Source organism: Mesoplodon bidens (genome assembly GCF_964165515.1).
Source record: "Mesoplodon bidens genome assembly, chromosome: 2".
In the NCBI taxonomy this organism is placed as follows: Eukaryota; Metazoa; Chordata; class Mammalia; order Artiodactyla; family Ziphiidae; genus Mesoplodon; species Mesoplodon bidens.
In genome coordinates this window covers 50071324-50199700 of record NC_138177.1, presented here as the reverse complement: position 1 = coordinate 50199700, position 128377 = coordinate 50071324, and the positions used below count along the sequence as shown (strand labels likewise).

Sequence of the window (128377 nt, the reverse complement as noted above, 5' to 3'; positions counted from 1 at the left end):
TAGCCTATGATAAAAATATAAATTCAAAGATTTTCTTCCATGATGATTTAAAATTTTTTTCTAATCTTATGAATAAGCTTTTTTTCCCTAGCCTCGCCCAGCCCCTCCCCCACCCCTCCCCAACCAGAACAATCCTGCTTTCATGTGGGTTTGTATTTAGACTCCTATGGAAGATGTTGTTTGAAGGAAGAGTTCCATGGCAGCGAAAGGTTTGGACTAGATTGTTGCTGAGGTCCTTTCCAGCTCTAAGGTTGCAAACTTGTATTAAGTAATCATTGTTCTTAGTACTTATGTGGACCCCTCAGACCACTTTACTGCACTAAACGTTTCGATAGGACTTGCCCCCCCCCCAAGTTTTCTTACCTCCTTCTGAATCACTGCTCTCTCCAAGTCTGCTTTAAGACATAGCTATGTAAGCCACCTTGAGGCATTCTGCTCCCCTTCCTGCCCCTGAGATAGGAAGCACAGAGGCCGCCTTTGTCTTTAGGCTACTGATCCCAAGGTCACGGGAGGGAGGATTACACGAGGATGCTGGCACTTCATGAGTCTCCGACCTTAGTGACCCAAGTAATTTCTTCAAGGAGCCCCTGTTTCATAACAGTGTGGCTGGATTAAAGCCCAATGGGGGATCTAGCAGGAGCCCCCACACCCCAGCTGAACTGCTGCCCTGTGCGCTCCAGCTCCTGAGCCGCTTCTACATCATTTACGCCCTTTCTTCCCTTCCCGTTACCAAGAAACTGGGTTTGCCTCTTGGTGGGTGTTGAGCCAAAAGATGCAATGAAATCAAAGAGTGACAGAAGGAAGGATTTATTACTTGCAGCAAGTAAGGAGAACCCTGAGGATCTTTCCCAAAACAGTGTCTCCCAGAACTGTCAAACTGGAGAAGTTTTAAGCATATTCATGATTGACAGAGCTCAAGCTTCAGTTGATTGAAGTCATGAAGTTCATAAAACGTCAACATCATTATCCCTTAGTTTCCAGTTGATCTGGTAGCTGAGCACTTCAGGCTAATCTTTGCCATTGAAAGAGAACTGGGACTCTTTAGAACTTCTCTTGCCTAATAACAGGTAATGTTTCTGCATTCTTTTCTTCCCTTAAGATCATTAATTACTGAGACCTGTGCAAGGGCAAGCATTGTGGCCAGGCTTAGGTAACAAAATGGTTTCTGTCAAGAAAGCCATGCCTGGTTCTTTTTCTCCAAGGATCCCCTACCCTATCTGCTTATGCTCCCTAGCCCCACTCAAGAGTAGTTCAAAATTTCCATTGTCTCTCTCAGTGCAGCTAAAGCCAGATTTACCTATCGTGGATTAGCCAAATATCCAGTAAGATACCTGCTTGCTTGTTGAAGCCAGTTCTAATATATCTGCAAAATAAGGAACCCCTAAAAAATAAACAAGAAAAATGGGACTATTCCAGCCTCTTCAAAAATCATCAGAACATTCCGAATGTGATTATAACAGTTTCAAATGTAAAGATGAAGAAAATATTCCTATGGCCACATGCACCTGGAATTTTGTGATGAAACACCTGTTGGTGGGTTAAGTTTAAATTCTCTTCAATAACTATAAATTATTCTTTGCAGCATGATGTGCCATAATGCATAGTATACCATATTAATCACAAAATTGGAATGCACTTTAAAAAATCATTTATAGAGAACCTATGAAACTCACCATTTTCCCCAAGCTATGTCGACCTCAAGTTCACCTGAGCTCCAGAAACATGTATAGCTATTTTCAGAAACAGAGATTTAACTCACGGAAACACTCAAACCATGTCATTTTTCTGAAGTTTCAGAAAGCTGTCTCTCTTCTGAACCTCATGGACTTCTGTTACCAAACTCAGGTTCAGCTGTTCACCACTCAAAAACCCATACTTGAGAGGCAAGTGTTGCTTGGAAAGGAAAGGTTGCTTTATTCAGGAGGCTGGCAACCTGGGGAGAAGGCAGACTTGTGTCCAAAAACCAACTCCAGAGATTCTGCTGGACCATGAAAGTTTTCAAAAGGAGAATCATTTGGGGAGGGGGTCAGAGTCTTCATTATCTTCTACCTTGTACAGACTTCTGATTGGTTAGTGGTGAGGTAAGAGGGTGGTGTTCCCAGAATCTAGTGCTTAGCCTGAAGTTATCATCCTCCACCTGGGAGGGGGCCTTAGTTCCTGCAGAAGAACTCAAACATATATTGTTATGTATATTCCTTGAAGAGGAACCAGGAACCTGCCCCATGCTGCACTACTGTTTCTTGATTGCTCCTCCTTTCTTTCTGCAATCCCTCCCTTCCCTGATAAGCAACTGTTTGAATCTGCCCTTTGGAACTCAGGAAAGGTCAAGGAGGCTGAATGAAGACTATTTCCTACAGAGAAGAAACAGGGGACATGGAAAGGATTTATACCTTGGAGGGCCCCACAGGGTCCTGCAAGGTTTCACGTCCTGTACTTCTTCCCTCTCTCTCTCTTCCCCAAGCTTTGAAAGTTGCCCCATTAATGCTTCAGAATCTTGAAAACAACAACAACAGCAACCAATAAAATCCCTATGCTTCTTCCAATACTGTAGACACTTGGTTCTATGTCTCCTAAATCCTGAAGTTTGTCCTTATTGATCCCTAACCCCAGAAAGATTTGTCTTTTCCCAAAATATCTGTCACCTCTTCTCACTCTTCCCAAGTCAACATGACCAGTTCCAGCGACAGACCTGAGGGGCCATGTGAAACTATGTTTCTGAAGTTTGAAAACCTAACCAGGACTCTTTCTAATATAATTACCGTTTTTAAAAAATATATTCATTTATTTATTTTGGCCGCACTGGGTCTTAGCTGCGGCACGCAGGATCCTCGTTGAGGCATGTGGGATCTTTAGTTACGGCATGCAGACTTTTAGTTGCAGCATGCATGCAGGGTCTAGTTCCCTGACCAGGGATAGAAGCCGTCCCCCTGCATTGGGAGCGCAGAGTCTTACCCACTGGACCACTAGGGAAATCCCTAATTACCATTTATTAAGTCTATTATGTTCCAGGTACCATCAGAAGTGCTTTACATATATTTTCTCATTTAAAACTTATAACAGTCCTGTGAGATAGGTATTATCCCTATTTTACAATTCAGAAAACATTCTCAAAGATTACCAACTTGTCCAAGTTCACCCAGCTGGTGTGTGGTTCCAACTAAAAATTGTCACTTGCCATCGGGCACTACAAAAATGAAGTCTCAAGCCACTGCAGTTGCTGACCTTCAACACACCCTGAAAGGAGTTTAGGGTAGAGATCAGGAATGAGGCCTTCTGTGCTCTGGGAGAAATTGGCAGAACAGGCCTTCAGATAGTTGGATATTTTCAGAAGGTTTTATGAGCCCAGTTTCTTGCATCTTCTCATATCTAGAGAATCACTAAAATCATAAATGGAGACATCTGCTCCTCATGAGTAGCAGCAACCTTCTGCCAAAATGTGTGCTTGACTGCATGTATCCCTCTTCACCAAAATCACATATATACTGACTTCCGCCCTTACCTCTTCAGAGCAGTTTATCAGAGTTATCTGAGAGGCTGTCTTCTGGGCTATAGTCCTCATTCGCCCCAAATAAAACTTAACTCACAACTCTCATGTTGTGCATATTTTTCCAGTCGACAGTTTTGGTGACCATGAAGGGACGCAGAGCAGACTTCTCTCCTTTACCTGAACTCTGGGAGAAACTGGAACATTGATACCAGCAGAGACCTCTTGTGTCCATCCACCTCCTTGGAGAGTCCAGACGAATTTGGGTGAGTCTCTCCTGGTTCTTGGATCTCCTGTATTGGTTGATGATCCTGAGTTTTATTTGGCAGTGTATAACAGGTCCCTGGCCCCCGGTTGAAACATTCCGGGGTGTGCGGGGGTGGGCTGGCTGAAAAACAATGGGGTTTGCTCAGTTTAAAGACACTGAGCGGTCTGGGCTGAGTAGTTTGGTAAGAAGCTGATCTGACTCTTTTCCTCAGTTTGGCTGCCTTCATAGAATTTGTCAGGATAAAAGTGAAGATGTTACATGAGAGCTTTGCTCCAAAGAAGAGGGACAAGACTCCTCCTGGTCAGTTAGAGCTTTCTCAGGCAACTGAGATATGTATGGGAGTGGTGGAGGCAGAGTCCTCATACTGTGCAATGGTCCCACAGGGCAATCCACACATTAATTAAAAGACTTGCTCATCCAGGAATCATGTATAAGAATTGGCCATTCAGTGATCTGAGCACTCACAGTGGTCTTAGACCACTGAAGGGTGAAACTGAGCCACATAAGAGGGCTGAAACGACTCTAGGGTGATGCCTGGAGGAGTTAAGCTCACAAGCCGCACACAGGCCCATCACACAATTTCATTAGTAAGTTTTACCCCTGACAAATTCAACTTTAAAATGGGATATAGAGCCTCTCAAACAGAGACATGAGGAGCATCAGAAAGCCAGCCTCTGACTAACACCCCTGCCAGGTTTATGTATGTCCAAAACTTATATTTACAAGTACTTACTTATTTGGAATTAAAGGGAAACTTTGCCCTGAAAATAGCCAATATGGGCTCTTTTATTTTGTATGCAGTTGTTAGAGAAAGCTGGCTTAATAAAACATCTTTTCAGAATTCTGACCCTTGAGGGAACAGGTCCTTCTAGGAGAACATGCTTTTCTCTCCCTGTGCCTTGAGACCAGGGCTCTCAGGAACAGTTATCTAGACCATCTCTAATTCCAGAGACTGAGGAGAAAAACAGGGAGGAAAGAGGCCTTTTGAAATTTGACTTATTCTAACTGTTACAAAGTAGTGAGTTTTATATTGTAACACCTGATTCATGACTAAGTTTTAAAATAAAACGATGAGATCTCTGATTGTGTCTGTCTATATGTCCATGTGTGCACATATGTCTTTACCTTTGGATGGTATTATCAAAATTAATTTGCAAATGAGCTCTACTTAATTGGCTTAAAGTAAATTAAGCATTTATAAAAATTCTCAGAAATAAAAAAGGAAACTATCCAGAATGAATTTCAAGTTCATGTCAACTGGGAAATATTCAGCATTAAATTAATACCTGGTATTAAGGTTTGTCGGTAGATTTAATTAATACAGACATGTCTTAGAGTCATCAACATTAAGTATACTTTTATTGTACCTAGGTTTAATAAAAGTCAAATAAGATCTTATTATATCTGTTGCAAATTTGTCCACAAGAAAAATAACTTGGTATACTGAAATGTTTTATTACTAAATTAAATGTAAATGAGAAAAGAGGTTTTGGGTGAACTCTTTAGGAAAATTGTTTTAGGAATATCTACTTAAAAATATTCTCTCCAGATACTTGGCAACTTTAAAGTTTAGAGTTGTACTAAATTAAGCTAAGTGATGGAAGTTTATTGAATGACTAGGTCATTCCCAAATAAAATAAGATAATGAAACCTTAGGTACTGAACACTGGCTTCCTTTTACAGGGAAACTAAAGGCATTAAGGACTATTAATAAACATGTCTGGGGCCACACTGAGATATTTTCTATAAAAAAACATGTTTTTTAGAAATTATTACTGGTATTTATGTTTGCCAATCTACAGAATGAAAATGTAAACAACAGTTCATAATTGCATACTTCTTAGTCTTCACTAGAAAGTAAGGTTTTAAGAGCTGTGAATTCTAATTTAAATACGTAATTAAAGCTACTAGAGATAATAAAGGAAACATTTCCGCATATAGTAGCAAAGTAGGATGTGTGTCTTCAGTAAAAGAAGGTATGAGGAATGGAATTGCATTTTGTTAAGGGAAAAAAAGTAATTTTGTTCTAGAGCTGGTTGTTTATGGATGGGAAAAAATAAGGGACACACTAGTATGGATACAGAAAGTTACAGAAGGTTTATGGAAAAGGAATCCTGAGAAAAGAGTTCTGTGCATGGTCAGGATTGGCTAAGTGTAGAATACATTTAATTGAGTAAATGAATTTGAGAAATAAGCTGGTGCAAAACATGAATTTGGTTTTTCTCTCTGTTAAGATGACACAGTTTTCTTAGAATATTGATCCACTTTTGATAACAGATTATAAAGTTTCTTTTACCTTTAACTGGTAACATGTTATAACTGTCTGTAATTGCCTTTGAAATCTTTTTGTCACTTTGGTTAAGTGGATAAGCATTGTTTCACAGTGACCTATGATCCTATTTGACCAAGAGTTTTAAAAACTTTTAGATATTTTTTGACAAAGTTCCCAAATCAAATTCTAAAGAAGTTCCTTTGACCTCTAGCTAACTTTGACTTCTAGCTAGCATCAAAGGGCTCCCTGAAACATCCCAAAGAGAGGTATTAAACTAATTAGGTTCATTTGGTATGTTAAATTACATGGGAACTATTGTCAAATGAGTAATAAATCTTCTTAGGTTGTATTGCATGGGTAAATATCATTAATATACATAGTCTAGAAATTACCTAAAATTCCTAAAAATCTGGTATGTCCTGGTAAAATTTATCCGTCATAATTCTGGTTATTGTCCTAAAGTGTCACAGCAGTAACCAAGTTTCTTTGTCAATAGCATTGTAATCAGGTCTTTAACTGTGCCTTCTTAAGTCTTTTGTCATTCATAGACAGTTATTGTCTTACACTTATGCCTTTGCAAAAATGCTTCCTCTTCAAGAAGATTCATAGCAAGGACTTTTGGACAAGTACAGATTTCTGATAACTTTTAGAGCATTTTGCTGAACTGGGTAAGAAATTTAAAAATTCTACTGGAAAACCGGATGGCTTCATGAAACTATTAACAGAAACGATAAGTTACATAGGACTGAGTGAACTGATGAATGTGGTTATAATTTTTATGGTTTCTGTCTAAAACATTACTGGCTTTTAATCTGTGTTTTCCAGACATAAGCAGACCCTTCCCTCAAGCTAGTTATGACTTACAGCAATTTGGTAAGTTGTACCTCTGTAAGCAGAATTGAAACATTTATCTTTTCTGTCTACCTGATTCCTTCAGAAATTGGAAACTCATAGGTTCCCAGTAGCCTTATCAGGTAAATAAGGAAGGCAACCTCCTGGTTGGTGATATTGTGGGTATCTTGAAAAGGGAGTAATTCACCCAAATCTGTAAGGCAAAATCTGTGACAAGCCTTTGGCATTGCTTTCCTTGACCTCGAGGCCTTTTTTTTTTTTTTTTTTTAATATTCATTTACTTTATTTTATTTATTTATTTTCTTCATTTTTTTGGCTGTGCTGGGTCTTCGTTGCAGCACGCAGCCTTTTCTCTAGTTGTGGTGCGTGGGCTTTCTCTCTCTAGTTGTGGCGCTCAGGCTCAGTAGTTGTGGTGCACAGGCTTAGTTGCCCTGTGGCATGTGGGATCTTAGTTCCCCAACCAGGGATCAAACCCGTGTCCCCTGCATTGGAAGGCAGATTTCGTACCACTGCACCACCAGGGAAGTCCCTGAGAGGGCTTTTTAAAAGAAAACTTCAGTCCGATACTCCTAATGAAAAGTTCCCCATGGCCAATATAAAAGATCCTATATGATCAATTACACTTACCTAAGTAATCAGGCCAAGGTTATTGAAATTAGACTTAATATGCAAACAAATTAATCTTACTTTGTCTATATTTGGTAAAAATGAGGGTAATTTTAGAGAGAAAAATTTATGTTTTAGTGGATATCAAATTCTAGTTTTGTTAATTGAGGTCTGTATTTACTGCTTAAGCCTCACTTCCGATTCAGCTCCTTGCTATTATGTTATATTATTGTAAACTTTAACTGAATTATTAAAAGGACACTCTAATTTGTTTCTGAAGATTATCTCAGTAATCTATCTTTGGATGAAGATCAGATGCCTCATGACCTGTAGCCAGGGATTATGCATACTGGAAAATACATCATTTAAAGGACTATCTCCAACCTAGATGGAAAGACCCTTATCAGGTACTCTTAACTAGTTCATGCACAGCGAAACTGAAAGGAATTGACTCTTGGATTAATGTTTCCAAAAGTGTCCCTGCACTGGACTGGCCTAGAGAGAGGATTGCTGACCTTAAAATCACCTTAAAACAAGACTCAAACAGAGGAGAAACTTCCAGACTAGGATGAGAAGATGACATCTGAAATAGACATCTGACCCAAGATGCTGGACCAGGCCTGTCTACCAATTACTTTGATAATTGCTCACAACTTTGCTTATGAACCGAATGTATTTCACAATCTTCTACTGTGTTTAAAGTTAATCCAATTGTTGGCGTATATGGCTATTTACCTATATCCAGTTCTTCTGGATTACTCTGGTGGATTTCTCCACTCCAAGGCTCTAATTGGATAGCCCTTAGGAAATTTATTGTAGAAGAAAGAAATTATAGTTCTCTTTAGGCCACTATTGATATTACTAGGTGATATCCCTCACCTGGCCAATTAATAATACCTGCTCCGACTCTGACCATAAATATGAATTTTCTTTTAGGGCCACTCAAGCTCAATGAGAACACCAAGCGGAATCTCAGTCAAAAACCATAACCTCCTGTTTATGAGAAGGAAACCTCACACAGTTCTGGTATGTATCTATGTGGCTAACACCAGGCTATGCTCAAGTTTAAAGGCTCCTTTAGTATATTAAATCATACGAAGGATAACCAGCTAATAACAGTAGGAAATTGGGTCGGGTGCCTTATAAACAATACCAATATATAATTTCCTTTAAAGATAAGAACTGGTATAGAACAGGCTAAGTCAGGTGACCTGGGGATATACTGGGCTGCACCTAATAGAAGTTCTAGGCTTAAATTCTTATTTATAACCTTACTAATACTACTAGCTATATCATTTGTATTTTGCCTCTTTTACAAAATCTTTTTTTTAATAAATTTATTTATTTAATTTATTTATTTTTGGCTGTGTTGGGTCTTTGTCACTGCTCGCAGGCTTTCTCTAGTTGCGGCGAGCGGGGGCTACTCTTCGTTGCGGTGCACAGGCTTCTCATTGCAGTGACTTCTCTTGTTGAGGTGCACAGGCTTTAGAAGCTGTGGCACATGGGCTCAGTAGTTGTGGCTAGCGGGCTCTTGAGTGCAGGCTCAGTAGTTGTGGTGCACAGGCTTAGTTGCTCCGTGGCATGGGGGATCTTCCCAGACCAGGGCTCGAACCCGTGTCCCCTGCATCGGCAGGCAGACTTTCAACCACTGCGCCACCAGGGAAGCCCCTGTGTTTGGATTTTTTTGTGAGCATATGTTTTTACTCCTCTTGTGTTAGGTTCACAGGGCTTGTATTAGTTTCTCTTGTATTGTTTGCGGTTAACAAATTACCACAAATTGGGTGGCTGAAAACAACAGAAATGTATTCTCTCACAGTTCAGGAGGCCAGAAGTCTAAAATCAAAGTGTCAGCAGGGTTGGTTCCTTCTGGAGGCTCTGAGGGAGGCTATGTTCCATGTCTCTCTCCTAGCTTCTGGGGGCTGCTGGCAACCCTTGACATTCCTTGGCTGGTGGCTGCATTCCTCCAGTCTCTGCCTCCATTGTCACACGGTGTTCTTCCCTGTCATTAATCCTGTGTAGCCTGAGGGACAGTGGAGTTGGTAGATAAGCAGGGCAATGGGGCATTGTGACTAGTTGTAAGGGATACTTTTGGGTCAAATCCTGTCCCCACCCTTAATTTACAGGCTCTCTGAAGGCTGGACCTGAACCCTAGGCTGGGCTGACATCACTGACCCGAGCAAAGATGTTCATCTGCTTCTTTCCAAAGCAAAGGAAGCAGACATCAGCGCTTGCAGACGTGAAGCCCATGTTCCTGCCCTTCTTCCCCAGAGTTTCCCCTCTCTGGATACCCACCCCTAAACATCCAGCCTTCCCATACTCCAGAAGTGTTGCCCAATCCCAGATTCTAGAAAACCTCTTGCCTTCAAGTCCTCTCGAAATAAAATGATAGACAAAACCCAGCCTGTCTGGGCTTGGCTTTGCTGTGGACAGCACAGAACCAGAGGAACTGTGACATTCAGCAATATACCTGCAGCACTTGTCCCCTGAGCCTCTTTCATCTACAGCCTCTGCTGTGTGATCTGGGCAGTTCTAGCTCTAGGTTTGATCACAGGATCCAGAAGTACATTAGGCATCAGTTACAAAGGAACATTTCTCTAAGGGTCTGGTACTATGTGAAAGCCTGACTTTGAAGTTAAGGAAGCATCTTGACTCAGCCCCAGGGCTTTGCATCTAGACTTTGCCTGTGCCCTGCCTGGTCTTCCCTCTTACAGCCACAATAAGAAGCCCACAGCTGGCTGCAGGGCTTCCATTCCTCCTCAGTCACCCCATGCCCTTGGCTTTTCCTTCCTCCTCACCACAGACATCCAGCTCCGAGCTCAAAGGTCCCTGGGAATGCAGGTCATCTGTGGTGTTTTCCCAGAGTCTATTAGGTTCTGAGGGTTTCCAACGACAGGTTTCTGCAACAGAAACCTTAGATCAGTCCCTTCCAGATCTATCCCAGGCAAGGAAATAACTGTAACTTTCTGAGATGTAAAAGATTTTACTTCTGAGCAGCTATGCAACTCTTTTTTTGCCCAATTGCCAGTGTCCGAGGGTTCCTACAGGCCTCACCTGGGATCGCGCAGGTTCATTAGCTTTTGGGTGTGTGAGTTTGGGGGAGGCAATGAAGAGGAAAGGGGATTTTCAAAAGCCCAGCTGAATATTTAGTTTGAGCAGTCCCAAGAAAAGAGAAAGGACAGGTGGGCATCAAACTCACAAAGAAAGTCCTCACCGTGCTGAAGCAGGGGGCACCTCGGCTTCTAGGGCATGTGTGTCAGGCTGGCTGGGAAGTGGATGCAGCTGTTCTCAGACTGGGTGCTCTGGTCTTGGCTGGCACCCACCTATCCCTGAATACCAGGCAACATATCAGTGCTGAGCTGGGCATAGTGGAACTCTGCCTTCTTCAAATTTGCCTTGTGGTTTTATTTTGCAAGTGCAAGCATCCGATGTGCGTATCTTTGCCTCCTGTGTCCCCCTTTTATATTGTGAGTTCAACATCTTAGGCTTTTAGGTTTTCAATTTCCACATCGTAAGCAAAAGAGCTAGTGGAGGATGATTTCCTGGGAGAAGAGCTGGACTGTACACAGTTGTGGCTTCAATCGCAGGGACATGGACCAACTGGCTATCTCAGGATGCACTGGGAGTGAGAAATGCTTGGGTTCCTGTATTAGTTATCCAGTGCATCATAACAAACCATCCCCAAGCTTAATAACTTAAAACAGTAACTATTTACCATCTCATGACTTCTGTGGATCAGGACTTGAGACAGGGCGTAGTGGAATGGCTAGTCTCTGATCCCTGGTGGCTGGGGCCTCAGCTGGGAGGATTGAAAGCATGTGGGATGGGACGACTTGCCCAGGGCTGGAGGCTGTGCTTCCAAGGTGGCTCAATCACATGGCTGGCAAGTTGGTGCTAGGAGATGGGTTCCTCTCCACACGGACCTTTTGACAGGGCTTCCTGAGTGTCCTTTCAAGATGGCGGGGGGTTTCCCCCAGAGCAAGAAATCTCGGAGACCAAGGTAGAAATGGCAATGACTTAGCCATAAGGAGTCACACAATATCACTTTGGCCATATGCTAATGGTCACAGAAGTCAGCCCTGGTCTCATGTGGGAGGGGACCACATAAGCACACGAAGACCACTGAGAGCCCTCTTGGAGTCTGGCTATCATCATCTACCCTCTGCCCTTCAATGACGCATGTGCCTCTTAAATGCAAAACATATTAACTTCTTCCCCAGGTCCCCTCAAATTTCACTCCTTTATCTGCTCAAAATGAAGGATCTCATCTTCTAAATCAGGTCCAGCTGTGGATAATGAGCCTCAGGTGTATTTCCTTGAGTATAGCTGCTTGAGTACAGTTCTTGATCTGAAGATCTGTGAACAAAAGACACAAGCTTTCTGCCCTAAACAAATTTGACATTCAGTGTTGGGACAGGCATATTATAACCACCTGTAACCATTGTAGACACTCCTCAAAGGGGAGAAAAATGGAGTCACTGATTATAGCTAATACGAAATGCATCAAGGCATGTGTTGCCAGTTCCTTGATTATGGCTGAAGTCTTGTGAATGACAGTTCTTGGCTCTACCCTCTGGACTCTAACTTCTACCTTTCCTTTTATACAAATCATAAATCAAAGAGAGCCTGTGTTTGCAGCTTACCCAAGAGTGGGCAGCAGGTTGGTAGCCCTGTGGGGCTGTACTGGAGCCACAAAGGGAAAGTTAAAGAATCTAGGCTTGCTGGACTCAGGGTTCAGCCAGCTTGCCTAGCAACAGGGCCACCGGCAGGGAGCACACAGGTCCCTGATGCAGGCAGAGAAGTTGGGATGGCACCCTCCTGGGGAAAGGGAGATCTTGCTCTGCCAATAGGGAGGCAGGATGCTGTGTACAGCATCCCCTTGGGTCTTGGCTCCTACTTGTCAACCATGAATTAATTTTTAGGCTGCTAATCTGTGCCTTCTTAGCCAGGACATATGGTGTGTACAATAGTTTTCACAGCTTGAAATTTCTAGTATGCCCTTGAATAACCTTCCTCGGCTCCTTGGTCAGAGACTGCTTCCATGGCTGTACTGCAATAGGCCTGGTCAACAGCACAGAGTCTGGCACCACACCCCCCCGAGTGTGGCTGGGTGGGGGCCCAAGCGGAGAAGGATCTGTGGCACTCTCCTCCTCTGGGCTCCTCTGACGTTGGCTTTATGGCTGGGGTGGTTCACAATAAAGGCATGGTGGGTCAGAAGTGCAGGAGGAGATGGAGCTGTGGCTGACCCCAGATTAAGGGCACAGATGGTGGTGGACAGAGACTGTGCAAGGCCTCATCTTTGTTATAGCCCAGATGGACTTCTCCTCTGTGTGACTGTATCACCAAATTAAAGCAATCAGGATTTTTTTTTTCTTGGTGGATGGACACTCTGCTCTGAAATTTTCATTAGCAAAATTAAGTTTAGTAGGGGCCAGGACCCCAGGTGATTAAATCCTTGTCTCCAGGGTACACAGCAGTCCCTTTCAGGGAAACCCAATCCCTCACCCCTGCCTGAGACTGTTTTTTGTTTGTTTGTTTTGGACTAATATCTACCATTTATGGGAAAATTTCAAAGCACCCTGCAATATATCACATGCGTTATCTCAGTGGTTTCTCACAGAAGCCCAGTGAAGTAGGTATTACCTCCACATCTTACAGAGAATGTAAGAGTTTCAGAAAGGATAAGCCATTGGCCCAAGATCAAACTGCTAGGGAGAAGCCAAACCATAATTTGATTTTACTATGCCTCAAAATTAGTTTTTTTATAAGCACTCTGAGTTTTTAAAATTGCTTTGCAAACAAAATCCCCTCAAATAATGCCTGAATGCAAAAGGTACCTAAAAAGGTCAAAAAATGTGGGGTTTTTTATCCAAAAATGTTTTAGGGCTTCCCTGGTGGCGCAGTGGTTGAGCGTCCGCTTGCCGATGCAGGGGACACAGGTTCGCGCCCTGGTCCGGGAAGATCCCACATGCCGCGGAGCGGCTGGGCCGCTGAGCCTGAGTCATGGCCGCGGAGCCTGTGCTCCGCAACGGGAGAGGCCACAGCAGTGAGAGGCCCGCATACCGCAAAAAAAAAAAAAAAAAAAAAAAAAAAATTTAAATAACAGATTTGAAGATCATTTGTATAGTTTTTTCCTCTTAACAGGAGGTCAAACCTCGGACTAAAGTGGATTCCCTCTTATTGTTATTATCACCTCATGTAAATTAAAAAACAGGAAGGAGAAAATCTCGGAAAGAATTCTAGCTGAGGCCCCAAGTGTGCAATAAAATGTAAAGATCTTAAGAAACAAAAGCCCTGAAGAAAACCATTCAAGAGGCCTGCAAGTTTAAGAAAACACGAGTTCAATTAATTTTGCCCAGCTGAACTAAACTGCATGGAATGAGAGCTGGCAGAGCTCCTACTCAACACACTAGAACGCTGATGGAGCAAAAATGAACGGAATCGCTGTTGGCCCCAGAGATACTACAGACGCGCCCGCTCAAGCCACTCGCCTAGGCGCAGAGCCGGGCGTAAGGGGTGAGGCGAAAGGGTGCACCGCTCGGCGCAGGGATCCGCCCCGCCTTCTCCGGCCCCGCCCCCCATGCTTCAGTTCCCAGCCTTGCCATTAGGGGTGGCCGCGAAGCTGCGCGGCCCCGGTTTCCAGCCGGGCCCTTTTCCCAGCCGGGCCCAAGCATGGCTGCCCCCAGGACTGCGGGTTGGCAAGCCTCCGTGCTCGCGCTTTCCTGACAGTCCCTGGCTGCTGTGGTCTCCTTCTCTTCCCCAGGCCCCTCCAGCAGACATGTTTGCCAAGGCCTTTCGGGTCAAGTCCAACACGGCCATCAAGGGGTCGGACAGGTGAGGGAGAGAAGAGCCTGCTCTGCCCACCAGGGCACCCAGACATCTCTCAAGCTCGGCTGGCTCACAGCCTTTTCTGGGCTGGAGGCCGAGGGGTACAGCCGGAGAAGGGACCCCGGGGGGCGGGCAAGGGTGAGTTAGACGTGTTTTGAGAGTGAAGATGGAGAGGAGGCCTGATTTATCTCCCAGGCTGTCTTTTGGATATTTTAGTGAGTTTACGAGAAAGCGTATAATTCAATCAGCGCGTATTGACTGCAGTCTGTTTAAGGTGTCGTGGAGGATGCGAAAATGAAGGAAGACGGGGTCCCTGCCCTACCAAGAGCTTTGAGTCCCTTGGGAGAGATTAGATGGGGCACAGAGAACTACAAGCATACGAGAAGAAGTGTCTAGTGATTACCACTGGCAGGAGAGACAGGTGGAGGGTGAGGTGAGAGGGGATAAGGCACATGTGGTAAGAAGTGTATCTGTTCAGTTTTGCAAATGAAGGTGTCACCTTGGGAATTTTGGAGGCAGTGTTCTATAGTTGTCATTCTTGGTGCCCTAGCAGAGCTGTTTAATCATAAGTTGACAGATTGGCCAAGCATAGATGAGAAAGGAGTGGGTCCAGGAGCTATGTGTGGAGTCAGGAAGGCAGGGCTTAGTTTCCAGTGGCAGGCTAACTTGGGTCGCTTACCGGATCTCAGTTTTTCCCTCTCTTTGTAAAATGGAAAGACATGCCCCAGGAACATGTGAAAATAGATGAGACATTGGATGAGAAAGAGAATGGGAGGTTTTGGAAGAGTGAGAATACGGCATCATCAACCAGTCTTTTTCTTGGGCCTCGTGATTGTATAGTAAGTCTTGAGTCCTCAGTATTTATTGGAATCCATCCGGGCAGCATACCTACCAGGTGTGTGCGCTCTCTCTGCAGGAGGAAGCTTCGGGCCGAGGTGACAGCTGCTTTCCCCACTCTTGGAACGGATCAGGTCTCTGAGTTAGTACCTGGAAAGGAAGAACTCAACACTGTGAAGTTGTATGCTCACAGAGGGGATGCAGTGACTGTGTACGTGCGTGGTGGTAACCCCATCCTATTTGAACTGGAGAAAACTCTATATCCGACAGGTATGGCAGTGGGATGGAGATGGCCATTACTATGGTCCTTGCCTAACATCTGTTTCTTCCATTAATCCGTCTTCCTTAAAACAAATAAATGCAAAATCTCCCTAAGAATCTTTTTGGACTTAGTGTCCCTAGAATTGGGTCTTTCAAGATCAGAAACTGCTATAGAAGTGAGGGGGAAAAAGGGTTAACACAAAAAGAGGGTGGTTGCCAAGGGAAATTCTGAGGTGAAGAAACACTGGTTTCTAGTGGGTTAAGTAGGGATTGGAGCAGAGGTCGTGAAAAGGGTGGAGTTTCAGGGCATGTAAAAAATGCTTCTTAAAACTTTCACGAGTGGAATTTTCTTAAGCTACTGAAGAGATCCTGTGATGGGAAAGAAGCTGGGTTAGTTAAACTCCATACCCAGCTGTCTTAGTGGTGGACTTTGGTTGCGATGTCTCACAGGGATTCTTTCTTAGGCTCTTGTCTGGCTCTCAGGATACTTTGCTTGCTTTCTTTGTCACAGATCTCAGAGAGGCAGTGTCCTTTTCTCTTTTCCATGGCTGCTGACACCTACTTTGTCATTCGGGGCCTTTTCTTCCTCCCAGCTTGGCTGCAGCAGTGCAGTGCAGTCTCCTACCCCAGGCCACCCCTACCCCCACCCTGCTTTGCTGCTGTACACATGCAAGCCCTTTTTTTTTTTTTTTTTTTTTTGCGGTACGCGGGCCTCTCACTGCTGTGGCCTCCCCCGCTGCAGAGCACAGGCTCCGTACGCGCAGGCCCAGCGGCCATGGCTCACGGGCCCAGCAGCTCCGCGGCATGTGGGATCCTCCCAGACCGGGGCACGAACCCGTATCCCCTGCATCGGCAGGCGGACTCTCAACCACTGCGCCACCAGGGAGGCCCTTGCAAGCCCTTTTTGATCTAAGGGTTTTACTGCTAATCCCTGTGGAAACAGAGAGAATAAAAATAAGAAACATGGGAAAGTTTCAGAATTTCTTACAGGCTGGTGCCCTGGTTTCGGATTACTTGCTTCTGAGGACATAAAAGGAATCCTCGTTGGGGCTCTGTCCCTACTTTTATCCACTATGGCCATGTTTGGCTGCTGCCGTCCAGGTGGAACAATAGGTGCCTCCAAGTCTCAAGTGACACCCAGTTTCTTAAGTCTCCGCCTTCTTCAAGACTGCAGCCTCTTTGAGAAGGGAGTCAGCCTGATGTAAACTATATGGAATGTCTTTCCCACAGGAAAAGGGGCACTCAGTTCCCAGAGAGGGGAAAAGGGATACTGGACAGGCAAAAGCAGATGTTCACTTCATCACTAGTTTTAGCCTTACACATAAATATCCAACTTTGGCAGCTAAGCAGACTCTTAGAGCTGTAGCTCACTTCATGTGTCTTCCGACCAGTAAAAGTGATAACTTCTCAAGATCATAGATTGAGAGAAACTACTGCAAAGAGCTCAGTATAAATATGTAAAGAATGCAGGTCTCTAAGGCTAAAGGAAGCAAGGATTCTCAAGTAAATAGCATATAACATATAAACCGCTTCACAAACTTGGGGTAACCTAATAAAAAAAAAAAAAAAGAATGCAGCTTCTTTGGGCATCCCCTTACAACCTTCTCTCTAGCTTTGACTTGAGTTTCTTTCTACATGTTGATTAATGTGGCCTTAGTGTTTGGCTTTGCCATTCCCCAGGGGGTTGACTTTTGGGCAGTAAGTGTTTTCTGGCTCTCTTCTTGGACAGTGTACACCCTGTGGTCTTATCCTGATCTTCTAGCAACATTTACAACATGGCCCCTGGTGCTTGAAAAACTGGTGGGGGGAGCAGGTAAGAGTATTTTCCTATATTCTGGATAGTGGCTGAAACCTACTTAGTAAAGGCCAACTACTTTAATAAATGTACCCATTTTGTGCATTCATATGATTGAAAAATAGAATTTTTCCCTCATGTCTGTTGCATCTCTTACTTGGCTGCTTCCATAAGCTCTCTGACCCTGCTGTAAGGCTTAAATAAGATAAGTGACATGAAAGTGCTCTGTGAACTGCCATATGCTATACTTTAGATTAATAAACTGAATTTAGGAAACCAGAATAAGATAGATCATGGAACTGGACCCTCAGCTTGGTGCTTCAGTTTGACCACTAGTCTCCCAGAAGGAAAAGGTCTGATCCTCAGTTTGCCACTTTTTATTTTCATTATGAATAATGTAGTTGATGCTTAACAAATGTATGTTTGTTGAGCAAATGAGTAAATGATGAAGTAAACTGTGGAGTTAGTTGCAATGCTTTTGTTTCCTGCAGATTTGATGCTGCCAGGGCTAGTGGTGCCCCCTGCTGGTCTGCCTCAGGTACAGAAGGGTGACCTCTGTGCCATTGCCTTGGTGGGGAACAGGTACTGTGCCAGTCAGCTGTGCCTATGGGGAAAAAACTTAGGGAAAACTTGGGAGGGGTGGGAATGACAACTTCACAGCATATGGATAAAGGATTAAAAGAAAAAACATATTCTTCCTGAGCAATCAGAGAGTGGGGAATGGCAGTGAGCCTGTGGGGTGTCCATACATCTGGGCCAAGTGTATTTGCTCCTGCTGCTGCTGCTTCCTTTTTAAAATTTATTTGTTTTTTTTCTCCTTTAAACATTTTTTTCTTAGATTTATAGAAGAGTTGCAAGTATAGTACAGAGTCCTGAAATACTCCTTACCCAGCTTCCTGTAATGATAACATCTTGTATAACCACAGTACAGTTATCAACACTAAGGAATTAACATTGGTACAGTCCTTTTGACACTATTACAGACTTTATGCATATTTCCCCAGTTTTCCCACGATGTCTTTTTTTTCTTTTTTTGTGTTCAAGAATCCAGTCCAGGGTACCACTCTGCATTTAGTTGTCATGTCTTCTTAGTCTCCTGTCTGTGACATTTTCTTGGTCTTTCCTGCCTTGCATGACTTCAACATTATTTTTGTCGAACATCCACATCATCATCCTCATCTTTTAATTATTTTTAATAGATTTATTGAGATACAGTTTTCATACTGTAAAATTCACCTGTTTCAAATGTACGATTCGGTGATTTTTTTTAGTATATTTACAGGGTTGTTCAGCCATCACCACAGTGTCTCTTTTTTAAAATAAATTAGGAAGTAATGGTATGAACAGTTGTGAAAAATCAAAACCCTCTCACCCCATAATCCTTTTCTCCTCGAAGTAACCATTATCATTCTGATACACGTCCTTGTCAGCCTTCTTCAATGCATATATACACGTGCATATAAAATGTATGGTTTGGGGTGTGTATGTTTAAAAATACAAATAAACAAACTTTATCCCTATTACTTTTTCACTTCAGGTAGTGGGGACATGTTCCATGTCAGCAAGCACAGATAAGCTGAATCTTTTTACCCACTGTGGGGTGATGGGAAAAGTCCTCTTCCAGTGGACATTGTGGTTGCCTCTACTTCGTCTCTATCACAAACAAGATCTTCCTGATGCCTCTAGGGACACTAGTGCCAATATTTTTCTAAAGTAGATACTAGGAAGCAGAACTGTTTGGCTGAAGATCGTGCATATTTTCTGTTGCCCTATAAAAATACTGTGTCAGTTTTCCCTCCTACCTACAGGGTATATGGAGCCTGTTTCCTTACATGCTCACCGACACTGGATATGATGGGTCATTTTCATTTGTATCATCCTGAATGAAAAATGACATCTTATTATTGTACTCATTGCTTCTTTGAGAGGGAAACATGGGAGGCATGGGAGGGGTCAGTGTTTAAAGATCTTATTTTTGTTGCTCATATTCTCCCATTTTCCTTGAACCTTTGGGAACCAAGCACCTAGAAATGTTTCCTTCCTTGTTTACCTGTAGCAAAACTTGAAGTTGAAAAGAATGGTGAAATTATTGTTTTTTCCCCCCAGTATTCTATCCAAGATCGGAGAAAACTACATAAATGTGTATTTGGCCTCTGAGTTTGGCATTTAGAATGTATGTGGGAATGAATCCTAGGTGGTTTATGGAAGGGGGTGAGGGTACAAGGGAGTTTACTAAAACTACAAGACAGGTTCGAGACCGAAGTTCTTGAGCCATTGACGATTCCAAGGGTGGAAGACAAAGACCCGTCTTTTAGGAACTGGGAAAGAAGCCAAATTCAAAGATTCTGTGGCAGGAACTGACCCATGGGCACAGGAAGTGGAGCCACCGGATTAGCAAACGTTTTTTTTGAAGTTCAGGTGTTGGGAAATCTGCCCTTGAATCGTCTCCCTTGGGTCCAGGCAACGTTGCCAGGCTTGTATATTCCCCTCCTGTTAGCCAGCTGGACACCGATCCTTACAGGCAATGTGTGAGCATTGCTGAGTAACAGTGGGCTGACAGAGATTTCCCATTTGGGCTTTGGAAGTTTTTTGTAGTTATTGTAAATGTGGTTGTTTCTGATATTTTGGACACATCCAGTTCTTAGATAGATGTTATACAGAGCAAGGCCTGTTATAAAGAACCAACTCAGAAGGAACCTTTCGTTGGTACCACTGTATCTCTCTTCTCTCTTCCCTCTGGTATCCCTCAGCCTAATTTATGGCATATGAATGGCCTCCCTTCTGAATTTCCATATAGGATGGCTATGCCTTTTTTAAGATAGGGGAGATAATTTATATCTTTGAAATTAAAGAAAGGGAACTTTAAATATCCTTCTGAGTCCTGGCTGGGTTTGGTTCATAATAAGAATATAACAGTGATATCATCAATAGAGGAGTTACTTACACAGAAGGGAATATTTGGTCAAGGAATTTTTGAAAGTCATATGTGTAGGTAATTTGAATAAGATTGAGACTGCACCGAGTTTTAGCTCTGTGATACAAGTAGATGCTTCAGATTTGCAACCGTGGTGCTTTGAACACATGTGTAGAAACCTGGTCCTGACATGTGCCCTCCTGGAAGACTTTCCCTGACCCTCGTCTCTGACCTCCTCCTTCTCAGAGCCCCCATTGCCATCGGAGTTGCTGCCATGTCCACAGCCGAGATGCTGACCTCAGGTCTGAAGGGAAGGGGCTTCTCTGTGCTCCACACCTACCAGGACCACTTGTGGTGGGTTCCATGCTTTTTCTGTTTTATAGGGAGCTGGGTGGGCGGAGGGAGCACAGGGCCTGGATTGAGAAGCGAGAGTTTTGATCCCTGCTGTGTCCTTAGTCAAGTTGCTGACCCTAGACATTAATTTCCTTGCAAAATGTGGAGAAAAGATTTTTTTTTGGCCTGTTTAGAAAAGAAATTACAGAGAACTTGATTTCCTAGGTGAATTATAGAATCCTAGGGCTGGAAGAAGGCCTTAGGGATTGTCTTCTCTGCCTCTCAGTACAGTGATATTCTTTATTTTTATGGCACTGGTCGATCTGGCCTTTTCTGCCGTGTACATTTAGGCATTTTCTGACCCCATGATGAGTGCTCGGGAATTCTCACATCTGAATCCAGATCAAAGCAGAGTAGATCCTCAGGCACCAGGGTGACAACCTGATGACTTTCCTGTTGTTCAAGTTCCACATTTAGGATCTCCTCCTCATTACGGAACTTGCACTTTCTCACTGTGACGGTTGCTCTCTGGAGCTGTATGTGAGTTTATTTTCTGGTTATTTTCGTGTCATTTAACCAAAATAGTAAGTAGTGCTTTTCTCGAAAGCAGTCTACCTGGTCTTCTGGCCAAGTGTTGTGTGGCCTGTTGGTATAGATTTACCCTTACGTTTTTAGTCAGTCTTGGAGTTACTTATTTTACAAGTATTGGCCAAGCCCTGCTTTGCTGGAGGTACAGCCTCATCAGTGTGGGTTTCAGCAGGCATCTGAGGGCTGCTTACTCACGTACTCCCAGCACCTTGTTTTCTGACTGTTAGTCTGGGCAGTTAAGGTCCTGTTGTCTAAATTGTTTTATCAGTGGCTGCCTCAGTCTCCCGTCCTCCCGCCCTTTGAAAACACTTATGGTATTTACCTGATCAGAATAGCCTAAACATACGCTCTGGCCTCACTAGTAGCCATACTTAATAAGCCTTGCTGCGGCTGTTAGTAAAACTTTGTTTGACTTGCATAATCTTAGTTAACATAAAGCTTTTTGTTTTTACCGCTCTGCTATGTGGCATCCCTTTTTTTCCTGTCTTCATAAGGCTTAGTGGCATAAAGCCATTGTAATCTCTACTCTGCAGGTTAGATTGCATTCTTTTTTTTCAGTTGAGGTATAGTTGATGTACAATGTTGTGTTAGTTTCAGGTGAACAGCCAAGTGATTCTAGTGACCATTAGTATATCTAGTGATTCTAGATATAGATATATACATATATGTTCTTTCTCAGATTCTTTTCCATTAAAGGTTATTACAAGGTATTGAATATAGTTCCCTGTGCTATACAGTTGGTCCTTGTCATTTATCTATTTTAGATTGCATTCTGATTTAACACAGAAGCAGTCTTGAGCAGTCTTGAGCAGTCCAGGTGTTTGTAATTTGTTCCATACGCTCAACCTTGGGTTTGTATTTCACCAACCTGGTACTACAGATGCGTTTGCAATCTTCATTTGGTTATTTAATTCAAAATGGTTTTATTTTTAATTTATATGGAGGGAATACTTTGGAAGGGGAGCTCCACTTTAACTATGTTGTCTTTAATTTTTCTCTGTCCCTGAATTCTGTTTGGTTTAAGGAGGAGGCAAGAATTACTCTCCCCATTTCAAAGATGAGGAAACTGAGGCATGGGACTTCTCTGGGCCCAGAATTGGAAACAGAGTTGAGAGGCACACCCAGGTTCTCTGGCCTCTCCTGGACACCCCTGCCTGTGGGTCTTACTCTCTCTGGACCCCTGCTGACCCCCTGACCGGGGCTGGAGTGTTGTGGCTGCTGCTCAGTGTTTCTGACATGAGGTTTTTGCAGGCAATCTGGAGACAAGTCCTCTCCACCATCCATTGCTCCACTGGCCCTGGATCCCCCAGATCTCAGTGAAGAGAAGGGGTCTGTCCAGGCAGACACCACCTTGCAGGGAGACATGAGGCGCCTGACCCTGGCGGGAGAGGAGGAGGAGGGGGAGGTTCAGCAGAGGTGTGGGGAGAAGTCCCCGTCGGAAGCTACAGAAGACCCCAGTGTCGGGGGCCTGAGCCCAGAGCCCACGGACAGCAAGACCCTTCCAGGTACAGCTCTGGCAGGAGCAGGGCGCTCGCCTCTCAGTGTGGGGACTGAAGCGCTGGGCTCTGCTTCCGCCCAGAGCGGCGCCACGGCTCCAGGAGGGGCGGGGAAAGGCCTTAGTTTTGATGAGGGTGGTGCCACAGCCCTTTGCCATCTTACCTGGGAGTCTTGCGCATATGTCGCGTTTCCCTGGATACCTGTCGGCTCTGCTATTTGGACTGTTCCCAGCTACACGGCCCTCTTAGTTTTCTTCTGGCTCTGACTTCTCTATCAGAGAAGCATCCGCGCCTGGCTGGGTGGGACTTTGTGGCCTGACCCCCTCTGTGGGGTCAGACCTCTGTAAAGGCTCAGTGTTCTAGAGAGTCTGGGAGCTTTGGTGCCTGGGAATGGGCTCCTTCAGAGCTGAGGGGTGAGGTACGGATGTCACCGTGCGGGGAGTTATCTTGTGCTGCGCGGGCCTTCTGCGGCCTTCAGGAAGGATGTGGTTCTTGTCTTCTCCTTGCAGATCAAATGGACGAAGTGTTGCAGAGATGCTTCTTGCATGCTTTGAAGTACCGCGTCAAAAAGGCTGACCTCCCTTTACTCACCAGCACTCTCCTGGGCAGCCACATGTTCTCCTGCTGGTATGGAAGGCATGGTGTGGGCTGGGGGCCGGGCGGTGGGTCTGTCTCCTGCTCTTTGGTGGTAGGATGGGACAAGGCTGATGGGGGAATTGTTTTAGGGACATGATGTGGAAAGAGCGAAGTGGAGGGTTGATCTAGCAAACACTGAGTTTTAAAGACTTAAGTTTTAGCCAGTGAAAGGATGTCGAGGAAATGAAGGTTAAAATGCGCAAGGCGCTTTGAGCACTGCCTCTGCTGTGGTGATTCTGGGCTCTTTTACGGATTGGGCAGCATGTCCGGCCCCGGAAGGGCCCTGGGGCAGCCTGTTTGTTCTGGAGGCTTCAGTCCCCTCACCTTTCTGAAGAGTAGGTGGGCCAGATTAGGTTGTGTCAGCAGGAAGAATCGGTGTGAACACCCCCACCCGACCCGCACACACAGCCACCAGCAGAGGGAGTGTTACATGTGGGTTGAACCTGGACTTTGAAGACTGAGCCATCTGGGCTCAAAAGCCAGCTCCCCAGGGTGTTGGAGCAAAGGTGTATTTGAGCCCATTACCAGGCTTCTCTGAGCCCTGATTTCTAACACTTGTAAGATTGCTGTCAAGATCGAATAACCTGACATTTAATAAGCACCCGGTAAATATTATCATGTCAGGAGATTTGCTTATTGATTTTCACCTCAAGTCTGAACTTCTTTCTTTTTGAGAATTTTGCTCTGTTTTTTAAACAAGGGGTTTTAATGTAATTCTCTTCCTCTACGTGTGAGCTTCTTTAAGGCATTCTATACACATGTGGGGTCTGGAGTGCGCGGCAGATCTAGTTTTCAGTCTCATCTATAACTACGGCCATGTCCCAAATTAAGCCTCTGGAACAGATGCCGAGGGAGACTAGAAGTGAATGTTCAGGATATACTTTCTGGTATATCGTCTACCTTGAGAGAAAAGGATTTAAACCCACAGAATAATACACAGGTTGGTGAACACCTGACAATAATAACAAAAGATGCACTGACTTATAAAAAGTCTTTTACTATGTATCCCAGGATGGCCAATACAAGCTGGTTAGGTAATTAGCCCTTCAAGAGTTCTTTTACAGTCATATAAAAATGCTTTGCCTTGTTAAAAAAAGATATCTAGTCTACCAAAAACATATCCATTAATGGGCTTGGTGTTGTTTCTTTTTTTCCATTTTCAGGTTTGCAAGATAATTAAAAATACCTACATTTCATCTCTGAGCACACCAGCTGTCCATTAGCTAATCAGTTTTGGCAATACAGTGCACAGAGGTATACCACCACTGGTTTCTGACATTAAGTTAGCTTTAAGCTTATTGGCTATTCGTACAATTGGAGGCAGCTTGGAACCCAGGCCCTGGAAAGCATTTGCAGGGTTTACTACCCTTTTGCCTGACACCTTTTCAATGGTGAGAGGTCTGGGCACAGACTTGCTAATCCAAGGGTGTCTTAGTGCTTGAGCTGGGGTCAGGCGGGCAGAGGGGTCCCAGGTAAGACACCTTTTCAAAAAGTCTATGAAGAGGTAATCATCACACCCCTTCAGTGCTGTCCGCCAGTCTTTGCTGCCTGGGGGACCCCGCTTCTTAACCCTCCGTGAACGACCGCCCACAAACACAACCCTCCCATCTGCCCGACTGGTCACAAAACAGTAGCGAGGTAGACCTCTGGAGTTAATAAAGTACTTGGCACGTTTGGATTGCTCCAGGAGTTTTGGTGGTGGCATCCCTAGAAGCTCCATCATACAGGCCAGCTGGTCTCCTTCATCCTCTCCAGGGAAGAGAGGATGTCCTGTTAAAAGTTCTGCAAGGATGCAGCCAAAACTCCACATGTCAATGGACGTGCTGTAGCGGCTTCCTAAGATGATCTCTGGAGCTCTGTAGAACCGAGACTGGATATAGGTGTAAAGCTTCCGGTACTCAAAACAGCTGGACCCAAAGTCAATGACCTTAGTCGCACTGTGCCCATCGTGTTTCAGGAGAATGTTTTCTGGCTTCAGGTCACAGTGAATGATCTTGTTTCTGTGGAGAGCATCCAAGGATTGCAAGATGGATTGAGCAAACTTGCGAACCAACTGGATACTAAAACCCTGGAACTTGTTTTTTTTCATGAGCTCATAAAGGTCTACGCTCAGTAACTCAAAGGCCATGCAAACATGGTTCCGGAACGTGAAACTTTCCAGCATATGAATAACGTTCATGCTACCGGTTTTATCCTGCTTTTTAAGATGCTCCAAAATCCGGATCTCCTCGGCTGCTTGGCGATGGAGGTGCTTTTCATTGCGTACCATCTTCAGGGCCACGTACTGTCGAAGTTTGTGATCATAGACCCGGGCTACCTGCCCAAAACTGCCCTTGCCAATAATTTTCAGCACCTCATATCGATAAGCTAGATGGTCTCGAGGCACGTGAATGTAGGCCCCATCTGCATCATCATAACCCCCATTATTGGGACCACCGATAACTCCATGTCTTTTTTTGGCATTTGGACCCACAAAGTAGATTTCTGGATAATTGATGATTTCCAGCTTCTCGTAAGCAGTGAGGTGGTGTTTATACTGCTTCAGTGCTTGTTCTGGAGTCAGAGGCAACACTTTGGATGCTTTGGATGAACTGCTGGATTTTACTGTATTCAAACGATCTGAACTTTTACCCTGAGAAACTGTAGGAGAGCATTTTTCAGAGTCGTTGATGCCATCTGACTGAAAAGTATCAGATCTTCTGTTGCCAGATTCTTGAAATAGTTGTTCTACCTTCATCTCACCTCCATTCAGGAAGCACTGAGTAGGATCTCTTGTTAAATGCTCAGTGGTGATCTACGGCAAAGAGAAGTGAATCTATGTTAAAGTCACTAAAAATGGTGGAAGAACGAAAGAATCGTCCCCCTGACTGAACAAAACAACAAAACATGCCAGTTGTGTAGTTAAAAGGCCCAAAAGTGAGATAAGAAAAGCAGGAGTCTCTAGAAACTCGTGTTATGTTAATCCTTAGGTTCCCTGACTGCTGTGGCCACCCCAGCCCCACTACATAGGCCTCCCTTTGTTCAAAACAAGACGGTCATCTTACCATACCCGAAACATGCTAGATTCCTTCTAACTGGTATGTCTTCCTACCGAGAATCTTTTCACCCTATCCACTCAAATCCTACGCTCTTTCAAAGCCCAATGCTAGTCCTCCCTCTTCCACTTAGAACTACTCCAAGCCCATACTAACTATGGCTCCACTCACATCTTAGCTGCAGCTTTTCGAGTCTGCCACGTAATCTGGCCCTTGTTATATATATACTGTCCTATATTGTTCACAAACTGTTTCAAGTATCTTCCCAAATCTTAAGGGCATGTACCAGGAGCAAATGAATACATATTAAAGTGTTCTGTAAATGATAAAGGGACAGAGGCAGGATGTGATCCCCAGGTCTTCTGAATCTTGGTCCAGAACATTAACATAACCTGGTACCAGCTTCTCCTAGTGCCTGTACTATTCTCCAGTAGGGCTGAATGTTGACCTTGGCCTGGAATCAACCAAGGCCTCATCATCTACTCCTGGGTCCCCAAATAAATGATCGCATCTTTCTATCTCAGTTCATTGAATCACAAAATTTCTAATCCAGAGAGAACTCTTGAGATCACCAAGGCCAATTCCTTAAGTATCTGATGAATAGCAGTGAGAATCTAAGGCCCCACGGTGCTTCTTGTAAAACTCTCCTAAAGACAAAGAGTCTCCTTTCTCTGTCCTTCCCTTGCTCATAGACACATACACTAGTCTCCCTCAGCAAACGCCTACGTGACAAAGGCATACAACTCTTTTTACTTGATTTGGCATCACCTTTTCCTGCAAGGAACAATAACCTACAGAAGAAAACTCTACTTATTAAATACCTCTGAAATGAAATAAGATTCTTTGAAACTCGGTGGAGGGAAAGACAATGAAAAAGCCAGACGCTAAAAAAAATACTAAGAAAAATATAAGAATGTGCTAGAAGGAAAGAAGAAAAAAAGTGCTAAATCTGTTGTTTAAAAAAAAAAGTCTGGGATACTTCAAAGAACAACTGTTTTTCTTAACAGACCCTGAAGAACTTTACCCCCGATCTGTATGATTGAGAGCCTCTATGATCAGGGGTAGATAATTCCAGAGAAGCTCTGAGCTATCTTTATGATCTCTTAAAATATAACGCAAATTATAAGGTAATGATCCAAAGTGGCCAACCATTTAAAAAAGAGAATTTTAATATAACCTAAGCAAACAACACCTGACCCATCACCTGTATAAATAAAAATATAAAAGATGTAAATATAAAAAACAAAAAAGGGATGAAAAAAACATTAAGTGTTGGCATACTTTAGACAGCCCCTAATTTAGTTATAAGAGCACGACATTAGTTCCTGCCTGCTTCTTTTAGGTCATTTAATCAATTTAAACATTTATATAGTACTACAGTTACAAAAATGAGGCACTGCACCATCTTACATATAAGCAAAGCAGCCAGTACAACGGTAGCCATACTTTGGCATTGAGTTTCTAAATAAAGAGGCAAGATACGGACCAGGAGAGATCTCTGATACCAAAATAGAGAACTATCACTAGTCAAGAAAATAAAACAGGCTGGCAGACAGAACCTAAATACCTTGCTAAGATGTAAATATAATGCAACATTTTGTTTATCAGCAATTAAGTCAAATAACCATTCCTGTTTTTAGGGATGGAAAAAAAAAGGTCTCATCCATCCATCTAACATTCACATGAGCACTAATTGTTCACAATTATAAAAGTGCCAAAAAACAGGTTACCTCAAGGCACTACAATCTATTAGGAGATAGGTTTGGCTGAACTAGGGAATTATAATTATTTGGTTTTAGGTAGATTTACATAACAAAACCAAATATTTGCATGCATCTAAACCAGTTTTCCTTAAATTTTTACTACCTAACCTAAATGCATCTAAATATTTACTGCTAAAATCTTGGGGACACATTCTGAAGAAACGTGAAGTCAGAAGGCCTAGGTTGGGGTCCTGGCTACACTGCTCAAAAACTGTAGGTCCCAGGGTAGGCTTAACCTTTAGCCCAGTTTCTTAGCCTCAATTTCTTTATCTTTAAAATGTGGATAATAATACCTCCTTGCAGGATGTTGCGTGAATCAAATTATAATTAGTAATATATGTGAAAGACCCTCAGAAACTATAAAACATGTTAAAAACACTGGTAACAATTAGGCAAAATTCTCAATATATTGTTTAAACTCCAATACACCCTCCCTTTCCCCTTTCAGCTTATCTTTTCTCTCTGTGGTGCCTTCCTCTGCAGTTCCAGACTCCCTCCACCAGACATCTGGCATCAACTATGCCTTCTGCTCCGTGAAGGCCTGCACAATCAGCCTTCCCTTAGGATGCGTGGAAACACCTCACCCACTTTCTCCCCCACATAAAACCTCCTTTCAACTTGCCATGCAATTTAATGGGTTATCTCTCCAGACATATTTGACCTTTAAAAAGATCAATGCCTTAACCCAAGGGAATGACTCTCTAGGACCCGCGGTCATCAATGACAAGCTGGTAGGAAAGGTATTTGTGGTCCAGGGTCCACCCCTGGGCATTTCACCTACTCTACCTACATGTAAGGCTGTGCTGGCTCTGGAGGTATTCATTTCTGTTTGTGGTAAAGAGAGGGTCTCAGGTACAGACTGTTAATAAGAACAGAAATTTAACTTCCACAGAACTATTACAATAAGATTAAGGATGTCATTTGGATTTCCTGACTCATGGTTTTTCCTTAAAGTGAGCCTAAATCTCTCTCTCTGCAAATTAAGTCTTATTTTGCCCTCCGGAACTACACAGGAGTGTCCAAATTTCCATGTTAAAGCCCTTCAGATACCTAAAAGGGGCTGTCCTGCCTTCACCATTTTTTCTCGAGGCTCATCATCCCCATCACATCCTCCACCTCACACAGCCTGGGTCAGGCTGCCTTACTATATCCTATTCACGTTCTCAGCACGTTATGGGCTGCACGTTATATCTCTCTGCAAGTGTGGCTTCCAGAACAGAACAAGACACTTCAGGTCTAGTCCCCTGTGGACTGTCAAGGTTTGAACCTCCAATGAATCTGAAGAATTCCAGAAAGAAATTTTTCCACACAGGGAGGGGTTCTCGCCTTAGCTTTCTTTCCTTTCCTGTAATAACTCAAATACTGGTCTGAATCAATTATGTATCAAGTCTGCTGTGCTATAAATAAAATCTTCCTTCCGTTGTTCTACGAGAATCTACAATTTTCACACATGTTAAAGTAGTTACAAAACACTGTATATTTCTAGTCTAGGGTTATAATCACAAGAACTGACCAATGTCTGCTATCGACTTCAAATATTTTAACTATGTAATTATATCCAGAGAGACAAATAATGCCAGATTAATCATGTTTCATTTAAGAATGCTTCATGTACATTGTTAATTTGGAGCGCTCTTTTTTTTTTTTTTTAACACCCCTGTATTGGAGTATAATTGCTTTACAATGGTGTGTTAGTTTCTGCTTTATAACAAAGCGAATCAGCCATACATATACATATGTCCCCATATCTCCTCCCTCTTGCGTCTCCCATCCTCCCTATCCCACCCCTCTAGGTGGTCACAAAGCACCGAGCTGATCAATTTGGAGCACTCTTGACATTTCAAATAGAATCTTCAACTGCGTTAATCAAGTCTTAAAGATCTTGTTGAGAAATTCAGAAAAGGAATATCCTTCTCGTCCAGATATAAAACACCACCCCCTCCCTCGTTCTCGACCCTAAATCTCTGCAACACAAAGCTAACCCAATAAAAGCCTATGAGCAGATGATTTATAGTTTCCAACAAGAATGTAAGGGCATCTTGGATAAACAAGGAAGCCAAAGCACTTTGTGAAATGAGCAATAGCGTCTCGCAATGGAGTCATGGCATAATGAACTATAAGTGTTACTAAGAGGTCAAAAGCACTTTTTTCAGCAAAATTTGCAAAGACACCATTGTTTTAGAATCTAAAATCTTGTGTTTTGCAAGCTGTGTTACTCTGAATACCACACAGTAAAAAAATTCATTTTGATCCTGAAACATACAATTTAATTGCCCTACTATATGGTGATTAGCACTGGCCAAATCTGAAGTAAAGTTAAAATGGACTTTAAGTCACATGATGACGGACTGTAAAAGTTTCCCAGAGCGATGTGCTAATTGTCAGCAAGTAACCACGAAATCTGATAGTCAACACACGAGTATATAGGTGGTTCCGGAGCTCTTAGAGGTTTTTACATATTAAAAACAATAAGCTTGTGGAGAATGGAAACTTACTGCACTTTGGAAAGGAGATTAAAAATAGGGTGACCAGCCTTCCAAATATATGTAGCCCGTATCTTGTAATATTATTAGCCTTGAAAGTAGTGAAGGGGTTGATTTTTAATGGCAAAAGCTGACAAAGCGTTGGGAAGGACTATGAAAAATGCAAGCAGTGTTTTACATAGAAATAATTTTAGGTCTTAAACAGAAATAGGAAGGAGAATTATTGATAAATTAGTCTACTCAATTATTCAGTTTGTTCGTTGATGATATATGCAGCAAATTTTAAAGTCACAGGATAGATTCTCCCTGTCATGGAACTTGTCCAAAACCCTGCTCTCCCTACCTCTCTATGAGTGCCGAGGGAATGGGAATTAATTTATTCTCTTAAACATAAAACGGTGTCAAAAGCTAAATGTCTGCAAGCTCCAAAATGATTAAATGCATCGAAACCAAAATGCATTGCTCAAGTTTCATTTATGATCTATAAAATGGTTCTCTAAAGCATACTAAGAAGCTAGGACTGCATTTCTACCGTGCAGGAAAAATCTGCAGATCTGTAAGTTCAGAGGTATTTTCTGTTTCTTGTTCTTGTTAAAATGAGCCATCATAATATACTGTACATATCATTCTATCAAAAAAAATAACCACTATCTAGGGCTTCCCTGGTGGCGCAGTGGTTGAGAGTCCGCCTGCCGATGCAGGGAACACGGGTTCGTGTCCCAGTCCGCGAAGATCCCACATGCCGCGGAGTGGCTGGGCCCGTCAGCCATGGCCGCTGAGCCTGCGCGTCCGGAGCCTGTGCTCCGCAACGGGAGAGGCCACAAAGGTGAGAGGCCCGCGTACCGCAGGAAAAAAAACAAAACAAACACTATCTAGATAAAAGTAGCATGTCGTTTTTTTCCCTATTTACCCCAGTGATTGAAAGGAATAGGTGGGCTCCAAATCAAAATCATTCTGAAAAGCTGAACTTGGACCACAGAAATTGTTATTTCAAAGTCAAGAGAAACCAAAAGTGAATAAAAAAGAGCCTGGGTTACCAGTGACATGTAACTGTACCTTGACCATTTAAAGTAGCACTTCCTCCTTTCCAGGCCCATTAGAGCTCAAAGAATTACTTCATTTACTTACATTTAGTCTTCTGGGTAGAGGTGGTTCAGAAGGATTGCAGAGTGCATTTGAACAGGGTGAGCCTTTGGTTTCATCTATTAGGACAGTATCATAGACAAAATCATCCAATCTAGTTGAAAGGATTACAGATAAAATCTGTCAGTAACTGAAGTATATAAATTTGTATTTCCAAAACACCCTTTAACTGCTTCATATCTGCTACAAAGAAGAATTAATACAAACAAATGGGGCTTCCCTGGTGGCGCAGTGGTTGAGAGTCCGCCTGCCGATGCAGGGGACACGGGTTCGTGCCCCTATCCCGGAAGATCCCACATGCCGCGGAGCGGCTGGGCCCGCGAGCCATGGCCGGGGAGCCTGTGTGTCCGGAGCCTGTGCTCCGCAACGGGAGAGGCCACAGCAGTGAGAGGCCCGCGTACAGCAAAAAAAAAAAAAAATACAAACAAATGTCCACACTGCATTTTGGCACTGAATACACACCACAGGGGTATTTGGCAGAGGAAGGGAGGAAACCCAACTTTTCCTCCTTTTTTTATTTTTAAAGAAAGGACAGCATTTCTAGGTTTATAGTTTGAACTTGTTAAAATAAGTCTTACTCTCTGAATGTTGTTAACAATAGGGACCATCAAAAGAATCTCATTTAACTTACTACTTGAAAACGAAGGCTAGTTGAAATCTGAAGCCTAAAAGCTAACCAGAACAAACAAACAAGACAGAGAACTGTATTTTCAAGTCGGAGACTTGGATTCTAATCTCAGCTCTACCACTGGCTGGCTACTCTACCTTCCTCTCTGAGCCGTTGGCCACATGTTGTAAAGGGAAGAATAGTTCCAGTCTATGCACTTCTGGGTCTCACAAGCAAGAAATAAAAGGCCTTCTTAGGGCTTTCCTCTATATTTATTTATTTATTTTCCTACTTAACATCTATCTAACTTGTAGAAAACTACAGTGAATTCTACAGCAAATACTATAGGGATTCTCTAAATTACAAAACGTACTGGATTTCACATCTTTACCCACTTAATTTTCGGGTGGATGGTGGAAGCTAAATGCCAAATGATAATTTCTCTGCTCTTTAACACTGTGCCTCCCTCCACCGCTGTAAGGGAACACAAAAGACGGAGAGGATTTATTTAATCCACAGGATGGCGCTGAATAATGTATTTCATCTGCCACCGAGAACATGGATTTCCCAGTAACACACATCAGCATTTCATTGTATCATTTTTACGTGATATACTATGAATACAATGATAATGAGCCAGCTGCAAGGGAAGAATTTTTTTTAATCTTTAAAACTATGCTGGAATATTTTAGTGGCTTATAAAAACTGTTTTGTAAAATTCTAGAGTTTTCTTAATCGATGTGTTATAGGAGTACAAAGAGAAAATAAAACGAAACCCAAAAACCAAACAGAAAACCCACTACATATATTTTTGGAATGTTCTCTTTTTAAAAAACATGCTTACATTCTGATAAAATTATACCTTTAACGGGAACTGCTTCATTGACAAGAACCAAAAATTCTGGATGTGACTGATTCTTTGCCAACAGCACGAATAAAACAAACAAAATGGGACAGACGTCCACATTTACAAAGAAAAAGACAGACTGAAGACCTACAAGATTTCCTATAAATAGCCAAAGGAAATTACCCAAAGGTAGTCTCCATGCAAATGAAGTGGGCAGGTGGTCCCTACTCTCCATCAAGGTGTAAAATCCTATGAAAGGTGGAGAATCTCTCAAAACACGATCCACAAAAAGTCCTACTCGGCAGAGCCCCTCACCTACACCCCTCACGGCAAAGCCCTTGGTTATCTGCTCTGAGCAACAGGGCTTATTTGAAAAGGGATTGCTCCCTGTCTCCCCCAGTTTGCTAAAAACCCCACCAAAAAAATCCCAGCTTCTCAGAGTTCCTACCATATACCCCCGATGTAGGACTTGAGAAATAATCCCCAGGGTGGGAATTCTTCTTTGCCTAACTCCTTTCTAGCCCACTCCCGCGCTGGGCTGGGGGCAGGGGAGCTGATGGAGAGGAAGAGGGTGGGCCAGTCCCGGAGAGGGAGTCAGACCCCTTCCCTCGTCCTTACTGCTTGGGGGCTCGCTCAACCTCCAGCGCAGTCCATCCACGCCCCCCGACCTCGCCTGCCAGCTGCAGCGGCTCCTTCGGGAGCCCCAGCGCGTTATCCCCCGGCGCCGTTACCTCCGCGGCTGGGGCGGCAGTCCGTCTCCTGGCGGCCCCGCATCTTTCCGCCCGGACCCGCGAGCTGTGCCTCCCATCCGTTAGCTCCGGACCCCCCGGAGGGAGGGGCGGCGTTTGGACGGTCAGGCGAGCAGCGTCCACCTGAGCTGGGGCGGCTGCCTCCCGGGCCGCGACGTTTCCTCGGTACCTCTCTTCCACACAGTGCAGCTCCCAGCGCGTCCGCTCGGGACTGGCTGGGGTCGACAGCTGCCAGAGGAGCAGCAGGGGCGGGAAGGGGAGTGGTGTGGTCGCCTAGCAACCGCGGTACGCCCCTTGAAACGCCTCGGCGCAACAATGTGGCCACGCACAGGGGCGGGGCCGAGGCCACTCCCCACTGAGCGGCGCGTGTCTCGGAAGCTCTCGCTGGCCCCGGAAGGTGGGAGGCGGGAGGCTGGGAACCCGCCGCCTGAGGTTTTCTGGTCGCTGGCCGAGGCCTGAGGGCCGCGGCTGGGGAGGTAGAAGGGCCCTGACGGGGGGTTTGTGAAATAGCAGCCCCCGATTTCTGCCTCAGAAGTGGCAGCCGGCACCTCACGGTCAGCTAGCTATCTCTTAGCAAGTTGCAGCCTAGAGTTCTAAAACCTCCCTTGAATATGAATAAAATAAGAACGAAAGACATGGGTAATTTCTCAGACTTCTCCACTGAGGGGCGTCCCTCCGGAGGGTAATGAGTTAACAAAGGAAACCAATAATAATAAACCCATTTTGTGACACCACCGGCGCCACGAATCTTTTCATTTAGCCTCGGTAACCATACTAGATGACATCCCTCTTTTATATAGATTTAACTAGGATCCGGAATTTAAGCTGAGGTATGTCTGACTCCCCTGCAATGGGATGCCACGGATGGTAGGGCTCAGAGCCATTTTAAGGATGAGGAAAGTGAGGCCAGAGGAGATCTGTGGTTGGCAAAGCGTGAACTAAATGTCTCCAAATTCCCAGCCTTCGTCCTGCTGCACCAGACCCCCTGGAAAGAAGGCTCTTCCTGTCTTCTTCCTTGGAATGGGTGGGGGTTTTCCCTTTACTTTTCTGAAAAGTTAAGATGCCTCGGCAACACCAAGGGTAAGCGGATTTGGATAGTTGGAACGAAAGTGAAAGGGAAGGAGGTTAAAACAGAAGAACACAAGTGTTGTTTTCTTGAGCGTAACAGCCAGTCGGATTATCTAAACCTACAAAACACGAGGCAGGCTGTCTGACCCTTGAGGAGAGAACTAAACGTTATGGAAATGCCGAACACGGGCGCCACCTGGTGGGGCTTGGGGACTCACTGCCCCAAGCCTGCAGAGCATAGTCCAGAAACCTGAACATTTGCATCCAAGGCTCATTTCCGTGAGACTCAAAGTCAGAGTCCCTGTTCTCATGTCTTTAGTAAAAATGCCCTTAAAATCCAAAGGCTCTTCACTTTATAAATTACTAATGTGTCCGTTTGGGGAACTTTACAATCAATGTTTTCTTTAGCCTATGATAAAAATATAAATTCAAAGATTTTCTTCCATGATGATTTAAAATTTTTTTCTAATCTTATGAATAAGCTTTTTTTCCCTAGCCTCGCCCAGCCCCTCCCCCACCCCTCCCCAACCAGAACAATCCTGCTTTCATGTGGGTTTGTATTTAGACTCCTATGGAAGATGTTGTTTGAAGGAAGAGTTCCATGGCAGCGAAAGGTTTGGACTAGATTGTTGCTGAGGTCCTTTCCAGCTCTAAGGTTGCAAACTTGTATTAAGTAATCATTGTTCTTAGTACTTATGTGGACCCCTCAGACCACTTTACTGCACTAAACGTTTCGATAGGACTTGCCCCCCCCCCCCAAGTTTTCTTACCTCCTTCTGAATCACTGCTCTCTCCAAGTCTGCTTTAAGACATAGCTATGTAAGCCACCTTGAGGCATTCTGCTCCCCTTCCTGCCCCTGAGATAGGAAGCACAGAGGCCGCCTTTGTCTTTAGGCTACTGATCCCAAGGTCACGGGAGGGAGGATTACACGAGGATGCTGGCACTTCATGAGTCTCCGACCTTAGTGACCCAAGTAATTTCTTCAAGGAGCCCCTGTTTCATAACAGTGTGGCTGGATTAAAGCCCAATGGGGGATCTAGCAGGAGCCCCCACACCCCAGCTGAACTGCTGCCCTGTGCGCTCCAGCTCCTGAGCCGCTTCTACATCATTTACGCCCTTTCTTCCCTTCCCGTTACCAAGAAACTGGGTTTGCCTCTTGGTGGGTGTTGAGCCAAAAGATGCAATGAAATCAAAGAGTGACAGAAGGAAGGATTTATTACTTGCAGCAAGTAAGGAGAACCCTGAGGATCTTTCCCAAAACAGTGTCTCCCAGAACTGTCAAACTGGAGAAGTTTTAAGCATATTCATGATTGACAGAGCTCAAGCTTCAGTTGATTGAAGTCATGAAGTTCATAAAACGTCAACATCATTATCCCTAAGGTTCCAGTTGATCTGGTTGCTGAGCACTTCAGGCTAATCTTTGCCATTGAAAGAGAACTGGGACTCTTTAGAACTTCTCTTGCCTAATAACAGGTAATGTTTCTGCATTCTTTTCTTCCCTTAAGATCATTAATTACTGAGACCTGTGCAAGGGCACGCATTGTGGCCAGGCTTAGATAACAAAATGGCTTCTGTCAAGAAAGCCATGCCTGGTTCTTTTTCTCCAAGGATCCCCTACCCTATCTGCTTATGCTCCCTAGCCCCACTCAAGAGTAGTTCAAAATTTCCATTGTCTCTCTCAGTGCAGCTAAAGCCAGATTTACCTATCGTGGATTAGCCAAATATCCTGTAAGATACCTGCTTGCTTGTTGAAGCCAGTTCTAATATATCTGCAAAATAAGGAACCCCTAAAAAATAAACAAGAAAAATGGGACTATTCCAGCCTCTTCAAAAATCATCAGAACATTCCGAATGTGATTATAACAGTTTCAAATGTAAAGATGAAGAAAATATTCCTATGGCCACATGCACCTGGAATTTTGTGATGAAACACCTGTTGGTGGGTTAAGTTTAAATTCTTTTCAATAACTATAAATTATTCTTTGCAGCATGATGTGCCATAATGCATAGTATACCATATTAATCACAAAATTGGAATGCACTTTAAAAAATCATTTATAGAGAACCTATGAAACTCACCATTTTCCTCAAGCTATGTCGACCTCAAGTTCACCTGAGCTCCAGAAACATGTATAGCTATTTTCAGAAACAGAGATTTAACTCACGGAAACACTAAAACCACGTCATTTTTCTGAAGTTTCAGAAAGCTGTCTCTCTTCTGAACCTCATGGACTTCTGCTACCAAACTCAGGTTCAGCTGTTCACCACTCAAAAACCCATACTTGAGAGGCAAGTGTTGCTTGGAAAGGAAAGGTTGCTTTATTCAGGAGGCTGGCAACCTGGGGAGAAGGCAGACTTGTGTCCAAAAACCAACTCCAGAGATTCTGCTGGACCATGAAAGTTTTCAAAAGGAGAATCATTTGGGGAAGGGGTCAGAGTCTTCATTATCTTCTACCTTGTACAGACTTCTGATTGGTTGGTGGTGAGGTAAGAGGGTGGTGTTCCCAGAATCTAGTGCTTAGCCTGAAGTTACCATCCTCCACCTGGGAGGGGGCCTTAGTTCCTGCAGAAGAACTCAAACATATATTGTTATGTATATTCCTTGAAGAGGAACCAGGAACCTGCCCCATGCTGCACTACTGTTTCTTGATTGCTCCTCCTTTCTTTCTGCAATCCCTCCCTTCCCTGATAAGCAACTGTTTGAATCTGCCCTTTGGAACTCAGGAAAGGTCAAGGAGGCTGAATGAAGACTATTTCCTACAGAGAAGAAACAGGGGACATGGAAAGGATTTATACCTTGGAGGGCCCCACAGGGTCCTGCAAGGTTTCACGTCCTGTACTTCTTCCCTCTCTCTCTCTTCCCCAAGCTTTGAAAGTTGCCCCATTAATGCTTCAGAATCTTGAAAACAACAACAACAGCAACCAATAAAATCCCTATGCTTCTTCCAATACTGTAGACACTTGGTTCTATGTCTCCTAAATCCTGAAGTTTGTCCTTATTGATCCCTAACCCCAGAAAGATTTGTCTTTTCCCAAAATATCTGTCACCTCTTCTCACTCTTCCCAAGTCAACATGACCAGTTCCAGCGACAGACCTGAGGGGCCATGTGAAACTATGTTTCTGAAGTTTGAAAACCTAACCAGGACTCTTTCTAATATAATTACCGTTTTTTAAAAATATATTCATTTATTTATTTTGGCCGCACTGGGTCTTAGCTGCGGCACGCAGGATCCTCGTTGAGGCATGTGGGATCTTTAGTTACGGCATGCAGACTTTTAGTTGCAGCATGCATGCAGGGTCTAGTTCCCTGACCAGGGATAGAAGCCGTCCCCCTGCATTGGGAGCGCAGAGTCTTACCCACTGGACCACTAGGGAAATCCCTAATTACCATTTATTAAGTCTATTATGTTCCAGGTACCATCAGAAGTGCTTTACATATATTTTCTCATTTAAAACTTATAACAGTCCTGTGAGATAGGTATTATCCCTATTTTACAATTCAGAAAACATTCTCAAAGATTACCAACTTGTCCAAGTTCACCCAGCTGGTGTGTGGTTCCAACTAAAAATTGTCACTTGCCATCGGGCACTACAAAAATGAAGTCTCAAGCCACTGCAGTTGCTGACCTTCAACACACCCTGAAAGGAGTTTAGGGTAGAGATCAGGAATGAGGCCTTCTGTGCTCTGGGAGAAATTGGCAGAACAGGCCTTCAGATAGTTGGATATTTTCAGAAGGTTTTATGAGCCCAGTTTCTTGCATCTTCTCATATCTAGAGAATCACTAAAATCATAAATGGAGACATCTGCTCCTCATGAGTAGCAGCAACCTTCTGCCAAAATGTGTGCTTGACTGCATGTATCCCTCTTCACCAAAATCACATATATACTGACTTCCGCCCTTACCTCTTCAGAGCAGTTTATCAGAGTTATCTGAGAGGCTGTCTTCTGGGCTATAGTCCTCATTCGCCCCAAATAAAACTTAACTCACAACTCTCATGTTGTGCATATTTTTCCAGTCGACAGTTTTGGCGACCATGGTCAGGATTGGCTAAGTGTAGAATAAGTTTAATTGAGTAAATGAATTTTAGAAATAAGCTGGTGCAAAACCTGAATTTGGATTTTCTCTCTGTTAAGATGACACAGTTTTCTTAGAATATTGATCCACTTTTGATAACAGATTGTAAAGTTTCTTTAACCTTTAACTGGTAATATGTTATAACTGTGTGTAATTGCCTTTGAAATCTTTGTGTCACTTTGGTTAAGTGGATAAGCATTGTTTCACAGTGACCTATGATCCTATTTGACCAAGAGTTTTAAAAACTTTTAGATATTTTTTGACAAAGTTCCCAAATCAAATTCTAAAGATGTTCCTTTGACCTCTAGCTAGCTTCAAAGGGCTCCCTGAAACATCCCAAAGAGGGGTATTAAACTAATTAGGTTCATTTGGTATGTTAAATTACATGGGAACTATTGTCAAATGAGTAATAAATCTTCTTAGGTTGTATTGCATGGGTAAATATCATTAATATACATAGTCTAGAAATTACCTAAAATTCCTAAAAATCTGGTATGTCCTGGTAAAATTTATCCGTCATAATTCTGGTTATTATCCTAAAGTGTCACAGCAGTAACCAAGTTTCTTTGTCAATAGCATTGTAATCAGGTCTTTAACTGTGCCTTCTTAAGTCTTTTGTCATTCATAGACAGTTATTGTCTTACACTTATGCCTATGCAAAAATGCTTCCTCTTCAAGAAGATTCATAGCAAGGACTTTTGGACAAGTACAGATTTCTGATAACTTTTAGAGCATTTTGCTGAACTGGGTAAGAAATTTAAAAATTCTACTGGAAAACCGGATGGCTTCATGAAACTATTAACAGAAACGATTAGTTACATAGGACTGAGTGAACTGATGAATGTGGTTATAATTTTTATGGTTTCTGTCTAAAACATTACTGGCTTTTAATCTGTGTTTTCCAGCCATAAGCAGACCCTTCCCTCAAGCTAGTTATGACTTACAGCAATTTGGTAAGTTGTACCTCTGTAAACAGAATTGAAACATTTATCTTTTCTGTCTACCTGATTCCTTCAGAAATTGGAAACTCATAGGTTCCCAGTAGCCTTATCAGATAAATAAGGAAGGCAACCTCCTGGCTGGTGATATTGTGGGGATCTTGAAAAGGGAGTAATTCACCCAAATCTGTAAGGCAAAATCTGTGACAAGCCTTTGGCATTGCTTTCCTTGACCTTGAGGTCTTTTGTTTTTTTAATATTCATTTACTTTATTTTATTTATTTATTTTCCTCCTTTTTTTGGCTGTGCTGGGTCTTCATTGCAGCACACAGGCTTCTCTCTAGTTGTGGTGCGTGGGCTTTCTCTCTCTAGTTGTGGCGCGCAGGCTCAGTAGTTTTGGTGCACAGGCTTAGTTGCCCTGTGGCACGTGGGATCTTAGTTCCCCAACCAGGGATCAAACCCATGTCCCCTGCATTGGAAGGCAGATTTTGTACCACTGCACCACCAGGGAAGTCCCTGAGAGGGCTTTTTTAAAAAAAACTTCAGTCCGAGACTCCTAATGAAAAGTTCCCCATGGCCAATATAAAAGATCCTATATGATCAATTACACTTACCTAAGTAATCAGGCCAAGTTTATTAAAATTAGACTTAATATGCAAACAAATTAATCTTAATTTGTCTATATTTGGTAAAAATGAGGGTAATTTTAGAGAGAAAAATTTATGTTTTAGTGGATATCAAATACTAGTTTTGTTAATTGAGGTCTGTATTTACTGCTTAAGCCTCACTTCCGATTCAGCTCCTTGCTATTATGTTATATTATTGTAAAGTTTAATTGAATTATTAAAAGGACACTAATTTGTTTCTGAAGTTTATCTCAGTAATCTATCTTTGGATGAAGATCAGATGCCTCATGACCTGTAGCCAGGGATTATGCATACTGGAAAAAACATCATTTAAAGGACTCTCTCCAACCTAGATGGAAAGACCCTTATCAGGTACTCTTAACTAGCTCATGCACAGCGAAACTGAAAGGAATTGGCTCTTGGATTAATGTTTCCAAAAGTGTCCCCACACTGGACTGGCCTAGAGAGAGGATTGCTGACTTTAAAATCACCTTAAAACAAGACTCAAACAGAGGAGAAACTTCCAGACTAGGATGAGAAGATGACATCTGAAATAGACATCTGACCCAAGATGCTGGACCAGGCCTGTCTACCAATTACTTTGATAATTGCTCACAACTTTGCTTATGAACTGAATGTATTTCACAATCTTATACTGAGTGTAAAGTTAATCCAATTGTTGGCGTATATGGCTATTTACCTATATCCAGTTCTTCTGGATTACTTTGGTGGATTTCTCCACTCCAAGGCTCTAATTGGTTAGCCCTTAGGAAATTTATTGTAGAAGAAAGAAATTATAGTTCTCTTTAGGCCACTATTGATATTACTAGGTGATATCCCACACCTGGTCAATTAATAATACCTGCTCCGACTCTGACCATAAATATGAATTTTCTTTTAGGGTCACTCAAGCTCAATCAGAACACCAAGTGGAATCTCAGTCAAAAACCATAACCTCCTGTTTATGACAAGGAAACCTCACACAGTTCTGGTATGTATCTATGTGGCTAACACCAGGCTATGCTCAAGTTTAAAGGCTCCTTTAGTATATTAAATCATACGAAGGATAACTAGCTAATAACAGTAGGAAATTGGGTCGGGTGCCTTATAAACAATACCAATATATAATTTCCTTTAAAGATAAGACTTGTTATAGAACAGGCTAAGTCAGATGACCTGGGGATATACTGGGCTGCACCTAATAGAAGTTCTAGGCTTAAATTCTTATTTATAACCTTACTAATACTACTAGCTATATCATTTGTATTTTGCCTGTTTTACAAAATCTTTTTTTAAATAAATTTACTTATTTAATTTATTTATTTTTGGCTGTGTTGGGTTTTCGTCACTGCTCGCAGGCTTTCTCTAGTTGCGGCGAGCGGGGGCTACTCTTCGTTGCAGTGCACAGGCTTCTCATTGCGGTGGCTTCTCTTGTTGAGGTGCACAGGCTTTAGTAGTTGTGGCACGCGGGCTCAGTAGTTGTGGCTCACGGGCTCTAGAGCGCAGGCTCAGTAGTTGTGGTGCACAGGCTTAGTTGCTCCGTGGCATGGGGGATCTTCCCAGACCAGGGCTCGAACCCGTGTCCCCTGCATTGGCAGGCGGATTCTTAACCACTGTGCCACCAGGGAAGCCCTAAAATTGTTGTTTTTTGCATTATCAAATGTGTGACTGAGACTTTGATAAAATAATGACTAGGTGAACTTGAAGCAGTTGACCATATACATAGTTCTATGTCACATCAATGATCGTAATAGTGTAACTCTTGATATGGGGAAAGGCAACAAGAGGGAATCATTTCCTGTACCATAACAGACTAGTGAGACTGTCTTGTGGTCCAGAGACTTTGGCTACTGTTAATAGGGCCTAGTCCAGTAACAGCACATTGAGTTGCCTATCGACGAAACCCTCACGTGGTGCAGGAATGCCTTAGCACTCTGGGACAAAATGCTCACGAAGTGCCTCCCAAACCATGGTCGAATTTATGACCATGATCGGGCACTGCCAACTAAAAATTGTCACTTGCCATCTGGCACCACAAGAATGAAGTCACTGGCCACTGCAGTGGCTGACCTTCAACACACCCTGAAAGGAGTTCGGAGGAGAGATCAGGGATGAGGCATTCTGTGCTCTGGGAAAAACTGGCAGAACAGGCCTTCAGATAGATATTTTTAGGGTAAGATTTTATGAGCCCCATTTCTTGCATCTTCTCGTATCTAGAAAAACACTAAAATCATTAATGGAGACATTTTTTCCTTGTGACTAGCAGCAACCCTCTACCAAAATGTGTGCTAGATTGCACGTATCCTCCTTCACCAAAATCACATATATACTGACCTCCCCCCTTACTTCTTCAGAGCAGTTCCTCAGAGTTATCTCAGAGGCTGTCTCTTGGGATATAGTCTTCATTTTGACCCCAATAAAACTTAATCACAACTCTCACGTTGTGTACTTTTTTTCAGTTGACAGTGGTGAACTGGAATTCAAACCTTGGTCTGCTTGAATCTAAAGCCCAGTCCTGGGGCTTCCCTGGTGGTCCAGTGGTTAAGACTCCATGCTCCCAATGCAGGGGGCCTGGGTTCAATCCCTGGTCAGGGAACTAGATCCCACATGCTGCAACTAAAAGATCCTGCACACCACAATGAAGATCCTGCATGCGGCAACGAAGATCCCACGTGTCACAACTAAGACCTGGTGCAGCCAAATAAACAAATAAATATTAAAAAAAAATGGAGCCCAGTCCGTTGACTGCCTGTATGCTGCCTGAGCATGCAGAGCCTGTCAGGGTAACCCAGACTAGATCACTGGATCCTTTGAATTATGTGACAGTTTCCCTTGATCTAAGATTCCCAAATGTGGTAACAGAATAATCATCCTCCAAAGATGTCCGTGTCCTAATCTCCAGAACCTGTCAGTATGTCACCTTAAATGGCGAAAGGGACTTTGCAGTGTGATTAAGGATCTTAAATTCGGGAGATTATCTTAAATTATCAGGATGGGCCCAGTGTAACCATAAGCGTCTTTATAAAATGGAAGAGGGAGGCAGGAGGGTCAGAGACGAAGATGTGACAATGGAAGCAGAAGTCGGGGAGGTGGGGAGATCTGATGCTTGGTTTTGGTCTTAAAGCTTGAGGAGGGGGCTGCAAAACAAGGAATGAAGGTGGCTTCTAGAAGCTGAAAAAAGTAAGGAAACAGATTCTCCCCTAGCGCCTCCAGAAAGAACACAGCTCTGCCAACCAATTGATTTTAGGACTTCTGACTTCCAGAATCGTAAGATATTAAATCTGTGTTGTTTTACTCCATTAAGTTTGTGGTATTTGTTACATTAAAGCTTAAGAAGCTTGGGTACTATGGTAGATTAGACACGGCCACATATTCTTTGCAGCTACTCCTATTAGGTGGTGGAGATTAGTTTCCCAGTTCCTGACTTTGGCTAGCCATGTGACTTGCTTTGACCAATAGAATGGGATGGAATTGGTCTTGTGTGCTCACGAGTTTAGGCCTCAGAGACCTTACAGTTTCTCTCTCTCTCTCTCTCTTATCTGCTGCCACCATATGGACAAGTTGCAGCTAGATTGGTGGAGAATCCTCAGCCAACATCAACTGCTAGCACGTGAGACAGGAGACGAGTTGCCACATGACAGCAGCCACATGAGGATCCCAAGCAAATCTAACAGAAGAACCAAGTCAGCAGCCCCTTGAGAACTGTGAGCAAATAGGTATTGTTATTTTAAGCCATTAAGTTTTGGGGCACTGCAATAGATAAATGATACGGGTGCTTTTGAAAAATATCCATTTCTGCCTATCCTCCATTTCACCAGATAGAGTGATCAAGAATTTCTTGGTAAGGAGCTCCACTGATATTTTTGTTGTGTCTGTTGGTCATCAATAAGGTTTGGAACTCACTAGTGTGGACCTTGGAGATTAAGTTCTACTGGGTCACCTGTACTTTGGAAGCCTACTAAGTCTGCTCTACTCATGGCGCGTGGGCCAAGGAAACCAATTCTCTATCACCTAGTGTACAGGTCAGGACTTTTTCTATTGCAAGTATCAAAAAACCCAACGAAAACTGCTTAAAGAAGATGTATTATAAACTTTTTTCTTTTTTTTGCAATTTTTAAAAGCAGTAGGGCTTAATTCAGGTATGGTGTATGTTCTGTTCTCTCCCCATTGCTTGTCTCACACTGGCTTCATTCTCAGGCTTCTTCTGTGCAAACAAGATGCATACCAGCGGTTCCAGGATCAACTCCGTGGAAAAGCTGTCTCAGTGGTTTCCACAAAGTCTCACGATATATTGTGGGCTTTGATTGGATCCATCCTTGAAACAAATCTCTGGCCAGGAAAATGCAGTACTCTGATTGGTCAGGCTAGGGCCACCTGGAGCAAAAAGCAGTGTCATCTGAAGTACATTAGACAAGGAGTTAGGGAGACAGCAATTCTCCAGAGAAAAATTGCTATAGTAGATTCCAGAAAAGGGATGAATGGATGTTGGGCAGCAAAACTCGCTGATATTTACTAGCTGGACATTGGAGATCAGCTTTACTGGTGTCACTTAAATCCTGATAATCCACATTGAGTCACCTGGCTACTGGAAATCTTCACCTTCCCAATCTCAAATGCCTGGACACCAGGCTTTGAAATGCATCTCACCTGTCACCTGAATGAGGGAAGCAGGTTGCCCTCTCCATCAAAAATGCCCCCTATGCTCTGTAAAACAACTCGTGAAGTACTTCTCATGTGAGATAATTTAATCCCAACTCTAAGGGCCCTACCAATATGTCTCAATGTTCATAACCCTCTAATTTCATGTACCTCTTTGTATTACAGTAAAAGCTGGATTAAGGGATGTTGTAGTCAAACATTTTCCCAGGGAGTTAGTCCATTAGGAGGGTTAAAATTAACCAGAAATGTACAAAGATGGAGAATATTGTTTTTATCTAGATTTCTCTTATGGAGACAACCATACGTGCCTGGAAGAAATTCTTGGATAAGTGCCTTGTGGGGACAGTTGGGGGACAAAGGTAGTACTCCCAAGGGACCTTCAGGAAAACATGATGTCGAAACTGCCTTCTGTGGAGGGTGGGTTCAGTTGTCTGCAGGGATTTTAGGTCTGAAAGCTGTTCTTCTCTGCCCTTTTCCCTGACCAGCTCAGTCCCTCTCTCCTCTAAACAAATAAGCACATATCTGGGTTTGAGGAAAATCCGGGTATTTCCACTGGCCCTGATTATAATGATGTGTGCATGGGTCTGTCTCACTCCCTGAGACGGGCACTTTGTTTTATTGATAATCTTCATATTCCCCACATCAAGTACAGTGCCTGGCATATAGCAGGCTCTCAGCAAAGATGTCAATGTCACCAGAATTTTAGAAACCACTCCCTGAAAGATGGAAATCTGTCTTAATATCCACTACTCCCTTCAAAATAGTACTTGCTGGTCACCCTGATGCTGGGGAGTCTTCACTTTTGTTTGTTTGCTTTTTTTTTTTTAATTAATTAATTAATTAATTAATTTTTGGCTGGGTTGGGTCTTCGAATGTGTGCAAGGGCTTTCTCAAGTTGCAGCAAGCGGGGGCCACTCTTCATCGCGGTGCGCAGGCCTCTCACTGTCGCGGCCTGTCTTGTTGCGGAGCACAGGCTCCAGATACACAGGCTCAGTAGTTGTGGCTCACGGGACCAGCCACTCCACGGCATGTGGGATCTTCCCAGACCGGGGCTCGAACCCGTGTCCCCTGCATCGGCAGGAAGACTCTCAACCACTGCGCCACCAGGGAAGCCCCTGTGTTCGGATCTTTTTGTGAGCATATGTTTTTACTCCTCTTGTATTAGTTTCACAGGGCTTGTATTAGTTTCTCTTGTATTTGTTTGCGGTTAACAAATTACCACAAATTGGGTGGCTGAAAACAACAGAAATGTATTCTCTCACAGTTCAGGAGGCCAGAAGTCTAAAATCAAAGTGTCAGCAGGGTTGGTTCCTTCTGGAGGCTCTGAGGGAGGCTATGTTCCATGTCTCTCTCCTAGCTTCTGGGGGCTGCTGGCAACCCTTGACATTCCTTGGCTGGTGGCTGCATTCCTCCAGTCTCTGCCTCCATTGTCACACGGTGTTCTTCCCTGTCATTAATCCTGTGTAGCCTGAGGGACAGTGGAGTTGGTAGATAAGCAGGGCAATGGGGCATTGTGACTAGTTGTAAGGGATACTTTTGGGTCAAATCCTGTCCCCACCCTTAATTTACAGGCTCTCTGAAGGCTGGACCTGAACCCTAGGCTGGGCTGACATCACTGACCCGAGCAAAGATGTTCATCTGCTTCTTTCCAAAGCAAAGGAAGCAGACATCAGCGCTTGCAGACGTGAAGCCCATGTTCCTGCCCTTCTTCCCCAGAGTTTCCCCTCTCTGGATATCCACCCCTAAACATCCAGCCTTCCCATACTCCAGAAGTGTTGCCCAATCCCAGATTCTAGAAATTCTCTTGCCTTCAAGTCCTCTCGAAATGAAATGATAGACAAAACCCAGCCTGTCTGGGCTTGGCTTTGCTGTGGACAGCACAGAACCAGAGGAACTGTGACATTCAGCAATATACCTGCAGCATTTGTCCCCTGAGCCTCTTTCATCTACAGCCTCTGCTGTGTGATCTGGGCAGTTCTAGCTCTAGGTTTGATCACAGGATCCAGAAGTACATTAGGCATCAGTTACAAAGGAACATTTCTCTAAGGGTCTGGTACTATGTGAAAGCCTGACTTTGAAGTTAAGGAAGCATCTTGACTCAGCCCCAGGGCTTTGCATCTAGACTTTGCCTGTGCCCTGCCTGGTCTTCCCTCTTACAGCCACAATAAGAAGCCCACAGCTGGCTGCAGGGCTTCCATTCCTCCTCGGTCACCCCATGCCCTTGGCTTTTCCTTCTTCCTCACCACAGACATCCAGCTCCGAGCTCAAAGGTCCCTGGGAATGCAGGTCATCTGTGGTGTTTTCCCAGAGTCTATTAGGTTCTGAGGGTTTCCAACGACAGGTTTCTGCAACAGAAACCTTAGATCAGTCCCTTCCAGATCTATCCCAGGCAAGGAAATAACTGTAACTTTCTGAGATGTAAAAGATTTTACTTCTGAGCAGCTACACAACTCTTTTTTTGCCCAATTGCCAGTGTCTGAGGGTTCCTACAGGCCTCACCTGGGATCGCGCAGGTTCATTAGCTTTTGGGTGTGTGAGTTTGGGGGAGGCAATGAAGAGGAAAGGGGATTTTCAAAAGCCCAGCTGAATATCTAGTTTGAGCAGTCCCAAGAAAAGAGAAAGGACAGGTGGGCATCAAACTCACAAAGAAAGTCCTCACCGTGCTGAAGCAGGGGGCAGCTCAGGGCTCCCAGGGCATGTGTGGCTGGCTGGCTGGGAAGTGGATGCAGCTGTTCTCAGACTGGGTGCTCTGGTCTTGGCTGGCACCCACCTATCCCTGAATACCAGGCAACATATCAGTGCTGAGCTGGGCATAGTGGAACTCTGCCTTCTTCAAATTTGCCTTGTGGTTTTATTTTGCAAGTGCAAGCATCCGATGTGCATATCTTTGCCTCCTGTGTCCCCCTTTTATATTGTGAGTTCAACATCTTAGGCTTTTAGGTTTTCAATTTCCACATCGTAAGCAAAAGAGCCAGTGGAGGATGATTTCCTGGGAGAAGAGCTGGACTGTACACAGTTGTGGCTTCAATCGCAGTGACATGGACCAACTGGCTATCTCAGGATGCACTGGGAGTGAGAAATGCTTGGGTTCCTGTATTAGTTATCCAGTGCATCATAACAAACCATCCCCAAGCTTAATAACTTAAAACAGTAACTATTTACCATCTCATGACTTCTGTGGATCAGGACTTGAGACAGGGCGTAGTGGAATGGCTAGTCTCTGATCCCTGGTGGCTGGGGCCTCAGCTGGGAGGCTTGAAAGCATGTGGGATGGGACGACTTGCCCAGGGCTGGAGGCTGTGCTTCCAAGGTGGCTCAATCACATGGCTGGCAAGTTGGTGCTAGGAGATGGGTTCCTCTCCACACGGACCTTTTGACAGGGCTTCCTGAGTGTCCTTTCAAGATGGCGGGGGGGTTCCCCCAGAGCAAGAAATCTCGGAGACCAAGGTAGAAATGGCAATGACTTAGCCATAAGGAGTCACACAATATCACTTTGGCCATATGCTAATGGTCACAGAAGTCAGCCCTGGTCTCATGTGGGAGGGGACCACATAAGCACACGAAGACCACTGAGAGCCCTCTTGGAGTCTGGCTATCATCATCTACCCTCTGCCCTTCAATGACGCATGTGCCTCTTAAATGCAAAACATATTAACTTCTTCCCCAGGTCCCCTCAAATTTCACTCCTTTATCTGCTCAAAATGAAGGATCTCATCTTCTAAATCAGGTCCAGCTGTGGATAATGAGCCTCAGGTGTATTTCCTTGAGTATAGCTGCTTGAGTACAGTTCTTGATCTGAAGATCTGTGAACAAAAGACACAAGCTTTCTGCCCCAAACAAATTTGACATTCAGTGTTGGGACAGGCATATTATAACCACCTGTAACCATTGTAGACACTCCTCAAAGGGGAGAAAAATGGAGTCACTGATTATAGCTAATACGAAATGCATCAAGGCATGTGTTGCCAGTTCCTTGATTATGGCTGAAGTCTTGTGAATGACAGTTCTTGGCTCTACCCTCTGGACTCTAACTTCTACCTTTCCTTTTATACAAATCATAAATCAAAGAGAGCCTGTGTTTGCAGCTTACCCAAGAGTGGGCAGCAGGTTGGTAGCCCTGTGGGGCTGTACTGGAGCCACAAAGGGAAAGTTAAAGAATCTAGGCTTGCTGGACTCAGGGTTCAGCCAGCTTGCCTAGCAACAGGGCCACCGGCAGGGAGCACACAGGTCCCTGATGCAGGCAGAGAAGTTGGGATGGCACCCTCCTGGGGAAAGGGAGATCTTGCTCTGCCAATAGGGAGGCAGGATGCTGTGTACAGCATCCCCTTGGGTCTTGGCTCCTACTTGTCAACCATGAATTAATTTTTAGGCTGCTAATCTGTGCCTTCTTAGCCAGGACATATGGTGTGTACAATAGTTTTCACAGCTTGAAATTTCTAGTATGCCCTTGAATAACCTTCCTCGGCTCCTTGGTCAGAGACTGCTTCCATGGCTGTACTGCAATAGGCCTGGTCAACAGCACAGAGTCTGGCACCACACCCCCCCGAGTGTGGCTGGGTGGGGGCCCAAGCGGAGAAGGATCTGTGGCACTCTCCTCCTCTGGGCTCCTCTGACGTTGGCTTTATGGCTGGGGTGGTTCACAATAAAGGCATGGTGGGTCAGAAGTGCAGGAGGAGATGGAGCTGTGGCTGACCCCAGATTAAGGGCACAGATGGTGGTGGACAGAGACTGTGCAAGGCCTCATCTTTGTTATAGCCCAGATGGACTTCTCCTCTGTGTGACTGTATCACCAAATTAAAGCAATCAGGATTTTTTTTTTCTTGGTGGATGGACACTCTGCTCTGAAATTTTCATTAGCAAAATTAAGTTTAGTAGGGGCCAGGACCCCAGGTGATTAAATCCTTGTCTCCAGGGTACACAGCAGTCCCTTTCAGGGAAACCCAATCCCTCACCCCTGCCTGAGACTGTTTTTTGTTTGTTTGTTTTGGACTAATATCTACCATTTATGGGAAAATTTCAAAGCACCCTGCAATATATCACATGCGTTATCTCAGTGGTTTCTCACAGAAGCCCAGTGAAGTAGGTATTACCTCCACATCTTACAGAGAATGTAAGAGTTTCAGAAAGGATAAGCCATTGGCCCAAGATCAAACTGCTAGGGAGAAGCCAAACCATAATTTGATTTTACTATGCCTCAAAATTAGTTTTTTTATAAGCACTCTGAGTTTTTAAAATTGCTTTGCAAACAAAATCCCCTCAAATAATGCCTGAATGCAAAAGGTACCTAAAAAGGTCCAAAAATGTGGGGTTTTTTATCCAAAAATGTTTTAGGGCTTCCCTGGTGGCGCAGTGGTTGAGCGTCCGCTTGCCGATGCAGGGGACACAGGTTCGCGCCCTGGTCCGGGAAGATCCCACGTGCCGCGGAGCGGCTGGGCCGCTGAGCCTGAGTCATGGCCGCGGAGCCTGTGCTCCGCAACGGGAGAGGCCACAGCAGTGAGAGGCCCGCATACCGCAAAAAAAAAAAAAAAAAAAGTTTTAAATAACAGATTTGAAGATCATTTGTATAGTTGTTTCCTCTTAACAGGAGGTCAAACCTCGGACTAAAGTGGATTCCCTCTTATTGTTATTATCACCTCATGTAAATTAAAAAACAGGAAGGAGAAAATCTCGGAAAGAATTCTAGCTGAGGCCCCAAGTGTGCAATAAAATGTAAAGATCTTAAGAAACAAAAGCCCTGAAGAAAACCATTCAAGAGGCCTGCAAGTTTAAGAAAACACGAGTTCAATTAATTTTGCCCAGCTGAACTAAACTGCATGGAATGAGAGCTGGCAGAGCTCCTACTCAACACACTAGAACGCTGATGGAGCAAAAATGAACGGAATCGCTGTTGGCCCCAGAGATACTACAGACGCGCCCGCTCAAGCCACTCGCCTAGGCGCAGAGCCGGGCGTAAGGGGTGAGGCGAAAGGGTGCACCGCTCGGCGCAGGGATCCGCCCCGCCTTCTCCGGCCCCGCCCCCCATGCTTCAGTTCCCAGCCTTGCCATTAGGGGTGGCCGCGAAGCTGCGCGGCCCCGGTTTCCAGCCGGGCCCTTTTCCCAGCCGGGCCCAAGCATGGCTGCCCCCAGGACTGCGGGTTGGGAAGCCGCCGTGCTCGCGCTTTGCTGACAGTCCCTGGCTGCTGTGGTCTCCTTCTCTTCCCCAGGCCCCTCCAGCAGACATGTTTGCCAAGGCCTTTCGGGTCAAGTCCAACACGGCCATCAGGGGGTCGGACAGGTGAGGGAGAGAAGAGCCTGCTCTGCCCACCAGGGCACCCAGACATCTCTCAAGCTCGGCTGGCTCACAGCCTTTTCTGGGCTGGAGGCCGAGGGGTACAGCCGGAGAAGGGACCCCGGGGGGCGGGCAAGGGTGAGTTAGACGTGTTTTGAGAGTGAAGATGGAGAGGAGGCCTGATTTATCTCCCAGGCTGTCTTTTGGATATTTTAGTGAGTTTACGAGAAAGCGTATAATTCAATCAGCGCGTATTGACTGCAGTCTGTTTAAGGTGTCGTGGAGGATGCCAAAATGAAGGAAAACGGGGTCCCTGCCCTACCAAGAGCTTTGAGTCCCTTGGGAGAGATTAGATGGGGCACAGAGAACTACAAGCATACGAGAAGAAGTGTCTAGTGATTACCACTGGCAGGAGAGACAGGTGGAGGGTGAGGTGAGAGGGGATAAGGCACATGTGGTAAGAAGTGTATCTGTTCAGTTTTGCAAATGAAGGTGTCACCTTGGGAATTTTGGAGGCAGTGTTCTATAGTTGTCATTCTTGGTGCCCTAGCAGAGCTGTTTAATCATAAGTTGACAGATTGGCCAAGCATAGATGAGAAAGGAGTGGGTCCAGGAGCTATGTGTGGAGTCAGGAAGGCAGGGCTTAGTTTCCAGTGGCAGGCTAACTTGGGTCGCTTACCGGATCTCAGTTTTTCCCTCTCTTTGTAAAATGGAAAGACATGCCCCAGGAACATGTGAAAATAGATGAGACATTGGATGAGAAAGAGAATGGGAGGTTTTGGAAGAGTGAGAATACGGCATCATCAACCAGTCTTTTTCTTGGGCCTCGTGATTGTATAGTAAGTCTTGAGTCCTCAGTATTTATTGGAATCCATCCGGGCAGCATACCTACCAGGTGTGTGCGCTCTCTCTGCAGGAGGAAGCTTCGGGCCGAGGTGACAGCTGCTTTCCCCACTCTTGGAACGGATCAGGTCTCTGAGTTAGTACCTGGAAAGGAAGAACTCAACACTGTGAAGTTGTATGCTCACAGAGGGGATGCAGTGACTGTGTACGTGCGTGGTGGTAACCCCATCCTATTTGAACTGGAGAAAACTCTATATCCGACAGGTATGGCAGTGGGATGGAGATGGCCATTACTATGGTCCTTGCCTAACATCTGTTTCTTCCATTAATCCGTCTTCCTTAAAACAAATAAATGCAAAATCTCCCTAAGAATCTTTTTGGACTTAGTGTCCCTAGAATTGGGTCTTTCAAGATCAGAAACTGCTATAGAAGTGAGGGGGAAAAAGGGTTAACACAAAAAGAGGGTGGTTGCCAAGGGAAATTCTGAGGTGAAGAAACACTGGTTTCTAGTGGGTTAAGTAGGGATTGGAGCAGAGGTCGTGAAAAGGGTGGAGTTTCAGGGCATGTAAAAAATGCTTCTTAAAACTTTCACGAGTGGAATTTTCTTAAGCTACTGAAGAGATCCTGTGATGGGAAAGAAGCTGGGTTAGTTAAACTCCATACCCAGCTGTCTTAGTGGTGGACTTTGGTTGAGATGTCTCACAGGGATTCTTTCTTAGGCTCTTGTCTGGCTCTCAGGGTACTTTGCTTGCTTTCTTTGTCACAGATCTCAGAGAGGCAGTGTCCTTTTCTCTTTTCCATGGCTGCGGACACCTACTTTGTCATTCGGGGGCTTTTCTTCCTCCCAGCTTGGCTGCAGCAGTGCAGTGCAGTCTCCTACCCCAGGTCACCCTACCCCCACCCTGCTTTGCTGCTGTACACATACAAGCCCTTTTTGATCTAAGGGTTTTACTGCTAATCCCTGTGGAAACAGAGAGAATAAAAATAAGAAACATGGGAAAGTTTCAGAATTTCTTACAGGCTGGTGCCCTGGTTTCGGATTACTTGCTTCTGAGGACATAAAAGGAATCCTCGTTGGGGCTCTGTCCCTACTTTTATCCACTATGGCCATGTTTGGCTGCTGCCGTCCAGGTGGAACAATAGGTGCCTCCAAGTCTCAAGCGATACCCAGTTTCTTAAGTCTCCGCCTTCTTCAAGACTGCAGCCTCTTTGAGAAGGGAGTCAGCCTGATGTAAACTATATGGAATGTGTTTCCCACAGGAAAAGGGGCACTCAGTTCCCAGAGAGGGGAAAAGGGATACTGGACAGGCAAAAGCAGATGTTCACTTCATCACTAGTTTTAGCCTTACACATAAATATCCAACTTTGGCAGCTAAATAGACTCTTAGAGCTGTAGCTCACTTCATGTGTCTTCCGACCAGTAAAAGTGATAACTTCTCAAGATCATAGATTGAGAGAAACTACTGCAAAGAGCTCAGTATAAATATGTTAAGAATGCAGGTCTCTAAGGCTAAAGGAAGCAAGGATTCTCAAGTAAATAGCATATAACATATAAACCGCTTCACAAACTTGCGGTAACCTAATCAAAAGAAAGAATGCAACTTCTTTGGGCATCCCCTTACAACCTTCTCTCTAGCTTTGACTTGAGTTTCTTTTCTACATGTTGATTAATGTGGCCTTAGTGTTTGGCTTTGCCATTCCCCAGGGGGTTGACCTTTGGGCAGTAAGTGTTTTCTGGCTCTCTTCTTGGACAGTGTACACCCTGTGGTCTTATCCTGATCTTCTAGCAACATTTACAACGTGGCCCCTGGTGCTTGAAAAACTGGTGGGGGGAGCAGGTAAGAGTATTTTCCTATATTCTGGATAGTGGCTGAAACCTACTTAGTAAAGGCCAACTACTTTAATAAATGTACCCATTTTGTGCATTCATATGATTGAAAAATAGAATTTTTCCCTCATGTCTGTTGCATCTCTTACTTGGCTGCTTCCATAAGCTCTCTGACCCTGCTGTAAGGCTTAAATAAGATAAGTGACATGAAAGTGCTCTGTGAACTGCCATATGCTATACTTTAGATTAATAAACTGAATTTAGGAAACCAGAATAAGATAGATCATGGAACTGGACCCTCAGCTTGGTGCTTCAGTTTGACCACTAGTCTCCCAGAAGGAAAAGGTCTGATCCTCAGTTTGCCACTTTTTATTTTCATTATGAATAATGTAGTTGATGCTTAACAAATGTATGTTTGTTGAGCAAATGAGTAAATGATGAAGTAAACTGTGGAGTTAGTTGCAATGCTTTAGTTTCCTGCAGATTTGATGCTGCCAGGGCTAGTGGTGCCCCCTGCTGGTCTGCCTCAGGTACAGAAGGGTGACCTCTGTGCCATTGCCTTGGTGGGGAACAGGTACTGTGCCAGTCAGCTGTGCCTATGGGGAAACAACTTAGGGAAAACTTGGGAGGGGTGGGAATGACAACTTCACAGCATATGGATAAAGGATTAAAAGAAAAAACGTATTCTTCCTGAGCAATCAGAGAGTGGGGAATGGCAGTGAGCCTGTGGGGTGTCCATACATCTGGGCCAAGTGTATTTGCTCCTCCTGCTGCTTCTTCCTTTTTAAAATTTGTTTTTTTTCTCCTTTAAACATTTTTTTCTTAGATTTACAGAAGAGTTGCAAGTATAGTACAGAGTCCTGAAATACTCCTTACCCAGCTTCCTGTAATGATAACATCTTGTATAACCACAGTACAGTTATCAACACTAAGGAATTAACATTGGTACAGTCCTTTTGACACTATTACAGACTTTATGCATATTTCCCCAGTTTTCCCACGATGTCTTTTTTTCCTTTTTTTGTGTTCAAGAATCCAGTCCAGGGTACCACATTGCATTTAGTTGTCATGTCTTCTTAGTCTCCTGTCTGTGACATTTTCTTGGTCTTTCCTGCCTTGCATGACTTCAACATTATTTTTGTCGAACATCCACATCATCATCCTCATCTTTTAATTATTTTTAATAGATTTATTGAGATATAGTTTTCATACTATAAAATTCACCTGTTTCAAATGTACGATTCAGTGATTTTTTTTAGTATATTTACAGGGTTGTTCAGCCATCACCACAGTGTCTCTTTTTTAAAATAAATTAGGAAGTAATGGTATGAACAGTTGTGAAAAATCAAAACCCTCTCACCCCATAATCCTTTTCTCCTAGAAGTAACCATTATCATTCTGATGCACGTCCTTGTCAGCCTTCTTCAATGCATATATACACGTGCATATAAAATGTATGGTTTGGGGTGTGTATGTTTAAAAATACAAATAAACAAACTTTATCCCTATTACTTTTTCACTTCAGGTAGTGGGGACATGTTCCATGTCAGCAAGCACAGATAAGCTGAATCTTTTTACCCACTGTGGGGTGATGGGAAAAGTCCTCTTCCAGTGGACATTGTGGTTGCCTCTACTTCGTCTCTATCACAAACAAGATCTTCCTGGTGCCTCTAGGGACACTAGTGCCAATATTTTTCTAAAGTAGATACTAGGAAGCAGAACTGTTTGGCTGAAGATCGTGCATATTTTCTGTTGCCCTATAAAAATGCTGTGTCAGTTTTCCCTCCTACCTACAGGGTATATGGAGCCTGTTTCCTTACATGCTCACCGACACTGGATATGATGAATCATTTTCATTTGTATCATCCTGAATGAAAAATGACATCTTATTATTTTACTCATTGCTTCTTTGAGAGGGAAACATGGGAGGCATGGGAGGGGTCAGTGTTTAAAGATCTTATTTTTGTTGCTCATATTCTCCCATTTTCCTTGAACCTTTGGGAACCAAGCACCTAGAAATGTTTCCTCCCTTGTTTACCTGTAGCAAAACTTGAAGTTGAAAAGAATGGTGAAATTATTGTTTTTCCCCCCAGTATTCTATCCAAGATCGGAGAAAACTACATAAATGTGTATTTGGCCTCTGAGTTTGGCATTTAGAATGTATGTGGGAATGAATCCTAGGTGGTTTATGGAAGGGGGTGAGGGTACAAGGGAGTTTACTAAAACTACAAGACAGGTTCGAGACCGAAGTTCTTGAGCCATTGACGACTCCAAGGGTGGAAGACAAAGACCCGTCTTTTAGGAACTGGGAAAGAAGCCAAATTCAAAGATTCTGTGGCAGGAACTGACCCATGGGCACAGGAAGTGGAGCCACCGGATTAGCAAACGTTTTTTTTTGAAGTTCAGGTGTTGGGAAATCTGCCCTTGAATCGTCTCCCTTGGGTCCAGGCAACGTTGCCAGGCTTGTATATTCCCCTCCTGTTAGCCAGCTGGACACCGATCCTTACAGGCAATGTGTGAGCATTGCTGAGTAACAGTGGGCTGACAGAGATTTCCCATTTGGGCTTTGGAAGTTTTTTGTAGTTATTGTAAATGTGGTTGTTTCTGATATTTTGGACACATCCAGTTCTTAGATAGATGTTATACAGAGCAAGGCCTGTTATAAAGAACCAACTCAGAAGGAACCTTTCGTTGGTACCACTGTATCTCTCTTCTCTCTTCCCTCTGGCATCCCTCAGCCTAATTTATGGCATATGAATGGCCTCCCTTCTGAATTTCCATATAGGATGGCTATGCCTTTTTTAAGATAGGCGAGATAATTTATATCTTTGAAATTAAAGAAAGGGAACTTTAAATATCCTTCTGAGTCCTGGCTGGGTTTGGTTCATAATAAGAATATAACAGTGATATCATCAATAGAGGAGTTACTTACACAGAAGGGAATATTTGGTCAAGGAATTTTTGAAAGTCATATGTGTAGGTAATTTGAATAAGATTGAGACTGCACCGAGTTTTAGCTCTGTGATACAAGTAGATGCTTCAGATTTGCAACCGTGGTGCTTTGAACACATGTGTAGAAACCTGGTCCTGACATGTGCCCTCCTGGAAGACTTTCCCTGACCCTCGTCTCTGACCTCCTCCTTCTCAGAGCCCCCATTGCCATCGGAGTTGCTGCCATGTCCACAGCCGAGATGCTGACCTCAGGTCTGAAGGGAAGGGGCTTCTCTGTGCTCCACACCTACCAGGACCACTTGTGGTGGGTTCCATGCTTTTTCTGTTTTATAGGGAGCTGGGTGGGCGGAGGGAGCACAGGGCCTGGATTGAGAAGCGAGAGTTTTGATCCCTGCTGTGTCCTTAGTCAAGTTGCTGACCCTAGACATTAATTTCCTTGCAAAATGTGGAGAAAAGATTTTTTTTTTGGCCTGTTTAGAAAAGAAATTACAGAGAACTTGATTTCCTAGGTGAATTATAGAATCCTAGGGCTGGAAGAAGGCCTTAGGGATTGTCTTCTCTGCCTCTCAGTACAGTGATATTCTTTATTTTTATGGCACTGGTCGATCTGGCCTTTTCTGCCGTGTACATTTAGGCATTTTCTGACCCCATGATGAGTGCTCGGGAATTCTCACATCTGAATCCAGATCAAAGCAGAGTAGATCCTCAGGCACCAGGGTGACAACCTGATGACTTTCCTGTTGTTCAAGTTCCACATTTAGGATCTCCTCCTCATTACGGAACTTGCACTTTCTCACTGTGACGGTTGCTCTCTGGAGCTGTATGTGAGTTTATTTTCTGGTTATTTTCGTGTCATTTAACCAAAATAGTAAGTAGTGCTTTTCTCGAAAGCAGTCTACCTGGTCTTCTGGCCAAGTGTTGTGTGGCCTGTTGGTATAGATTTACCCTTACGTTTTTAGTCAGTCTTGGAGTTACTTATTTTACAAGTATTGGCCAAGCCCTGCTTTGCTGGAGGTACAGCCTCATCAGTGTGGGTTTCAGCAGGCATCTGAGGGCTGCTTACTCACGTACTCCCAGCACCTTGTTTTCTGACTGTTAGTCTGGGCAGTTAAGGTCCTGTTGTCTAAATTGTTTTATCAGTGGCTGCCTCAGTCTCCCGTCCTCCCGCCCTTTGAAAACACTTATGGTATTTACCTGATCAGAATAGCCTAAACATACGCTCTGGCCTCACTAGTAGCCATACTTAATAAGCCTTGCTGCGGCTGTTAGTAAAACTTTGTTTGACTTGCATAATCTTAGTTAACATAAAGCTTTTTGTTTTTACCGCTCTGCTATGTGGCATCCCTTTTTTTCCTGTCTTCATAAGGCTTAGTGGCATAAAGCCATTGTAATCTCTACTCTGCAGGTTAGATTGCATTCTTTTTTTTCAGTTGAGGTATAGTTGATGTACAATGTTGTGTTAGTTTCAGGTGAACAGCCAAGTGATTCTAGTGACCATTAGTATATCTAGTGATTCTAGATATAGATATATACATATATGTTCTTTCTCAGATTCTTTTCCATTAAAGGTTATTACAAGGTATTGAATATAGTTCCCTGTGCTATACAGTTGGTCCTTGTCATTTATCTATTTTAGATTGCATTCTGATTTAACACAGAAGCAGTCTTGAGCAGTCTTGAGCAGTCCAGGTGTTTGTAATTTGTTCCATACGCTCAACCTTGGGTTTGTATTTCACCAACCTGGTACTACAGATGCGTTTGCAATCTTCATTTGGTTATTTAATTCAAAATGGTTTTATTTTTAATTTATATGGAGGGAATACTTTGGAAGGGGAGCTCCACTTTAACTATGTTGTCTTTAATTTTTCTCTGTCCCTGAATTTCTGTTAATAATATTATTATTCCTTGGGTTAAGGAGGAGGCAAGAATTACTCTCCCCATTTCAAAGATGAGGAAACTGAGGCATGGGACTTCTCTGGGCCCAGAATTGGAAACAGAGTTGAGAGGCACACCCAGGTTCTCTGGCCTCTCCTGGACACCCCTGCCTGTGGGTCTTACTCTCTCTGGACCCCTGCTGACCCCCTGACCGGGGCTGGAGTGTTGTGGCTGCTGCTCAGTGTTTCTGACATGAGGTTTTTGCAGGCGATCTGGAGACAAGTCCTCTCCACCATCCATTGCTCCACTGGCCCTGGATCCCCCAGATCTCAGTGAAGAGAAGGGGTCTGTCCAGGCAGACACCACCTTGCAGGGAGACATGAGGCGCCTGACCCTGGCGGGAGAGGAGGAGGAGGGGGAGGTTCAGCAGAGGTGTGGGGAGAAGTCCCCGTCGGAAGCTACAGAAGACCCCAGTGTCGGGGGCCTGAGCCCAGAGCCCACGGACAGCAAGACCCTTCCAGGTACAGCTCTGGCAGGAGCAGGGCGCTCGCCTCTCAGTGTGGGGACTGAAGCGCTGGGCTCTGCTTCCGCCCAGAGCGGCGCCACGGCTCCGGGAGGGGCGGGGAAAGGCCTTAGTTTTGGTGAGGGTGGTGCCACAGCCCTTTGCCATCTTACCTGGGAGTCTTGCGCATATGTCGCGTTTCCCTGGATACCCGTCGGCTCTGCTATTTGGACTGTTCCCAGCTACACGGCCCTCTTAGTTTTCTTCTGGCTCTGACTTCTCTATCAGAGAAGCATCTGCGCCTGGCTGGGTGGGACTTTGTGGCCTGACCCCCTCTGTGGGGTCAGACCTCTGTAAAGGCTCAGTGTTCTAGAGAGTCTGGGAGCTTTGGTGCCTGGGAATGGGCTCCTTCAGAGCTGAGGGGTGAGGTACGGATGTCACCGTGCGGGGAGTTATCTTGTGCTGCGCGGGCCTTCTGCGGCCTTCAGGAAGGATGTGGTTCTTGTCTTCTCCTTGCAGAGCAAATGGACGAACTGTTGCAGAGATGCTTCTTGCGTGCTTTGAAGTACCGCGTCAAAAAGGCTGACCTCCCTTTACTCACCAGCACTCTCCTGGGCAGCCACATGTTCTCCTGCTGGTATGGAAGGCATGGTGTGGGCTGGGGGCCGGGCGGTGGGTCTGTCTCCTGCTCTTTGGTGGTAGGATGGGACAAGGCTGATGGGGGAATTGTTTTAGGGACATGATGTGGAAAGAGCGAAGTGGAGGGTTGATCTAGCAAACACTGAGTTTTAAAGACTTAAGTTTTAGCCAGTGAAAGGATGTCAAGGAAATGAAGGTTAAAATGCGCAAGGCGCTTTGAGCACTGCCTCTGCTGTGGTGATTCTGGGCTCTTTTACGGATTGGGCAGCATGTCCGGCCCCGGAAGGGCCCTGGGGCAGCCTGTTTGTTCTGGAGGCTTCAGTCCCCTCACACCTTTCTGAAGAGTAGGTGGGCCAGATTAGGTTGTGTCAGCAGGAAGAATCGGTGTGAACCCCCCCACCCGACCCGCACACACAGCCACCAGCAGAGGGAGTGTTACATGTGGGTTGAACCTGGACTTTGAAGACTGAGCCATCTGGGCTCAAAAGCCAGCTCCCCAGGGTGTTGGAGCAAAGGTGTATTTGAGCCCATTACTAGGCTTCTCTGAGCCCTGATTTCTAACACTTGTAAGATTGCTGTCAAGATCGAATAACCTGACATTTAATAAGCACCCAGTAAATATTATCATGTCAGGAGATTTGCTTATTGATTTTCACCTCAAGTCTGAACTTCTTTCTTTTTGAGAATTTTGCTCTGTTTTTTAAACAAGGGGTTTTAATGTAATTCTCTTCCTCTACGTGTGAGCTTCTTTAAGGCATTCTATACACATGTGGGGTCTGGAGTGTGCGGCAGATCTAGTTTTCAGTCTCATCTATAACTACGGCCATGTCCCAAATTAAGCCTCTGGAACAGATGCCGAGGGAGACTAGAAGTGAATGTTCAGGATATACTTTCTGGTATATCGTCTACCTTGAGAGAAAAGGATTTAAACCCACAGAATAATACACAGGTTGGTGAACACCTGACAATAATAACAAAAGATGCACTGACTTATAAAAAGTCTTTTACTATGTATCCCAGGATGGCCAATACAAGCTGGTTAGGTAATTAGCCCTTCAAGAGTTCTTTTACAGTCATATAAAAATGCTTTGCCTTGTTAAAAAAAGATATCTAGTCTACCAAAAACATATCCATTAATGGGCTTGGTGTTGTTTCTTTTCTTCCATTTTCAGGTTTGCAAGATAATTAAAAATACCTACATTTCATCTCTGAGCACACCAGCTGTCCATTAGCTAATCAGTTTTGGCAATACGGTGCACAGAGGTATACCACCACTGGTTTCTGACATTAAGTTAGCTTTAAGCTTATTGGCTATTCGTACAATTGGAGGCAGCTTGCAACCCAGGCCCTGGAAAGCATTTGCAGGGTTTACTACCCTTTTGCCTGACACCTTTTCAATGGTGAGAGGTCTGGGCACAGACTTGCTAATCCAAGGGTGTCTTAGTGCTTGAGCTGGGGTCAGGCGGGCAGAGGGGTCCCAGGTAAGACACCTTTTCAAAAAGTCTATGAAGAAGTAATCATCACACCCCTTCAGTGCTGTCCGCCAGTCTTTGCTGCCTGGGGGACCCCGCTTCTTACCCCTCCGTGAACGACCGCCCACAAACACAACACTCCCATCTGCCCGACTGGTCACAAAACAGTAGCGAGGTAGGCCCCTGGAGTTAATAAAGTACTTGGCATGTTTGGATTGCTCCAGGAGTTTTGGTGGTGGCATCCCTAGAAGCTCCATCATACAGGCCAGCTGGTCTCCTTCATCCTCTCCAGGGAAGAGAGGATGTCCTGTTAAAAGTTCTGCAAGGATGCAGCCAAAACTCCACATGTCAATGGACGTGCTGTAGCGGCTTCCTAAGATGATCTCTGGAGCTCTGTAGAACCGAGACTGGATATAGGTGTAAAGCTTCCGGTACTCAAAACAGCTGGACCCAAAGTCAATGACCTTAGTCGCACTGTGCCCATAGTGTTTCAGGAGAATGTTTTCTGGCTTCAGGTCACAGTGAATGATCTTGTTTCTGTGGAGAGCATCCAAGGATTGCAAGATGGATTGAGCAAACTTGCGAACCAACTGGATACTAAAACCCTGGAACTTGTTTTTTTTCATGAGCTCATAAAGGTCTACGCTCAGTAACTCAAAGGCCATGCAAACATGGTTCCGGAACGTGAAACTTTCCAGCATATGAATAACGTTCATGCTACCGGTCTTATCCCGCTTTTTAAGATGCTCCAAAATCCGGATCTCCTCGGCTGCTTGGCGATGGAGGTGCTTTTCATTGCGTACCATCTTCAGGGCCACGTACTGTCGAAGTTTGTGATCATAGACCCGGGCTACCTGCCCAAAACTGCCCTTGCCAATAATTTTCAGCACCTCATATCGATAAGCTAGATGGTCTCGAGGCACGTGAATGTAGGCCCCATCTGCATCATCATAACCCCCATTATTGGGACCACCGATAACTCCATGTCTTTTTTTGGCATTTGGACCCACAAAGTAAATTTCTGGATAATTGATGATTTCCAGCTTCTCATAAGCAGTGAGGTGGTGTTTATACTGCTTCAGTGCTTGTTCTGGAGTCAGAGGCAACACTTTGGATGCTTTGGATGAACTGCTGGATTTTACTGTATTCAAACGATCTGAACTTTTACCCTGAGAAACTGTAGGAGAGCATTTTTCAGAGTCGTTGATGCCATCCGACTGAAAAGTATCAGATCTTCTGTTGCCAGATTCTTGAAATAGTTGTTCTACCTTCATCTCACCTCCATTCAGGAAGCACTGAGTAGGATCTCTTGTTAAATGCTCAGTGGTGATCTACGGCAAAGAGAAGTGAATCTATGTTAAAGTCACTAAAAACGGTGGAAGAACGAAAGAATCGTCCCCCTGACTGAACAAAACAACAAAACATGCCAATTGTGTAGTTAAAAGGCCCAAAAGTGAGATAAGAAAAGCAGGAGTCTCTAGAAACTCGTGTTATGTTAATCCTTAGGTTCCCTGACTGCTGTGGCCACCCCAGCCCCACTACATAGGCCTCCCTTTGTTGAAAACAAAACGGTCATCTTACCATACCCGAAACATGCTAGATTCCTTCTAACTGGTATGTCTTCCTACCGAGAATCTTTTCACCCCATCCACTCAAATCCTACGCTCTTTCAAAGCCCAATGCTACTCCTCCCTCTTCCACTTAGAACTACTCCAAGCCCATACTAACTATGGCTCCACTCACATCTTAGCTGCAGCTTTTCGAGTCTGCCACGTAATCTGGCCCTTGTTATATATATACTGTCCTATATTGTTCAATCTTCCCAAATCTTAAGGGCATGTACCAGGAGCAAATGAATACATATTAAAGTGTTCTGTAAATGATAAAGGGACAGAGGCAGGATGTGATCCCCAGGTCTTCTGAATCTTGGTCCAGAACATTAACATAACCTGGTACCAGCTTCTCCTAGTGCCTGTACTATTCTCCAGTAGGGCTGAATGTTGACCTTGGCCTGGAATCAACCAAGGCCTCATCATCTACTCCTGGGTCCCCAAATAAATGATCGCATCTTTCTATCTCAGTTCATTGAATCACAAAATTTCTAATCCAGAGAGAACTCTTGAGATCACCAAGGCCAATTCTTTAAGTATCTGATGAATAGCAGTGAGAATCTAAGGCCCCAGGGTGCTTCTTGTAAAACTCTCCTAAAGACAAAGAGTCTCCTTTCTCTGTCCTTCCCTTGCTCAGACACATACACTAGTCTCCCTCAGCAAACGCCTACGTGACAAAGGCATACAACTCTTTTTACTTGACTGTTTTTCTTAACAGACCCTGAAGAACTTTACCCCCGATCTGTATGATTGAGAGCCTCTATGATCAGGGGTAGATAATTCCAGAGAAGCTCTGAGCTATCTTTATGATCTCTTAAAATATAACGCAAATTATAAGGTAATGATCCAAAGTGGCCAACCATTTAAAAAAGAGAATTTTAATATAACCTAAGCAAACAACACCTGACCCATCACCTGTATAAATAAAAATATAAAAGATGTAAATATAAAAAACAAAAAAGGGATGAAAAAAAATTAAGTGTTGGCATACTTTAGACAGCCCCTACTTTAGTTATAAGAGCACGACATTAGTTCCTGCCTGCTTCTTTTAGGTCATTTAATCAATTTAAACATTTATATAGTACTACAGTTACAAAAATGAGGCACTGCACCATCTTACATAAAAGCAAAGCAGCCAGTACAACGGTAGCCATACTTTGGCATTGAGTTTCTAAATAAAGAGGCAAGATACGGACCAGGAGAGATCTCTGATACCAAAATAGAGAACTATCACTAGTCAAGAAAATAAAACAGGCTGGCAGACAGAACCTAAATACCTTGCTAAGATGTAAATATAATGCAACATTTTGTTTATCAGCAATTAAGTCAAATAACCATTCCTGTTTTTAGGGATGGAAAAAAAAAGGTCTCATCCATCCATCTAACATTCACATGAGCACTAATTGTTCACAATTATAAAAGTGCCAAAAAACAGGTTACCTCAAGGCACTACAATCTATTAGGAGATAGGTTTGGCTGAACTAGGGAATTATAATTATTTGGTTTTAGGTAGATTTACATAACAAAACCAAATATTTGCATGCATCTAAACCAGTTTTCCTTAAATTTTTACTACCTAACCTAAATGCATCTAAATATTTACTGCTAAAATCTTGGGGACACATTCTGAAGAAATGTGAAGTCAGAAGGCCTAGGTTGGGGTCCTGGCTACACTGCTCAAAAACTGTAGGTCCCAGGGTAGGCTTAACCTTTAGCCCAGTTTCTTAGCCTCAATTTCTTTATCTTTAAAATGTGGATAATAATACCTCCTTGCAGGATGTTGCGTGAATCAAATTATAATTAGTAATATATGTGAAAGACCCTCAGAAACTATAAAACATGTTAAAAACACTGGTAACAATTAGGCAAAATTCTCAATATATTGTTTAAACTCCAATACACCCTCCCTTTCCCCTTTCAGCTTATCTTTTCTCTCTGTGGTGCCTTCCTCTGCAGTTCCAGACTCCCTCCACCAGACATCTGGCATCAACTATGCCTTCTGCTCCGTGAAGGCCTGCACAATCAGCCTTCCCTTAGGATGCATGGAAACACCTCACCCACTTTCTCCCCCACATAAAACCTCCTTTCAACTTGCCATGCAATTTAATGGGTTATCTCTCCAGACATATTTGACCTTTAAAAAGATCAATGCCTTAACCCAAGGGAATGACTCTCTAGGACCCGCGGTCATCAATGACAAGCTGGTAGGAAAGGTATTTGTGGTCCAGGGTCCACCCCTGGGCATTTCACCTACTCTACCTACATGTAAGGCTGTGCTGGCTCTGGAGGTATTCATTTCTGTTTGTGGTAAAGAGAGGGTCTCAGGTACAGACTGTTAATAAGAACAGAAATTTAACTTCCACAGAACTATTACAATAAGATTAAGGATGTCATTTGGATTTCCTGACTCATGGTTTTTCCTTAAAGTGAGCCTAAATCTCTCTCTCTGCAAATTAAGTCTTATTTTGCCCTCTGGAACTACACAGGAGTGTCCAAATTTCCATGTTAAAGCCCTTCAGATACCTAAAAGGGGCTGTCCTGCCTTCACCATTTTTTCTCGAGGCTCATCATCCCCATCACATCCTCCACCTCACACAGCCTGGGTCAGGCTGCCTTACTATATCCTATTCACGTTCTCAGCACGTTATGGGCTGCACGTTATATCTCTCTGCAAGTGTGGCTTCCAGAACAGAACAAGACACTTCAGGTCTAGTCCCCTGTGGACTGTCAAGGTTTGAACCTCCAATGAATCTGAAGAATTCCAGAAAGAAATTTTTCCACACAGGGAGGGGTTCTCGCCTTAGCTTTCTTTCCTTTCCTGTAATAACTCAAATACTGGTCTGAATCAATTATGTATCAAGTCTGCTGTGCTATAAATAAAATCTTCCTTCCGTTGTTCTACGAGAATCTACAATTTTCACACATGTTAAAGTAGTTACAAAACACTATATATTTCTAGTCTAGGGTTATAATCACAAGAACTGACCAATGTCTGCTATCGACTTCAAATATTTTAACTATGTAATTATATCCAGAGAGACAAATAATGCCAGATTAATCATGTTTCATTTAAGAATGCTTCATGTACATTGTTAATTTGGAGCGCTCTTTTTTTTTTTTTTAACACCCCTGTATTGGAGTATAATTGCTTTACAATGGTGTGTTAGTTTCTGCTTTATAACAAAGCGAATCAGCCATACATATACATATGTCCCCATATCTCCTCCCTCTTGCGTCTCCCATCCTCCCTATCCCACCCCTCTAGGTGGTCACAAAGCACCGAGCTGATCAATTTGGAGCACTCTTGACATTTCAAATAGAATCTTCAACTGCGTTAATCAAGTCTTAAAGATCTTGTTGAGAAATTCAGAAAAGGAATATCCTTCTCGTCCAGATATAAAACACCACCCCTCCCTCGTTCTCGACCCTAAATCTCTGCAACACAAAGCTAACCCAATAAAAGCCTATGAGCAGATGATTTATAGTTTCCAACAAGAATGTAAGGGCATCTTGGATAAACAATGAAGCCAAAGCACTTTGTGAAATGAGCAATAGCGTCTCGCAATGGAGTCATGGCATAATGAACTATAAGTGTTACTAAGAGGTCAAAAGCACTTTTTTCAGCAAAATTTGCAAAGACACCATTGTTTTAGAATCTAAAATCTTGTGTTTTGCAAGCTGTGTTACTCTGAATACCACACAGTAAAAAAAATCATTTTGATCCTGAAACATACAATTTAATTGCCCTACTATATGGTGATCAGCACTGGCCAAATCTGAAGTAAAGTTAAAATGGACTTTAAGTCACATGATGACGGACTGTAAAAGTTTCCCAGAGAGATGTGCTAATTGTCAGCAAGTAACCACGAAATCTGATAGTCAACACACGAGTATATAGGTGGTTCTGGAGCTCTTAGAGGTTTTTACATATTAAAAACAATAAGCTTGTGGAGAATGGAAACTTACTGCACTTTGGAAAGGAGATTAAAAATAGGGTGACCAGCCTTCCAAATATATGTAGCCCGTATCTTGTAATATTATTAGCCTTGAAAGTAGTGAAGGGGTTGATTTTTAATGGCAAAAGCTGACAAAGCGTTGGGAAGGACTATGAAAAATGCAAGCAGTGCTTTACATAGAAATAATTTTAGGTCTTAAACAGAAATAGGAGGGAGAATTATTGATAAATTAGTCTACTCAATTATTCAGTTTGTTCGTTGATGATATATGCAGCAAATTTTAAAGTCACAGGATAGATTCTCCCTGTCATGGAACTTGTCCGAAACCCTGCTCTCCCTACCTCTCTATGAGTGCCAAGGGAATGGGAATTAATTTATTCTCTTAAACATAAAACGGTGTCAAAAGCTAAATGTCTGCAAGCTCCAAAATGATTAAATGCATCGAAACCAAAATGTATTGCTCAAGTTTCATTTATGATCTATAAAATGGTTCTCTTAAGCATACTAAGAAGCTAGGACTGCATTTCTACCGTGCAGGAAAAATCTGCAGATCTGTAAGTTCAGAGGTATTTTCTGTTTCCTGTTCTTGTTAAAATGAGCCATCATAATATACTGCACATATCATTCTATCAAAAAAAAATAACCACTATCTAGGGCTTCCCTGGTGGCGCAGTGGTTGAGAGTCCGCCTGCCGATGCAGGGGACACGGGTTCGTGTCCCGGTCCGGGAAGATCCCACGTGCCGCGGAGTGGCTGGGCCCGTCAGCCATGGCCGCTGAGCCTGCGCGTCCGGAGCCTGTGCTCCGCAACGGGAGAGGCCACAACAGTGAGAGGCCCGCGTACCGCAAAAAAACAAACAAACAAACACTATCTAGATAAAAGTAGCATGTCGTTTTATCCCCTATTTACCCCAGTGATTGAAAGGAATAGGTGGGCTCCAAATCAAAATCGTTCTGAAAAGCTGAACTTGGACCACAGAAATTATTATTTCAAAGTCAAGAGAAACCAAAAGTGAATAAAAAAGAGCCTGGGTTACCAGTGACATGTAACTGTACCTTGACCATTTAAAGTAACACTTCCTCCTTTCCAGGCCCATTAGAGCTCAAAGAATTACTTCATTTACTTACATTTAGTCTTCTGGGTAGAGGTGGTTCAGAAGGATTGCAGAGTGCATTTGAACAGGGTGAGCCTTTGGCTTCATCTATTAGGACAGTATCATAGACAAAATCATCCAATCTAGTTGAAAGGATTACAGATAAAATCTGTCAGTAACTGAAGTATATAAATTTGTATTTCCAAAACACCCTTTAACTGCTTCATATCTGCTACAAAGAAGAATTAATACAAACAAATGTCCACACTGCATTTTGGCACTGAATACACACCACAGGGGTATTTGGCAGAGGAAGGGAGGAAACCCAACTTTTCCTCCTTTTTTTTATTTTTAAAGAAAGGACAGCATTTCTAGGTTTATAGTTTGAACTTGTTAAAATAAGTCTTACTTTCTGAATGTTGTTAACAATAGGGACCATCAAAAGAATCTCATTTAACTTACTACTTGAAAACGAAGGCTAGTTGAAATCTGAAGCCTAAAAGCTAACCAGAACAAACAAACAAGACAGAGAACTGTATTTTCAAGTCGGAGACTTGGATTCTAATCTCAGCTCTACCACTGGCTACTCTACCTTCCTCTCTGAGCCGTTGGCCACATGTTGTAAAGGGAAGAATAGTTCCAGTCTATGCACTTCTGGGTCTCACAAGCAAGAAATAAAAGGCCTTCTTAGGGCTTTCTCTATATTTATTTATTTATTTTCCTACTTAACATCTATCTAACTTGTAGAAAACTACAGTGAATTCTACAGCAAATACTATAGGGATTCTCTAAATTACAAAACGTACTGGATTTCACATCTTTACCCACTTAATTTTCGGGTGGATGGTGGAAGCTAAATGCCAAATGATAATTTCTCTGCTCTTTAACACTGTGCCTCCCTCCACCGCTGTAAGGGAACACAAAAGACGGAGAGGATTTATTTAATCCACAGGATGGATCTGAATAATGTATTTCATCTGCCACCAAGAACATGGATTTCCCAGTAACACACATCAGCATTTCATTGTATCATTTTTACATGATATACTATGAATACAATGATAATGAGCCAGCTGCAAGGGAAGAATTTTTTTTAATCTTTAAAACTATGCTGGAATATTTTAGTGGCTTATAAAAACTGTTTTGTAAAATTCTAGAGTTTTCTTAATCGATGTGTTATAGGAGTACAAAGAGAAAAAAAAAACAAAAACAAACACCAAACAGAAAACCCACTACAAATTATTTTTGGAATGTTCTCTTTTTAAAAAACATGCTTACATTCTGATAAAATTATACCTTTAACGGAAACTGCTTCATTGACAAGAACCAAAAATTCTGGATGTGACTGATTCTTTGCCAACAGCACGAATAAAACAAACAAAATGGGACAGACGTCCACATTTACAAAGAAAAAGACAGACTGAAGACCTACAAGATTTCCTATAAATAGCCAAAGGAAATTACCCAAAGGTAGTCTCCATGCAAATGAAGTGGGCAGGTGGTCCCTACTCTCCATCAAGGTGTAAAATCCTATGAAAGGTGGAGAATCTCTCAAAACACGATCCACAAAAAGTCCTACTCGGCAGAGCCCCTCACCTACACCCCTCACGGCAAAGCCCTTGGTTATCTGCTCTGAGCAACAGGGCTTATTTGAAAAGGGATTGCTCCCTGTCTCCCCCAGTTTGCTAAAAAGCCCCACCAAAAAAATCCCAGCTTCTCAGAGTTCCTACCATATACCCCCGATGTAGGACTTGAGAAATAATCCCCAGGGTGGGAATTCTTCTTTGCCTAACTCCTTTCTAGCCCACTCCCGCGCTGGGCTGGGGGCAGGGGAGCTGATGGAGAGGAAGAGGGTGGGCCAGTCCCGGAGAGGGAGTCAGACCCCTTCCCTCGTCCTTACTGCTTGGGGGCTCGCTCAACCTCCAGCGCAGTCCATCCACGCCCCCCGACCTCGCCTGCCAGCTGCAGCGGCTCCTTCGGGAGCCCTAGCGCGTTATCCCCCGGCGCCGTTACCTCCGCGGCTGGGGCGGCAGTCCGTCTCCTGGCGGCCCCGCATCTTTCCGCCCGGACCCGCGAGCTGTGCCTCCCATCCGTTAGCTCCGGACCCCCCGGAGGGAGGGGCGGCGTTTGGACGGTCAGGCGAGCAGCGTCCACCTGAGCTGGGGCGGCTGCCTCCCGGGCCGCGACGTTTCCTCGGTACCTCTCTTCCACACAGTGCAGCTCCCAGCGCGTCCGCTCGGGACTGGCTGGGGTCGACAACTGCCAGAGGAGCAGCAGGGGCGGGAAGGGGAGTGGTGTGGTCGCCTAGCAACCGCGGTACGCCCCTTGAAACGCCTCGGCGCAACAATGTGGCCACGCACGGGGGCGGGGCCGAGGCCACTCCCCACTGAGCGGCGCGTGTCTCGGAAGCTCTCGCTGGCCCCGGAAGGTGGGAGGCGGGAGGCTGGGAACCCGCCGCCTGAGGTTTTCTGGTCGCTGGCCGAGGCCTGAGGGCCGCGGCTGGGGAGGTAGAAGGGCCCTGACGGGGGTTTGTGAAATAGCAGCCCCCGATTTCTGCCTCAGAAGTGGCAGCCGGCACCTCACGGTCAGCTAGCTATCTCTTAGCAAGTTGCAGCCTAGAGTTCTAAAACCTCCCTTGAATATGAATAAAATAAGAACGAAAGACATGGGTAATTTCTCAGACTTCTCCACTGAGGGGCGTCCCTCCGGAGGGTAATGAGTTAACAAAGGAAACCAATAATAATAAACCCATTTTGTGACACCACCGGCGCCACGAATCTTTTCATTTAGCCTCGGTAACCATACTAGATGACATCCCTCTTTTATATAGATTTAACTAGGATCCGGAATTTAAGCTGAGGTATGTCTGACTCCCCTGCAATGGGATGCCACGGATGGTAGGGCTCAGAGCCATTTTAAGGATGAGGAAAGTGAGGCCAGAGGAGATCTGTGGTTGGCAAAGCGTGAACTAAATGTCTCCAAATTCCCAGCCTTCGTCCTGCTGCACCAGACCCCCTGGAAAGAAGGCTCTTCCTGTCTTCTTCCTTGGAATGGGTGGGGGTCTTCCCTTTACTTTTCTGAAAAGTTAAGATGCCTCGGCAACACCAAGGGTAAGCGGATTTGGATACTTGGAACGAAAGTGAAAGGGAAGGAGGTTAAAACAGAAGAACACAAGTGTTGTTTTCTTGAGCGTAACAGCCAGTCGGATTATCTAAACCTACAAAACACGAGGCAGGCTGTCTGACCCTTGAGGAGAGAACTAAACGTTATGGAAATGCCGAACACGGGCGCCACCTGGTGGGGCTTGGGGACTCACTGCCCCAAGCCTGCAGAGCATAGTCCAGAAACCTGAACATTTGCATCCAAGGCTCATTTCCGTGAGACTCAAAGTCAGAGTCCCTGTTCTCATGTCTTTAGTAAAAATGCCCTTAAAATCCAAAGGCTCTTCACTTTATAAATTACTAATGTGTCCGTTTGGGGAACTTTACAATCAATGTTTTCTTTAGCCTATGATAAAAATATAAATTCAAAGATTTTCTTCCATGATGATTTAAAATTTTTTTCTAATCTTATGAATAAGCTTTTTTTCCCTAGCCTCGCCCAGCCCCTCCCCCACCCCTCCCCAACCAGAACAATCCTGCTTTCATGTGGGTTTGTATTTAGACTCCTATGGAAGATGTTGTTTGAAGGAAGAGTTCCATGGCAGCGAAAGGTTTGGACTAGATTGTTGCTGAGGTCCTTTCCAGCTCTAAGGTTGCAAACTTGTATTAAGTAATCATTGTTCTTAGTACTTATGTGGACCCCTCAGACCACTTTACTGCACTAAACGTTTCGATAGGACTTGCCCCCCCCCAAGTTTTCTTACCTCCTTCTGAATCACTGCTCTCTCCAAGTCTGCTTTAAGACATAGCTATGTAAGCCACCTTGAGGCATTCTGCTCCCCTTCCTGCCCCTGAGATAGGAAGCACAGAGGCCTCCTTTGTCTTTCGGCTACTGATCCCAAGGTCACGGGAGGGAGGATTACACGAGGATGCTGGCACTTCATGAGTCTCCGACCTTAGTGACCCAAGTAATTTCTTCAAGGAGCCCCTGTTTCATAACAGTGTGGCTGGATTAAAGCCCAATGGGGGATCTAGCAGGAGCCCCCACACCCCAGCTGAACTGCTGCCCTGTGCGCTCCAGCTCCTGAGCCGCTTCTACATCATTTACGCCCTTTCTTCCCTTCCCGTTACCAAGAAACTGGGTTTGCCTCTTGGTGGGTGTTGAGCCAAAAGATGCAATGAAATCACAGAGTGAGAGAAGGAAGGATTTATTACTTGCAGCAAGTAAGGAGAACCCTGAGGATCTTTCCCAAAACAGTGTCTCCCAGAACTGTCAAACTGGAGAAGTTTTAAGCATATTCATGATTGACAGAGCTCAAGCTTCAGTTGATTGAAGTCATGAAGTTCATAAAACGTCAACATCATTATCCCTAAGGTTCCAGTTGATCTGGTTGCTGAGCACTTCAGGCTAATCTTTGCCATTGAAAGAGAACTGGGACTCTTTAGAACTTCTCTTGCCTAATAACAGGTAATGTTTCTGCATTCTTTTCTTCCCTTAAGATCATTAATTACTGAGACCTGTGCAAGGGCAAGCATTGTGGCCAGGCTTAGATAACAAAATGGCTTCTGTCAAGAAAGCCATGCCTGGTTCTTTTTCTCCAAGGATCCCCTACCCTATCTGCTTATGCTCCCTAGCCCCACTCAAGAGTAGTTCAAAATTTCCATTGTCTCTCTCAGTGCAGCTAAAGCCAGATTTACCTATCGTGGATTAGCCAAATATCCAGTAAGATACCTGCTTGCCTGTTGAAGCCAGTTCTAATATATCTGCAAAATAAGGAACCCCTAAAAAATAAACAAGAAAAATGGGACTATTCCAGCCTCTTCAAAAATCATCAGAACATTCCGAATGTGATTATAACAGTTTCAAATGTAAATATGAAGAAAATATTCCTATGGCCACATGCACCTGGAATATTGTGATGAAACAACTGTTGGTGGGTTATGTTTAAATTCTCTTCAATAACTATAAATTATTCTTTGCAGCATGATGTGCCATAATGCATAGTATACCATATTAATCACAAAATTGGAATGCACTTTAAAAAAATCATTTATAGAGAACCTATGAAACTCACCATTTTCCCCAAGCTATGTCGACCTCAAGTTCACCTGAGCTCCAGAAACATGTATAGCTATTTTCAGAAACAGAGATTTAACTCACGGAAACACTCAAACCATGTCATTTTTCTGAAGTTTCAGAAAGCTGTCTCTCTTCTGAACCTCATGGACTTCTGTTACCAAACTCAGGTTCAGCTGTTCACCACTCAAAAACCCATACTTGAGAGGCAAGTGTTGCTTGGAAAGGAAAGGTTGCTTTATTCAGGAGGCTGGCAACCTGGGGAGAAGGCAGACTTGTGTCCAAAAACCAACTCCAGAGATTCTGCTGGACCATGAAAGTTTTCAAAAGGAGAATCATTTGGGGAAGGGGTCAGAGTCTTCATTATCTTCTACCTTGTACAGACTTCTGATTGGTTGGTGGTGAGGTAAGAGGGTGGTGTTCCCAGAATCTAGTGCTTAGCCTGAAGTTACCATCCTCCACCTGGGAGGGGGCCTTAGTTCCTGCAGAAGAACTCAAACATATATTGTTATGTATATTCCTTGAAGAGGAACCAGGAACCTGCCCCATGCTGCACTACTGTTTCTTGATTGCTCCTCCTTTCTTTCTGCAATCCCTCCCTTCCCTGATAAGCAACTGTTTGAATCTGCCCTTTGGAACTCAGGAAAGGTCAAGGAGGCTGAATGAAGACTATTTCCTACAGAGAAGGAACAGGGGACATGGAGAGGATTTATACCTTGGAGGGCCCCACAGGGTCCTGCAAGGTTTCACTTCCTGTACTTCTTCCCTCTCTCTCTCTTCCCCAAGCTTTGAAAGTTGCCCCATTAATGCTTCAGAATCTTGAAAACAACAACAACAGCAACCAATAAAATCCCTATGCTTCTTCCAATACTGTAGACACTTGGTTCTATGTCTCCTAAATCCTGAAGTTTGTCCTTATTGATCCCTAACCCCAGAAAGATTTGTCTTTTCCCAAAATATCTGTCACCTCTTCTCACTCTTCCCAAGTCAACATGACCAGTTCCAGCGACAGACCTGAGGGGCCATGTGAAACTATGTTTCTGAAGTTTGAAAACCTAACCAGGACTCTTTCTAATATAATTACCGTTTTTAAAAAATATATTCATTTATTTATTTTGGCCGCACTGGGTCTTAGCTGCGGCACGCAGGATCTTCGTTGAGGCATGTGGGATCTTTAGTTACGGCATGCAGACTTTTAGTTGCAGCATGCATGCAGGGTCTAGTTCCCTGACCAGGGATAGAAGCCGTCCCCCTGCATTGGGAGCGCAGAGTCTTACCCACTGGACCACTAGGGAAATCCCTAATTACCATTTATTAAGTCTATTATGTTCCAGGTACCATCAGAAGTGCTTTACATATATTTTCTCATTTAAAACTTATAACAGTCCTGTGAGATAGGTATTATCCCTATTTTACAATTCAGAAAACATTCTCAAAGATTACCAACTTGTCCAAGTTCACCCAGCTGGTGTGTGGTTCCAACTAAAAATTGTCACTTGCCATCGGGCACTACAAAAATGAAGTCTCAAGCCACTGCAGTTGCTGACCTTCAACACACCCTGAAAGGAGTTTAGGGTAGAGATCAGGAATGAGGCCTTCTGTGCTCTGGGAGAAATTGGCAGAACAGGCCTTCAGATAGTTGGATATTTTCAGAAGGTTTTATGAGCCCAGTTTCTTGCATCTTCTCATATCTAGAGAATCACTAAAATCATAAACGGAGACATCTGCTCCTCATGAGTAGCAACAAGCTTCTGCCAAAATGTGTGCTTGACTGCATGTATCCCTCTTCACCAAAATCACATATATACTGACTTCCACCCTTACCTCTTCAGAGCAGTTTATCAGAGTTATCTGAGAGGCTGTCTTCTGGGCTATAGTCCTCATTCGCCCCAAATAAAACTTAACTCACAACTCTCATGTTGTGCATATTTTTCCAGTCGACAGTTTTGGTGACCATGAAGGGACGCAGAGCAGACTTCTCTCCTTTACCTGAACCCTGGGAGAAACTGGAACATTGATACCAGCAGAGACCTCTTGTGTCCATCCACCTCCTTGGAGAGTCCAGACGAATTTGGGTGAGTCTCTCCTGGTTCTTGGATCTCCTGTATTGGTTGATGATCCTGAGTTTTATTTGGCAGTGTATAACAGGTACCTGGCCCCCGGCTGAAACATTCCGGGGTGTGCGGGGGTGGGCTGTCTGAAAAACAATGGGGTTTGCTCAGTTTAAAGACACTGAGCGGTCTGGGCTGAGTAGTTTGGTAAGAAGCTGATCTGACTCTTTTCCTCAGTTTGGCTGCCTTCATAGAATTTGTCAGGATAAAAGTGAAGATGTTACATGAGAGCTTTGCTCCAAAGAAGAGGGACAAGACTCCTCCTGGTCAGTTAGAGCTTTCTCAGGCAACTGAGATATGTATGGGAGTGGTGGAGGCAGAGTCCTCATACCGTGCAATGGTCCCACAGGGCAATCCACACATTAATTAAAAGACTTGCTCATCCAGGAATCATGTATAAGAATTGGCCATTCAGTGATCCGAGCACTCACAGTGGTCTTAGACCACTGAAGGGTGAAACTGAGCCACATAAGAGGGCTGAAACGACTCTAGGGTGATGCCTGGAGGAGTTAAGCTCACAAGCCGCACACTGGCCCATCACACAATTTCATTAGTAAGTTTTACCCCTGACAAATTCAACTTTAAAATGGGATATAGAGCCTCTCAAACAGAGACATGAGGAGCATCAGAAAGCCAGCCTCTGACTAACACCCCTGCCAGGTTTATGTATGTCCAAAACTTATATTTACAAGTACTTACTTATTTGGAATTAAAGGGAAACTTTGCCCTGAAAATAGCCAATATGGGCTCTTTTATTTTGTATGCAGTTGTTAGAGAAAGCTGGCTTAATAAAACATCTTTTCAGAATTCTGACCCTTGAGGGAACAGGTCCTTCTAGGAGAACATGCTTTTCTCTCCCTGTGCCTTGAGACCAGGGCTCTCAGGAACAGTTATCTAGACCATCTCTAATTCCAGAGACTGAGGAGAAAAACAGGGAGGAAAGAGGCCTTTTGAAATTTGACTTATTCTAACTGTTACAAAGTAGTGAGTTTTATATTGTAACACCTGATTCATGACTAAGTTTTAAAATAAAACGATGAGATCTCTGATTGTGTCTGTCTATATGTCCATGTGTGCACATATGTCTTTACCTTTGGATGGTATTATCAAAATTAATTTGCAAATGAGCTCTACTTAATTGGCTTAAAGTAAATTAAGCATTTATAAAAATTCTCAGAAATAAAAAAGGAAACTATCCAGAATGAATTTCAAGTTCATGTCAACTGGGAAATATTCAGCATTAAATTAATACCTGGTATTAAGGTTTGTCGGTAGATTTAATTAATACAGACATGTCTTAGAGTCATCAACATTAAGTATACTTTTATTGTACCTAGGTTTAATAAAAGTCAAATAAGATCTTATTATATCTGTTGCAAATTTGTCCACAAGAAAAATAACTTGGTATACTGAAATGTTTTATTACTAAATTAAATGTAAATGAGAAAAGAGGTTTTGGGTGAACTCTTTAGGAAAATTGTTTTAGGAATATCTACTTAAAAATATTCTCTCCAGATACTTGGCAACTTTAAAGTTTAGAGTTGTACTAAATTAAGCTAAGTGATGGAAGTTTATTGAATGACTAGGTCATTCCCAAATAAAATAAGATAATGAAACCTTAGGTACTGAACACTGGCTTCCTTTTACAGGGAAACTAAAGGCATTAAGGACTATTAATAAACATGTCTGGGGCCACACTGAGATATTTTCTATAAAAAAACATGTTTTTTAGAAATTATTACTGGTATTTATGTTTGCCAATCTACAGAATGAAAATGTAAACAACAGTTCATAATTGCATACTTCTTAGTCTTCACTAGAAAGTAAGGTTTTAAGAGTTGTGAATTCTAATTAAATACGTAATTAAAGCTACTAGAGATAATAAAGGAAACATTTCCGCATATAGTAGCAAAGTAGGATGTGTGTCTTCAGTAAAAGAAGGTATGAGGAATGGAATTGCATTTTGTTAAGGGAAAAATGTAATTTTGTTCTAGAGCTGGTTGTTTATGGATGGGAAAAAATAAGGGACACACTAGTATGGATACAGAAAGTTACAGAAGGTTTATGGAAAAGGAATCCTGAGAAAAGAGTTCTGTGCATGGTCAGGATTGGCTAAGTGTAGAATACATTTAATTGAGTAAATGAATTTGAGAAATAAGCTGGTGCAAAACCTGAATTTGGTTTTTCTCTCTGTTAAGATGACACAGTTTTCTTAGAATATTGATCCACTTTTGATAACAGATTGTAAAGTTTCTTTTACCTTTAACTGGTAACATGTTATAACTGTCTGTAATTGCCTTTGAAATCTTTTTGTCACTTTGGTTAAGTGGATAAGCATTGTTTCACAGTGACCTATGATCCTATTTGACCAAGAGTTTTAAAAACTTTTAGATATTTTTTGACAAAGTTCCCAAATCAAATTCTAAAGATGTTCCTTTGACCTCTAGCTAACTTTGACCTCTAGCTAGCATCAAAGGGCTCCCTGAAACATCCCAAAGAGAGGTATTAAACTAATTAGGTTCATTTGGTATGTTAAATTACATGGGAAGTATTGTCAAATGAGTAATAAATCTTCTTAGGTTGTATTGCATGGGTAAATATCATTAATATACATAGTCTAGAAATTACCTAAAATTCCTAAAAATCTGGTATGTCCTGGTAAAATTTATCCGTCATAATTCTGGTTATTGTCCTAAAGTGTCACAGCAGTAACCAAGTTTCTTTGTCAATAGCATTGTAATCAGGTCTTTAACTGTGCCTTCTTAAGTCTTTTGTCATTCATAGACAGTTATTGTCTTACACTTATGCCTTTGCAAAAATGCTTCCTCTTCAAGAAGATTCATAGCAAGGACTTTTGGACAAGTACAGATTTCTGATAACTTTTAGAGCATTTTGCTGAACTGGGTAAGAAATTTTAAAATTCTACTGGAAAACCGGATGGCTTCATGAAACTATTAACAGAAACGAGTAGCTACATAGGACTGAGTGAACTGATGAATGTGGTTATAATTTTTATGGTTTCTGTCTAAAACATTACTGGCTTTTAATCTGTGTTTTCCAGCCATAAGCAGACCCTTCCCTCAAGCTAGTTATGACTTACAGCAATTTGGTAAGTTGTACCTCTGTAAACAGAATTGAAACATTTATCTTTTCTGTCTACCTGATTCCTTCAGAAATTGGAAACTCATAGGTTCCCAGTAGCCTTATCAGATAAATAAGGAAGGCAACCTCCTGGCTGGTGATATTGTGGGGATCTTGAAAAGGGAGTAATTCACCCAAATCTGTAAGGCAAAATCTGTGACAAGCCTTTGGCATTGCTTTCCTTGACCTTGAGGTCTTTTGTTTTTTTAATATTCATTTACTTTATTTTATTTATTTATTTTCCTCCTTTTTTTGGCTGTGCTGGGTCTTCATTGCAGCACACAGGCTTCTCTCTAGTTGTGGTGCGTGGGCTTTCTCTCTCTAGTTGTGGCGCGCAGGCTCAGTAGTTTTGGTGCACAGGCTTAGTTGCCCTGTGGCACGTGGGATCTTAGTTCCCCAACCAGGGATCAAACCCATGTCCCCTGCATTGGAAGGCAGATTTTGTACCACTGCACCACCAGGGAAGTCCCTGAGAGGGCTTTTTTAAAAAAAACTTCAGTCCGAGACTCCTAATGAAAAGTTCCCCATGGCCAATATAAAAGATCCTATATGATCAATTACACTTACCTAAGTAATCAGGCCAAGTTTATTAAAATTAGACTTAATATGCAAACAAATTAATCTTAATTTGTCTATATTTGGTAAAAATGAGGGTAATTTTAGAGAGAAAAATTTATGTTTTAGTGGATATCAAATACTAGTTTTGTTAATTGAGGTCTGTATTTACTGCTTAAGCCTCACTTCCGATTCAGCTCCTTGCTATTATGTTATATTATTGTAAAGTTTAATTGAATTATTAAAAGGACACTAATTTGTTTCTGAAGTTTATCTCAGTAATCTATCTTTGGATGAAGATCAGATGCCTCATGACCTGTAGCCAGGGATTATGCATACTGGAAAAAACATCATTTAAAGGACTCTCTCCAACCTAGATGGAAAGACCCTTATCAGGTACTCTTAACTAGCTCATGCACAGCGAAACTGAAAGGAATTGGCTCTTGGATTAATGTTTCCAAAAGTGTCCCCACACTGGACTGGCCTAGAGAGAGGATTGCTGACTTTAAAATCACCTTAAAACAAGACTCAAACAGAGGAGAAACTTCCAGACTAGGATGAGAAGATGACATCTGAAATAGACATCTGACCCAAGATGCTGGACCAGGCCTGTCTACCAATTACTTTGATAATTGCTCACAACTTTGCTTATGAACTGAATGTATTTCACAATCTTATACTGAGTGTAAAGTTAATCCAATTGTTGGCGTATATGGCTATTTACCTATATCCAGTTCTTCTGGATTACTTTGGTGGATTTCTCCACTCCAAGGCTCTAATTGGTTAGCCCTTAGGAAATTTATTGTAGAAGAAAGAAATTATAGTTCTCTTTAGGCCACTATTGATATTACTAGGTGATATCCCACACCTGGTCAATTAATAATACCTGCTCCGACTCTGACCATAAATATGAATTTTCTTTTAGGGTCACTCAAGCTCAATCACAACACCAAGCGGAATCTCAGTCAAAAACCATAACCTCCTGTTTATGAGAAGGAAACCTCACACAGTTCTGGTATGTATCTATGTGGCTAACACCAGGCTATGCTCAAGTTTAAAGGCTCCTTTAGTATATTAAATCATACGAAGGATAACTAGCTAATAACAGTAGGAAATTGGGTCGGGTGCCTTATAAACAATACCAATATATAATTTCCTTTAAAGATAAGACTTGTTATAGAACAGGCTAAGTCAGATGACCTGGGGATATACTGGGCTGCACCTAATAGAAGTTCTAGGCTTAAATTCTTATTTATAACCTTACTAATACTACTAGCTATATCATTTGTATTTTGCCTGTTTTACAAAATCTTTTTTTAAATAAATTTACTTATTTAATTTATTTATTTTTGGCTGTGTTGGGTCTTTGTCACTGCTCGCAGGCTTTCTCTAGTTGCGGCGAGCGGGGGCTACTCTTCGTTGCGGTGCACAGGCTTCTCATTGCAGTGACTTCTCTTGTTGAGGTGCACAGGCTTTAGAAGCTGTGGCACATGGGCTCAGTAGTTGTGGCTAGCGGGCTCTTGAGTGCAGGCTCAGTAGTTGTGGTGCACAGGCTTAGTTGCTCCGTGGCATGGGGGATCTTCCCAGACCAGGGCTCGAACCCGTGTCCCCTGCATCGGCAGGCAGACTCTCAACCACTGCGCCACCAGGGAAGCCCCTGTGTTTGGATTTTTTTGTGAGCATATGTTTTTACTCCTCTTGTGTTAGGTTCACAGGGCTTGTATTAGTTTCTCTTGTATTGTTTGCGGTTAACAAATTACCACAAATTGGGTGGCTGAAAACAACAGAAATGTATTCTCTCACAGTTCAGGAGGCCAGAAGTCTAAAATCAAAGTGTCAGCAGGGTTGGTTCCTTCTGGAGGCTCTGAGGGAGGCTATGTTCCATGTCTCTCTCCTAGCTTCTGGGGGCTGCTGGCAACCCTTGACATTCCTTGGCTGGTGGCTGCATTCCTCCAGTCTCTGCCTCCATTGTCACACGGTGTTCTTCCCTGTCATTAATCCTGTGTAGCCTGAGGGACAGTGGAGTTGGTAGATAAGCAGGGCAATGGGGCATTGTGACTAGTTGTAACAGATACTTTTGGGTCAAATCCTGTCCCCACCCTTAATTTACAGGCTCTCTGAAGGCTGGACCTGAACCCTAGGCTGGGCTGACATCACTGACCTGAGCAAAGATGTTCATCTGCTTCTTTCCAAAGCAAAGGAAGCAGACATCAGCGCTTGCAGACGTGAAGCCCATGTTCCTGCCCTTCTTCCCCAGAGTTTCCCCTCTCTGGATATCCACCCCTAAACATCCAGCCTTCCCATACTCCAGAAGTGTTGCCCAATCCCAGATTCTAGAAATTCTCTTGCCTTCAAGTCCTCTCGAAATGAAATGATAGACAAAACCCAGCCTGTCTGGGCTTGGCTTTGCTGTGGACAGCACAGAACCAGAGGAACTGTGACATTCAGCAATATACCTGCAGCACTTGTCCCCTGAGCCTCTTTCATCTACAGCCTCTGCTGTGTGATCTGGGCAGTTCTAGCTCTAGGTTTGATCACAGGATCCAGAAGTACATTAGGCATCGGTTACAAAGGAACATTTCTCTAAGGGTCTGGTACTATGTGAAAGCCTGACTTTGAAGTTAAGGAAGCATCTTGACTCAGCCCCAGGGCTTTGCATCTAGACTTTGCCTGTGCCCTGCCTGGTCTTCCCTCTTACAGCCACAATAAGAAGCCCACAGCTGGCTGCAGGGCTTCCATTCCTCCTCAGTCACCCCATGCCCTTGGCTTTTCCTTCCTCCTCACCACAGACATCCAGCTCCGAGCTCAAAGGTCCCTGGGAATGCAGGTCATCTGTGGTGTTTTCCCAGAGTCTATTAGGTTCTGAGGGTTTCCAACGACAGGTTTCTACAACAGAAACCTTAGATCAGTCCCTTCCAGATCTATCCCAGGCAAGGAAATAACTGTAACTTTCTGAGATGTAAAAGATTTTACTTCTGAGCAGCTATACAACTCTTTTTTTGCCCAATTGCCAGTGTCTGAGGGTTCCTACAGGCCTCACCTGGGATCGCGCAGGTTCATTAGCTTTTGGGTGTGTGAGTTTGGGGGAGGCAATGAAGAGGAAAGGGGATTTTCAAAAGCCCAGCTGAATATCTAGTTTGAGCAGTCCCAAGTAAAGAGAAAGGACAGGTGGGCATCAAACTCACAAAGAAAGTCCTCACCGTGCTGAAGCAGGGGGCAGCTCAGGGCTCCCAGGGCATGTGTGTCAGGCTGGCTGGGAAGTGGATGCAGCTGTTCTCAGACTGGGTGCTCTGGTCTTGGCTGGCACCCACCTATCCCTGAATACCAGGCAACATATCAGTGCTGAGCTGGGCATAGTGGAACTCTGCCTTCTTCAAATTTGCCTTGTGGTTTTATTTTGCAAGTGCAAGCATCCGATGTGCGTATCTTTGCCTCCTGTGTCCCCCTTTTATACTGTGAGTTCAACATCTTAGGCTTTTAGGTTTTCAATTTCCACATCGTAAGCAAAAGAGCCAGTGGAGGATGAATTCCTGGGAGAAGAGCTGGACTGTACACAGTTGTGGCTTCAATCACAGTGACATGGACCAACTGGCTATCTCAGGATGCACTGGGAGTGAGAAATGCTTGGGTTCCTGTATTAGTTATCCAGTGCATCATAACAAACCATCCCCAAGCTTAATAACTTAAAACAGTGACTATTTACCATCTCATGACTTCTGTGGATCAGGACTTGAGACAGGGCGTAGTGGAATGGCTAGTCTCTGATCCCTGGTGGCTGGGGCCTCAGCTGGGAGGCTTGAAAGCATGTGGGATGGGACGACTTGCCCAGGGCTGGAGGCTGTGCTTCCAAGGTGGCTCAATCACATGGCTGGCAAGTTGGTGCTAGGAGATGGGTTCCTCTCCACACGGACCTTTTGACAGGGCTTCCTGAGTGTCCTTTCAAGATGGTGGGGGCTTTCCCCCAGAGCAAGAAATCTCGGAGACCAAGGTAGAAATGGCAATGACTTAGCCATAAGGAGTCACACAATATCACTTTGGCCATATGCTAATGGTCACAGAAGTCAGCCCTGGTCTCATGTGGGAGGGGACCACATAAGCACATGAAGACCACTGAGAGCCCTCTTGGAGTCTGGCTACCATCATCTACCCTCTGCCCTTCAATGACGCATGTGCCTCTTAAATGCAAAACATATTAACTTCTTCCCCAGGTCCCCTCAAATTTCACTCCTTTATCTGCTCAAAATGAAGGATCTCATCATCGAAATCAGGTCCAGCTGTGGATAATGAGCCTCAGGTGTATTTCCTTGAGTATAGCTGCTTGAGTACAGTTCTTGATCTGAAGATCTGTGAACAAAAGACACAAGCTTTCTGCCCCAAACAAATTTGACATTCAGTGTTGGGACAGGCATATTATAACCACCTGTAACCATTGTAGACACTCCTCAAAGGGGAGAAAAATGGAGTCACTGATTATAGCTAATACGAAATGCATCAAGGCATGTGTTGCCGGTTCCTTGATTATGGCTGAAGTCTTGTGAATGACAGTTCTTGGCTCTACCCTCTGGACTCTAACTTCTACCTTTCCTTTTATACAAATCATAAATCAAAGAGAGCCTGTGTTTGCAGCTTACCCAAGAGTGGGCAGCAGGTTGGTAGCCCTGTGGGGCTGTACTGGAGCCACAAAGGGAAAGTTAAAGAATCTAGGCTTGCTGGACTCAGGGTTCAGCCAGCTTGCCTAGCAACAGGGCCACCGGCAGGGAGCACACAGGTCCCTGATGCAGGCAGAGAAGTTGGGATGGCACCCTCCTGGGGAAAGGGAGATCTTGCTCTGCCAATAGGGAGGCAGGATGCTGTGTACAGCATCCCCTTGGGTCTTGGCTCCTACTTGTCAACCATGAATTAATTTTTAGGCTGCTAATCTGTGCCTTCTTAGCCAGGATATATGGTGTGTACAATAGTTTTCACAGCTTGAAATTTCTAGTATGCCCTTGAATAACCTTCCTCGGCTCCGTGGAAAGAGACTGCTTCCACCATGGCTGTACTGCAACAGGCCTGGTCAACAGCACAGAGTCTGGCATCACACCCCCCGAGTGTGGCTGGGTGGGGGCCCAAGCAGAGAAGGATCTGTGGCACTCTCCTCCTCTGGGCTCCTCTGACGTTGGCTTTATGGCTGGGGTGGTTCAGAATAAAGGCATGGTGGGTCAGAAGTGCAGGAGGAGATGGAGCTGTGGCTGACCCCAGATTAAGGGCACAGATGGTGGTGGACAGAGACTGTGCAAGGCCTCATCTTTGTTATAGCCCAGATGGACTTCTCCTCTGTGTGACTGTATCACCAAATTAAAGCAATCAGGATTTTTTTTTTCTTGGTGGATGGACACTCTGCTCTGAAATTTTCATTAGCAAAATTAAGTTTAGTAGGGGCCAGGACCCCAGGTGATTAAATCCTTGTCTCCAGGGTACACAGCAGTCCCTTTCAGGGAAACCCAATCCCTCACCCCTGCCTGAGACTGTTTTTTGTTTGTTTGTTTTGGACTAATATCTACCATTTATGGGAAAATTTCAAAGCACCCTGCAATATATCACATGCGTTATCTCAGTGGTTTCTCACAGAAGCCCAGTGAAGTAGGTATTACCTCCACATCTTACAGAGAATGTAAGAGTTTCAGAAAGGATAAGCCATTGGCCCAAGATCAAACTGCTAGGGAGAAGCCAAACCATAATTTGATTTTACTATGCCTCAAAATTAGTTTTTTTATAAGCACTCTGAGTTTTTAAAATTGCTTTGCAAACAAAATCCCCTCAAATAATGCCTGAATGCAAAAGGTACCTAAAAAGGTCCAAAAATGTGGGGTTTTTTAACCAAAAACGTTTTAGGGCTTCCCTGGTGGCGCAGTGGTTGAGTGTCTGCTTGTCGATGCAGAGGACACAGGTTCACGCCCCGGTCCGGGAAGATCCCACATGCCGCAGAATGGCTGGGCTCCTGAGTCATGGCCGCTGAGCCTGCGCGTCCGGAGCCTGTGCTCCGCAACGGGAGAGGCCACAGCAGTGAGAGGCCCGCATACCGCAAAAAAAAAAAAAAAAAAAAAAAAAAAAATTTAAATAACAGATTTGAAGATCATTTGTATAGTTTTTTCCTCTTAACAGGAGGTCAAACCTGGACTAAAGTGGATTCCCTCTTATTGTTATTATCACCTCATGTAAATTAAAAAACAGGAAGGAGAAAATCTCGGAAAGAATTCTAGCTGAGGCCCCAAGTGTGCAATAAAATGTAAAGATCTTAAGAAACAAAAGCCCTGAAGAAAACCATTCAAGAGGCCTGCAAGTTTAAGAAAACACGAGTTCAATTAATTTTGCCCAGCTGAACTAAACTGCATGGAATGAGAGCTGGCAGAGCTCCTACTCAACACACTAGAACGCTGATGGAGTAAAAATGAACGGAATCGCTGTTGGCCCCAGAGATACTACAGACGCACCCGCTCAAGCCACTCGCCTAGGCGCAGAGCCGGGCGTAAGGGGTGAGGCGAAAGGGTGCACCGCTCGGCGCAGGGATCCGCCCCGCCTTCTCCGGCCCCGCCCCCCATGCATCTGTTCCCAGCCTTGCCATTAGGGGTGGCCGCGAAGCTGCGCGGCCCCGGTTTCCAGCCGGGCCCTTTTCCCAGCCGGGCCCAAGCATGGCTGCCCCAGGACTGCGGGTTGGGAAGCTGCCGTGCTCGCGCTTTGCTGACAGTCCCTGGCTGCTGTGGTCTCCTTCTCTTCCCCAGGCCCCTCCAGCAGACATGTTTGCCAAGGCCTTTCGGGTCAAGTCCAACACGGCCATCAGGGGGTCGGACAGGTGAGGGAGAGAAGAGCCTGCTCTGCCCACCAGGGCACCCAGACATCTCTCAAGCTCGGCTGGCTCACAGCCTTTTCTGGGCTGGAGGCCGAGGGGTACAGCCGGAGAAGGGACTCCGGGGGGCGAGCAAGGGTGAGTTAGACGTGTTTTGAGAGTGAAGATGGAGAGGAGGCCTGATTTATCTCCCAGGCTGTCTTTTGGATATTTTAGTGAGTTTACGAGAAAGCGTATAATTCAATCAGCGCGTATTGACTGCAGTCTGTTTAAGGTGTCGTGGAGGATGCCAAAATGAAGGAAAACGGGGTCCCTGCCCTACCAAGAGCTTTGAGTCCCTTGGGAGAGATTAGATGGGGCACAGAGAACTACAAGCATACGAGAAGAAGTGTCTAGTGATTACCACTGGCAGGAGAGACAGGTGGAGGGTGAGGTGAGAGGGGATAAGGCACATGTGGTAAGAAGTGTATCTGTTCAGTTTTGCAAATGAAGGTGTCACCTTGGGAATTTTGGAGGCAGTGTTCTATAGTTGTCATTCTTGGTGCCCTAGCAGAGCTGTTTAATCATAAGTTGACAGATTGGCCAAGCATAGATGAGAAAGGAGTGGGTCCAGGAGCTATGTGTGGAGTCAGGAAGGCAGGGCTTAGTTTCCAGTGGCAGGCTAACTTGGGTCGCTTACCGGATCTCAGTTTTTCCCTCTCTTTGTAGAATGGAAAGACATGCCCCAGGAACATGTGAAAATAGATGAGACATTGGATGAGAAAGAGAATGGGAGGTTTTGGAAGAGTGAGAATACGGCATCATCAACCAGTCTTTTTCTTGGGCCTCGTGATTGTATAGTAAGTCTTTTTTTTGTTTTTTTTTTTTTTTTTTTTTTTTTTTTTTGCAGTACGCGGGCCTCTCACTGTTGTGGCCTCTCCCGTTGTGCAGCACAGGCTCTGGATGTGCAGGCTCAGCGGCCATGGCTCACGGCCCAGCTGCTCGGCGGCATGTGGGATCTTCCCGGACTGGGGCACGAACCCGTGTCCCCTGCATCGGCAGGCAGACACTAAACCACTGCGCCACCAGGGAAGCCCGTATAGTAAGTCTTGAGTCCTCAGTATTTATTGGAATCCATCCGGGCAGCATACCTACCAGGTGTGTGCGCTCTCTCTGCAGGAGGAAGCTTCGGGCCGAGGTGACAGCTGCTTTCCCCACTCTTGGAACGGATCAGGTCTCTGAGTTAGTACCTGGAAAGGAAGAACTCAACACTGTGAAGTTGTATGCTCACAGAGGGGATGCAGTGACTGTGTACGTGCGTGGTGGTAACCCCATCCTATTTGAACTGGAGAAAACTCTATATCCGACAGGTATGGCAGTGGGATGGAGATGGCCATTACTATGGTCCTTGCCTAACATCTGTTTCTTCCATTAATCCGTCTTCCTTAAAACAAATAAATGCAAAATCTCCCTAAGAATCTTTTTGGACTTAGTGTCCCTAGAATTGGGTCTTTCAAGATCAGAAACTGCTATAGAAGTGAGGGGGAAAAAGGGTTAACACAAAAAGAGGGTGGTTGCCAAGGGAAATTCTGAGGTGAAGAAACACTGGTTTCTAGTGGGTTAAGTAGGGATTGGAGCAGAGGTCGTGAAAAGGGTGGAGTTTCAGGACATGTAAAAAATGCTTCTTAAAACTTTTACGAGTGGAATTTTCTTAAGATACTGAAGAGATCCTGTGATGGCAAAGAAGCTGGGTTAGTTAAACTCCATACCCAGCTGTCTTAGTGGTGGACTTTGGTTGCGATGTCTCACAGGGATTCTTTCTTAGGCTCTTGTCTGGCTCTCAGGATACTTTGCTTGCTTTCTTTGTCACAGATCTCAGAGAGGCAGTGTCCTTTTCTCTTTTCCATGGCTGCGGACACCTACTTTGTCATTCGGGGCCTTTTCTTCCTCCCAGCTTGGCTGCAGCAGTGCAGTGCAGTCTCCTACCCCAGGCCACCCTACCCCCACCCTGCTTTGCTGCTGTACACATACAAGCCCTTTTTGATCTAAGGGTTTTACTGCTAATCCCTGTGGAAACAGAGAGAATAAAAATAAGAAACATGGGAAAGTTTAAGAATTTCTTACAGGCTGGTGCCCTGGTTTCGGATTACTTGCTTCTGAGGACATAAAAGGAATCCTCGTTGGGGCTCTGTCCCTACTTTTATCCACTATGGCCATGTTTGGCTGCTGCCGTCCAGGTGGAACAATAGGTGCCTCCAAGTCTCAAGTGACACCCAGTTTCTTAAGTCTCCGCCTTCTTCAAGACTGCAGCCTCTTTGAGAAGGGAGTCAGCCTGATGTAAACTATATGGAATGTCTTTCCCACAGGAAAAGGGGCACTCCGTTCCCAGAGAGGGGAAAACGGATACTGGACAGGCAAAAGCAGATGTTCACTTCATCACTAGTTTTAGCCTTACACATAAATATCCAACTTTGGCAGCTAAACAGACTCTTAGAGCTGTAGCTCACTTCATGTGTCTTCCGACCAGTAAAAGTGATAACTTCTCAAGATCATAGATTGAGAGAAACTACTGCAAAGAGCCCAGTATAAATATGTAAAGAATGCAGGTCTCTAAAGCTAAAGGAAGCAAGGATTCTCAAGTAAATAGCATATAACATATAAACCGCTTCACAAACTTGGGGTAACCTAATAAAAAAAAAAAAGAATGCAGCTTCTTTGGGCATCCCCTTACAACCTTCTCTCTAGCTTTGACTTGAGTTTCTTTCTACATGTTGATTAATGTGGCCTTAGTGTTTGGCTTTGCCATTCCCCAGGGGGTTGACTTTTGGGCAGTAAGTGTTTTCTGGCTCTCTTCTTGGACAGTGTACACCCTGTGGTCTTATCCTGATCTTCTAGCAACATTTACAACATGGCCCCTGGTGCTTGAAAAACTGGTGGTGGGAGCAGGTAAGAGTATTTTCCTATATTCTGGATAGTGGCTGAAACCTACTTAGTAAAGGCCAACTACTTTAATAAATGTACCCATTTTGTGCATTCATATGATTGAAAAGTAGAATTTTTCCCTCATGTCTGTTGCATCTCTTACTTGGCTGCTTCCATAAGCTCTCTGACCCTGCTGTAAGGCTTAAATAAGATAAGTGACATGGGGGGCTTCCCTGGTGGGGCAGTGGTTGAGAGTCCGCCTGCCGATGCAGGGGACGCGGGTTCGTGCTCCGGTCCGGGAAGATCCCACATGCCGCGGAGCGGCTGGGCCCGTGAGCCATGGCCGCTGAGCCTGCGCGTCCGGAGCCTGTGCTCCGCAACGGGAGAGGCCACGACAGTGAGAGGCCTGCGTACCGCAAAAAAAAAAAAAAAAAAAAAAGATAAGTGACATGAAAGTGCTCTGTGAACTGCCATATGCTATACTTTATTTTTTTATTTTTATTTTTTTTTTTTCTTTTTGCGGTATGTGGGCCTCTCACTGCTGTGGCCTCTCCCGTTGCGGAGCACAGGCTCCGGACGCGCAGGCCCAGCGGCCATGGCTCACGGGCCCAGCCGCTCCGCGGCATGTGGGATCCTCCCAGACCGGGGCACGAACCCGTATCCCCTGCATCGGCAGGCGGACTCTCAACCACTGCGCCACCAGGGAGGCCCCATATGCTATACTTTAGATTAATAAACTGAATTTAGGAAACCAGAATAAGATAGATCATGGAACTGGACCCTCAGCTTGGTGCTTCAGTTTGACCACTAGTCTCCCAGAAGGAAAAGGTCTGATCCTCAGTTTGCCACTTTTTATTTTCATTATGAATAATGTAGTTGATGCTTAACAAATGTATGTTTGTTGAGCAAATGAGTAAATGATGAAGTAAACTGTGGAGTTAGTTGCAATGCTTTTGTTTCCTGCAGATTTGATGCTGCCAAGGCTAGTGGTGCCCCCTGCTGGTCTGCCTCAGGTACAGAAGGGTGACCTCTGTGCCACTGCCTTGGTGGGGAACAGGTACTGTGCCAGTCAGCTGTGCCTATGGGGAAAAAACTTAGGGAAAACTTGGGAGGGGTGGGAATGACAACTTCACAGCATATGGATAAAGGATTAAAAGAAAAAACATATTCTTCCTGAGCAATCAGAGAGTGGGGAATGGCAGTGAGCCTGTGGGGTGTCCATACATCTGGGCCAAGTGTATTTGCTCCTCCTGCTGCTTCTTCCTTTTTAAAATTTATTTGTTTTTTTTCTCCTTTAAAAATTTTTTTCTTAGATTTACAGAAGCGTTTCAAGTATAGTACAGAGTCCTGAAATACTCCTTACCCAGCTTCCTGTAATGATAACATCTTGTATAACCACAGTACAGTTATCAACACTAAGGAATTAACATTGGTACAGTCCTTTTGACACTATTACAGACTTTATGCATATTTCCCCAGTTTTCCCACGATGTCTTTTTTTTCTTTTTTTGTGTTCAAGAATCCAGTCCAGGGTACCACATTGCATTTAGTTGTCATGTCTTCTTAGTCTCCTGTCTGTGACATTTTCTTGGTCTTTCCTGCCTTGCATGACTTCAACATTATTTTTGTCGAACATCCACATCATCATCCTCATCTTTTAATTATTTTTAATAGATTTATTGAGATACAGTTTTCATACTATAAAATTCACCTGTTTCAAATGTACGATTCAGTGATTTTTTTTAGTATATTTACAGGGTTGTTCAGCCATCACCACAGTGTCTCTTTTTTAAAATATATTAGGAAGTAATGGTATGAACAGTTGTGAAAAATCAAAACCCTCTCACCCCATAATCCTTTTCTCCTCGAAGTAACCATTATCATTCTGATGCACGTCCTTGTCAGCCTTCTTCAATGCATATATACACGTGCATATAAAATGTATGGTTTGAGGTGTGTATGTTTAAAAATACAAATAAACAAACTTTATCCCTATTACTTTTTCACTTCAGGTAGTGGGGACATGTTCCATGTCAGCAAGCACAGATAAGCTGAATCTTTTTACCCACTGTGGGGTGATGGGAAAAGTCCTCTTCCAGTGGACATTGTGGTTGCCTCTACTTCGTCTCTATCACAAACAAGATCTTCCTGATGCCTCTAGGGACACTAGTGCCAATATTTTTCTAAAGTAGATACTAGGAAGCAGAACTGTTTGGCTGAAAATCGTGCATATTTTCTGTTGCCCTATAAAAATACTGTGTCAGTTTTCCCTCCTACCTACAGGGTATATGGAGCCTGTTTCCTTACATGCTCACCGACACTGGATATGATGGGTCATTTTCATTTGTATCATCCTGAATGAAAAATGACATCTTATTATTGTACTCATTGCTTCTTTGAGAGGGAAACATGGGAGGCATGGGAGGGGTCAGTGTTTAAAGATCTTATTTTTGTTGCTCATATTCTCCCATTTTCCTTGAACCTTTGGGAACCAAGCACCTAGAAATGTTTCCTTCCTTGTTTACCTGTAGCAAAACTTGAAGTTGAAAAGAATGGTGAAATTATTGTTTTTTCCCCCCAGTATTCTATCCAAGATCGGAGAAAACTACATAAATGTGTATTTGGCCTCTGAGTTTGGCATTTAGAATGTATGTGGGAATGAATCCTAGGTGGTTTATGGAAGGGGGTGAGGGTACAAGGGAGTTTACTAAAACTACAAGACAGGTTCGAGACCGAAGTTCTTGAGCCATTGACGATTCCAAGGGTGGAAGACAAAGACCCGTCTTTTAGGAACTGGGAAAGAAGCCAAATTCAAAGATTCTGTGGCAGGAACTGACCCATGGGCACAGGAAGTGGAGCCACCGGATTAGCAAACGTTTTTTTTGAAGTTCAGGTGTTGGGAAATCTGCCCTTGAATCGTCTCCCTTGGGTCCAGGCAACGTTGCCAGGCTTGTATATTCCCCTCCTGTTAGCCAGCTGGACACCGATCCTTACAGGCAATGTGTGAGCATTGCTGAGTAACAGTGGGCTGACAGAGATTTCCCATTTGGGCTTTGGAAGTTTTTTGTAGTTATTGTAAATGTGGTTGTTTCTGATATTTTGGACACATCCAGTTCTTAGATAGATGTTATACAGAGCAAGGCCTGTTATAAAGAACCAACTCAGAAGGAACCTTTCGTTGGTACCACTGTATCTCTCTTCTCTCTTCCCTCTGGCATCCCTCAGCCTAATTTATGGCATATGAATGGCCTCCCTTCTGAATTTCCATATAGGATGGCTATGCCTTTTTTAAGATAGGCGAGATAATTTATATCTTTGAAATTAAAGAAAGGGAACTTTAAATATCCTTCTGAGTCCTGGCTGGGTTTGGTTCATAATAAGAATATAACAGTGATATCATCAATAGAGGAGTTACTTACACAGAAGGGAATATTTGGTCAAGGAATTTTTGAAAGTCATATGTGTAGGTAATTTGAATAAGATTGAGACTGCACCGAGTTTTAGCTCTGTGATACAAGTAGATGCTTCAGATTTGCAACCGTGGTGCTTTGAACACATGTGTAGAAACCTGGTCCTGACATGTGCCCTCCTGGAAGACTTTCCCTGACCCTCGTCTCTGACCTCCTCCTTCTCAGAGCCCCCATTGCCATCGGAGTTGCTGCCATGTCCACAGCCGAGATGCTGACCTCAGGTCTGAAGGGAAGGGGCTTCTCTGTGCTCCACACCTACCAGGACCACTTGTGGTGGGTTCCATGCTTTTTCTGTTTTATAGGGAGCTGGGTGGGCGGAGGGAGCACAGGGCCTGGATTGAGAAGCGAGAGTTTTGATCCCTGCTGTGTCCTTAGTCAAGTTGCTGACCCTAGACATTAATTTCCTTGCAAAATGTGGAGAAAAGATTTTTTTTTGGCCTGTTTAGAAAAGAAATTACAGAGAACTTGATTTCCTAGGTGAATTATAGAATCCTAGGGCTGGAAGAAGGCCTTAGGGATTGTCTTCTCTGCCTCTCAGTACAGTGATATTCTTTATTTTTATGGCACTGGTCGATCTGGCCTTTTCTGCCGTGTACATTTAGGCATTTTCTGACCCCATGATGAGTGCTCGGGAATTCTCACATCTGAATCCAGATCAAAGCAGAGTAGATCCTCAGGCACCAGGGTGACAACCTGATGACTTTCCTGTTGTTCAAGTTCCACATTTAGGATCTCCTCCTCATTACGGAACTTGCACTTTCTCACTGTGACGGGTGCTCTCTGGAGCTGTATGTGAGTTTATTTTCTGGTTATTTTCGTGTCATTTAACCAAAATAGTAAGTAGTGCTTTTCTCGAAAGCAGTCTACCTGGTCTTCTGGCCAAGTGTTGTGTGGCCTGTTGGTATAGATTTACCCTTACGTTTTTAGTCAGTCTTGGAGTTACTTATTTTACAAGTATTGGCCAAGCCCTGCTTTGCTGGAGGTACAGCCTCATCAGTGTGGGTTTCAGCAGGCATCTGAGGGCTGCTTACTCACGTACTCCCAGCACCTTGTTTTCTGACTGTTAGTCTGGGCAGTTAAGGTCCTGTTGTCTAAATTGTTTTATCAGTGGCTGCCTCAGTCTCCCGTCCTCCCGCCCTTTGAAAACACTTATGGTATTTACCTGATCAGAATAGCCTAAACATACGCTCTGGCCTCACTAGTAGCCATACTTAATAAGCCTTGCTGCGGCTGTTAGTAAAACTTTGTTTGACTTGCATAATCTTAGTTAACATAAAGCTTTTTGTTTTTACCGCTCTGCTATGTGGCATCCCTTTTTTTCCTGTCTTCATAAGGCTTAGTGGCATAAAGCCATTGTAATCTCTACTCTGCAGGTTAGATTGCATTCTTTTTTTTCAGTTGAGGTATAGTTGATGTACAATGTTGTGTTAGTTTCAGGTGAACAGCCAAGTGATTCTAGTGACCATTAGTATATCTAGTGATTCTAGATATAGATATATACATATATGTTCTTTCTCAGATTCTTTTCCATTAAAGGTTATTACAAGGTATTGAATATAGTTCCCTGTGCTATACAGTTGGTCCTTGTCATTTATCTATTTTAGATTGCATTCTGATTTAACACAGAAGCAGTCTTGAGCAGTCTTGAGCAGTCCAGGTGTTTGTAATTTGTTCCATACACTCAACCTTGGGTTTGTATTTCACCAACCTGGTACTACAGATGTGTTTGCAGTCTTCATTTGGTTATTTAATTCAAAATGGTTTTATTTTTAATTTATATGGAGGGAATACTTTGGAAGGGGAGCTCCACTTTAACTATGTTGTCTTTAATTTTTCTCTGTCGTGAATTTCTGTTAATAATATTATTATTCCTTGGGTTAAGGAGAAGGCAAGAATTACTCTCCCCATTTCAAAGATGAGGAAACTGAGGCATGGGACTTCTCTGGGCCCAGAATTGGAAACAGAGTTGAGAGGCACACCCAGGTTCTCTGGCCTCTCCTGGACACCCCTGCCTGTGGGTCTTACTCTCTCTGGACCCCTGCTGACCCCCTGACCGGGGCTGGAGTGTTGTGGCTGCTGCTCAGTGTTTCTGACATGAGGTTTTTGCAGGCAATCTGGAGACAAGTCCTCTCCACCATCCATTGCTCCACTGGCCCTGGATCCCCCAGATCTCAGTGAAGAGAAGGGGTCTGTCCAGGCAGACACCACCTTGCAGGGAGACATGAGGCGCCTGACCCTGGCGGGAGAGGAGGAGGAGGGGGAGGTTCAGCAGAGGTGTGGGGAGAAGTCCCCGTCGGAAGCTACAGAAGACCCCAGTGTCGGGGGCCTGAGCCCAGAGCCCACGGACAGCAAGACCCTTCCAGGTACAGCTCTGGCAGGAGCAGGGCGCTCGCCTCTCAGTGTGGGGACTGAAGCGCTGGGCTCTGCTTCCGCCCAGAGCGGCGCCACGGCTCCAGGAGGGGCGGGGAAAGGCCTTAGTTTTGATGAGGGTGGTGCCACAGCCCTTTGCCATCTTACCTGGGAGTCTTGCGCATATGTCGCGTTTCCCTGGATACCCGTCGGCTCTGCTATTTGGACTGTTCCCAGCTACACGGCCCTCTTAGTTTTCTTCTGGCTCTGACTTCTCTATCAGAGAAGCATCCGCGCCTGGCTGGGTGGGACTCTGTGGCCTGACCCCCTCTGTGGGGTCAGACCTCTGTAAAGGCTCAGTGTTCTAGAGAGTCTGGGAGCTTTGGTGCCTGGGAATGGGCTCCTTCAGAGCTGAGGGTTGAGGTACGGATGTCACCGTGCGGGGAGTTATCTTGTGCTGCGCGGGCCTTCTGCAGCCCTCAGGAAGGATGTGGTTCTTCTCCTTGCAGAGCAAATGGACGAACTGTTGCAGAGATGCTTCTTGCGTGCTTTGAAGTACCGCGTCAAAAAGGCTGACCTCCCTTTACTCACCAGCACTCTCCTGGGCAGCCACATGTTCTCCTGCTGGTATGGAAGGCATGGTGTGGGCTGGGGGCCGGGCGGTGGGTCTGTCTCCTGCTCTTTGGTGGTAGGATGGGACAAGGCTGATGGGGGAATTGTTTTAGGGACATGATGTGGAAAGAGCGAAGTGGAGGGTTGATCTAGCAAACACTGAGTTTTAAAGACTTAAGTTTTAGCCAGTGAAAGGATGTCGAGGAAATGAAGGTTAAAATGCGCAAGGCGCTTTGAGCACTGCCTGTGCTGTGGTGATTCTGGGCTCTTTTACGGATTGGGCAGCATGTCCGGCCCCGGAAGGGCCCTGGGGCAGCCTGTTTGTTCTGGAGGCTTCAGTCCCCTCACCTTTCTGAAGAGTAGGTGGGCCAGATTAGGTTGTGTCAGCAGGAAGAATCGGTGTGAACCCCCCCACCCGACCCGCACACACAGCCACCAGCAGAGGGAGTGTTACATGTGGGTTGAACCTGGACTTTGAAGACTGAGCCATCTGGGCTCAAAAGCCAGCTCCCCAGGGTGTTGGAGCAAAGGTGTATTTGAGCCCATTACCAGGCTTCTCTGAGCCCTGATTTCTAACACTTGTAAGATTGCTGTCAAGATCGAATAACCTGACATTTAATAAGCACCCGGTAAATATTATCATGTCAGGAGATTTGCTTATTGATTTTCACCTCAAGTCTGAACTTCTTTCTTTTTGAGAATTTTGCTCTGTTTTTTAAACAAGGGGTTTTAATGTAATTCTCTTCCTCTACGTGTGAGCTTCTTTAAGGCATTCTATACACATGTGGGGTCTGGAGTGCGCGGCAGATCTAGTTTTCAGTCTCATCTATAACTACGGCCATGTCCCAAATTAAGCCTCTGGAACAGATGCCGAGGGAGACTAGAAGTGAATGTTCAGGATATACTTTCTGGTATATCGTCTACCTTGAGAGAAAAGGATTTAAACCCACAGAATAATACACAGGTTGGTGAACACCTGACAATAATAACAAAAGATGCACTGACTTATAAAAAGTCTTTTACTATGTATCCCAGGATGGCCAATACAAGCTGGTTAGGTAATTAGCCCTTCAAGAGTTCTTTTACAGTCATATAAAAATGCTTTGCCTTGTTAAAAAAAGATATCTAGTCTACCAAAAACATATCCATTAATGGGCTTGGTGTTGTTTCTTTTTTTCCATTTTCAGGTTTGCAAGATAATTAAAAATACCTACATTTCATCTCTGAGCACACCAGCTGTCCATTAGCTAATCAGTTTTGGCAATACAGTGCACAGAGGTATACCACCACTGGTTTCTGACATTAAGTTAGCTTTAAGCTTATTGGCTATTCGTACAATTGGAGGCAGCTTGCAACCCAGGCCCTGGAAAGCATTTGCAGGGTTTACTACCCTTTTGCCTGACACCTTTTCAATGGTGAGAGGTCTGGGCACAGACTTGCTAATCCAAGGGTGTCTTAGTGCTTGAGCTGGGGTCAGGCGGGCAGAGGGGTCCCAGGTAAGACACCTTTTCAAAAAGTCTATGAAGAGGTAATCATCACACCCCTTCAGTGCTGTCCGCCAGTCTTTGCTGCCTGGGGGACCCCGCTTCTTAACCCTCCGTGAACGACCGCCCACAAACACAACCCTCCCATCTGCCCGACTGGTCACAAAACAGTAGCGAGGTAGACCTCTGGAGTTAATAAAGTACTTGGCACGTTTGGATTGCTCCAGGAGTTTTGGTGGTGGCATCCCTAGAAGCTCCATCATACAGGCCAGCTGGTCTCCTTCATCCTCTCCAGGGAAGAGAGGATGTCCTGTTAAAAGTTCTGCAAGGATGCAGCCAAAACTCCACATGTCAATGGACGTGCTGTAGCGGCTTCCTAAGATGATCTCTGGAGCTCTGTAGAACCGAGACTGGATATAGGTGTAAAGCTTCCGGTACTCAAAACAGCTGGACCCAAAGTCAATGACCTTAGTCGCACTGTGCCCATCGTGTTTCAGGAGAATGTTTTCTGGCTTCAGGTCACAGTGAATGATCTTGTTTCTGTGGAGAGCATCCAAGGATTGCAAGATGGATTGAGCAAACTTGCGAACCAACTGGATACTAAAACCCTGGAACTTGTTTTTTTTCATGAGCTCATAAAGGTCTACGCTCAGTAACTCAAAGGCCATGCAAACATGGTTCCGGAACGTGAAACTTTCCAGCATATGAATAACGTTCATGCTACCGGTTTTATCCTGCTTTTTAAGATGCTCCAAAATCCGGATCTCCTCGGCTGCTTGGCGATGGAGGTGCTTTTCATTGCGTACCATCTTCAGGGCCACGTACTGTCGAAGTTTGTGATCATAGACCCGGGCTACCTGCCCAAAACTGCCCTTGCCAATAATTTTCAGCACCTCATATCGATAAGCTAGATGGTCTCGAGGCACGTGAATGTAGGCCCCATCTGCATCATCATAACCCCCATTATTGGGACCACCGATAACTCCATGTCTTTTTTTGGCATTTGGACCCACAAAGTAGATTTCTGGATAATTGATGATTTCCAGCTTCTCGTAAGCAGTGAGGTGGTGTTTATACTGCTTCAGTGCTTGTTCTGGAGTCAGAGGCAACACTTTGGATGCTTTGGATGAACTGCTGGATTTTACTGTATTCAAACGATCTGAACTTTTACCCTGAGAAACTGTAGGAGAGCATTTTTCAGAGTCGTTGATGCCATCTGACTGAAAAGTATCAGATCTTCTGTTGCCAGATTCTTGAAATAGTTGTTCTACCTTCATCTCACCTCCATTCAGGAAGCACTGAGTAGGATCTCTTGTTAAATGCTCAGTGGTGATCTACGGCAAAGAGAAGTGAATCTATGTTAAAGTCACTAAAAACGGTGGAAGAACGAAAGAATCGTCCCCCTGACTGAACAAAACAACAAAACATGCCAGTTGTGTAGTTAAAAGGCCCAAAAGTGAGATAAGAAAAGCAGGAGTCTCTAGAAACTCGTGTTATGTTAATCCTTAGGTTCCCTGACTGCTGTGGCCACCCCAGCCCCACTACATAGGCCTCCCTTTGTTCAAAACAAGACGGTCATCTTACCATACCCGAAACATGCTAGATTCCTTCTAACTGGTATGTCTTCCTACCGAGAATCTTTTCACCCTATCCACTCAAATCCTACGCTCTTTCAAAGCCCAATGCTAGTCCTCCCTCTTCCACTTAGAACTACTCCAAGCCCATACTAACTATGGCTCCACTCACATCTTAGCTGCAGCTTTTCGAGTCTGCCACGTAATCTGGCCCTTGTTATATATATACTGTCCTATATTGTTCACAAACTGTTTCAAGTATCTTCCCAAATCTTAAGGGCATGTACCAGGAGCAAATGAATACATATTAAAGTGTTCTGTAAATGATAAAGGGACAGAGGCAGGATGTGATCCCCAGGTCTTCTGAATCTTGGTCCAGAACATTAACATAACCTGGTACCAGCTTCTCCTAGTGCCTGTACTATTCTCCAGTAGGGCTGAATGTTGACCTTGGCCTGGAATCAACCAAGGCCTCATCATCTACTCCTGGGTCCCCAAATAAATGATCGCATCTTTCTATCTCAGTTCATTGAATCACAAAATTTCTAATCCAGAGAGAACTCTTGAGATCACCAAGGCCAATTCCTTAAGTATCTGATGAATAGCAGTGAGAATCTAAGGCCCCAGGGTGCTTCTTGTAAAACTCTCCTAAAGACAAAGAGTCTCCTTTCTCTGTCCTTCCCTTGCTCATAGACACATACACTAGTCTCCCTCAGCAAACGCCTACGTGACAAAGGCATACAACTCTTTTTACTTGATTTGGCATCACCTTTTCCTGCAAGGAACAATAACCTACAGAAGAAAACTCTACTTATTAAATACCTCTGAAATGAAATAAGATTCTTTGAAACTCGGTGGAGGGAAAGACAATGAAAAAGCCAGACGCTAAAAAAAATACTAAGAAAAATATAAGAATGTGCTAGAAGGAAAGAAGAAAAAAAGTGCTAAATCTGTTGTTTAAAAAAAAAAGTCTGGGATACTTCAAAGAACAACTGTTTTTCTTAACAGACCCTGAAGAACTTTACCCCCGATCTGTATGATTGAGAGCCTCTATGATCAGGGGTAGATAATTCCAGAGAAGCTCTGAGCTATCTTTATGATCTCTTAAAATATAACGCAAATTATAAGGTAATGATCCAAAGTGGCCAACCATTTAAAAAAGAGAATTTTAATATAACCTAAGCAAACAACACCTGACCCATCACCTGTATAAATAAAAATATAAAAGATGTAAATATAAAAAACAAAAAAGGGATGAAAAAAAATTAAGTGTTGGCATACTTTAGACAGCCCCTACTTTAGTTATAAGAGCACGACATTAGTTCCTGCCTGCTTCTTTTAGGTCATTTAATCAATTTAAACATTTATATAGTACTACAGTTACAAAAATGAGGCACTGCACCATCTTACATATAAGCAAAGCAGCCAGTACAACGGTAGCCATACTTTGGCATTGAGTTTCTAAATAAAGAGGCAAGATACGGACCAGGAGAGATCTCTGATACCAAAATAGAGAACTATCACTAGTCAAGAAAATAAAACAGGCTGGCAGACAGAACCTAAATACCTTGCTAAGATGTAAATATAATGCAACATTTTGTTTATCAGCAATTAAGTCAAATAACCATTCCTGTTTTTAGGGATGGAAAAAAAAAGGTCTCATCCATCCATCTAACATTCACATGAGCACTAATTGTTCACAATTATAAAAGTGCCAAAAAACAGGTTACCTCAAGGCACTACAATCTATTAGGAGATAGGTTTGGCTGAACTAGGGAATTATAATTATTTGGTTTTAGGTAGATTTACATAACAAAACCAAATATTTGCATGCATCTAAACCAGTTTTCCTTAAATTTTTACTACCTAACCTAAATGCATCTAAATATTTACTGCTAAAATCTTGGGGACACATTCTGAAGAAACGTGAAGTCAGAAGGCCTAGGTTGGGGTCCTGGCTACACTGCTCAAAAACTGTAGGTCCCAGGGTAGGCTTAACCTTTAGCCCAGTTTCTTAGCCTCAATTTCTTTATCTTTAAAATGTGGATAATAATACCTCCTTGCAGGATGTTGCGTGAATCAAATTATAATTAGTAATATATGTGAAAGACCCTCAGAAACTATAAAACATGTTAAAAACACTGGTAACAATTAGGCAAAATTCTCAATATATTGTTTAAACTCCAATACACCCTCCCTTTCCCCTTTCAGCTTATCTTTTCTCTCTGTGGTGCCTTCCTCTGCAGTTCCAGACTCCCTCCACCAGACATCTGGCATCAACTATGCCTTCTGCTCCGTGAAGGCCTGCACAATCAGCCTTCCCTTAGGATGCGTGGAAACACCTCACCCACTTTCTCCCCCACATAAAACCTCCTTTCAACTTGCCATGCAATTTAATGGGTTATCTCTCCAGACATATTTGACCTTTAAAAAGATCAATGCCTTAACCCAAGGGAATGACTCTCTAGGACCCGCGGTCATCAATGACAAGCTGGTAGGAAAGGTATTTGTGGTCCAGGGTCCACCCCTGGGCATTTCACCTACTCTACCTACATGTAAGGCTGTGCTGGCTCTGGAGGTATTCATTTCTGTTTGTGGTAAAGAGAGGGTCTCAGGTACAGACTGTTAATAAGAACAGAAATTTAACTTCCACAGAACTATTACAATAAGATTAAGGATGTCATTTGGATTTCCTGACTCATGGTTTTTCCTTAAAGTGAGCCTAAATCTCTCTCTCTGCAAATTAAGTCTTATTTTGCCCTCCGGAACTACACAGGAGTGTCCAAATTTCCATGTTAAAGCCCTTCAGATACCTAAAAGGGGCTGTCCTGCCTTCACCATTTTTTCTCGAGGCTCATCATCCCCATCACATCCTCCACCTCACACAGCCTGGGTCAGGCTACCTTACTATATCCTATTCACGTTCTCAGCACGTTATGGGCTGCACGTTATATCTCTCTGCAAGTGTGGCTTCCAGAACAGAACAAGACACTTCAGGTCTAGTCCCCTGTGGACTGTCAAGGTTTGAACCTCCAATGAATCTGAAGAATTCCAGAAAGAAATTTTTCCACACAGGGAGGGGTTCTCGCCTTAGCTTTCTTTCCTTTCCTGTAATAACTCAAATACTGGTCTGAATCAATTATGTATCAAGTCTGCTGTGCTATAAATAAAATCTTCCTTCCGTTGTTCTACGAGAATCTACAATTTTCACACATGTTAAAGTAGTTACAAAACACTGTATATTTCTAGTCTAGGGTTATAATCACAAGAACTGACCAATGTCTGCTATCGACTTCAAATATTTTAACTATGTAATTATATCCAGAGAGACAAATAATGCCAGATTAATCATGTTTCATTTAAGAATGCTTCATGTACATTGTTAATTTGGAGCGCTCTTTTTTTTTTTTTTTAACACCCCTGTATTGGAGTATAATTGCTTTACAATGGTGTGTTAGTTTCTGCTTTATAACAAAGCGAATCAGCCATACATATACATATGTCCCCATATCTCCTCCCTCTTGCGTCTCCCATCCTCCCTATCCCACCCCTCTAGGTGGTCACAAAGCACCGAGCTGATCAATTTGGAGCACTCTTGACATTTCAAATAGAATCTTCAACTGCGTTAATCAAGTCTTAAAGATCTTGTTGAGAAATTCAGAAAAGGAATATCCTTCTCGTCCAGATATAAAACACCACCCCTCCCTCGTTCTCGACCCTAAATCTCTGCAACACAAAGCTAACCCAATAAAAGCCTATGAGCAGATGATTTATAGTTTCCAACAAGAATGTAAGGGCATCTTGGATAAACAAGGAAGCCAAAGCACTTTGTGAAATGAGCAATAGCGTCTCGCAATGGAGTCATGGCATAATGAACTATAAGTGTTACTAAGAGGTCAAAAGCACTTTTTTCAGCAAAATTTGCAAAGACACCATTGTTTTAGAATCTAAAATCTTGTGTTTTGCAAGCTGTGTTACTCTGAATACCACACAGTAAAAAAATTCATTTTGATCCTGAAACATACAATTTAATTGCCCTACTATATGGTGATTAGCACTGGCCAAATCTGAAGTAAAGTTAAAATGGACTTTAAGTCACATGATGACGGACTGTAAAAGTTTCCCAGAGAGATGTGCTAATTGTCAGCAAGTAACCACGAAATCTGATAGTCAACACACGAGTATATAGGTGGTTCCGGAGCTCTTAGAGGTTTTTACATATTAAAAACAATAAGCTTGTGGAGAATGGAAACTTACTGCACTTTGGAAAGGAGATTAAAAATAGGGTGACCAGCCTTCCAAATATATGTAGCCCGTATCTTGTAATATTATTAGCCTTGAAAGTAGTGAAGGGGTTGATTTTTAATGGCAAAAGCTGACAAAGCGTTGGGAAGGACTATGAAAAATGCAAGCAGTGTTTTACATAGAAATAATTTTAGGTCTTAAACAGAAATAGGAAGGAGAATTATTGATAAATTAGTCTACTCAATTATTCAGTTTGTTCGTTGATGATATATGCAGCAAATTTTAAAGTCACAGGATAGATTCTCCCTGTCATGGAACTTGTCCAAAACCCTGCTCTCCCTACCTCTCTATGAGTGCCGAGGGAATGGGAATTAATTTATTCTCTTAAACATAAAACGGTGTCAAAAGCTAAATGTCTGCAAGCTCCAAAATGATTAAATGCATCGAAACCAAAATGCATTGCTCAAGTTTCATTTATGATCTATAAAATGGTTCTCTAAAGCATACTAAGAAGCTAGGACTGCATTTCTACCGTGCAGGAAAAATCTGCAGATCTGTAAGTTCAGAGGTATTTTCTGTTTCTTGTTCTTGTTAAAATGAGCCATCATAATATACTGTACATATCATTCTATCAAAAAAAATAACCACTATCTAGGGCTTCCCTGGTGGCGCAGTGGTTGAGAGTCCGCCTGCCGATGCAGGGAACACGGGTTCGTGTCCCAGTCCGCGAAGATCCCACATGCCGCGGAGTGGCTGGGCCCGTCAGCCATGGCCGCTGAGCCTGCGCGTCCGGAGCCTGTGCTCCGCAACGGGAGAGGCCACAAAGGTGAGAGGCCCGCGTACCGCAGGAAAAAAAACAAAACAAACACTATCTAGATAAAAGTAGCATGTCGTTTTTTTCCCTATTTACCCCAGTGATTGAAAGGAATAGGTGGGCTCCAAATCAAAATCATTCTGAAAAGCTGAACTTGGACCACAGAAATTGTTATTTCAAAGTCAAGAGAAACCAAAAGTGAATAAAAAAGAGCCTGGGTTACCAGTGACATGTAACTGTACCTTGACCATTTAAAGTAGCACTTCCTCCTTTCCAGGCCCATTAGAGCTCAAAGAATTACTTCATTTACTTACATTTAGTCTTCTGGGTAGAGGTGGTTCAGAAGGATTGCAGAGTGCATTTGAACAGGGTGAGCCTTTGGTTTCATCTATTAGGACAGTATCATAGACAAAATCATCCAATCTAGTTGAAAGGATTACAGATAAAATCTGTCAGTAACTGAAGTATATAAATTTGTATTTCCAAAACACCCTTTAACTGCTTCATATCTGCTACAAAGAAGAATTAATACAAACAAATGGGGCTTCCCTGGTGGCGCAGTGGTTGAGAGTCCGCCTGCCGATGCAGGGGACACGGGTTCGTGCCCCTATCCCGGAAGATCCCACATGCCGCGGAGCGGCTGGGCCCGCGAGCCATGGCCGCGGAGCCTGTGTGTCCGGAGCCTGTGCTCCGCAACGGGAGAGGCCACAGCAGTGAGAGGCCCGCGTACAGCAAAAAAAAAAAAAAAAAAAAAAAAATACAAACAAATGTCCACACTGCATTTTGGCACTGAATACACACCACAGGGGTATTTGGCAGAGGAAGGGAGGAAACCCAACTTTTCCTCCTTTTTTTATTTTTAAAGAAAGGACAGCATTTCTAGGTTTATAGTTTGAACTTGTTAAAATAAGTCTTACTTTCTGAATGTTGTTAACAATAGGGACCATCAAAAGAATCTCATTTAACTTACTACTTGAAAACGAAGGCTAGTTGAAATCTGAAGCCTAAAAGCTAACCAGAACAAACAAACAAGACAGAGAACTGTATTTTCAAGTCGGAGACTTGGATTCTAATCTCAGCTCTACCACTGGCTGGCTACTCTACCTTCCTCTCTGAGCCGTTGGCCACATGTTGTAAAGGGAAGAATAGTTCCAGTCTATGCACTTCTGGGTCTCACAAGCAAGAAATAAAAGGCCTTCTTAGGGCTTTCCTCTATATTTATTTATTTATTTTCCTACTTAACATCTATCTAACTTGTAGAAAACTACAGTGAATTCTACAGCAAATACTATAGGGATTCTCTAAATTACAAAACGTACTGGATTTCACATCTTTACCCACTTAATTTTCGGGTGGATGGTGGAAGCTAAATGCCAAATGATAATTTCTCTGCTCTTTAACACTGTGCCTCCCTCCACCGCTGTAAGGGAACACAAAAGACGGAGAGGATTTATTTAATCCACAGGATGGCGCTGAATAATGTATTTCATCTGCCACCGAGAACATGGATTTCCCAGTAACACACATCAGCATTTCATTGTATCATTTTTACGTGATATACTATGAATACAATGATAATGAGCCAGCTGCAAGGGAAGAATTTTTTTTTAATCTTTAAAACTATGCTGGAATATTTTAGTGGCTTATAAAAACTGTTTTGTAAAATTCTAGAGTTTTCTTAATCGATGTGTTATAGGAGTACAAAGAGAAAAAAAAACGAAACCCAAAAACCAAACAGAAAACCCACTACATATATTTTTGGAATGTTCTCTTTTTAAAAAACATGCTTACATTCTGATAAAATTATACCTTTAACGGGAACTGCTTCATTGACAAGAACCAAAAATTCTGGATGTGACTGATTCTTTGCCAACAGCACGAATAAAACAAACAAAATGGGACAGACGTCCACATTTACAAAGAAAAAGACAGACTGAAGACCTACAAGATTTCCTATAAATAGCCAAAGGAAATTACCCAAAGGTAGTCTCCATGCAAATGAAGTGGGCAGGTGGTCCCTACTCTCCATCAAGGTGTAAAATCCTATGAAAGGTGGAGAATCTCTCAAAACACGATCCACAAAAAGTCCTACTCGGCAGAGCCCCTCACCTACACCCCTCACGGCAAAGCCCTTGGTTATCTGCTCTGAGCAACAGGGCTTATTTGAAAAGGGATTGCTCCCTGTCTCCCCCAGTTTGCTAAAAACCCCACCAAAAAAATCCCAGCTTCTCAGAGTTCCTACCATATACCCCCGATGTAGGACTTGAGAAATAATCCCCAGGGTGGGAATTCTTCTTTGCCTAACTCCTTTCTAGCCCACTCCCGCGCTGGGCTGGGGGCAGGGGAGCTGATGGAGAGGAAGAGGGTGGGCCAGTCCCGGAGAGGGAGTCAGACCCCTTCCCTCGTCCTTACTGCTTGGGGGCTCGCTCAACCTCCAGCGCAGTCCATCCACGCCCCCCGACCTCGCCTGCCAGCTGCAGCGGCTCCTTCGGGAGCCCCAGCGCGTTATCCCCCGGCGCCGTTACCTCCGCGGCTGGGGCGGCAGTCCGTCTCCTGGCGGCCCCGCATCTTTCCGCCCGGACCCGCGAGCTGTGCCTCCCATCCGTTAGCTCCGGACCCCCCGGAGGGAGGGGCGGCGTTTGGACGGTCAGGCGAGCAGCGTCCACCTGAGCTGGGGCGGCTGCCTCCCGGGCCGCGACGTTTCCTCGGTACCTCTCTTCCACACAGTGCAGCTCCCAGCGCGTCCGCTCGGGACTGGCTGGGGTCGACAACTGCCAGAGGAGCAGCAGGGGCGGGAAGGGGAGTGGTGTGGTCGCCTAGCAACCGCGGTACGCCCCTTGAAACGCCTCGGCGCAACAATGTGGCCACGCACAGGGGCGGGGCCGAGGCCACTCCCCACTGAGCGGCGCGTGTCTCGGAAGCTCTCGCTGGCCCCGGAAGGTGGGAGGCGGGAGGCTGGGAACCCGCCGCCTGAGGTTTTCTGGTCGCTGGCCGAGGCCTGAGGGCCGCGGCTGGGGAGGTAGAAGGGCCCTGATGGGGGGTTTGTGAAATAGCAGCCCCCGATTTCTGCCTCAGAAGTGGCAGCCGGCACCTCACGGTCAGCTAGCTATCTCTTAGCAAGTTGCAGCCTAGAGTTCTAAAACCTCCCTTGAATATGAATAAAATAAGAACGAAAGACATGGGTAATTTCTCAGACTTCTCCACTGAGGGGCGTCCCTCCGGAGGGTAATGAGTTAACAAAGGAAACCAATAATAATAAACCCATTTTGTGACACCACCGGCGCCACGAATCTTTTCATTTAGCCTCGGTAACCATACTAGATGACATCCCTCTTTTATATAGATTTAACTAGGATCCGGAATTTAAGCTGAGGTATGTCTGACTCCCCTGCAATGGGATGCCACGGATGGTAGGGCTCAGAGCCATTTTAAGGATGAGGAAAGTGAGGCCAGAGGAGATCTGTGGTTGGCAAAGCGTGAACTAAATGTCTCCAAATTCCCAGCCTTCGTCCTGCTGCACCAGACCCCCTGGAAAGAAGGCTCTTCCTGTCTTCTTCCTTGGAATGGGTGGGGGTTTTCCCTTTACTTTTCTGAAAAGTTAAGATGCCTCGGCAACACCAAGGGTAAGCGGATTTGGATAGTTGGAACGAAAGTGAAAGGGAAGGAGGTTAAAACAGAAGAACACAAGTGTTGTTTTCTTGAGCGTAACAGCCAGTCGGATTATCTAAACCTACAAAACACGAGGCAGGCTGTCTGACCCTTGAGGAGAGAACTAAACGTTATGGAAATGCCGAACACGGGCGCCACCTGGTGGGGCTTGGGGACTCACTGCCCCAAGCCTGCAGAGCATAGTCCAGAAACCTGAACATTTGCATCCAAGGCTCATTTCCGTGAGACTCAAAGTCAGAGTCCCTGTTCTCATGTCTTTAGTAAAAATGCCCTTAAAATCCAAAGGCTCTTCACTTTATAAATTACTAATGTGTCCGTTTGGGGAACTTTACAATCAATGTTTTCTTTAGCCTATGATAAAAATATAAATTCAAAGATTTTCTTCCATGATGATTTAAAATTTTTTTCTAATCTTATGAATAAGCTTTTTTTCCCTAGCCTCGCCCAGCCCCTCCCCCACCCCTCCCCAACCAGAACAATCCTGCTTTCATGTGGGTTTGTATTTAGACTCCTATGGAAGATGTTGTTTGAAGGAAGAGTTCCATGGCAGCGAAAGGTTTGGACTAGATTGTTGCTGAGGTCCTTTCCAGCTCTAAGGTTGCAAACTTGTATTAAGTAATCATTGTTCTTAGTACTTATGTGGACCCCTCAGACCACTTTACTGCACTAAACGTTTCGATAGGACTTGCCCCCCCCCCCCCAAGTTTTCTTACCTCCTTCTGAATCACTGCTCTCTCCAAGTCTGCTTTAAGACATAGCTATGTAAGCCACCTTGAGGCATTCTGCTCCCCTTCCTGCCCCTGAGATAGGAAGCACAGAGGCCGCCTTTGTCTTTAGGCTACTGATCCCAAGGTCACGGGAGGGAGGATTACACGAGGATGCTGGCACTTCATGAGTCTCCGACCTTAGTGACCCAAGTAATTTCTTCAAGGAGCCCCTGTTTCATAACAGTGTGGCTGGATTAAAGCCCAATGGGGGATCTAGCAGGAGCCCCCACACCCCAGCTGAACTGCTGCCCTGTGCGCTCCAGCTCCTGAGCCGCTTCTACATCATTTACGCCCTTTCTTCCCTTCCCGTTACCAAGAAACTGGGTTTGCCTCTTGGTGGGTGTTGAGCCAAAAGATGCAATGAAATCAAAGAGTGACAGAAGGAAGGATTTATTACTTGCAGCAAGTAAGGAGAACCCTGAGGATCTTTCCCAAAACAGTGTCTCCCAGAACTGTCAAACTGGAGAAGTTTTAAGCATATTCATGATTGACAGAGTTCAAGCTTCAGTTGATTGAAGTCATGAAGTTCATAAAACGTCAACATCATTATCCCTAAGGTTCCAGTTGATCTGGTTGCTGAGCACTTCAGGCTAATCTTTGCCATTGAAAGAGAACTGGGACTCTTTAGAACTTCTCTTGCCTAATAACAGGTAATGTTTCTGCATTCTTTTCTTCCCTTAAGATCATTAATTACTGAGACCTGTGCAAGGGCAAGCATTGTGGCCAGGCTTAGGTAACAAAATGGTTTCTGTCAAGAAAGCCATGCCTGGTTCTTTTTCTCCAAGGATCCCCTACCCTATCTGCTTATGCTCCCTAGCCCCACTCAAGAGTAGTTCAAAATTTCCATTGTCTCTCTCAGTGCAGCTAAAGCCAGATTTACCTATCGTGGATTAGCCAAATATCCTGTAAGATACCTGCTTGCTTGTTGAAGCCAGTTCTAATATATCTGCAAAATAAGGAACCCCTAAAAAATAAACAAGAAAAATGGGACTATTGCAGCCTCTTCAAAAATCATCAGAACATTCCGAATGTGATTATAACAGTTTCAAATGTAAAGATGAAGAAAATATTCCTATGGCCACATGCACCTGGAATTTTGTGATGAAACACCTGTTGGTGGGTTAAGTTTAAATTCTTTTCAATAACTATAAATTATTCTTTGCAGCATGATGTGCCATAATGCATAGTATACCATATTAATCACAAAATTGGAATGCACTTTAAAAAAATCATTTATAGAGAACCTATGAAACTCACCATTTTCCTCAAGCTATGTCGACCTCAAGTTCACCTGAGCTCCAGAAACATGTATAGCTATTTTCAGAAACAGAGATTTAACTCACGGAAACACTCAAACCATGTCATTTTTCTGAAGTTTCAGAAAGCTGTCTCTCTTCTGAACCTCATGGACTTCTGTTACCAAACTCAGGTTCAGCTGTTCACCACTCAAAAACCCATACTTGAGAGGCAAGTGTTGCTTGGAAAGGAAAGGTTGCTTTATTCAGGAGGCTGGCAACCTGGGGAGAAGGCAGACTTGTGTCCAAAAACCAACTCCAGAGATTCTGCTGGACCATGAAAGTTTTCAAAAGGAGAATCATTTGGGGAGGGGGTCAGAGTCTTCATTATCTTCTACCTTGTACAGACTTCTGATTGGTTGGTGGTGAGGTAAGAGGGTGGTGTTCCCAGAATCTAGTGCTTAGCCTGAAGTTACCATCCTCCACCTGGGAGGGGGCCTTAGTTCCTGCAGAAGAACTCAAACATATATTGTTATGTATATTCCTTGAAGAGGAACCAGGAACCTGCCCCATGCTGCACTACTGTTTCTTGATTGCTCCTCCTTTCTTTCTGCAATCCCTCCCTTCCCTGATAAGCAACTGTTTGAATCTGCCCTTTGGAACTCAGGAAAGGTCAAGGAGGCTGAATGAAGACTATTTCCTACAGAGAAGAAACAGGGGACATGGAAAGGATTTATACCTTGGAGGGCCCCACAGGGTCCTGCAAGGTTTCACTTCCTGTACTTCTTCCCTCTCTCTCTCTTCCCCAAGCTTTGAAAGTTGCCCCATTAATGCTTCAGAATCTTGAAAACAACAACAACAGCAACCAATAAAATCCCTATGCTTCTTCCAATACTGTAGACACTTGGTTCTATGTCTCCTAAATCCTGAAGTTTGTCCTTATTGATCCCTAACCCCAGAAAGATTTGTCTTTTCCCAAAATATCTGTCACCTCTTCTCACTCTTCCCAAGTCAACATGACCAGTTCCAGCGACAGACCTGAGGGGCCATGTGAAACTATGTTTCTGAAGTTTGAAAACCTAACCAGGACTCTTTCTAATATAATTACCGTTTTTAAAAAATATATTCATTTATTTATTTTGGCCGCACTGGGTCTTAGCTGCGGCACGCAGGATCTTCGTTGAGGCATGTGGGATCTTTAGTTACGGCATGCAGACTTTTAGTTGCAGCATGCATGCAGGGTCTAGTTCCCTGACCAGGGATAGAAGCCGTCCCCCTGCATTGGGAGCGCAGAGTCTTACCCACTGGACCACTAGGGAAATCCCTAATTACCATTTATTAAGTCTATTATGTTCCAGGTACCATCAGAAGTGCTTTACATATATTTTCTCTCATTTAAAACTTATAACAGTCCTGTGAGATAGGTATTATCCCTATTTTACAATTCAGAAAACATTCTCAAAGATTACCAACTTGTCCAAGTTCACCCAGCTGGTGTGTGGTTCCAACTAAAAATTGTCACTTGCCATCGGGCACTACAAAAATGAAGTCTCAAGCCACTGCAGTTGCTGACCTTCAACACACCCTGAAAGGAGTTTAGGGTAGAGATCAGGAATGAGGCCTTCTGTGCTCTGGGAGAAATTGGCAGAACAGGCCTTCAGATAGTTGGATATTTTCAGAAGGTTTTATGAGCCCAGTTTCTTGCATCTTCTCATATCTAGAGAATCACTAAAATCATAAATGGAGACATCTGCTCCTCATGAGTAGCAGCAACCTTCTGCCAAAATGTGTGCTTGACTGCATGTATCCCTCTTCACCAAAATCACATATATACTGACTTCCGCCCTTACCTCTTCAGAGCAGTTTATCAGAGTTATCTGAGAGGCTGTCTTCTGGGCTATAGTCCTCATTCGCCCCAAATAAAACTTAACTCACAACTCTCATGTTGTGCATATTTTTCCAGTCGACAGTTTTGGTGACCATGAAGGGACGCAGAGCAGACTTCTCTCCTTTACCTGAACTCTGGGAGAAACTGGAACATTGATAGTATCAGAGACCTCTTGTGCCCATCCACCTCCTTGGAGAGTCCAGACGAATTTGGGTGAGTCTCTCCTGGTTCTTGGATCTCCTGTATTGGTTGATGATCCTGAGTTTTATTTGGCAGTGTATAACAGGTACCTGGCCCCCGGCTGAAACATTCCGGGGTGTGCGGGGGTGGGCTGTCTGAAAAACAATGGGGTTTGCTCAGTTTAAAGACACTGAGCGGTCTGGGCTGAGTAGTTTGGTAAGAAGCTGATCTGACTCTTTTCCTCAGTTTGGCTGCCTTCATAGAATTTGTCAGGATAAAAGTGAAGATGTTACATGAGAGCTTTGCTCCAAAGAAGAGGGACAAGACTCCTCCTGGTCAGTTAGAGCTTTCTCAGGCAACTGAGATATGTATGGGAGTGGTGGAGGCAGAGTCCTCATACCGTGCAATGGTCCCACAGGGCAATCCACACATTAATTAAAAGACTTGCTCATCCAGGAATCATGTATAAGAATTGGCCATTCAGTGATCCGAGCACTCACAGTGGTCTTAGACCACTGAAGGGTGAAACTGAGCCACATAAGAGGGCTGAAACGACTCTAGGGTGATGCCTGGAGGAGTTAAGCTCACAAGCCGCACACTGGCCCATCACACAATTTCATTAGTAAGTTTTACCCCTGACAAATTCAACTTTAAAATGGGATATAGAGCCTCTCAAACAGAGACATGAGGAGCATCAGAAAGCCAGCCTCTGACTAACACCCCTGCCAGGTTTATGTATGTCCAAAACTTATATTTACAAGTACTTACTTATTTGGAATTAAAGGGAAACTTTGCCCTGAAAATAGCCAATATGGGCTCTTTTATTTTGTATGCAGTTGTTAGAGAAAGCTGGCTTAATAAAACATCTTTTCAGAATTCTGACCCTTGAGGGAACAGGTCCTTCTAGGAGAACATGCTTTTCTCTCCCTGTGCCTTGAGACCAGGGCTCTCAGGAACAGTTATCTAGACCATCTCTAATTCCAGAGACTGAGGAGAAAAACAGGGAGGAAAGAGGCCTTTTGAAATTTGACTTATTCTAACTGTTACAAAGTAGTGAGTTTTATATTGTAACACCTGATTCATGACTAAGTTTTAAAATAAAACGATGAGATCTCTGATTGTGTCTGTCTATATGTCCATGTGTGCACATATGTCTTTACCTTTGGATGGTATTATCAAAATTAATTTGCAAATGAGCTCTACTTAATTGGCTTAAAGTAAATTAAGCATTTATAAAAATTCTCAGAAATAAAAAAGGAAACTATCCAGAATGAATTTCAAGTTCATGTCAACTGGGAAATATTCAGCATTAAATTAATACCTGGTATTAAGGTTTGTCGGTAGATTTAATTAATACAGACATGTCTTAGAGTCATCAACATTAAGTATACTTTTATTGTACCTAGGTTTAATAAAAGTCAAATAAGATCTTATTATATCTGTTGCAAATTTGTCCACAAGAAAAATAACTTGGTATACTGAAATGTTTTATTACTAAATTAAATGTAAATGAGAAAAGAGGTTTTGGGTGAACTCTTTAGGAAAATTGTTTTAGGAATATCTACTTAAAAATATTCTCTCCAGATACTTGGCAACTTTAAAGTTTAGAGTTGTACTAAATTAAGCTAAGTGATGGAAGTTTATTGAATGACTAGGTCATTCCCAAATAAAATAAGATAATGAAACCTTAGGTACTGAACACTGGCTTCCTTTTACAGGGAAACTAAAGGCATTAAGGACTATTAATAAACATGTCTGGGGCCACACTGAGATATTTTCTATAAAAAAACATGTTTTTTAGAAATTATTACTGGTATTTATGTTTGCCAATCTACAGAATGAAAATGTAAACAACAGTTCATAATTGCATACTTCTTAGTCTTCACTAGAAAGTAAGGTTTTAAGAGCTGTGAATTCTAATTTAAATACGTAATTAAAGCTACTAGAAATAATAAAGGAAACATTTCAGCATATAGTAGCAAAGTAGGATGTGTGTCTTCAGTAAAAGAAGGTATGAGGAATGGAATTGCATTTTGTTAAGGGAAAAAAAGTAATTTTGTTCTAGAGCTGGTTGTTTATGGATGGGAAAAAATAAGGGACACACTAGTATGGATACAGAAAGTTACAGAAGGTTTATGGAAAAGGAATCCTGAGAAAAGAGTTCTGTGCATGGTCAGGATTGGCTAAGTGTAGAATACATTTAATTGAGTAAATGAATTTGAGAAATAAGCTGGTGCAAAACCTGAATTTGGTTTTTCTCTCTGTTAAGATGACACAGTTTTCTTAGAATATTGATCCACTTTTGATAACAGATTGTAAAGTTTCTTTTACCTTTAACTGGTAACATGTTATAACTGTCTGTAATTGCCTTTGAAATCTTTTTGTCGCTTTGGTTAAGTGGATAAGCATTGTTTCACAGTGACCTATGATCCTATTTGACCAAGAGTTTTAAAAACTTTTAGATATTTTTTGACAAAGTTCCCAAATCAAATTCTAAAGAAGTTCCTTTGACCTCTAGCTAACTTTGACCTCTAGCTAGCATCAAAGGGCTCCCTGAAACATCCCAAAGAGAGGTATTAAACTAATTAGGTTCATTTGGTATGTTAAATTACATGGGAAGTATTGTCAAATGAGTAATAAATCTTCTTAGGTTGTATTGCATGGGTAAATATCATTAATATACATAGTCTAGAAATTACCTAAAATTCCTAAAAATCTGGTATGTCCTGGTAAAATTTATCCGTCATAATTCTGGTTATTGTCCTAAAGTGTCACAGCAGTAACCAAGTTTCTTTGTCAATAGCATTGTAATCAGGTCTTTAACTGTGCCTTCTTAAGTCTTTTGTCATTCATAGACAGTTATTGTCTTACACTTATGCCTTTGCAAAAATGCTTCCTCTTCAAGAAGATTCATAGCAAGGACTTTTGGACAAGTACAGATTTCTGATAACTTTTAGAGCATTTTGCTGAACTGGGTAAGAAATTTAAAAATTCTACTGGAAAACCGGATGGCTTCATGAAACTATTAACAGAAACGTTAAGTTACATAGGACTGAGTGAACTGATGAATGTGGTTATAATTTTTATGGTTTCTGTCTAAAACATTACTGGCTTTTAATCTGTGTTTTCCAGACATAAGCAGACCCTTCCCTCAAGCTAGTTATGACTTACAGCAATTTGGTAAGTTGTACCTCTGTAAGCAGAATTGAAACATTTATCTTTTCTGTCTACCTGATTCCTTCAGAAATTGGAAACTCATAGGTTCCCAGTAGCCTTATCAGGTAAATAAGGAAGGCAACCTCCTGGTTGGTGATATTGTGGGTATCTTGAAAAGGGAGTAATTCACCCAAATCTGTAAGGCAAAATCTGTGACAAGCCTTTGGCATTGCTTTCCTTGACCTCGAGGCCTTTTTTTTTTTTTTTTTAATATTCATTTACTTTATTTTATTTATTTATTTTCTTCATTTTTTTGGCTGTGCTGGGTCTTCGTTGCAGCACGCAGCCTTTTCTCTAGTTGTGGTGCGTGGGCTTTCTCTCTCTAGTTGTGGCGCGCACGCTCAGTAGTTGTGGTGCACAGGCTTAGTTGCCCTGTGGCATGTGGGATCTTAGTTCCCCAACCAGGGATCAAACCCGTGTCCCCTGCATTGGAAGGCAGATTTCGTACCACTGCACCACCAGGGAAGTCCCTGAGAGGGCTTTTTAAAAGAAAACTTCAGTCCGATACTCCTAATGAAAAGTTCCCCATGGCCAATATAAAAGATCCTATATGATCAATTACACTTACCTAAGTAATCAGGCCAAGGTTATTGAAATTAGACTTAATATGCAAACAAATTAATCTTACTTTGTCTATATTTGGTAAAAATGAGGGTAATTTTAGAGAGAAAAATTTATGTTTTAGTGGATATCAAATTCTAGTTTTGTTAATTGAGGTCTGTATTTACTGCTTAAGGCTCACTTCCGATTCAGCTCCTTGCTATTATGTTATATTATTGTAAACTTTAACTGAATTATTAAAAGGACACTCTAATTTGTTTCTGAAGATTATCTCAGTAATCTATCTTTGGATGAAGATCAGATGCCTCATGACCTGTAGCCAGGGATTATGCATACTGGAAAATACATCATTTAAAGGACTGTCTCCAACCTAGATGGAAAGACCCTTATCAGGTACTCTTAACTAGTTCATGCACAGCGAAACTGAAAGGAATTGACTCTTGGATTAATGTTTCCAAAAGTGTCCCTGCACTGGACTGGCCTAGAGAGAGGATTGCTGACCTTAAAATCACCTTAAAACAAGACTCAAACAGAGGAGAAACTTCCAGACTAGGATGAGAAGATGACATCTGAAATAGACATCTGACCCAAGATGCTGGACCAGGCCTGTCTACCAATTACTTTGATAATTGCTCACAACTTTGCTTATGAACCGAATGTATTTCACAATCTTATACTGTGTTTAAAGTTAATCCAATTGTTGGCGTATATGGCTATTTACCTATATCCAGTTCTTCTGGATTACTCTGGTGGATTTCTCCACTCCAAGGCTCTAATTGGATAGCCCTTAGGAAATTTATTGTAGAAGAAAGAAATTATAGTTCTCTTTAGGCCACTATTGATATTACTAGGTGATATCCCTCACCTGGCCAATTAATAATACCTGCTCCGACTCTGACCATAAATATGAATTTTCTTTTAGGGCCACTCAAGCTCAATGAGAACACCAAGCGGAATCTCAGTCAAAAACCATAACCTCCTGTTTATGAGAAGGAAACCTCACACAGTTCTGGTATGTATCTATGTGGCTAACACCAGGCTATGCTCAAGTTTAAAGGCTCCTTTAGTATATTAAATCATACGAAGGATAACCAGCTAATAACAGTAGGAAATTGGGTCGGGTGCCTTATAAACAATACCAATATATAATTTCCTTTAAAGATAAGAACTGGTATAGAACAGGCTAAGTCAGGTGACCTGGGGATATACTGGGCTGCACCTAATAGAAGTTCTAGGCTTAAATTCTTATTTATAACCTTACTAATACTACTAGCTATATCATTTGTATTTTGCCTCTTTTACAAAATCTTTTTTTTAATAAATTTATTTATTTAATTTATTTATTTTTGGCTGTGTTGGGTCTTTGTCACTGCTCGCAGGCTTTCTCTAGTTGCGGCGAGCGGGGGCTACTCTTCGTTGCGGTGCACAGGCTTCTCATTGCAGTGACTTCTCTTGTTGAGGTGCACAGGCTTTAGAAGCTGTGGCACATGGGCTCAGTAGTTGTGGCTAGCGGGCTCTTGAGTGCAGGCTCAGTAGTTGTGGTGCACAGGCTTAGTTGCTCCGTGGCATGGGGGATCTTCCCAGACCAGGGCTCGAACCCGTGTCCCCTGCATCGGCAGGCAGACTCTCAACCACTGCACCACCAGGGAAGCCCCTGTGTTCGGATTTTTTTGTGAGCATATGTTTTTACTCCTCTTGTGTTAGGTTCACAGGGCTTGTATTAGTTTCTCTTGTATTGTTTGCGGTTAACAAATTACCACAAATTGGGTGGCTGAAAACAACAGAAATGTATTCTCTCACAGTTCAGGAGGCCAGAAGTCTAAAATCAAAGTGTCAGCAGGGTTGGTTCCTTCTGGAGGCTCTGAGGGAGGCTATGTTCCATGTCTCTCTCCTAGCTTCTGGGGGCTGCTGGCAACCCTTGACATTCCTTGGCTGGTGGCTGCATTCCTCCAGTCTCTGCCTCCATTGTCACACGGTGTTCTTCCCTGTCATTAATCCTGTGTAGCCTGAGGGACAGTGGAGTTGGTAGATAAGCAGGGCAATGGGGCATTGTGACTAGTTGTAAGGGATACTTTTGGGTCAAATCCTGTCCCCACCCTTAATTTACAGGCTCTCTGAAGGCTGGACCTGAACCCTAGGCTGGGCTGACATCACTGACCCGAGCAAAGATGTTCATCTGCTTCTTTCCAAAGCAAAGGAAGCAGACATCAGCGCTTGCAGACGTGAAGCCCATGTTCCTGCCCTTCTTCCCCAGAGTTTCCCCTCTCTGGATATCCACCCCTAAACATCCAGCCTTCCCATACTCCAGAAGTGTTGCCCAATCCCAGATTCTAGAAATTCTCTTGCCTTCAAGTCCTCTCGAAATGAAATGATAGACAAAACCCAGCCTGTCTGGGCTTGGCTTTGCTGTGGACAGCACAGAACCAGAGGAACTGTGACATTCAGCAATATACCTGCAGCACTTGTCCCCTGAGCCTCTTTCATCTACAGCCTCTGCTGTGTGATCCGGGCAGTTCTAGCTCTAGGTTTGATCACAGGATCCAGGAGTACATTAGGCATCAGTTACAAAGGAACATTTCTCTAAGGGTCTGGTACTATGTGAAAGCCTAACTTTGAAGTTAAGGAAGCATCTTGACTCAGCCCCAGGGCTTTGCATCTAGACTTTGCCTGTCCCCTGCCTGGTCTTCCCTCTTACAGCCACAATAAGAAGCCCACAGCTGGCTGCAGGGCTTCCATTCCTCCTCAGTCACTCCATGCCCTTGGCTTTTCCTTCCTCCTCACCACAGACATCCAGCTCCGAGCTCAAAGGTCCCTGGGAATGCAGGTCATCTGTGGTGTTTTCCCAGAGTCTATTAGGTTCTGAGGGTTTCCAACGACAGGTTTCTGCAACAGAAACCTTAGATCAGTCCCTTCCAGATCTATCCCAGGCAAGAAAATAACTGTAACTTTCTGAGATGTAAAAGATTTTACTTCTGAGCAGCTATACAACTCTTTTTTTGCCCAATTGCCAGTGTCTGAGGGTTCCTACAGGCCTCACCTGGGATCGCGCAGGTTCATTAGCTTTTGGGTGTGTGAGTTTGGGGGAGGCAATGAAGAGGAAAGGGGATTTTCAAAAGCCCAGCTGAATATCTAGTTTGAGCAGTCCCAAGAAAAGAGAAAGGACAGGTGGGCATCAAACTCACAAAGAAAGTCCTCACCGTGCTGAAGCAGGGGGCACCTCGGCTTCTAGGGCATGTGTGTCAGGCTGGCTGGGAAGTGGATGCAGCTGTTCTCAGACTGGGTGCTCTGGTCTTGGCTGGCACCCACCTATCCCTGAATACCAGGCAACATATCAGTGCTGAGCTGGGCATAGTGGAACTCTGCCTTCTTCAAATTTGCCTTGTGGTTTTATTTTGCAAGTGCAAGCATCCGATGTGCATATCTTTGCCTCCTGTGTCCCCCCTTTTATATTGTGAGTTCAACATCTTAGGCTTTTAGGTTTTCAATTTCCACATCGTAAGCAAAAGAGCCAGTGGAGGATGATTTCCTGGGAGAACAGCTGGACTGTACACAGTTGTGGCTTCAATCACAGTGACATGGACCAACTGGCTATCTCAGGATGCACTGGGAGTGAGAAATGCTTGGGTTCCTGTATTAGTTATCCAGTGCATCATAACAAACCATCCCCAAGCTTAATAACTTAAAACAGTGACTATTTACCATCTCATGACTTCTGTGGATCAGGACTTGAGACAGGGCGTAGTGGAATGGCTAGTCTCTGATCCCTGGTGGCTGGGGCCTCAGGTGGGAGGATTGAAAGCATGTGAGATGGGACGACTTGCCCAGGGGTGGAGGCTGTGCTTCCAAGGTGGCTCAATCACATGGCTGGCAAGTTGGTGCTAGGAGATGGGTTCCTCTCCACACGGACCTTTTGACAGGGCTTCCTGAGTGTCCTTTCAAGATGGCGGGGGGTTTCCCCCAGAGCAAGAAATCTCGGAGACCAAGGTAGAAATGGCAATGACTTAGCCATAAGGAGTCACACAATATCACTTTGGCCATATGCTAATGGTCACAGAAGTCAGCCCTGGTCTCATGTGGGAGGGGACCACATAAGCACACGAAGACCACTGAGAGCCCTCTTGGAGTCTGGCTACCATCATCTACCCTCTGCCCTTCAATGACGCATGTGCCTCTTAAATGCAAAACATATTAACTTCTTCCCCAGGTCCCCTCAAATTTCACTCCTTTATCTGCTCAAAATGAAGGATCTCATCTTCTAAATCAGGTTCAGCTGTGGATAATGAGCCTCAGGTGTTATTTCCTTGAGTATAGCTGCTTGAGTACAGTTCTTGATCTGAAGATCTGTGAACAAAAGACACAAGCTTTCTGCCCCAAACAAATTTGACATTCAGTGTTGGGACAGGCATATTATAACCACCTGTAACCATTGTAGACACTCCTCAAAGGGGAGAAAAATGGAGTCACTGATTATAGCTAATACGAAATGCATCAAGGCATGTGTTGCCAGTTCCTTGATTATGGCTGAAGTCTTGTGAATGACAGTTCTTGGCTCTACCCTCTGGACTCTAACTTCTACCTTTCCTTTTATACAAATCATAAATCAAAGAGAGCCTGTGTTTGCAGCTTACCCAAGAGTGGGCAGCAGGTTGGTAGCCCTGTGGGGCTGTACTGGAGCCACAAAGGGAAAGTTAAAGAATCTAGGCTTGCTGGACTCAGGGTTCAGCCAGCTTGCCTAGCAACAGGGCCACCGGCAGGGAGCACACAGGTCCCTGATGCAGGCAGAGAAGTTGGGATGGCACCCTCCTGGGGAAAGGGAGATCTTGCTCTGCCAATAGGGAGGCAGGATGCTGTGTACAGCATCCCCTTGGGTCTTGGCTCCTACTTGTCAACCATGAATTAATTTTTAGGCTGCTAATCTGTGCCTTCTTAGCCAGGACATATGGTGTGTACAATAGTTTTCACAGCTTGAAATTTCTAGTATGCCCTTGAATAACCTTCCTCGGCTCCTTGGTCAGAGACTGCTTCCATGGCTGTACTGAAATAGGCCTGGTCAACAGCACAGAGTCTGGCACCACACCCCCCCGAGTGTGGCTGGGTGGGGGCCCAAGCGGAGAAGGATCTGTGGCACTCTCCTCCTCTGGGCTCCTCTGACGTTGGCTTTATGGCTGGGGTGGTTCAGAATAAAGGCATGGTGGGTCAGAAGTGCAGGAGGAGATGGAGCTGTGGCTGACCCCAGATTAAGGGCACAGATGGTGGTGGACAGAGACTGTGCAAGGCCTCATCTTTGTTATAGCCCAGATGGACTTCTCCTCTGTGTGACTGTATCACCAAATTAAAGCAATCAGGATTTTTTCTTTTCTTGGTGGATGGACACTCTGCTCTGAAATTTTCATTAGCAAAATTAAGTTTAGTAGGGGCCAGGACCCCAGGTGATTAAATCCTTGTCTCCAGGGTACACAGCAGTCCCTTTCAGGGAAACCCAATCCCTCACCCCTGCCTGAGACTGTTTTTTGTTTGTTTGTTTTGGACTAATATCTACCATTTATGGGAAAATTTCAAAGCACCCTGCAATATATCACATGCGTTATCTCAGTGGTTTCTCACAGAAGCCCAGTGAAGTAGGTATTACCTCCACATCTTACAGAGAATGTAAGAGTTTCAGAAAGGATAAGCCATTGGCCCAAGATCAAACTGCTAGGGAGAAGCCAAACCATAATTTGATTTTACTATGCCTCAAAATTAGTTTTTTTATAAGCACTCTGAGTTTTTAAAATTGCTTTGCAAACAAAATCCCCTCAAATAATGCCTGAATGCAAAAGGTACCTAAAAAGGTCCAAAAATGTGGGGTTTTTTATCCAAAAATGTTTTAGGGCTTCCCTGGTGGCGCAGTGGTTGAGCGTCCGCTTGCCGATGCAGGGGACACAGGTTCGCGCCCCGGTCCGGGAAGATCCCACATGCCGCGGAGCGGCTGGGCCGCTGAGCCTGAGTCATGGCCGCGGAGCCTGTGCTCCGCAACGGGAGAGGCCACAGCAGTGAGAGGCCCGCATACCGCAAAAAAAAAAAAAAAAAAGTTTTAAATAACAGATTTGAAGATCATTTGTATAGTTGTTTCCTCTTAACAGGAGGTCAAACCTCGGACTAAAGTGGATTCCCTCTTATTGTTATTATCACCTCATGTAAATTAAAAAACAGGAAGGAGAAAATCTCGGAAAGAATTCTAGCTGAGGCCCCAAGTGTGCAATAAAATGTAAAGATCTTAAGAAACAAAAGCCCTGAAGAAAACCATTCAAGAGGCCTGCAAGTTTAAGAAAACACGAGTTCAATTAATTTTGCCCAGCTGAACTAAACTGCATGGAATGAGAGCTGGCAGAGCTCCTACTCAACACACTAGAACGCTGATGGAGCAAAAATGAACGGAATCGCTGTTGGCCCCAGAGATACTACAGACGCGCCCGCTCAAGCCACTCGCCTAGGCGCAGAGCCCGGCAGAAGGGGTGAGGCGAAAGGGTGCACCGCTCGGCGCAGGGATCCGCCCCGCCTTCTCCGGCCCCGCCCCACATGCTTCAGTTCCCAGCCTTGCCATTAGGGGTGGCCGCGAAGCTGCGCGGCCCCGGTTTCCAGCCGGGCCCTTTTCCCAGCCGGGCCCAAGCATGGCTGCCCCCAGGACTGCGGGTTGGGAAGCCGCCGTGCTCGCGCTTTGCTGACAGTCCCTGGCTGCTGTGGTCTCCTTCTCTTCCCCAGGCCCCTCCAGCAGACATGTTTGCCAAGGCCTTTCGGGTCAAGTCCAACACGGCCATCAAGGGGTCGGACAGGTGAGGGAGAGAAGAGCCTGCTCTGCCCACCAGGGCACCCAGACATCTCTCAAGCTCGGCTGGCTCACAGCCTTTTCTGGGCTGGAGGCCGAGGGGTACAGCCGGAGAAGGGACCCCGGGGGGCGGGCAAGGGTGAGTTAGACGTGTTTTGAGAGTGAAGATGGAGAGGAGGCCTGATTTATCTCCCAGGCTGTCTTTTGGATATTTTAGTGAGTTTACGAGAAAGCGTATAATTCAATCAGCGCGTATTGACTGCAGTCTGTTTAAGGTGTCGTGGAGGATGCCAAAATGAAGGAAAACGGGGTCCCTGCCCTACCAAGAGCTTTGAGTCCCTTGGGAGAGATTAGATGGGGCACAGAGAAGTACAAGCATACGAGAAGAAGTGTCTAGTGATTACCACTGGCAGGAGAGACAGGTGGAGGGTGAGGTGAGAGGGGATAAGGCACATGTGGTAAGAAGTGTATCTGTTCAGTTTTGCAAATGAAGGTGTCACCTTGGGAATTTTGGAGGCAGTGTTCTATAGTTGTCATTCTTGGTGCCCTAGCAGAGCTGTTTAATCATAAGTTGACAGATTGGCCAAGCATAGATGAGAAAGGAGTGGGTCCAGGAGCTATGTGTGGAGTCAGGAAGGCAGGGCTTAGTTTCCAGTGGCAGGCTAACTTGGGTCGCTTACCGGATCTCAGTTTTTCCCTCTCTTTGTAAAATGGAAAGACATGCCCCAGGAACATGTGAAAATAGATGAGACATTGGATGAGAAAGAGAATGGGAGGTTTTGGAAGAGTGAGAATACGGCATCATCAACCAGTCTTTTTCTTGGGCCTCGTGATTGTATAGTAAGTCTTGAGTCCTCAGTATTTATTGGAATCCATCCGGGCAGCATACCTACCAGGTGTGTGCGCTCTCTCTGCAGGAGGAAGCTTCGGGCCGAGGTGACAGCTGCTTTCCCCACTCTTGGAACGGATCAGGTCTCTGAGTTAGTACCTGGAAAGGAAGAACTCAACACTGTGAAGTTGTATGCTCACAGAGGGGATGCAGTGACTGTGTACGTGCGTGGTGGTAACCCCATCCTATTTGAACTGGAGAAAACTCTATATCCGACAGGTATGGCAGTGGGATGGAGATGGCCATTACTATGGTCCTTGCCTAACATCTGTTTCTTCCATTAATCCGTCTTCCTTAAAACAAATAAATGCAAAATCTCCCTAAGAATCTTTTTGGACTTAGTGTCCCTAGAATTGGGTCTTTCAAGATCAGAAACTGCTATAGAAGTGAGGGGGAAAAAGGGTTAACACAAAAAGAGGGTGGTTGCCAAGGGAAATTCTGAGGTGAAGAAACACTGGTTTCTAGTGGGTTAAGTAGGGATTGGAGCAGAGGTCGTGAAAAGGGTGGAGTTTCAGGGCATGTAAAAAATGCTTCTTAAAACTTTCACGAGTGGAATTTTCTTAAGCTACTGAAGAGATCCTGTGATGGGAAAGAAGCTGGGTTAGTTAAACTCCATACCCAGCTGTCTTAGTGGTGGACTTTGGTTGCGATGTCTCACAGGGATTCTTTCTTAGGCTCTTGTCTGGCTCTCAGGATACTTTGCTTGCTTTCTTTGTCACAGATCTCAGAGAGGCAGTGTCCTTTTCTCTTTTCCATGGCTGCGGACACCTACTTTGTCATTCGGGGGCTTTTCTTCCTCCCAGCTTGGCTGCAGCAGTGCAGTGCAGTCTCCTACCCCAGGCCACCCTACCCCCACCCAGCTTTGCTGCTGTACACATACAAGCCCTTTTTGATCTAAGGGTTTTACTGCTAATCCCTGTGGAAACAGAGAGAATAAAAATAAGAAACATGGGAAAGTTTCAGAATTTCTTACAGGCTGCTGCCCTGGTTTCGGATTACTTGCTTCTGAGGACATAAAAGGAATCCTCGTTGGGGCTCTGTCCCTACTTTTATCCACTATGGCCATGTTTGGCTGCTGCCGTCCAGGTGGAACAATAGGTGCCTCCAAGTCTCAAGTGACACCCAGTTTCTTAAGTCTCCGCCTTCTTCAAGACTGCAGCCTCTTTGAGAAGGGAGTCAGCCTGATGTAAACTATATATAATGTGTTTCCCACAGGAAAAGGGGCACTCAGTTCCCAGAGAGGGGAAAAGGGATACTGGACAGGCAAAAGCAGATGTTCACTTCATCACTAGTTTTAGCCTTACACATAAATATCCAACTTTGGCAGCTAAATAGACTCTTAGAGCTGTAGCTCACTTCATGTGTCTTCCGACCAGTAAAAGTGATAACTTCTCAAGATCATAGATTGAGAGAAACTACTGCAAAGAGCTCAGTATAAATATGTAAAGAATGCAGGTCTCTAAGGCTAAAGGAAGCAAGGATTCTCAAGTAAATAGCATATAACATATAAACCGCTTCACAAACTTGCGGTAACCTAATCAAAAGAAAGAATGCAACTTCTTTGGGCATCCCCTTACAACCTTCTCTCTAGCTTTGACTTGAGTTTCTTTTCTACATGTTGATTAATGTGGCCTTAGTGTATGGCTTTGCCATTCCCCAGGGGGTTGACTTTTGGGCAGTAAGTGTTTTCTGGCTCTCTTCTTGGACAGTGTACACCCTGTGGTCTTATCCTGATCTTCTAGCAACATTTACAACATGGCCCCTGGTGCTTGAAAAACTGGTGGGGGGAGCAGGTAAGAGTATTTTCCTATATTCTGGATAGTGGCTGAAACCTACTTAGTAAAGGCCAACTACTTTAATAAATGTACCCATTTTGTGCATTCATATGATTGAAAAATAGAATTTTTCCCTCATGTCTGTTGCATCTCTTACTTGGCTGCTTCCATAAGCTCTCTGACCCTGCTGTAAGGCTTAAATAAGATAAGTGACATGAAAGTGCTCTGTGAACTGCCATATGCTATACTTTAGATTAATAAACTGAATTTAGGAAACCAGAATAAGATAGATCATGGAACTGGACCCTCAGCTTGGTGCTTCAGTTTGACCACTAGTCTCCCAGAAGGAAAAGGTCTGATCCTCAGTTTGCCACTTTTTATTTTCATTATGAATAATGTAGTTGATGCTTAACAAATGTATGTTTGTTGAGCAAATGAGTAAATGATGAAGTAAACTGTGGAGTTAGTTGCAATGCTTTTGTTTCCTGCAGATTTGATGCTGCCAGGGCTAGTGGTGCCCCCTGCTGGTCTGCCTCAGGTACAGAAGGGTGACCTCTGTGCCATTGCCTTGGTGGGGAACAGGTACTGTGCCAGTCAGCTGTGCCTATGGGGAAACAACTTAGGGAAAACTTGGGAGGGGTGGGAATGACAACTTCACAGCATATGGATAAAGGATTAAAAGAAAAAACATATTCTTCCTGAGCAATCAGAGAGTGGGGAATGGCAGTGAGCCTGTGGGGTGTCCATACATCTGGGCCAAGTGTATTTGCTCCTGCTGCTGCTGCTTCCTTTTTAAAATTTATTTGTTTTTTTTCTCCTTTAAACATTTTTTTCTTAGATTTACAGAAGAGTTGCAAGTATAGTACAGAGTCCTGAAATACTCCTTACCCAGCTTCCTGTAATGATAACATCTTGTATAACCACAGTACAGTTATCAACACTAAGGAATTAACATTGGTACAGTCCTTTTGACACTATTACAGACTTTATGCATATTTCCCCAGTTTTCCCACGATGTCTTTTTTTCCTTTTTTTGTGTTCAAGAATCCAGTCCAGGGTACCACATTGCATTTAGTTGTCATGTCTTCTTAGTCTCCTGTCTGTGACATTTTCTTGGTCTTTCCTGCCTTGCATGACTTCAACATTATTTTTGTCGAACATCCACATCATCATCCTCATCTTTTAATTATTTTTAATAGATTTATTGAGATATAGTTTTCATACTATAAAATTCACCTGTTTCAAATGTACGATTCAGTGATTTTTTTTTAGTATATTTACAGGGTTGTTCAGCCATCACCACAGTGTCTCTTTTTTAAAATAAATTAGGAAGTAATGGTATGAACAGTTGTGAAAAATCAAAACCCTCTCACCCCATAATCCTTTTCTCCTCGAAGTAACCATTATCATTCTGATGCACGTCCTTGTCAGCCTTCTTCAATGCATATATACACGGGCATATAAAATGTATGGTTTGGGGTGTGTATGTTTAAAAATACAAATAAACAAACTTTATCCCTATTACTTTTTCACTTCAGGTAGTGGGGACATGTTCCATGTCAGCAAGCACAGATAAGCTGAATCTTTTTACCCACTGTGGGGTGATGGGAAAAGTCCTCTTCTAGTGGACATTGTGGTTGCCTCTACTTCGTCTCTATCACAAACAAGATCTTCCTGATGCCTCTAGGGACACTAGTGCCAATATTTTTCTAAAGTAGGTACTAGGAAGCAGAACTGTTTGGCTGAAGATCGTGCATATTTTCTGTTGCCCTATAAAAATGCTGTGTCAGTTTTCCCTCCTACCTACAGGGTATATGGAGCCTGTTTCCTTACATGCTCACCGACACTGGATATGATGGGTCATTTTCATTTGTATCATCCTGAATGAAAAATGACATCTTATTATTTTACTCATTGCTTCTTTGAGAGGGAAACATGGGAGGCATGGGAGGGGTCAGTGTTTAAAGATCTTATTTTTTTTTTTTTTTTTTTTTTTTTTTTTTTTTTTTTTTTTTTTTGCTGTACGCGGGCCTCTCACTGCTGTGGCCTCTCCCGTTGCGGAGCACAGGCTCCGGACACACAGGCTCCGCGGCCATGGCTCGCGGGCCCAGCCGCTCCGCGGCATGTGGGATCTTCCGGGATAGGGGCACGAACCCGTGTCCCCTGCATCGGCAGGCGGACTCTCAACCACTGCGCCACCAGGGAAGCCCAAAGATCTTATTTTTGTTGCTCATATTCTCCCATTTTCCTTGAACCTTTGGGAACCAAGCTCCTAGAAATGTTTCGTCCCTTGTTTACCTGTAGCAAAACTTGAAGTTGAAAAGAATGGTGAAATTATTGTTTTTTCCCCCCAGTATTCTATCCAAGATCGGAGAAAACTACATAAATGTGTATTTGGCCTCTGAGTTTGGCATTTAGAATGTATGTGGGAATGAATCCTAGGTGGTTTATGGAAGGGGGTGAGGGTACAAGGGAGTTTACTAAAACTACAAGACAGGTTCGAGACCGAAGTTCTTGAGCCATTGACGATTCCAAGGGTGGAAGACAAAGACCCGTCTTTTAGGAACTGGGAAAGAAGCCAAATTCAAAGATTCTGTGGCAGGAACTGACCCATGGGCACAGGAAGTGGAGCCACCGGATTAGCAAACGTTTTTTTTTGAAGTTCAGGTGTTGGGAAATCTGCCCTTGAATCGTCTCCCTTGGGTCCAGGCAACGTTGCCAGGCTTGTATATTCCCCTCCTGTTAGCCAGCTGGACACCGATCCTTACAGGCAATGTGTGAGCATTGCTGAGTAACAGTGGGCTGACAGAGATTTCCCATTTGGGCTTTGGAAGTTTTTTGTAGTTATTGTAAATGTGGTTGTTTCTGATATTTTGGACACATCCAGTTCTTAGATAGATGTTATACAGAGCAAGGCCTGTTATAAAGAACCAACTCAGAAGGAACCTTTTGTTGGTACCACTGTATCTCTCTTCTCTCTTCCCTCTGGCATCCCTCAGCCTAATTTATGGCATATGAATGGCCTCCCTTCTGAATTTCCATATAGGATGGCTATGCCTTTTTTAAGATAGGCGAGATAATTTATATCTTTGAAATTAAAGAAAGGGAACTTTAAATATCCTTCTGAGTCCTGGCTGGGTTTGGTTCATAATAAGAATATAACAGTGATATCATCAATAGAGGAGTTACTTACACAGAAGGGAATATTTGGTCAAGGAATTTTTGAAAGTCATATGTGTAGGTAATTTGAATAAGATTGAGACTGCACCGAGTTTTAGCTCTGTGATACAAGTAGATGCTTCAGATTTGCAACCGTGGTGCTTTGAACACATGTGTAGAAACCTGGTCCTGACATGTGCCCTCCTGGAAGACTTTCCCTGACCCTCGTCTCTGACCTCCTCCTTCTCAGAGCCCCCATTGCCATCGGAGTTGCTGCCATGTCCACAGCCGAGATGCTGACCTCAGGTCTGAAGGGAAGGGGCTTCTCTGTGCTCCACACCTACCAGGACCACTTGTGGTGGGTTCCATGCTTTTTCTGTTTTATAGGGAGCTGGGTGGGCGGAGGGAGCACAGGGCCTGGATTGAGAAGCGAGAGTTTTGATCCCTGCTGTGTCCTTAGTCAAGTTGCTGACCCTAGACATTAATTTCCTTGCAAAATGTGGAGAAAAGATTTTTATTTTGGCCTGTTTAGAAAAGAAATTACAGAGAACTTGATTTCCTAGGTGAATTATAGAATCCTAGGGCTGGAAGAAGGCCTTAGGGATTGTCTTCTCTGCCTCTCAGTACAGTGATATTCTTTATTTTTATGGCACTGGTCGATCTGGCCTTTTCTGCCGTGTACATTTAGGCATTTTCTGACCCCATGATGAGTGCTCGGGAATTCTCACATCTGAATCCAGATCAAAGCAGAGTAGATCCTCAGGCACCAGGGT

The 128377-nt window shown here is 43.9% G+C and overlaps 7 protein-coding genes and 1 long non-coding RNA gene across 9 annotated transcripts in view; 5 read left to right on the top strand and 3 right to left on the bottom strand.

The window, feature by feature from the left end:
- Positions 1–14152: 14152 nt before the first annotated feature.
- Positions 14153–22797, top strand: LOC308629559 (eukaryotic translation initiation factor 2D-like; the record flags this gene model as incomplete). The annotated part of the gene is made up of 6 exons (XM_081257551.1): positions 14153–14313; positions 15224–15414; positions 17135–17218; positions 17692–17782; positions 20361–20468; positions 22287–22797. The coding sequence occupies exons 1-6, from the start codon at positions 14258–14260 to the stop codon at positions 22795–22797; spliced, it is 1041 nt and encodes a 346-aa protein (XP_081113677.1). The 5' UTR covers positions 14153–14257.
- Positions 22798–23182: 385 nt separating this feature from the next.
- On the bottom strand, positions 23183–33981 carry LOC308608570 (dual specificity tyrosine-phosphorylation-regulated kinase 3-like). Its single transcript, XM_081221798.1, has 3 exons — positions 33777–33981; positions 31577–31685; positions 23183–25961 (listed from the first exon to the last, which is right to left on the bottom strand). Exons 1-3 carry the CDS (start codon positions 33851–33853, stop codon positions 24387–24389), a joined length of 1761 nt encoding a protein of 586 aa, XP_081077924.1. The 5' UTR covers positions 33854–33981; the 3' UTR covers positions 23183–24386.
- A 17242-nt stretch (positions 33982–51223) lies between these two features.
- Positions 51224–61327, top strand: LOC308608554 (eukaryotic translation initiation factor 2D-like). 2 transcript variants are annotated; one of them, XM_081221771.1, is made up of 8 exons: positions 51224–51437; positions 52348–52538; positions 54029–54112; positions 54586–54676; positions 57251–57358; positions 59197–59450; positions 59951–60068; positions 61243–61327. In XM_081221771.1, the coding sequence occupies exons 1-8, from the start codon at positions 51382–51384 to the stop codon at positions 61253–61255; spliced, it is 915 nt and encodes a 304-aa protein (XP_081077897.1). In that variant the 5' UTR covers positions 51224–51381; the 3' UTR covers positions 61256–61327. The 2 variants fall into 2 exon arrangements, with proteins under 2 accessions (XP_081077897.1, XP_081077898.1); XM_081221772.1 differs by lacking the exon at positions 57251–57358.
- LOC308608561 (dual specificity tyrosine-phosphorylation-regulated kinase 3-like) lies at positions 61299–70500 on the bottom strand (the record flags this gene model as incomplete). Its single annotated transcript, XM_081221790.1, has 3 exons — positions 70214–70500; positions 68235–68343; positions 61299–62873 (listed from the first exon to the last, which is right to left on the bottom strand). The coding sequence occupies exons 1-3, from the start codon at positions 70288–70290 to the stop codon at positions 61299–61301; spliced, it is 1761 nt and encodes a 586-aa protein (XP_081077916.1). The 5' UTR covers positions 70291–70500.
- A 15369-nt stretch (positions 70501–85869) lies between these two features.
- On the top strand, positions 85870–89323 carry LOC308628993. Its single transcript, XR_014017617.1, has 4 exons — positions 85870–86017; positions 86720–86850; positions 87170–87360; positions 88853–89323. It is a non-coding gene; the product is annotated as an uncharacterized lncRNA (long non-coding RNA).
- Positions 89324–90856: 1533 nt separating this feature from the next.
- LOC308628974 (eukaryotic translation initiation factor 2D-like) lies at positions 90857–96666 on the top strand. The gene is made up of 4 exons (XM_081256420.1): positions 90857–92655; positions 94492–94745; positions 95241–95358; positions 96531–96666. Exons 1-4 carry the CDS (start codon positions 92492–92494, stop codon positions 96541–96543), a joined length of 549 nt encoding a protein of 182 aa, XP_081112546.1. The 5' UTR covers positions 90857–92491; the 3' UTR covers positions 96544–96666.
- LOC308628984 (dual specificity tyrosine-phosphorylation-regulated kinase 3-like) lies at positions 96587–106329 on the bottom strand (the record flags this gene model as incomplete). Its single annotated transcript, XM_081256429.1, has 3 exons — positions 105986–106329; positions 103775–103883; positions 96587–98161 (listed from the first exon to the last, which is right to left on the bottom strand). Exons 1-3 carry the CDS (start codon positions 106060–106062, stop codon positions 96587–96589), a joined length of 1761 nt encoding a protein of 586 aa, XP_081112555.1. The 5' UTR covers positions 106063–106329.
- Positions 106330–121588: 15259 nt separating this feature from the next.
- The window catches only part of LOC308628958 (eukaryotic translation initiation factor 2D-like), a 9208-nt gene continuing 2419 nt past the window's right edge, over positions 121589–128377 (top strand). Inside the window, exons 1-5 of the mRNA XM_081256386.1 lie at positions 121589–121788; positions 122699–122889; positions 124380–124463; positions 124937–125027; positions 127855–127962. Coding sequence (XP_081112512.1) covers positions 121733–121788; positions 122699–122889; positions 124380–124463; positions 124937–125027; positions 127855–127962 — 530 coding nt within the window. The 5' untranslated portion in view covers positions 121589–121732. The remainder of the gene's footprint in view (positions 121789–122698; positions 122890–124379; positions 124464–124936; positions 125028–127854; positions 127963–128377) is intronic.

Coding starts and splice junctions, on each gene's coding strand:
- LOC308608570 (XM_081221798.1), bottom strand. CDS start 33,853: ATGGGAGGCACAGCTCGCGGGTCCGGGCGGAAAGATGCGGGGCCGCCA. Junction 31,686..33,776: donor CTGCCGCCCCAGCCGCGGAG/GTAACGGCGCCG, acceptor CCTTTCAACTAG/ATTGGATGATTTTGTCTATG. Junction 25,962..31,576: donor CTCTACCCAGAAGACTAAAT/GTAAGTAAATGA, acceptor TCTTTGCCGTAG/ATCACCACTGAGCATTTAAC.
- LOC308608554 (XM_081221771.1), top strand. CDS start 51,382: ATGTTTGCCAAGGCCTTTCGGGTCAAGTCCAACACGGCCATCAGGGGG. Junction 54,113..54,585: donor AAAACTGGTGGGGGGAGCAG/GTAAGAGTATTT, acceptor AGTTTCCTGCAG/ATTTGATGCTGCCAGGGCTA. Junction 54,677..57,250: donor ATTGCCTTGGTGGGGAACAG/GTACTGTGCCAG, acceptor CCTCCTTCTCAG/AGCCCCCATTGCCATCGGAG.
- LOC308628974 (XM_081256420.1), top strand. CDS start 92,492: ATGTGCCCTCCTGGAAGACTTTCCCTGACCCTCGTCTCTGACCTCCTC. Junction 92,656..94,491: donor ACCTACCAGGACCACTTGTG/GTGGGTTCCATG, acceptor AGGTTTTTGCAG/GCAATCTGGAGACAAGTCCT. Junction 94,746..95,240: donor GGACAGCAAGACCCTTCCAG/GTACAGCTCTGG, acceptor TTCTCCTTGCAG/AGCAAATGGACGAACTGTTG.